The sequence below is a fragment of the Eurytemora carolleeae genome, unplaced genomic scaffold, assembly GCF_000591075.1.
Source record: "Eurytemora carolleeae unplaced genomic scaffold, Eaff_2.0 scaffold33, whole genome shotgun sequence".
Lineage (NCBI taxonomy): Eukaryota > Metazoa > Arthropoda > Copepoda > Calanoida > Temoridae > Eurytemora > Eurytemora carolleeae.
Window position 1 is genome coordinate 337,582 of NW_019396220.1, and position 144,179 is coordinate 481,760.

At 31.9% G+C, this 144,179-nt stretch overlaps 10 protein-coding genes across 10 annotated transcripts in view; 2 read left to right on the top strand and 8 right to left on the bottom strand.

The window, feature by feature from the left end:
• The first annotated feature begins 1,711 nt into the window (after positions 1–1,711).
• LOC111698532 (glutathione S-transferase 1) lies at positions 1,712–6,452 on the top strand. Its single transcript, XM_023468885.1, has 3 exons — positions 1,712–1,828; positions 5,602–5,874; positions 6,074–6,452. The coding sequence occupies exons 1-3, from the start codon at positions 1,757–1,759 to the stop codon at positions 6,350–6,352; spliced, it is 624 nt and encodes a 207-aa protein (XP_023324653.1). The 5' UTR covers positions 1,712–1,756; the 3' UTR covers positions 6,353–6,452.
• Positions 6,453–8,229: 1,777 nt separating this feature from the next.
• LOC111698523 (glutathione S-transferase 1) lies at positions 8,230–11,071 on the bottom strand. The gene is made up of 3 exons (XM_023468878.1): positions 10,853–11,071; positions 9,297–9,569; positions 8,230–8,530 (listed from the first exon to the last, which is right to left on the bottom strand). Exons 1-3 carry the CDS (start codon positions 10,922–10,924, stop codon positions 8,252–8,254), a joined length of 624 nt encoding a protein of 207 aa, XP_023324646.1. The 5' UTR covers positions 10,925–11,071; the 3' UTR covers positions 8,230–8,251.
• Positions 11,072–13,308: 2,237 nt separating this feature from the next.
• On the bottom strand, positions 13,309–25,062 carry LOC111698541 (uncharacterized). Its single transcript, XM_023468895.1, has 11 exons — positions 24,976–25,062; positions 23,199–23,269; positions 21,468–21,525; positions 20,714–20,757; positions 17,875–17,948; positions 16,895–16,911; positions 16,646–16,739; positions 15,292–15,580; positions 14,662–14,768; positions 13,898–13,953; positions 13,309–13,436 (listed from the first exon to the last, which is right to left on the bottom strand). Exons 1-11 carry the CDS (start codon positions 25,060–25,062, stop codon positions 13,353–13,355), a joined length of 981 nt encoding a protein of 326 aa, XP_023324663.1. The 3' UTR covers positions 13,309–13,352.
• A 7,137-nt stretch (positions 25,063–32,199) lies between these two features.
• On the bottom strand, positions 32,200–39,253 carry LOC111698533 (uncharacterized). The gene is made up of 5 exons (XM_023468886.1): positions 39,176–39,253; positions 36,511–36,562; positions 36,046–36,096; positions 34,926–34,990; positions 32,200–32,583 (listed from the first exon to the last, which is right to left on the bottom strand). Exons 1-5 carry the CDS (start codon positions 39,245–39,247, stop codon positions 32,437–32,439), a joined length of 387 nt encoding a protein of 128 aa, XP_023324654.1. The 5' UTR covers positions 39,248–39,253; the 3' UTR covers positions 32,200–32,436.
• Positions 39,254–44,017: 4,764 nt separating this feature from the next.
• LOC111698528 (uncharacterized) lies at positions 44,018–45,852 on the bottom strand. Its single transcript, XM_023468883.1, has 3 exons — positions 45,208–45,852; positions 44,469–44,715; positions 44,018–44,264 (listed from the first exon to the last, which is right to left on the bottom strand). Exons 1-3 carry the CDS (start codon positions 45,756–45,758, stop codon positions 44,076–44,078), a joined length of 987 nt encoding a protein of 328 aa, XP_023324651.1. The 5' UTR covers positions 45,759–45,852; the 3' UTR covers positions 44,018–44,075.
• A 3,054-nt stretch (positions 45,853–48,906) lies between these two features.
• On the bottom strand, positions 48,907–52,166 carry LOC111698529 (uncharacterized). The gene is made up of 4 exons (XM_023468884.1): positions 52,055–52,166; positions 49,936–50,007; positions 49,285–49,322; positions 48,907–49,215 (listed from the first exon to the last, which is right to left on the bottom strand). Exons 1-4 carry the CDS (start codon positions 52,164–52,166, stop codon positions 49,036–49,038), a joined length of 402 nt encoding a protein of 133 aa, XP_023324652.1. The 3' UTR covers positions 48,907–49,035.
• Positions 52,167–60,940: 8,774 nt separating this feature from the next.
• LOC111698539 (fatty acid-binding protein, adipocyte) lies at positions 60,941–64,172 on the top strand. Its single transcript, XM_023468892.1, has 6 exons — positions 60,941–61,043; positions 61,692–61,746; positions 62,419–62,469; positions 63,222–63,334; positions 63,836–63,942; positions 64,018–64,172. The coding sequence occupies exons 2-6, from the start codon at positions 61,693–61,695 to the stop codon at positions 64,158–64,160; spliced, it is 468 nt and encodes a 155-aa protein (XP_023324660.1). The 5' UTR covers positions 60,941–61,043; position 61,692; the 3' UTR covers positions 64,161–64,172.
• Positions 64,173–67,904: 3,732 nt separating this feature from the next.
• LOC111698525 (uncharacterized) lies at positions 67,905–79,864 on the bottom strand. The gene is made up of 13 exons (XM_023468880.1): positions 79,823–79,864; positions 79,174–79,241; positions 77,932–77,989; positions 76,843–76,914; positions 74,940–74,971; positions 74,222–74,266; positions 73,683–73,745; positions 72,799–72,856; positions 72,453–72,484; positions 71,502–71,568; positions 70,208–70,227; positions 68,881–68,982; positions 67,905–68,029 (listed from the first exon to the last, which is right to left on the bottom strand). The coding sequence occupies exons 4-13, from the start codon at positions 76,855–76,857 to the stop codon at positions 67,972–67,974; spliced, it is 492 nt and encodes a 163-aa protein (XP_023324648.1). The 5' UTR covers positions 76,858–76,914; positions 77,932–77,989; positions 79,174–79,241; positions 79,823–79,864; the 3' UTR covers positions 67,905–67,971.
• A 10,982-nt stretch (positions 79,865–90,846) lies between these two features.
• LOC111698538 (uncharacterized) lies at positions 90,847–103,156 on the bottom strand. The gene is made up of 6 exons (XM_023468891.1): positions 103,068–103,156; positions 98,953–99,052; positions 97,838–97,902; positions 94,214–94,318; positions 93,095–93,154; positions 90,847–92,164 (listed from the first exon to the last, which is right to left on the bottom strand). The coding sequence occupies exons 2-6, from the start codon at positions 99,041–99,043 to the stop codon at positions 92,090–92,092; spliced, it is 396 nt and encodes a 131-aa protein (XP_023324659.1). The 5' UTR covers positions 99,044–99,052; positions 103,068–103,156; the 3' UTR covers positions 90,847–92,089.
• Positions 103,157–106,229: 3,073 nt separating this feature from the next.
• LOC111698502 (FMRFamide receptor) overlaps positions 106,230–144,179 on the bottom strand; it is a 47,172-nt gene continuing 9,222 nt past the window's right edge. Inside the window, exons 2-8 of the mRNA XM_023468855.1 lie at positions 137,311–137,371; positions 129,799–129,864; positions 119,289–119,392; positions 110,642–110,712; positions 108,108–108,175; positions 107,773–107,827; positions 106,230–106,327 (exon numbers count right to left, since the gene is read on the bottom strand). Of these exons, the coding sequence (XP_023324623.1) occupies positions 106,230–106,327; positions 107,773–107,827; positions 108,108–108,175; positions 110,642–110,712; positions 119,289–119,392; positions 129,799–129,864; positions 137,311–137,371 (523 nt within the window). The remainder of the gene's footprint in view (positions 106,328–107,772; positions 107,828–108,107; positions 108,176–110,641; positions 110,713–119,288; positions 119,393–129,798; positions 129,865–137,310; positions 137,372–144,179) is intronic.

Here is a 144,179-nt window from a genome sequence, read left to right on the forward strand (position 1 = left end):
AACTGTAGAAGGGCCGTGTTTTATTCTGTGTTTAGTCAATATACGGAATGCTTTTTTTGTTTAAATATCTAGGATTCCCTTTAACTTTAAACTACAGGGTGTCCCACGATACATGACAGTTGTTGAATGGTTTTGAATGTCTTCTTCCATATATTATATTGGATATTAAAGACTTTTTGCATGTCATTTCGTTAAAACATCTTTTTCTCAAATATACTTTTACTTTGAAAACAATTTTACAATAATATAATTGGCATACAATAAACTTCATAATTCTCTTTCATATTAAACAACTTAACTTATTATGGAAGAAGACATTTTAAACTATTCACCAACTGTCGTGTTTCGTGGGACACCCTGTAGTTTTTTTTTAACTTTGCCCAATCGTTAAAAATGCCATAAAATGACTTTATATAAGTCGGAAGACTTATTTCAACCTTGAAATCGTCATAATTAAAGAGTTTTAGATCGTCTTTACAGTCGCATCCTTTGTGGAGGACCTTGTATATGTATGTTGAATGTATGTTAGGTTGAATTCTGAAGGTTTCTTCAGATGTCTGTAGACTGTAGATTGTAGATTGTAGATTGTAGATTGTAGATTGTAGATTGCAGATTGTAGATTGTAGATTGTAGATTGTAGATTGTAAATTGTAGATTGTAGATTGTAGATTGTAGATTGTAGATTGTAGATTGTAGATCGTAGATCGTAAATTGTAGATTGTAGATTGTAGATTGTAGATTATAGATTATAGATTATAGATTGTAGATTGTAGATTGTAGATTGTAGATTGTAGATTGTAGATTGTAGATTGTAGATTGTAGATTGTAGATTGTAGATCGTAGATCGTAGATCGTAGATCGTAGATCGTAGATCGTAGATTGTAGATTATAGATTATAGATTATAGATTATAGATTATAGATTATAGATTATAGATTATAGATTATAGATTATAGATTATAGAATATAGATTATAGATTATAGATTGGAGATTGGAGATTGGAGATTGGAGATTGGAGATCGTAGATTGGAGATTGGAGATTGGAGATTGGAGAGATTGTATGATTGTATGATTGGAGATTGGAGATTGGAGATTGGAGATTGGAGATGGTTGAGATGGTTGAGATGGTTGAGATGGTTGAGATTGTAGATTGTAGATTGTAGATTGTAGAGATTGTAGATTGTAGAGATTGTAGATTGTAGAGATTGTAGATCGTAGATCGTAGATCGTAGATTGTAGATTGTAGATTGTAGATTGTAGAGATTGTATGATTGTATGATTGTATGATTGAAGATTGTAGATTGAAGATGGTAGATGGAAGATGGTAGATGGTAGATGGTAGATGGTAGATGGTAGATGGTAGATGGTAGATTGGTAGATTGGTAGATGGTAGATGGTAGATGGTAGATGGTAGATGGTCTAGCTCTTGACGTCACGCAGTTTTCATCTCTTCCCTGTAACCCGGTAAGTCCCCTATTTATAAAATGCTCCAAGTCATTCTTGTAAACCCACCTACCTTACTCACCTTACCTACCTGTTAGTAAATACGGGTTCACAGAATACAGAGAAATTTCTAGAATTTTTATTTTTTCTTTAACTAAGTAAATTTTGATATTTTAGAAAATTTAGAGAAAAAAATATTAAATTTTTTTTTCTACGTTCTCAGTATTCCGAAATTTACTCGGGTATATAATACCGGCACCCTGCCTCTCCATCACAGTTTCTCTTGAACATTTTCCAAACCAACATTGTCAACATGCCTGCCATCAAGCTTACTTACTTCGACCTCAGGGCTAGAGCCGAGCCCGCTAGACTTATTCTGGCACAGGTGATACTTTTTTCTTCTTTGAGATGAGATTTTTCAATTTTATATCATAATATTAAAATAATGATTTTCTTTCCAAAAAATGTTTCACATTAAATGTATTTTTACTTTACATTATCAATGCAAATTAGTAATAATTATATTTAAACAATAAATATGCATTTTTACGATAATAAAAATAAATTTTCCCGAGAGATTCAAAATTTTAATCTTAAATATTATTTTTTTTCGAAATCAAAATGTCTGTAAAAACTTATTGTAAATACTTGTAATGTTATCACCTCGCCCCCCCCCCCCCTTTTTCTATACTATTTGATTCATGAGTGCGGCTTAATCTAGTATATTTTCACCTGAGTCATATATGAAACACCCAAGCTAGATTCAACCTGTTAGCGTTTAGCATAAGCCAACATTCCAATTTCTGACATTGATTTATTTCCTCTGATTTCTCTTTATAATTCTTGTTTTTCATTTCGAAGGAATTTACCCCTTCATACGTTATCCCTTTCTCTCTCTCTCCTTTACTCTCTATTTTCTATAATTATCCTTATAATCATTTCTCCCTCTCCTTTACTCTTTATTTTCTATACTTATTTCTTATCATCTTTTTCTCTCTATGATCATGATCTATACCAGTTACCTTCTCTTTCTTTATTTTCCTTCTAATCCATTATATATACAATTTACCTTCTCTTTCTATATTTTCGTTCTAATCTATTATATCAGTTACCTTCTCATTCTTTATTTTTCTTCTAATCCATTATCTATATACCAGTTACCTTCTCTCTCTTTATTCCTTCTAATTTATTATCTATACCAGTTACCTTCTCTTTCTTTATTTTCCTTCTATTCCATTATATGTACAATTTACCTTCTCTTTCTATATTTTCGTTCTAATCCATTATCTATACCATTTAACTTCTCTTTCTTTATTTTCCTTCTAATCTATTATCTATACCAGTTACCTTCTCTTACTTTATTTTCCCTCTAATCCATTATCTTTACCATTTACCTTCTCTTTCTTTATTCCTTCTAATCCATTATCTATACCAGTTACCTTCTCTTTCTTTATTTTCCTTCTAATCCATTATCTATATACCACTTACCTTCTCTTTCTTTATTTTCCTTCTAATCCATTATCTATATACCAGTTACCTTCTCTTTCTTTATTTTCCTTCTAATCCATTATCTATACCAGTTACCTTCTCTTTCTTTATTCCTTCTAATCCATTATCTATACAAGTTACTTTCTCTTTCTTTATTTTCCTTTTAATCCATTATCTATATACCAGTTACCTTCTCTTTCTTTATTTTTATTCTAATCTATTATCTATACCAATTACCTTCTCTTTCTTTATTTTTCATTCTGATTTACACTACTTTATATTCTAAACTTATATATTATTTTATGTTTGCTTTCTCTTACATATACTATGCTATCTGACACGATGTAATAATTTCTCTCAAACTTTTATTTTTATTTTCCTTTCCTTTCGTTTTCCTTTCGGTTTTGCATCTTTCTTCTGTTTACCATTTACCTTCTCTGTCTCACCCATTTCTGTATCCTAAACCACTTTATATCTCTTTAGTCTTTCCTCTCATATCGTAGTATCTGCAAATACAACCTAGGTCAACCACCCGCCTACAATTTGCAAATATATAAACAGGCATAGACTAGCGCTAGTCTCGACCAATGTGCATTTTGCAATTTACAATGTGCGACAGACACTTTCACATTCTGGAAAACCGCAACAGCAGTTGGCCTCTGGAACACAAATTCGCCCCCCCCCCCTCCCCCTTTTCCTTCATTCTATCATCCTTTTGAAAATGGTGTTAAAGGAACCTCCATCTAAAGGGGGCTATGTTTGATTAATTCGGATAATAATGTTGAAAATATCTAGTTTTTTTCTTACTTGAAAAGTGGTTAATTCTTACAACTTTCCTCTCATTATTTCTCCAAAGCAAGAAATCCGCAAGTTACTTTTATAGGAAACCCATTTTTTAGACAGAAGAACAGGGATCAAAGTTTTAAATTCATGGGAACCGTTGAAATTACATTTAATTTTTGTATTTTATTTTACAACTTTCTTTTTTTAAATTTGAATTTGAATAAAATAGTTAAGTAAGCTGTTTTATCGCTTTTTATCGAAACAATACCTTGGCTTAGTAACAGGCTTGTATTGTGAGGGGCCCCCGTCAAGGTATATATCTAAATATATTTATAAATATACCCTGCAAATATATATATATATATATGTATTTATGCTAATCTATCAAAGGACCCCTGGAGTTAGACACACCTTTTTCTTAGATGTATTTTACAAATAGGAAAATAGTACATTCCTTTGTGTGTGAATGCTTTTATACTCTTTTTAATAGATAAAAAGTTGTTCAGCAGCAATTTAAAATTACAATATTTAAATTCTAGTTTTAATTAATAATATAAGCGATACACCATACTTACATCTTAAAAAAAGAGAGGAGAGGGGGAGTTTAATTTTACATAAAACCAATATGTCCAGGGTTAACCGCAAAGAATGAGAATTCAGAGACGACTACACACGTCGGTTTCCTTATATTCGTGTTTCCCCGCAATTGTCAACTTGTTTTATTCTAATTGCCAAAACATTAAATCATCTATTGAATTGTCAAGACGACATTTGATAAATTCTTCCGTTGTATTCGTTATTAAGGGTTTCACTGTATATCAAATGCAGAATCGATCGTCCTACTTTAAAAGTTTTCTGTCTTCGTTACAGTCTCATTCTTGTGGGGAACCCTGTATTATGCTGGAAGTAGGGATAAAATCAAACCAAGAGGAAAAAATCCAGACATTTTTTAAAAATTTCTGTTCTTATTTTTTCTTCTATTTTTCCTCTGTCTGGTCTCTGGTCAGTGGTCAACCATAGCAACCGTTGTATATACACATTACACAATACACTATACAGTGCAACCTAGAATTAACAATAACAACCATAACAACCCTTTTTATATAAAAATACACTCGCAACCTATGCTATCAATACCAATTATAGCAACCCTTTTTTATATACACAATTCACTATTACAACGCAACCAGAGCTAACAATAACAACCATAGCTACCCTTTTAATATACAGTAAAACCCTTAATAACGAATACACCGAAAGAATTCATCAAATGTCGTATTCTTCACTTTCTGATAATGGAATATTGCAGATATTTAGTTTTTTAATTAAATTATTATATGGAACTCTTTAAAACTGTTCCCGCATATTCATGGCTATTTAATTTATTTTCGCAAATACTGAAATTTACGTAATATATAGTATAAAACTCATTGCAAAATTGTCAAGACGACATTTGATAAATTCTTACGATGTTTTCGTATTAAGGGTTTCACTGTTCACAATACACTATTTCAACGCAACCTAGAGCTAATAATAACAACCATAGCAACCCTTTATAAACAATACACTATACAGTGCAACCTAGAGCTAATAATAACAACCATAGCAACCATTTTATATAAACATACTCTTTATAACGCAACCTAGAGCTAATAATACAAATCATATATATACTCAATACACTATTACAACGCAACCTAGAGAACCCTTACAGAAAATTCTCAGTTTTAAAAATTACTAAAATTGATATCTAATTCATTCTTGATCAGTCATAGCTTTTGGGTGAACCGTTGTAAATCAGGTATAGGTCACTTGAACTTACGCTTACAGTCCCTTTAATGAGGATAATAATTAGGTTTGGATTTTATTTGACTGTTTACTTTTTAGGCCGGAGCCAAGTTTGAAGATATTCGTATCCCTGCACCCTGGGATGATATGGAGGGCTGGCAGAAGATGAAACCCACCACCCCCTACGGACAAATCCCACTTCTAGAGGTTGATGGTGAAGTTATCTCTGAATCTGTAGCTATTGCCCGCTACTGCGCCAGAGAGTTCGGTCTCGCCGGGAAGACGACATTTGAATCCGCTCAGGCTGATGAGATTGTCGATGCTGTGCAGGGGGCTATTGAGAAGCAATACGTTGCTTACCTATTTGAGAAGGTAGTAATTTATTTTTCTTCGGGTTTCATGTTTCACTTCAACCCCCCCCCCCCTAGCCTTTTAGCGATCGTGCTTCAAAGCTTTTTGAGTGATCATGCATGAAGGCCATACTAGATATTACTTTACGTTTCAAAATACACACATAAAATTTTTGAAAATATTAGAGATAAATAAGATTTTAATCTTGTTAATGATTAAGGATGAGGCTAGAAAGACGGACCTTCAGAAGGCATTTAACGAATCTGTTCTACCAACCCTTCTAGGAAACCTAGAGAAGCGTCTTTGCTCTCGTGGCGGAGACTTCTTTGTTGGCGGAGCTCTGACCTGGGCGGATATTGTCACCTACCAATTCTGCGTTGAACTGCCGGATAAGACCGTGGTGGAGAAGTACCCTAAGATCTCCGCCCTGGTGGCGAAGGTCGGAGAACTACCAAATATAAAGGCTTGGGTTGCTTCAAGACCAAAAACTACATTGTAATTAAGTAATTAATCAGTATTAAACACATCATTTGGTCATTTTATTTTGTTTTAATGAGTTTTAATCATTCAGTTCTGAAATAAAATTAATTTGTATTCAATACTTTCTTTAATCTACAGTATGCAAATCCAATCATATAAAGCTAGCTGCATATTTATATTCTATATAAAGTTGTAATCTCTGTTTGTCTGTTTGTATGTCCAATCCTTGAACGAATTGCCTCAATCTTTGATTAGGTAATTCGGGAGAACCACGTACGCTGTGTTCTCAAGCTATAATACTGAATACAGTGTGTGTGTAGAGTGTGTACTGCAGTGGTCAATAGGTTGTAAGCTCTCAATCTAATATCTACAAGAATTTTGCAAATTACTTCTCAAAAACTTAAGCCCAAAAACAAATTCTTTTTAGTCCCAAAATATATGGCTACAAAAAAAGTATATGTGAGTTTAGTGATGTAAAATGAAAGACCAAGACACTGCAATACTTTTATGTGGACCCAGTCCTGAAAATTTATCACTTCTATCACTGAATCTATGTTGCGGTGTAACCAAAGAGAATACGTACAGTGTACAACAAGTCACATTTTTAAACGGCAAATTAGAATTTATTTGTTGATTAAAATCCCAATATTTTTAGTTCCACACAGTCTAGGGTTACTATCAGGGAATAAGAATAAAGGGAAAAGGAATGGCGCTGGTCTGGCATGAGAAAGCCAGTCGCACTGCTTTGCAAACCAGTACGGTAAACTTTACACACACTCTTTTGGTACAGACACACAACATGATTACAGTCAAGGAAATTGCAGAACAATGTTGACAATTATAATTAAGCTTGAATAACGACTATATTTATTGTAAACTTTAATCAAGTTATATTCTTTGCATGAAAATTTGGCTCATAGTGTTGGCTTAAATATATAAATAATATACTACATGTATAGTAAACTTATTTTTAAGAAAACAATTAGCAATGAACAAATGTACTCTCCTAGACTGTACAAATACCGAGATTCGTATGCACTGTATAAACCTACAGTACACACCTTTGGTAAAGTAAACTTTACACACACTTTATGGTACACACACCCCCATTACGTTTCTGTTACTATCGTTAGAAGCAAGAAATATATATTTGTTGGTTAGAAGTGTGTTTAGATTTAATGTCTAGTTCAAATCTGATTTTTTAAATCAGTAATATAATCAAACACGCCTAATCTTTCTTCGGAATTTATTGACAAAGTGACACATAGGTATATATGCAGGGTATTCCTATAAACATGGGAATTTAAAGACAACTTCTATGTCGTCTTTGTTCTGCGCGGCATTTATACGTAAACACAAATTTTGTAGCATCCAAGTAAAATCTGTCAATAATTTAAACTACTAGTTTTGGGAATTCCAAAATGTGGTTGAACAGGACGATTTGTTGAGGTCATAGCTCTTGCTAAAGTCAACATTTTGAAAATTTTAGAACATGCAAATTATAAAACTAATAGGTTTCAAAGTCCGAGGAAGATGTAAAAAACAATGAATAAAATTTTGTCGTTTTACCTCATTCTTTAGCTAAAAGTTTCGCATGTTGTATGCATTGAGTTCCGTAAAAATGTATAGTTTTAAATAATCCAATGAAATTGAAACACATCAATTGTGCAGCGTAAACAGAACCAGTTATCTTAATTAATTGATTTTAAGCTATTGGTAAAACCATTTGATTTATAACAACATCAAATACACACGAGATTGCTTAAATGTGTCCAAATTTTCTAGAATTGTATAGTTCTCACAGTACATGTATCTAACAAATCACTGCAAATTCATCAGATTTATATATAGATTACTAAAAAGCGATATTTAAATATTCTATAATTTTTCTTTGAGTTTTTAAACAAAAGTAAACCAATTAAAACATAGTTTTTGGCCTTGAAGCAACCCAAGCCTTGATATTTGGTAGTTCTCCGACCTTCGCCACCAGGGCGGAGATCTTAGGGTACTTCTCCACCACGGTCTTGTCCGGCAGTTCAACGCAGAAGTTGTAGGTGACAATATCCGCCCAGGTCAGAGCTCCGCCTACAAAGAAGTCTCCGCCACGAGAGCAAAGACGCTTCTCTAGGTTTCCTAGAAGGGTTGGCAGAACTGATTCGTTAAATGCCTTCTGAAGGTCTGTCTTTCTAGTCTCATCCTTAATCATTTACAAGATTAAAATCTCTATAAAAAAGTGACATCATCCTAGAAAGAATTGGTTAAGCCAAAGCTTGATGAAAACAAAAAGTTTTTTTTTCAATTTCTTTATTGCAGAATTTTGTCTTTTGAATTTAACCGGAAATTAAATTTTGCATATTAATAGTTGACATTTTTTCTTTAATCGTTTAACGTTTTATTAAAAAAATTTTAATTTGATCTTTTTTGGTAATAGTAACATCTATTGGGCCTTCGAATGCACAATTACACCTGGGGTATTTTTTTTTTTTTTTTTTTTTGGGGGGGGGGGTGTTTGTTCATTTTGAATATCATTTGAAATGTGAAATTTAATATATTAATAGGCGTCTATTAATTATACAGGGTGTCCCACGAAACATGAAAGTTGGTAAATGGTTTAGAATGTCTTCTTCCATTATTTGTTTTGTTGTTTAATACCAAAGAAAATAATAAAAATATCATATAGGAGTCATATTATAGTAAAATTAACTTCAAAGTAAAATATATTTGACAATAGATTTTTTAGCGAAATAAACTGCAAACAGCCTTTAATATTTAAGACAGTGTATGGAATACGACTTTCAAAACTATTTACCACCTGTCATGCTTCGTGGGACACCCTGTAGCTGATTCTAGGCAGCTTATTTGAAGTTTAAGGTTTTCAAGGCTCTTTGCGCCCCTCTTTTTTAATTATTTTAGATTCAATTCTGATCAAACAGAAAAGTCAAATGCATTGTAAATGGAGTCACCTTTTCAAAAACAAAAGCATCGTACTGCTTCTCAATAGCCCCCTGCACAGCATCGACAATCTCATCAGCCTGAGCGGATTCAAATGTCGTCTTCCCGGCGAGACCGAACTCTCTGGCGCAGTAGCGAGTAATAGCTACAGATTCAGAGATAACTTCACCATCAACTTCTAGGATTGGGATTTGTCCGTAGGGGGTGGTGGGTTTCATTTTCTGCCAGTTCTCTATATCTAGCCAGTAAGCAGGAATTCTGCGATCAATATAGTCAACTCCGGCCTAGAAATGTAAATACAAAAATAATAAGGAGAATCAAGACCTAGCCGACTTTTAAGCGTCAGCTTTGCTCTTGATTTGACTTCGCCAACACTTTCTTTAGTCCTGAAAAAAAGCACTTTTTTCTACTTTCAGTTTTAGCTTTAATCCCGTTTTTTGTTCTTTTAAATCTTTCGATATCAGGGATATTCACAAAAAGAGAAATCTCTTGGGTCTTGACTATTGTCGTTGACATTTTGTGGACCCACCATTTAATGCCTTTTCCTAATCAATATTGAGGAAAAAATCGTGTTTTTTAGACTGACAATTTCCTTTATTGTTTCTGTAGCATTGATCCGCAATTAGTCGCTCTATGTTGAAAATTATAATATTTACAAAATAATGGATATCTGATGGATTTTTATCAGACCAATCATTTTACGAGACCGTTGTAAATTGGACATGCCATTTCAAAAATGGAGAAAAATTGTGTATTGTCACTTTAAGAATAGACTCTTAGAAAGAAGTATATATACTATACAGAGACCCAATAAATATAGGAATTAAGCGACGACTTCTATATCGTCTTTGTTCCGCGCGGCATTATTACGTGAACACAATATTTTAAAGTATCCAATTGAAATTATAAAAATCTAAATCTACCTATCACGGGAATTCCAAAATGTGGCCCTCCGATTTTGCAACTTCAAATGAACGGATATTTGGAGAAATCTGTCCAGATTTCAATCTTTAAGAGAAAGATTAAGAAGGCTGATCACATTTTGAAAAGCTCATCACAATCTTCTTTTGAGACATCCTTTGCCATTTAACAAGTATTGGAAATCAAAGACGATTTTAAAGTTGTCTCTTAAAGGGAGTGTTCGCGTAAAATGAAAGGGGGTATAGGCTTAACGGATAAAAAAAGCGCTTTTGATCGTTACTAATCTTACTTCTATCTGTTGCGTCTATAAGGAGAAAATTGTTATAGTATACCCCCTTTCAGTTTTTGCGAAAACTCCCATTAATACCCCTGTTTACTGAGACACCCTGTAATATAGAGGAGTGGCAGGTTAGGCCTGGGATTGAATGCAGCAGGCTTGGGATTGGTGTAACAAGGCAGGTGAAAATTAACACTTTCACAGGCTTGAATTTGTGTAATGTTTGGGGGGGGGGGGTGCATACTTAATAAAATCTACATAAAGAAGTATCGATATTTTTCAATATTTCAGGCTCACACAATTTAGTAAACATTTATTAAATCTTTAAAAAATCATGAATTTTACTAAAGTAATAAAAAAAATAATAACCTGTGCTAAAACAAGTCTAGCGGGCTCGGCCCTAGCCCTGAAATCGAAGTAGGTAAGCTTGATAATAGGCATGTTGACTCTGATGATGTTGATTCTGATGTTTGAATGAAGATTGAAGAGGAACAAATTAAATACTGTTGTATTGTAAGAACTCAGCGAACTGAAAAGAACTGTAAATATACCAAGGTTGTTTACTAAGGTTGCACTCTAATGTACGGAAAATGTCGTCTCCTAAGTAGTGAAATCCATAAATGAAATTACAGAGGCGAGTGTAGGGGTTAGTGACGTCATTAACAGATTTACTGTACAGGGTGTCCCAATAAACATGGGAATTCAGTGACGAATTTGATATCGTCTTTTTGAATAATTCTTTGATTTAGTATAGTGATACCTACTGAGAAAGCTGTAATCTGTAAGAGTATCGTCTGCTAAGTTCACTTTTTGTTTGTTTATGTTTTGACTGTATTGATTGTTGTTCTTAGTAAAACAAGAAAATTGCAGTATACAAACACAGTAAACTTGGCAGTCTTCACTGTGCATCTTGCGGAGACATTATAGACATATCTTTATAGCCATTTACCCGTTTCATAAATTAAACTCTCGCAGACATAATAATATTATGGTTTTTGAAATCAGGTATTACAATGCTAATTCATAACAAAGACGATATCCATTTCGTCACTGAATTCCCATGTTTATTGGGACACCCTGTATATAACTTAGGAGAATATATTTTCTGTACATTAGAGCATGCATCGAGAGGAAGCAACCTTTCACTATAGGCGGAGTGGAATTCATGTTGTGTTCAATGCCCCGGAAAGATCCAAAATAGAGAGAGGGGGATTGAATTTTGTAGATCCAGAAAAATAATTAAGTTAGTATTTATTTAGGGTTAGGAGGTTAGGTTAAGACACTTTCTGGGCCGAGCGCTGCGGCCACTGATTAGGTTAAGTTCTGACTCTTTCTGGGCCAGGGCTGCGGCTAGGACAGGCTAGGGTGCCGAGCGCTGCGGCCACATGTCTAAGACCCTACTAGCTGCAGTCTCTACGCAGGCATCCCACAGATACTATTTGTCTGGACCTGCAAAACTAAATCCCCCTCTCTCTGTTTTGGAATTTTCCGGGGCATTGAACACAACATGAATCCCACTCTGCCATCACTATACACTGAAAGTAGGGCTGGGCATTGTTTACAATCAGGATTTCAGTTTAACAACAACATCGTTAAGAAAAAAACTCAACGAATTAAATATTTTAAACCGTGAGATCATTATTGGCTATATATATATTCATCATTTATATTTGGCTAAAGCAAAATTACATTAAAGAATAAAAACAATCTAACATTAACATTATAAAAACATTATAAAAGTTTACAATTTAATACTAATACTCTTTTCTCTGGATATCATATTTTATGATTGACAGGGTTTGCCAAAAAACAGGTGCAATACAAGACTTTTAGCATGAGTATAGTTTAGCTATTCAGAGGTGGTTTTCAGAAATGTTGTTTCTTGGTCCCAGTCTAGTGTTTTTCGTTTTCTAAAAATGTGGTATGATGACAGTACTGCAAGGTTTGATAGATTTTCGCACATTGCTTTGAAACTAACACTGGGTTTGCAGAACTTATGCAGTTTCTTTATATTTGCTTTATTTGATGGTGAGATATATCCTCTTGCGCCGATTTCATTAGGGTGAACAGACACATCCCTAGTTGTTATATCTGTGATAAAATGTTCATACTTGTTCATCTTTTGAGCGTTGGCATTTTTGATATTTGTTTCCAATGGGACAGTAAGCTCAAAAATATCCATCTTTTCCTCCATTCTTTCGAAAATTACTAGATCTGGGTTTTCTGCTATAAAGAAAAGACTAAAGAGCTTCTCCAGAAAAAAGTATCATAAAAGCAAAACAAATGTGGACCCTTTTTCTTGCAATTTATATAATTCAAAAGTGATTTGAAAACAAGCAAATTTTTCTTTACCTTGAATGGGGCCAGAAATGTGCACCAGCACTGGAAGCTTTTGTATTATGGATATCGAGATCAACATGCTTGATATCTTCCCTTTTACACTAATCTATTATTTTTAACAAGCTAACTATCAATAAACACTAAACAGTGAAAATTATCTTGAAAAAAATGTTGGAATAAAAGGTTTCGAAAAGAACTAATGCGAACAAGTGTTCCAACTCTTTCAAATATATTTCTTTCATGATAGATATGAAGTAAACAAGAATTCTTTGAACCGAAAATTCAAAAAAAAATAAAAATGTATCTCCTTGATACAATATTGTTTTAAAAGAATATAGTTTATTCATTCATAGTTTAAAAAGATAATTTGTACAGAAAATACAAGATATAGAATTAACTCACAAAACGGTTTGATTGTTTAAATTATATAACACAAATTTCTTGCCAGATCATAGCATTTTAATATTGAAAGAATACTAATCATAAAAAAAATCAATAATACTTTATTTGCATTAATACATTATGTTTGTTATTTATCTATTCTTGAAATATCAATGATTGTTACATCGTTAGTATCGTCTGTAATAAATCCAGCCTGTTCGTTCTCTCTCAACTAAAACAGAAATTCGTTAGAAATTAGATTTTTTTCCCAGACAAAATTTCATCGAAGTGACCATATTATTTTAGTATTTAGGCATTAATTGAATAAAGTCATGTTTTTTCTTTAAAAAAAAAAGAATGTCATGTAACTATGTAGAAACGTGGTCATTTACAACCGGTGCCGTTGAAAGCGTTATTTTATCAATAATGTATAAGATGATGTCGTTTTCTAAAAAAAATCACTGGAAAAAAACGTCTTTTTGTGGAAAAGCTTTAAATGAAAACAATGGATTTTAAAGAGAAAAATTTGGATAAAGTGTTTTCTAGTTCACATATGTTTCTGCATGTTCTATGAAAGATACCTAGTTAGTCCAATCAGACGGATTTCAAAAATTGTTCGTCCTAATTGTTATGTGAATTTTTATAGTTTGTAAAAGTATTAAAGTTTAACATCCGTCATCTTCTCATTTTTACCTTTTGCATTTTTACGATATCATGAAAATCCATCCTTCTCTTCAGAAAAACAAGAACTAAAACAAATTTTAGAATTAATGGCGTTTGACAAATAAAGCATTTGTCAATTATTCAATGCTAAGTATACGACAACGTGCTGGCCCGTCATTTTAAAGTATGTCTGAAAGGCACCCAGACAGCTATGATAATCTATATAATAAAACAAGACATTCGTATATATATATTGCCTATAGCCGGCCAAACGGCTGGACCGATTGGGCTAAATTTTTTTTTGTGGAAACTTAAAGGTAGCCGGGGGGTGTTATAGGCGGAAAAAATTCTAAATTTTTTGTTTTAAATTTTTATTTTTATTTTTTTTTCCACGGGCAATCTCCTTCAGCTAGATATGTATAAATCTTGGATATCGTGTTTGCAATTGCATCAATAACTCACAAATACTTTTTGTAGCACTAAGCATTTATATGTTGGAACGACTGAAGCGCGATTTTTGTAGTTTAGTAATTGACATTTGCTGTGTTTTTCTTCTATGAGAGCGTTAATGAATAGTTTTCAAATTTTCAAATTTTCAAAAAAAAAATTCTTTGTCTGAAATGTACAGATAGTGACACCATAAAAGGTGTATTTCAATTTTCAAAATTAAATATTTTTCAGTTTATTAAAGTGGTAGCAAACAGATACTAGACTTAAAGATGAGTTGAGTTAAACACTGACTTAACACCACCCTTTAAATTCACTTACCAACTGGGCGAAATCTGGAGGTGTACCTGTTATAACCCCGGCTGTAACTAAGGCAAGAGCAGCACAGGTTCCTAGGATGAGACCAACTTCTCCTTCCTCTTCTTCACCAGTTACTTCCTCACCACTTAAACGACTGAACAAGAAACATAATTAAATATAAATAAAGCTCTCCGCCAATATATAAATAATTTTTGCTATAGCTGGCAAAATGGCTGGACTGGAATTGTTGTATTGTTTAGGGAACCAATATGGGTTGCTCGGGTGTGCCTTGAGCTAACATCACGATTTGATACTGAGCACGGGTAAATGGAGGGAGTAACTATCGGTGCAGGTTTCTGTTTCTGTTTCTGATTAAAGTCTGGGTTAAAACTATCAATCTAAACAAATGGTTTGAGCAGAGGAGGTGGCAAATTTTTCACAAAAAAAACTAAATACTAAAATATCCAATTTAAAACATTACCAAATTGACTCCAGAGTGCAGAGTTTTACAAAAGAAATGCTTTCAGCTAAAATAATTCACGTTAATATTGCAAGGTTCAAAAATATCAGATGACTTGAGAGTCCAGATATTGTACAATATGACGTAATAATGCAAAAAATATATCGACTCTTGCTCAATTTGTAAAAAAAATCTTTAAGTAATTCTATTTTCCTACCTTGAATTACCATGATGTTTTGTTGTATTCAAATCATCATAATCATTAGGTTCATAAATAGGAGCATCAGAATCATTTTCAGAATCTGCTGTGTATTCAAGATCGCTTTCATCCACAATCTTGTTCTCAAAATCTTCATGACGGAGATGTTCTTCAACGGATAGATCAGGTTCATCATAATTATACTCAATTGATGAACCGTCGACAGCTGTTGTAACCGAGTCAGCTGTTGTCACAAACTCAGCTGTTGTGGTGGAGTCAGCTGATGCACTGGTTGAGGATTGCACAACTGAAAAAAATCATAGAAAACGCTTTTTAAAAACATCGAAAATCATTGCTTCTCAGTAGTCTAAAATTGATTTAATCATAAATGAGACAAATGAAGTATTGATCTCCTTTTAGTGAAATTTAAGTGAATACAGTGGTGCCAAAAAACTGTGGAATAGGAAGGCAGCATTTGAGCAATCTTTTGTGCATTTGATGGTATTGCTTGTTCTTGCTAAAAATCAAGTACAGTTTTACGAAGTGCTTGAAAATCAGCTTATTAAGTGAAATGGCGTATGTACACTGCATAGTGCACAATTACTGTTAATAATATTTAATGGTCTATTAATAATCTAACAGTCGTCTTCACATTCCTTAGTTTTATTGATCTCACTCTGCATGAAGATTAGAGAAGATATACTTCTAGTCTAAAACATGATTGATTGGCTCACCCAGGAATCAACTATATGCGTTTGTTTATTAAATTTAAATTCAACTGCGTTATGGTCTTGAAGTTTTGGTCTGTACGTTTTGGTCAATACGTTTTGGTCTGTACGTTTTGGTCCGTACGTTTTGGTCTATACGTTTTGGTCTATAGGTTTTGGTCTTTACGTTTTGGTCTATACATTTTGGTCTATACGTTTTGCTCTATAAGTTTTGATCTATAAGTTTTGGTCTGTACGTTTTGGTCTTTACGTTTTGGTCTATACGTTTTGGACTATACGTTTTGGTCTATATTTTTTGGTCTATACATTTTGGTCTACACGTTTTGGTCTATAAGTTTTGGTCTATGCATTTTGGTCTATACGGTTGGTCTATAAGTTTTCGTCTATAAGTTTTCGTCTGTACGTTTTGTTCTGTACGTTTTGCTATATACGTTTTGCTCTATAATTAAACATCTTTAAACTCCATTGTCCGTTTTTTACTTTTTCTTTTAAACTTTTCAATCAACCAAAACGTAGACAAATGAGAAAGAGAAAAATTAATGTTTAACATCAAGTTGAATTGTGATCAAAAGTCACTGCTTGTATGCACATGGGCCAAACTGTTACATAAGTGTGGGATGAAGGGGGGGGGAGATAATTGTTACCTGGTTCTGTAGTTTTTTGATGAACCTCGATATTAAAAATATGTTCATCCTTAGCTCCTGATCCTTTTCCCCCTAGCAGTATATACTCCTCCATCTTGCAGGCATTATTAATATTATTATTATTATTATTATTATTATTATTATTATTATTATTATTATTATTATTATTATTATTTTTTTTATTTTTAGTATTATTATTATTGTTATTATTACTATTAATATCATAATTTTTTCATTTTTTTATCTTACCTCGCATTCCCATGTTCCTGAAAGTAAAAAATTTAAACTTTTTTATAATCCTTAGATATATAAAAAAAAATTCATAGACACAGTGTTTTGTAACCGTGAATGCTTGAACTACGAATTAAACACGCAAACGACTGCTTCATTAAACCCTGATGATTATGTAATGAAATAGGGAGCAGAGAGCTCAACCAAATCATTATAAATTGAGTTTTATAAGATATATATATATATATATATATATATATATATATTTATTTGCTAAAACTTGCCGAACGGCTGGACAAAATTGGCTGACATTTTTCTTAAGGAAAACCCATGGGTACCCTGGGGGTCACAATAGGCTAAACAAATTTTGAAATTTTTTAAAGCTCAAAGGCGTCAGATAAAATTACGATTTAGTACTAAGCGCGGTTAAATGCCAGGACTAACTTTGACTTTGAATAATACTATAAACCTGGGCAACGCTGGGCACTCCAAGTAGTATGTAATAATATAATTCTAAGTTAAAATAGCAATCATTCTGAGAGACGCGGCTCAATTGGTTGGTTCCACTTAAAATTGTATTCAGTATTTCAAGATTTAAGCCGGCGCTCAATTGAAACCGGTTTTGACGGATTTGAGATGCGGATCAAATTCCTTAAATTCTGATTTGTTTAATACTACCATACAAATTTATTGTTAACAGTCTTTTTATTTAATAATTTTTGTTAACCTTTCTCTGTTTGTACAGTGAGAAACAGACAACGATGGAATATGAAGTCGACATTAGCGCAGTATTTAAGGGTATTTGATATTGCATGTTACAAAGGAAATAGTTTGGCTAATAACTTACAAAATCGTTTATTAGGTCAAATTGATCTGTGTACACTGCACAATTATTGCGCCAACTGTACTCATTATACTATTTAAAGCTATAACCTAAGTCTATAAGCCGTCATCTTATTCCAGTGTTTTCTGGTTCTCCCTGGTTTCTTATTCTATACCTGAATCTTCCATTGTAATGTTTTCTATCTTAAGTCCGCATTCATGTTTCTCATAATCTCCCGATACAGATACTCTAGGGTTCAAATTCTAGTTGATATTTTTACATAAAAAACTTGAACTAACAACCCCCAAAAATATAGATATGAGTGATGGGCGTCGTTTTTTGGTTTGCTTTTATTGAGAGGCTTAACAAGATATTTTTGATCCCTTTTTTACATTGTACAACGTTTTTACTTTGATAACGATTTCAGCTTAATTCATGCGATTTAAAAAAAAAAATTTACCGACTTTTAAAATTTTTTATTTTGGCATAAAATTTTGCGCAATGTACTACAAATGTCAAAATTTTGTTACAACATTAAATATTAATTATGATCTCTCAAAAATAAAATAGTTGAAATATAAACAATGGAAACTGATAAAAAAGTTCATTTAACATTATTTGGGTAATTTAGGGTGAACTGAATAGTTTATTGAATAAATAAAAAGATTAATCATCGTTCCACTGAAATCATTGGTATTACTTAATTTCAAAGATAACTTTGGCCGAAGAAATCACCAAAAAAGTGATCGGTCCTTTTAACCCTATTGGTCGGGGNACGATAACTCATAAAGCATCAAAAAGCTATGAAGCTCAAATTTTGTGGCTTTTCTAACTAACGCATGCTTCTAAATTCAGGCTAAAAGCTGGGCTTTTATACCTACTGCTCGAGTCCTCAAGCACACTGCCTAAATGCCTTATTTTACCTACACCAGACTAAATGTATATTTAGACCTATTTCCAATTATTGGATTTCAACATTTTATAGGTCTTTAGAAAGCCTATGACAAAAGCAAGCAAATTGAACAACTTTTGCAAAGATGTTTTGCTCAGATTTTTGCACAGACTTCTTTAAAGGGAATTTTCACATTTTCAGTTTTTCTTAAATACAAATTTAGGTTAAACAAATTTTGCAAATTTTTTTGCACATTTGAATTTGCTGGGCCAAGGGCATTTCCAAAAATGTATAATTTGTTGAAATTTGAGATATTGTTTTTGCACATTTTTTACCTAATATCGCGATTTCGCAATAAATATTTGGATTTTTGCAAATTTGCCATGTTTTGCAGATTATTGAGGTAGGGCTTTCCAAAAACGTATCAAATGTTATAGATTTGTATCACAATAAGAAAAAAGGGGGAGGTCAATTGGACCCCCCCCCCCCCAAGAAACCAGCCAGTAAATCTGACGTCAGACTAAATAGGGTTAGCAATAATAAAAATCAGATAAAATTTAGATTTCTTTCATAGATATACTTGAATGTAGGGATGTTAACGTTTTCATTTTTCAGAAAAACGATCGTTTCGTTATGAAAACGACGATGAAAAATCGAAAACGAAACGATCGTTTTTGAAAACGATCGTTTTTTTAAAAAGTTCGTTTTTTAAAATGATCGTTTTTAAAACGATCATTTTTCAAAACGCTCGTTTTTCAAAACGCTCGTTTTTCGAAACGATCGTTTTTATAAAATTCGTCGTTTCGTTAACGATCTTTAACGACGACCCTTCGTTAACGATCGTTAATGACGAACCTTCGTTAACGATCATTAACGACGACCCTTCGTTAACGATCGTTAACGACGACCCCTTCGTTAACGATTGTTAACTAAGAGAGGAAACCGACCTGAAGGGCATCTGTACTTATCATTGAGTAGTTTTAAAGAAAATATCAAGGAGTTTTAACTCCCCCCACAACTGTGAAACTTCATGTAAGACGACATTCAATAAAGTTGCATGTAATTTTTTTTTCAAAAACGACCGTTTTGATAAAGTTCGTCGTTTCGTTAACGATCTTTAACGACAATCCTTCGTTAACGATTGTTAACATAATTGTCAATAAATTTTTTTTAAAACGATAGTTTTTCAAAAACGAACGTTTTTTTAAAAAACAATCGTATAAAAAACGGTCGCAAATCGTTTTAATACAAACGATCGATTTCTAAAACGATCGCTATTCGTTTTCTAAAAGTTCAAAACGAGTGGGTCGTTTTTAAAAACGATAGTTTTTTTTCCGAAAACGAAACGATCGTTTTGAAAACGAAACAAAAAACGATCGTTTAACGATCGTTTAACGATCGTTTACAAAAACGATTAACAACCCTACTTGAATGGTATATAAAAATTAAACAAAAGAAGACACGTTTACATCTGCAGGAATCCACTAAAAGACAAGTTTACAACCACTAAGAGACAAGTTTACATCTGCAGGAAACCACTAAGAGTCAAGTCTACATCTGCAGGAATCCACTTAGTGACAAGTTTACAACCACTAAGAGACAAGTTTACATTTGCAGGAAACCACTAAGAGACAATTTTACATCTGCAGGAATCCACTAAAAGACAAGTTTACAACCACTAAGAGACAAGTTTACATCTGCAGGAAACCACTAAGAGACAAGTTTACATCTGCAGGAAACCACTAAGAGACAAGTTTACATCTACAGGAAACCACTAAGGTAAGGAAAAAGGTTGAATAAATTCTGTACAATCGTCTCAGAAGCCTCATTTTTTTTGGGTAACCCTTTTTATTTACATGTTGAAAGAAGAACCCAAAAATACAGTTATAACCAGAAAAAAAGGAATGTAAAGACGACATTTTAGCAATACTTACGTGCATTTGATGTTGTTACAAAGCAACATTTTTACTAAACATTAGAAATAAGCCTGCCTTCACTGCACTGATATCTATCATGCACATTGGAATTTTTAAAGTTATAACTTAATTTTAAAATTCGTCTTCCTATTTCAACGTTTTCTGGTTCTAACTGTAAAAATATGTGTCAATGAGAATTCAAATTCCTGTGAGAGACCTCAGAGTGGCAATCCATCACTTGAACCTTTCCCTGAATTAATCTTGTTATTGTTTACTTTTTTGTTATTGTTTACCTGAAAACCGGTTTTCAACTTGTACCTGATCGGCAAGATATAAGCCGATGTTAAACCCTCCCGTTCTTCCAACTATATGCTTCATCTTTAAGAGTTTCAATCACAAACCGATAATTTTATTTTATTTTGGAAATTATTCATTTCTAAATCGAAAAAATCTTTAATCTGATTTTAGAAAAATTGGCAAACTGAGTTTTTTACATTCTCTAAAAATTTTGATATGATGTTGAGCCATTTTATGAAAATATTCTTTTTTAAATGATATTATACATAGATTAATAACGATACAGATAGAACAATAGATGTTGTTTTTTCAAGATTTAGTGGGGTTTCGTTCACAATAACCAGCTGAAGCAGAAGCACAAAGGAGTTTTGAAAAGACAACTTCCAGTGTTCTATCAGTATTGTTGTATCTATGATATTATAAATTAAAAGAATTAAAAAAAATTGTACTTAAGTCTTAAATTAGGAAAAAAAAGAAGGTTATAGAATTTAGGTTACAACATTGACAGCAGAAAGATGCAATAACCTCTATTAACCCTTTTTTTATAAATACTTTTCAATGAAGGCCTCGCAATCAAAATTGGAAAATTCTACCAAACCAAATTAAAGCTAGGGGGTGTGTATTGAATTAAATAATTAAATTGAAATAGGAGAAAAACATTACCGTCATACGTTTCCATTCAAAATCGCATTGTTTGACCCCTCCAGAACCAGTTATATGTCTAAACAATACTTTTTCTTACCATATCAGCAAGAGAACATGTTGTGAACATCGGGATATGCAGATTTTCGAATTAAGGAATTGAGTGTTAGTAACATTTTGACCTGTAACTTAATTCACACAATATTTAATCATGACAATTGACTCAATTCCTGTAATATTTCTTTAGTTAATTTAATCAATTCCTTTAACTAATTAATAAATAATTAATTAATTAATTAATTTGGTGCTCATAGTAATTCCTTACAGGGAAAACTTTGATTAAGTTATTATTATTATTTATTTTTTGTTACAAACAAAAATATACGAATAGACATACTTTCTATAACATATATGACATACAACATATATAACATTTGGAGAAGACGAGTCAAGTCATGATTGTCTTTAAAAATTATCCCGGGAGGGGGGCATCAAAAGACAATAATCCAGGACGTTTGGAGTTGGAAGAGGNGGGGGGGAATAACTGTTTATCCTTAAATATCAAAGTACCCATATTTGATATCACTCCAGTGCAAACAAAATTTCAGAACACAAGATGTAACGTCATATTCGTTTTCATTTTTGACACATAATTGAGAGTGTATTTTATTTAATTCTATTATGAATAATTAATGAAAATATTCGTTTTTCTTAAACTAAAATTTTTAAAATCTCAATACCCAGTTTATAAAAATACAAATGGACAAAAATCCCCCTTAAAAAAGTCTTGTATGACCTATCTTTTATCTCATTTTCATTGGAAAGCACCCCCAGATCGGCACAATTAAATTATAATGTTTTGGGAAAAACCATTTCTCATAACAACTAAATTGATCCAACTAGAACTTCTTTCACCTATAGTTATACGTTAGGTGGCGGTTTTTTCTAATAAAATGAAAACGATTTGTCCATTCAAGTTTTAATTTCTAATAAACTTTTTCAAGTTACAAGTTTGCACGTAAACAATGAGAAGCTGACAGCTTCTCCATGTTTTTATGTTTACGTGTGTCCAAGCTGTGTATTCCTGCTTGTTAGAAATCAAAATTGAAATAAAATGTTGTCTTCATTGTATTGATATATACGACAACGACTGTGGTAAAACTAACCTTTCCCTATAAAATACTTTGATTTGACCCATAGTGTGGTTTACTATACAGTACACACACTGCAGGATTTATTTTCAATTACTAAATACTAAATGATATGAGAGATAGCTAATTATTTCCCCCCCTAAAATGTTAACAAAAAATAAAAAAAACAAAGGAGGCCCTTAAAAATTAACTTGTTTGTACAGTACGTACACAAACAACCCCAATTTTTTTAAAATTGAGTTTTGCCCAGTTTGTCTGTTGTAATCAGTACACTAAACCTTTGTCAACATCTACTGTGTGTGATTCATGGGTACTGGAATACGGTATCCCAACGAGGCTCGCGCAGGAATGAAAGGCCCATACGGTACGGGGGTAAGATCCGTATCCTCTGACGTCACTGATTAAAACTATTGGTGGAGAATTCTCAGACCGTCAAAGAAATGCCAATCACAATCATGCGTATACTCGCCAGTGTCCACTTTGTGCCCTGTACCGGGTTATGACGTAGGTAAGATACAGAAGCTAGAATTGTATGACTACCTTACCCTATTCAAGTACCCATGGTGTGATTTGACCTAAAGCTTGTACAACTGCATATTACCTCCAAGTGCAGTACTCCCAATGATTATTCGATCTACATCTCATCTCGAGTGTTTCTCCTTCTATTCTAACCTAAATATAAACAAAATATAATTTTCTGTTTTCATCGAATAATAAATTGATAATTAAAAAAATATATTGAGATTATTTTGAAATATCTTTAAGAATTATATAAGGTTCACAACGGTACCCTTACAGCTTTGAGTAAAGAGGTATGGATTAGATATCCCCTTTTTTTTTAAACTGACTATTTTCTTTCGTGGCTTTTTGACTTTTGTGACATTTCTTTCTACAAAATAATGAAGAAAACAACAGACTTTAGCAGTTTTCAAGTTTTCTTACATATTACTCATCAGATTACGGTTTTAAAGGTACCGTTGTGAATTTGACAAACCTTGAAGTGGAAGTTCACTCAAAATTACAATGATAGTCCCTTTTGTGACAGACCCTTTTGTGACAGTCCCTTTTGTGACAGTCCCTTTTGTGACAGACCCTTTTGTGACAGTCCCCTTTGTGACAGTCACTTTTGTGACAGTCACTTTTGTGACAGTCACTTTTGTGACAGACCCTTTTGTTACAAACCCTTTTGTGACAGACCCTTTTGTGACAGTCCCTTTTGTGACAGTTCCTTTAACCCTTTTGTGACAGTCCCTTTTGTGACAGTCCCTTTTGTGACAGACCCTTTTGTGACAGCCCCTTTTTTGACAGTCCCTTTTGTGACAGACCCTTTTGTTACAGTCCCTTTTGTGACAGTCCCTTTTGTGACAGTCCCTTTTGTGACAGTCACTTTTGTGACAGTCCCTTTTGTAACAGACACTTTTGTGACAGACCCTTTTGTAACAGACTCTTTTGTGACAGTCCCTTTTGTGACAGTCACTTTTGTGACAGTCCCTTTTGTGACATTCACTTTTGTGACAGACCCTTTTGTGACAGACTCTTTTGTGACAGTTCCTTTTGTGACAGTGTAGCGACGAAAGGAATAAGACCAAATGAATAAGACCAAATGAATAGGATCAAATAAACTGACTGAATATATATTTATCAAAAACAGTATTTATACTAGATGCAGTATATCATAATCTAAACAATAACATGTGAAGTATGGAATATGCTGTGTACTGCATTCCGGGAATCCAGGGGCGCCACAACAGTCCCTTTTGTGACAGACCCTTTTGTGACAGACCCTTTTGTGACAGTCCCTTTTGTGACAGTCCCTTTTGTGACAGACCCTTTTGTGACAGTCCCTTTTGTTACAGTCCCTTTTGTGACAGTCACTTTTGTGACAGTCCCTATCATGGCAGTCCCTTATGTAAAATGGTGTAATAAAGACGACGTTCATTCCACACTTAGTTTTTGTTCTAACTGTATATTTCCCCTCGGTTGCATATTGTTTTTACAAAATAATATCTTAAAAAAGACTGTAAGCGTAATTTCAAGTAAGCAGCTTCTCGCAAAGATGGCAATGGTTGATTTACTAAGGAACCCTGAAAAGCTCTGTCTAATCAAGGATAAATTAGATTTCTATGTTTTTGTTTCTTTAAATTTTCTATTTGCGGTTTCTATGCTAAAGGAATTTATGCATTTCATGCAATTATAAGAAATAAGAAGCAATGGAGAAATTATCAGAGAGAACACTTTTCGAATGAGAAAAACGAAGGCATCTTCCACAATTTTGATCAGATTAAGGTTTCAATGATGCCGCTGAAAATCAGGTATTGCCATCTTTGCATTAAAGGTTACTTAAAATTAGTTAAAAAAAGATTGTGAAGACTACTTACCCCGGAATTGTATTTATGATCAACTATCTGGAACTTGGCATCACTAAAGCCTATAGAAATTCCAATCAAAATTATCAAAAATACCATTTTTCTGAAATAAATTAATTATGTTAAAAAAGATGTTGAGATATTGATAAAAATGTTGAAAATAACAATATTATAAAAATAGTTTGTATTTTAATAACATGCATATTGGATTACGAAAATCTTAAAAATCTTAATTAACATTTTCAAAACAAAATATAATTTAACTTGGAAGGAATGCAAGATGAACTTTGATATGAAGAGCCACGTGAAACTAAAGTAAATTTTCACGTAAGAATGAGATCTTTTCAGTTATAACTTCTTTTATGTGAAAGAGAAGTTACGAGGGTACAACGTCGTACCAGTTCTGTGGCATGAATTTGACCATCTAAACTTGTCTTATTGTAGAAGTAAAACAAAATGTAAGATGTTTTTGAAACAACCAGGTCCGTAGCTAGGAATTTTATATTTGTATCTGTATCACGTGACCAGTACACTGCACTCTCATTGGTGGGAGTTCTTGTGACGTAATACGTACTTAAAAATAATATTATCAATTATATTTGGTATAGTTTACCAATTGAAGTCAAGGAGTCCAGGAATGTCACCATTTTTAAGACTAAATTGGAGAAATTAGTCATTTAAACTATCTTTCTGTGCTATTAGGAACTGTGTTACGAAGCAACTAGATGAATAACTTATCGAAAAGTCATGCAGTTTCCAGAGGACACCAAAGACGTTTGCACCATGGACCAAGAGGTCTCCTGCAAACCACCACACAAGTAAACAAGTATATCTATTAAAAATAAAAATAAAAATTATGAAATAATAATCGGAGAGAACCTAAGTTACAATTTGGTTTCTCTGGGATATCTTCGTTTTCAGATTGGTTGTGTATTTGCTGAATATGATCTATTTAAACCTACGACTTTTGCTATACAAAATTGTATGTATATGAATTTCCGTATAATTTTGACACAGTTTTATATCAATTTCTCGAGACAGGAACATCAGATATAACTTTCATGGGTTGCGATCAAGAGCTAAAGTGATTAGCTTTCAGCCTATTTTCCCTTTACAGTCCCATTAAAGCAAGAAGTGAGTCAAGCCAATTTCTGGAAAAAACTACATTTGCCAATTGTTCATTACTTGAAATCCCAGGTTAAAATCTTTTTATTTTGATATCGACTAAATTTTAAATCGACAGTGTAAAGGATTTTTGTCTCTGTTTGTTAGAAGATAAGCATGCAATTGTTCTGTATATAACGGATATTAGAAGGCATCTGGAAAGTGTTTTATTGAATTATTAAATTAAATTGTCTTTAAAAGAACAATTTGAACAGATTGCACTATAGTTTCAGTAGAAGTAAATATTTCCATTTACGGACAGCGCCGATATAAGGATATTGAGATAGATAGAAAGATAGATGTTACCGCCATACTATTTCTATTGGTTCAGATTAAACACCAAACAATGACTGAACCATGATTGGATCAGGCGCTAATGGAATCGCATACAAGTCTAAGCGCAAGTTGACTTCACTCATTTTCTGCTTTCAGTTCTCTTCGCAATCACTCCTGTATGCGATTCCATTAGCGCCTGATCCAATAAAGGTTCAGCCATGTGTTTGTTGTCTATTCTGAACCAATAGAAATTGCATGGCAGTATCGTTTATCTTTCTATCTATCTCACCATCCAATTAGAGATGAATCCTTATATCGGTAACAGTGAATGGAAATATTTACTTCTACTGAGCTGAAAACTTTAGAATTGTGGATTTCGAGATAATGCTTGATCCTCTCTTTTTCTTAATATCGAGACTAACTTAATCTTGTACTTGTATCCTGAAAACTGGTATAAAATTCAACCAATCAGAGTCGCGTATTTGAAAGCGATAATTTGAAATTTGGCGCGCCATTAAAGATTATATACAGGACCGGGAGGGACTCTCTAATTTAGAAAAACCGGTTTTTTTATTTTTCTCTACTATATCCAAGAAAGAACGGTTTAAGAAGAAAATCAAAAATGTGTTCATTGGATACTCAGATTAACTAATCGGGATTAAGGATATCTCATTCTAAAGTTTTCAGCTCTGAAACTACAGTGTGAGCGGGTACTAATCAAATTAAGAGTTATAAAGTGTTGAACTCTGAAACTAAAGGTCTCTTAAAAATGAATTCTCCTACTTTCCTCAATTGTCTAAAAAAAACTGTGTAACATATTGCAAAACATGAGCAAGTTCACTTAACTGCAGATATCAATGAGATCAACTCTGGGTTGGGTATACTTATAACTCCGATAAATAAGATCAACTCTTGGTTGGGTATACGTATAACTCCGATAAATAAGATCAACTCTTGGTTGGGTATACGTATAACTCCGATAAATGAGATCAATTCTGGGTTGGGTATACTTATAACTCCGATAAATAAGATTAACTCTGGGTTGGGTATACGTATAACTCCGATAAATGAGATCAACTCTGGGTTGGGTATAACTCCGATAAATTCAGTTTAAACTGAGTAAGGATGAGTAAATAAGGATTGAAGCAGGGGAGATGTATCTATCTATCTATCCAATGTATAATAATATAACTAAACCCCAACATGTGTTGTTATCTGATAAATTTACAAAACAAGGGAAACCCCACATTATTTTGTCAAATTTATATTTTTATATTTTTATATATTTATATCTAGCCCTGATGTTTTTTGTTGATGAACTATTTGGTAAAGCTTGACATATGTAGTTGGAGGGGTAGAAATCATGGAGTTAGGAATACAAGGATATACAGTGGAGAGGTAGAAGGGTTTATCATGGAGCTAGGCATACAGGGATATACAGTGTAGGGGTAGAAGGGTTTATCATGGAGCTAGGAATACAGGGATATACAGTGTAGGGGTAGAAGGGTGTATCATGGAGCTAGGAATACAGGTATATACAGTGTAGGGGTAGAAGGGTTTATCATGGAGCTAAGAATACAGGGATATACAGTGTAGTGGTAGAAGGGTGTATCATGGAGCTAGGAATACAGGTATATACAGTGTAGGGGTAGAAGGGTTTATCATGGAGCTAAGAATACAGGGATATACAGTGTAGGGGTAGAAGGGTTTATCATGGAGCTAGGAATACAGGGACATAAATGTAGGGGTAAAAGGGTTTTCAATGGAGCTAGGAATACAGGGATATACAGTGTAGGGATAGAAGGGTTTATCATGAAGCTAGGAATGATCTATATTGCGTATAAGAGCTCGCATAAATGCCCAATCCTTATTGCGAAGTCCGAGGACGATATGAACTAAACATTAAACAAATTTAGCAGTTACAATTATGGACAAAGAAGGAGAAAAAGCGAGTGTTTTGAAATCGGAGGGGGGGAGGGGAATTTTAGGGATTTATATTTAAATTAACTCAAGTTCAAGGAAAAACGTTTCAAAAAATTTAGTTTTATTCTCCGTAAACTTTTTCTCTAAAAGTTTAAACCCTGATCCTCTTTCATCCCCTAGATTTAATCCAGTACATATGTATTTAAGATCCTCTATTACAAATAGAAGAAATAGTACAGTATAGACATGACATTTCGAGTCAAGCAAAGATTAACAATTTAACACAGAACAATTTAAATAAAAGGAAAACGTTAAATGAGGATAAAAACTACCCCCTGTCCCCTCCCCTTAAATCTGTGATACAGGGTTTCCCACAAAGGATGAAACTTTAATGACGACCTAAAACTCCTTAGTTTTGACGATTTTAAGGTTGTCTAAGATATTTTGTGCAATGTATGTACAATGTACATAGAAGGTAAGATGAGGGCATTTAAAGTTTCTCTCTTGTCCTTTTTTTCATTTTTATGTTTTTTTTAATACCCACATAGGTTGCCAAGGATCAAATCTGATAAATGTCTTTTTATACTTTTAAACTAAAACTGCAGACCACAATTCAGAAAAATACATAATCTTTCAAATTTGTTCCCATACAAACTATAATTTATTATCTACTAGCTGAAGGACCCGGCGTTTCCCGTGGAATAAAAAAAAAAGAATTTTGAAGAAAAAAAATTTATTTTTGATAGATAGAAATTATAGAATTTTTTAGCCTATGCTACCCCCAGAGTACTCATGGGTTCCCTAAAAAAAATCAGCCCATTCGGTCCACCCGTTTTGCCGGCTATAGGGAACATATATACGAATGTCTTGTTTTATTATATAGATTAAAAATGAAAAAATGATAATTTTTAAATTTTGTCGTCTCCCCTCTTTATCAGGACACCCTGCAACCGATTACATACAAACATATATTCATTGATAAAGCTAATATTTCAAGCATATTGTATTGACTGACAATACTGCATATCCCAGATATATATACTGCAACTTGGAAAATGTTTTATAAAATTAATTTTTTTATATTTCAACACTCGAGTAATAAGTTTTATGTATATTAGATCTTGAACTTTTAAGAACATTAAAAAAATTAAATGTTTAAAACATTTTCCATACTTTCCACGGAGATTCATTTGCACTACATTTTAGAAACGCATAGTAAACGTTAATTTTATTCCCACTCTCAAGCTTAAATTAAACTTGTAACATACAGGGTTAGAGACGACTATTCGGATTCTTTTCTTACTTACTTACTTACTTACTCAAGGTTCTATAAAGCTGCAATATTGTTCATTTCTTTCTGAGTTATACTTATCATTTAGGCAACCTTCGTCATTAAAGAAAGCGTCTCATCCAATGTGGATAACCCATGTACTTTATGTAATTTCAACCTTTTGGTTTGAGAACTGTACACTTCAAATAATAATGTTAATTAACCCCATGGGCACCCGTAGTACATTTGAATTTCCGAGCCGGGTCAATCTTTCCGGTCCCAGTTTGTACTGTACCTGTCTCTATGGACAGGACTAGCCTGAACAACAAGCTTGACGCGGTAAGACTTTATGCTTCAAATAGGTTGAATTTACTTTTATCAAAGGGGCAGAGGTGTATGACCCCCGCTTCTAACCTAAATCTCTGAAAAATCCTTGTCTTGCTAAATCATGTCAAGGTTATATTCAATGTGTTCAGGGGTAAATAAGGCAAAAAGTGAACTTTTCAATGCTTTTTATCAAACAATCATATGTCAGTTAAATGACAAAATAAAATTTCAGTTTTTAATTATTATCCATTATACATTATATTAAAGAGAGTTTATTGAGAAAAATGAAAGGGAGCTCTTCATCAATCATCTCTACTTTTTATTTAAATTATCAGTTTTTTTTAACACCCCGAAAAGGCAAGAACAACCTTGATTTTTCTGCTGATTAAATTTTCATATTTTTTTGGAGTGGTGGTTATTAATCTGATTCATGAGCCGATTATTTTTAGCTTCCTTAATTCTAAAAAATGCAATTAAACTGAAATTTTGTTTTTGGATTTCTTTTTTCTGTGTGTCACAAATTAAAAAGTGATGATGTATAAAAAATGACAACCTCCTACCAAATTTTAAGGAAAAATCGTGTTCGACCTTAATACTAAAACTTTTGATGAATCTATGGTAATTTTCATTTTATAAATCAAACTGCTATCCTATCATATCCTATCCTATCCTATCCTATCCTATCCTATCCTATCCTATCCTATCCTATCCTATTCTATCCTATCCTATCCTATCCTATCCTATTCTATCCTATCCTATCCTATCCTATCCTATCCTATCCTATCGATCCTTTTTTCCCTGTTATCTATTTATCTATCTGACTATCCATCTATCTATCTATCTATCTATCTATCTATCTATCTATCTATCTATCTATCTATCTATCTATCTATCTATCTATCTATCTATCTATCTATCTATCTATCTATCTATCTATCTATCTATCTATCTATCTATCTATCTATCTATCTATCTATCTATCTATCTATCTATCTATCTATCTATCTATCTATCTATCTATCTATCTATCTATCTATCTATCTATCTATCTATCTATCTATCTATCTATCTATCTATCTATCTATCTATCTATCTATCTATCTATCTATCTATCTATCTATCNCCCTAAAGCAGCTAAACCATTCTCTTTTTCACTCCTTCCTATAAACTCTCAACTATATTATTTTATTGAACAATTTATCACAATCTCACATGATTTTACAAATAGATTATTAATTATTACACTTTTTAACAATTATAAAGAGGCGGAATTGTAAAAGCATGACAATCTTTAAAAAATCTTGTGTTTTTTCTTGTAAATGCAGGGTGTCCCACGAAACATGACAGTTGGTAAATAATTTAAAATTTCTTCTTCCATAATTACCAAAGAGAAATAAAAATGTAAAATATGTTTTAGTAAAAGATTTTATTAAACAAATAAAATGCAAAAGTCTTTAATATCTATTACAGTATAGGGAAGAAGACATTCCAAATTATTTACCAACTGTCATGTTTTGTGGGACCCCCTGTATCTGGATGATTTAAAGAGAGTGTAGACGGAGTTTACAGTAACCCCCCATTTGCAGAGTGGCATGTCAGATTCACCTTTTAAGCCTTTAACTGATCAAGGATATCGCACTTATATTTGTTTTATAGAAATAAATATTTAAATTTACTTTCCAGAATTCACGGAAAGTATTTTTTATTTAATTTTTATTTAAAACGGTGTTTGACAAGGTTATAATACAAGGAAAGTTAATTGCAGATGTGTATTCTCTGCGTACATATCAAAACCAGTTATCTGGGTGGAATTTGTAAACAAGATGCATCAGTGTTTGTTTAGTATCCGAGGAGGATAAAAGCATTTCATTTTGATAATTTTGATAATTCACATAATAGTTTCATATGACCAGAATATCTCATTGGTTTTTTGTGAAAGATAGATCCCATGTCAGGCTGTGAATGTAATAAATCTAGGTCCCGATAAATCTCCCGATACTTGACTCTTAGTCTAATGTCAATCTCCCTGACTCAATCTCTAGCCAAAACTCTGGCTCTGTATACTTCTGTATAAATCGACTATTGCTACTATACTACTTTATTAATACAGGTAAATTTAAGCTGACCGGAATGGCCGATCAGGGTCAACATGAACATAGATAAAATAGAAAACGGAACATAGATAATAAAGATTGTACTAACATGATATCATAATTTATTACATGACATCCGTCTTGTGTTTACATTACCGCCCAGAGACAGTAAACTGCAGTACAAAAGATGCGTACTGCTCTGAAATCACTTTCCTTGTATTATAACCTTGATTAGGAGTAAACACACAGAGTGCTTTGCCATCAATTATGAGTCGAAATGTTAAAAAATGTAAATCTGACATTCCCTCTCTTTAAGGGTCACTTGAAATTACGCTGACATTCCCATAGAGAATAGAATATATATATATATATTATTCTATTCTCTATGGACATTCCTAAGAAACACAAATGAATAATTTCTCAACGTGGATTAATGATAATTCTGGTAAAAACTGTTGCAAACAATGTAAGTAATAAAACTGCTAATCTTGGTAGATAAAGAGCTCCAATTGCAGATACAAAGTTTACATTGCAGTAATCCCTAGTACAGAAACAAAACTGCGGATTCTAAACAAAAATTAAACATTATTAATATTAACTAGATAGATAAAGAGCCCAGTGAAGTGTTGCCCTTGCGATATAAACAAAAAACTTTTGATTTTTTAGCCTACGTCACCCACCCATGGGCTCCCTAAAAAATTCCGCCAATTTTGTACAGCTGTAGTTATATATAAGCGAAGAATATTATAATATTATAAAGATTACAAACAAAAAAATAGTATAATTATTGCGTCATGAAGTCTGGAAAATAACTACTTAAAGTTTTTTTTCAGAGGACTAAAATTAAAATTTACAATAATAAAGTCATAATAATTTCAAAGCAAATAATATGCGACAACTGCAAATTTAGGTTTACCCTCAAAGGATGAGATTTTAATAAGGTTCATTTTGGCCTTCTGTATTTATTAAAATCCTTAGTCAAAATAAAAAAAATGTTGATAATATTAAACAAACGAATTTTTAGAAATCGAAAATTAAATGAAAGACCCCATTTCAAGTCGACGACAACAAATCCAAGGAAAAAGTAAGATAGTGAGTTTTTTTCTCATAAAACAGACAATTAATTGTAAGAAAATTAAAGAAAAGTGACAATTTAAATCTAAAAAATTAAGACGATAATGAATTTTAAAGAAGCTTAAGGTACCAATGATTCAAAGAAAACAACAATAAATTATGAAGAAAGGCCAAGAATTGAATCAAGGGAAAAGGAGACGGATAATGATTGAAAGGATGAATGAAAAGATGCATGTTCAAAGATTTAAAGAAATGAAGACGACGTTGAATGAATTATAAAGAAAATTAAAGTTCAGATCATTCAAAGAAAGAAAAAGGACATTTAATTATGTTTAAGTTATAGTTGAACTCTCACCAAACATTTTTACGAAATGAAGACGACAACAAATTATAAAGACCAGTATTGGTACAAATTATTCAAAGAAATGAAGACGACAACAAATTATAAAGACCAGTATTGGTACAAACTATTCAAAGAAATGAAGACGACAACAAATTATAAAGAAAAGTATTGGTACAAATTATTCAACGAAATTAAAACTACAACAAATTATAAAGAAAAGTATTGGTACAAATTATTCAACGAAATTAAGACGACAACAAATTATAAAGACAAGTATTGGTACAAATTATTCAACAAAATTAAAACGACACCAGATTATAAAGACAAGTATTGGTACACATTATTCAACGAAATTAAGACTACAAAAAATTATAAAGAAAAGTATTGGTACAAATTATTCAACGAAATTAAAACGACAACAAATTATAAAGAAAAGTATTGGTACAAATTATTCAACGAAATTAAAATGACAACAAATTATAAAGAAAAGAATTGGTACAAATTATTCAACGAAATTAAAACTACAACAAATTATAAAGAAAAGTATTGGTACAAAATATTCAATGAAATTAAAACGACAACAAATTATAAAGACAAGTATTGGTACACATTATTCAACGAAATTAAGACGACAACAAATTATAAAGACCAGTATTGGTACAAATTATTTAACGAAATTAAAACGACAACAAATTATAAAGACAAGTATTGGTACAAATTATTCAAAGAAATGAAGACGGAAACAAATTTTAAAGAAAAGTATTGGTACAAATTATTCAACGAAATTAAGACGACAACAAATCATAAAGACAAGTATTGGTACAAATTATTCAACGAAATCAAGACGACAACAAATTATAAAGAAAAGTATTGGTACAAATTATTCAACGAAATTAAGACGACAACAAATTATAAAGAAAAGTATTGGTGCAAATTATTCAAATAATGAAGACGATAACAAATTATAAAGACCATTATTGGTAAAAATTTTTTCAAAGACATAAAGACGACAATAAATTATAAAGACAAGTATTGGTACAAAATTATTCAAAGAAATGAAGACGACAACAAATTATAAAGACAAGTATTGGTACAAATTATTCAAAGAAATGAAGACGACAACAAATTATAAAGACAAGTGTTGGTACAAATTATTCAAAGAAATAAAGACGACAATAAATTATAAAGAAAACTAGAGGTGCCAATAATGAATGTTGAAGAAAAATATATTTGCCAATAATTGAATTAAATGAAGACAATAATGAAGCATGAATGATGCAAAGACGAATCAAAAGTAATGAAGGAATTGAGGACAATTTATATCACAAAGAAAATAATTGTGGTTTCTTGACAACTTGGGTTTTGCAATTCTGTTTCGGAAAAAAAATTAAAAAAAAAACTTGTTAAGGTAGAAAAACGATGATATCTCCCCCTATTGTTGATCAGATAAAGATTCAGAGGGTACCATTGAGAATCTGGTGAGAAACATTACCTGGTCACCACACATATAGTATTCAGGAAGAGTCGCAGAACATCCCTTCACAATCAGTCCAGTTACTAAATTAAGATTAATACATTGGATCAAACAGAATTTTTTAAAATCTTTTAATCTTTAGAGGAGTCTTATTAAGAACAAAAATTATGTTCGAATATTGTACAAAAGAGAGAGCGTTAGAGATTCAGTTTTATTTCTAGAAATTTCTAAATTTCTTGAAATTTCTTTGAAAAGCAACTTTCAAGAGGCTAGGTTAGGTTCAGACACTTTCTGGGCCCAGCGCTGCGGCTAGGACAGGCTAGGGGGCCGAGCGCTGCGGCCATGGGTTAGGTTAAGTTATGGGGAGTGCATGCTTGAAATTGAAAGCAGGTTAGTTATCAGGAAAAGGTAATTTTGAGAACCTTTTATGAACTTTTGATGTCTCAAATTTATTTCGGTGAATTATGATAGCGCCTATGACATTTTTGTTAGACACTTCTTTGTGAGGTGCAAAAATGTCGATTTTGCAAGTTATATGATTTTTGCAAATTCAGTGAGATAAAACTTAGGAATATTAGAAAACCAACTGAATTGACTAAAATTATGATTTTAAATAGTGTAATAAACATAAAACACAGCAAAGGTGCAGTGTTTACAAAATTATTTATTCATAGCATAACATCAAATTAAAATAGATTCCTTAATTGACATATTCCTATTCAACAGTTTTATGGGTTTTACTGTATTTTAAACTAAAGACGCAGGATGTTATTTAACATAGTTATCCCAAGGTAAAATTTAGAAACAGAATATTATTCAAAGTACATAGTACTACGTACAGTGGTCAGCGTGTATATAATGATACAATGAAAACGGCTTTTCTTTTTAACCCTATCCCTGCTGGGGTACTTGAAAACCAATTCTATCAGGCTTTTTTTCTAAATTACAAGTTTACAAGTAAACAAAGGGAAGCTTCTCTTTGTTTCCATGTTTATGTTTATTACTACTGTTTGAAAGGTTTGTAGAAATAAAATATCGAAATCGAAAGTCGTCTTCAATGTATTGATATATACGACGACAGCTGTAGTTATTGTAATGATTTGTTGTAATTTAAAGAATCTTAGTATTCAGTGTTCACCTGATACTATTGAGCAAGCAATTTCTCCAGATTTACATGTCGTTGGGATTCCTGAACATACATTTAATAATATGAAAAACTTGATTATAGGCTTTTTTAAGCTAACAGTATTATGAAAATATCAAAAGGCTTCATGTTACCTAAGATTTTTTTTGTTTTTCATTTTTTTAGTTACTAACGCTTGTACACTCAGAGATTGTAGATGAGAAGTTGATATGGAAAAACATTTTTCGCATATGATGTTTGAGATAATAATGTGACTCCAGAAACGGTAAAATTCATATCTTAATAAATTGTCATCCTGAAACACCTCACTGTATCTAATAACCCCGAAATTCTTCTGAAGAAGTTTGATTTTAATCTTCTTAAAAAAGAATAGTTTAAAATGTTTTAGCTTATTCTTTATTTTACCGGTCCTTTGTACTTAGATAATGAAAAAAATGTCATAAAGAAACAAAGATTTACCTAAATTGTCGTTTAAATCACATGCCCCAAAAACGCTAGAGCAAACATAACACTAGAAAAAAGACATGCTTTTTAGAATTCATTAAGTAGATTTAAATCTTATTAATATTTAATCATTGTTGAACTTTTTGCGGTGGAGCGTGTTTCAGCTTCAAAATGAAACCTTCCTGAAAAGTTTCGGGGTAAAATTTTCTTTAAATTTTCATTTCATATTATAAACCGGATAATTTTATTGAGAGGATAATCATGTTCATCATTTTTTGTTGTAAAAGATATTGCTTTTACAATTGATTACAAGTGTTCATAGCATGGTGTGTCTCAATAAACATGGGAATTAAATGACAACTTCTATATCGTCTTTGTTTCAAGCGTGAATATTTTGTAAATATCATTTCGTATCATCACAGTTAAAATATTTAACACCAAAAATTACTGGTCTCGGGGTTTCCAAAATGTGGTCTAAAATTTTTTTTTTCAGAATGGGATCTACCAATTTTTCAAGACTGACGGAGATGTTATGAAAATTGTCCAGGATTCCAGTTGTTTTAAAAATCAACAAAACTATTCAAATGTATAAAATATTGGCCACATTCAAAGATACACTATATGTCATTTATCAAGTATCGTTAATCAAAGACGATAATCCAACCAAGTCATCTTTCAATTACCATGTTTATTGGGGGCAAACGCTGAATTCCAACCTTCGAGTGTGCGAGGTGGGGAAGACTTCACTGCAGATTTTACTTTTGTATATGACCACTTTTTCAACAATTTTCAATAAAATTAGTATTTACTTAGGGCTAGGTTAGGTTCAGACACTTTCTGGGCCCAGCGCTGCGGCTAGGACAGGCTAGGGGGCCGAGCGCTGCGGCCATGGGTTAGGTTAAGTTATGACACTTTCTGGGCCACCTGCACATTCGAAGATTCGAGTTCAGCGTCTGTCTGTATTGGGTCACCCTGTGCAAAGTATATAGTGAACACTCTTCCATGTAGCAGAGGAAAATATATCCTATTAAAAAAAACCTTAACACTATGTAATTTACAACCAAAACTCAGTTTTGAAAAGTTGTAAAAAATATAAAATGCCCTCTGGAATTTTCATTACAGGGTTTCGTGTTAAGGTTAAAATAAGCTTCATGGACAAGGCATATCTCAAGCTTCTTCATTTTTTATTACAGATAAACCCTAACTAAGCCATGCGTCAAAAAAATTCATCAAATGTCGTATTCTTCACTTTCTGATAATGGAATTTTGCAGATGTTTAGTTTTTTTAATCAAATGATTATATGGAGCTTTTTAAAACTGTTCTCCGCATATTCATGGCTATTTATGTATTTTCGCAAATACTGAGATTACCGTAAAATAGTACAAAACCCATTAAAAAATTGACAAGACGACATTTGATAAATATTTACGAAATATGGCTCATTTAGTGTTTCTGTTTTTTTTTATGTATTTTGGTTATATTTCTGTAAGAAACTGTAATAAACTTTATCATACAGTATCATTGAGAAAAAATACACATTCATTAAAAACCTGCAAACCGGGAAGTAGGAAGACGACATTAAACAATACTTAAACCGGGGAGTATAAAAACGACATTAAAACAATACTTAAACCGGGGAGTATAAAAACGACATTAAAACAATACTTAAACCGGGAAGTAGGAAGACGACATTAAAACAATACTTAAACCGGGGAGTATAAAACGACATTAAAACAATACTTAAACCGGGGAGTAGGAAGACGACATTAAAACAATACTTAAACCGGGGAGTATAAAAACGACATTAAAACAATACTTAAACCGGAGAGTAGGAAGACGACATTAAACAATACTTAAACCGGGGAGTATAAAAACGACATTAGAACAATACTTAAACCGGGAGTAAAAAGACGACATTAAAACAATACTTAAGCCGTGGAGTAGGAAGACGACATTAAAACAATACAATCAAGTTAAATGGGTCTGTTCACATTGTACAATTGCTGTGTTTAACTTTAATGTTTCTTGAACGATTAAAATTCTAAAAGTTGTCCTCATCTTCCAAACTGTACAGTACAGTACATAACATTACAGTAGAGTACAGTACAGTGCAGTACAGTACAGTACAGTACAGTACAGTACAGTACAGTACAGTACAGTACAGTACAGTACAGTACAGTATAGTACAGTAAAGTACAGTACAGTACAGTACAGTACAGTACAGTATAGTACAGTACAGTACAGTACAGTACCGTAAGGTACAGTACAGTACAGTACAGTACAGTACAGTATAGCACAGTACAGTATAGTACAGTACAGTACAGTACAGTACAGTACAGTATAGTACAGTACAGTGCAGTTTAGTACATTACAGCATAGTACAGTACAGTATAGTGCAGTACAGTACAGTATAGCACAGTACAGTACATTACAGTACAGTACAGTACAGTACAGTAAAGTACAGTACAGTACAGTATAGCACAGTACAGTACAGTACAGTACAGTACAGTACAGTACAGTACAGTACAGTACAGTACAGTACAGTACAGTACAGTACAGTACAGTACAGTACAGTACAGTACAGTATAGTACAGTATAGTACAGTATAGTACAGTACAGCATAGTACAGTACAGTACAGTACAGTACAGTACAGTATAGTACAGTACAGAAAAATATACCCGAAGTGCATCTGCTTGTTGTACAACGAGTAGAAGGAATCCAGTGATCAAAAGAAAACATGAAAAAAACATTTTTACTTTTCTGAAAAATTAAATTTCTAAATATATATGTAGACATAAAAAGAGAAGGCTTATAATTAGTTTTTTTAACATTACAGCAAGGAAATGTGACATATTCATGAAAGATAATTTTCGAGAGAAAATGTTTGGAAATAATCCAAATAATCCATTTTAGCTTGTCCTTCCTAGCTTTATATAGTGCTTTCTCCCCTGGCAGCAGCCATTTTATGTTTAAGTTGTGTGTTTAAAAATATGTCTTTGTTTTTAAAACTTAATATGACAGCATTTTCTTTTTATCGAATGAAAAGATTCTGAGTAAATTATATATCCACAGTTGGAGATAAAAACTCAAGAGAAATCAATTGTAATATATCTAATATGTTAAGAACAAAAATTATGTTCGAATATTGTACAAAAGAGAGAGCGTTAGAGATTCAGTTTTATTTCTAGAAATTTCTAAATTTCTTGAAATTTCTAAATTTCTTGAAATTTCTAAATTTCTTGAAATTTCTAAATTTCTTGAAATTTCTTTGAAAAGCAACTTTCAAGACAAGGTTGACTTTGAAGTGTCACAATGCCATCTGGCTTTAGGTTACTCACTTTACATACTTTTCTTTATAGCCCTCTAGGCATGTTTCTTTATAGCCCTCTAGGCATGTTTTTTGTGATTATGATTTTGAAGAGAGAGAATTGTAATGCTCTTTTTTAAAAGGAGTAATTGGGAAATTCTGAGAGCTGTGCAGTAGGTATGAAAAGGTTTTTTTAAAAGTGTGTATGCATAAGGGTGTGAACACTTTAACTCAGAGTGCCCTGGCCTTTTTTATTTACTCAGCTCTTGTGTATAGTATAAATACCAATAATTATAATGTATATAATATATGATAGTAAATATCTAATATATATATATAACTATGATGTATATTGTATAAAGTGGAATATACCAATATTCAACCATTTCCTGATACTTCCAATTCTTATCCAAGAATAATCTTAATTTTTTTTTTTTTTTTTTAAATGTTCTTGACATTAAAAAAAAAGTTTGCCACTCTGTCTTTTTTCTTCTTAAATATTGTAAATTAAACGGCTCCTATCTATCCCTGACTTTTGTCTATAAGCAATGCGACATAATAATATTATAAATAATCAATGTTTTGTTGTGATAAAGACAGCGTTGGCCAACGGGCATGAGAAATTATTTATTTCTATCTTTAATCTATTTTGATTTACGGTGGGACCTTTTAGGGATAGAAATTTCAGTGAAAATCCAAAATTTCTAATTTTGGGAATATTTAATATCTATTCTCTCAAAATTGACAAAGAGTTTTGCATTTTAACATAACATTTTTTTAAACGTATTCTTTAGTTTTTAATGTATTTGCAAAAAACTCTAAGTTTTGGACAGTTTTTTTTCATTCCACTGTTGAAAATATGACAGCTGCCATTTGGTACACGGGAAATGCAAGTTTTTAAAAAACACTGTTAAAATAAATATTGAATGAACAAAGGCTCTAGAAATTTTATCAAAATTGATTTGTTAGAAAAAAAGAGACGGAATTGAGTCTTTGTTACAAACTCTAATTTTCTAAACTCTTTTTCGATGTCGTAGACCTGAGATATTTCAAACTTAAAATTCTGTTAAAGATTAATTTTGGAAAATTTGGAATTTGGAAAACTAAATGTCCAGCTAAAAAATTGTCAAACTCTCGAACTCATTTTTAACAGTGAACAACATTGTAATTTTCTTGGAAATTTCGTGATATTAATATTCTTATCTATTATATCTATAGTAGGTTAGCTGGAACAAAACATTGAGCCTGCCTGCCTATCAAACTTATGTTTGTTTATAGTACATAAAATACACAAAGGAATTAAGCCTTTGCTCAAATTTTCGAATCCCTACATCTTTTCAACTTTATTGTGTAAATCTTTGATAATTCAAACTGAGTTTATTAGATCTAACCAAATTCAAAGTTTTAAATATCAGTGGTCCGACGGTCCGACCACGACATTGGGTAGCAAAGATATAGGGATTTTAAAATTACAGTTTGTGGCAAAGAATCAAATCCTTATATTTATAACATTTACATTAGTGGTTCGTCATTAAAACCTCTCTGGTTTTGATTTTTGCACACAAGAAAAGAAAAAAACTACAAAACCTTTTTATTCTCTTTAGTATCTCTACAATAAAAGTACTTATAACCGAGAACATAGAAATTTCATTGCAATTTACTCCAGTTTATCTAAATTGTTTGGTTTGGTCGACATTAAAAAAATTGCCGCAGAAAAAGGTTTAAAAATTGGAAAACCATCAATAAATTGTTTTAGTTTAATGATATGCGAAGAAAAACTGGTGTCAGAGTTCATAGGAATTAGCCACAATGAAAGCATAAATCTATTTCTGAAAAAGATTAAACTTCAAAGAGAACTCTCTCTAGCTAGACGGATTGTATTTATTATTCCTTACAGCTGCTTTGTAAAGAGTTACAGAGATCGATTGAAACCTATGATTTTTTCTTTACTTTTTGGTCTTTGGGTGGCGTTCAGAAAAAATTTTATTTTTCGCTCTATGAATTCCCGAATTGTTACGTCTGATCCGTCAATTTGAACTGTATATGAAAGGAGTTTAGCTTATATCGGGTTTTTATATCCTAAATCTTATTTTTGAAGAAAATCTATACTGTTATGCGTAGCTGATCGTTTGAACTCAGTCTGACGCACAACCCAAACCAAAAAACTCCATAAAGCAAGCCATTCCAGCATTCTTTAGTACCCCATACTACTTTTCGATTAATTTTGGATATAAAAACCCCCTTTGTTGTCGGAATCTTTATAACATTGTAAAAAAAAATATATTCGTGGAAGCCTGATTTTTCACTTTAGAAATATCAGCCTAGTATAACCGCCGTTCTTGAAAATATTTTGAAACTGTCAAAACACGCAGTTTTATCCTTTCATGTTCTGTTCTCTAGACGGACCTGACGTCACATCCGAAAATTCAATGCCGCGGAAAATTGTCAATATGCGATATTTTCACAGCATGTTCTATTGCGTACAAGTACTGTACACGACCAATCATCAAACATCTGTATTCCAGGGATATTTAAGGATCCTTTGAATAGGAAACACAAACTCAAAAAAAAGACTGAATTCATAAATATTATGTTTCATGTTTAAAATTGGAGTATTTCTTTAAAAGTTGTAAAATTTAACCCCTGAATGGGTATTATTTTCAACAAGTGGCCGTGGGATGGCACTCTAAAAACCTATCGTAAAAACGTAGCATTTCGTGCTGGGTCAATGAGCCCACCTTGTGAAAGGAGATAAGCCGTCTGTGTTGTGTAGTCTGTGAATGAAGTACACCAACGAAAGACTAAACTCAAGCACAAAAACGAAATTTAAACTTTAAGTCAGGTCGTGAATAAAGTCTCATGCTTTGTAGAAACCCCTTTTTTTGCATAAAAAAATATATATTATTTTGAATGTATTTGTACTTTTTAAGGGCCAAAATATCGTTGTTCTGATTTTACACCAAGAAGGTTATTATTTACAGTTTTTTCTTCAATTAGCTTAATTCCAAACTGTAGTTTTTTTCATTCGAAAGTTTATTGAATTTAATCTTGCAAAAAAAATTTGTTAAATGAAAAATTATGGAGTCACATCTGAATGCCATTTCTAGCTATTGTATCTTTTTAACCCTATTCCTTGGGGTAGTTTGACCCCCCTTGTAGTTTTTTTTACATAACTCAAAAAGTCTGAGGCTGTTGAAATTTTCTGACTTTTCCTAAATACCCATAGCCCTCCCTTTAGGCCTAAACCCGGGGTTTAATACTAACTGCATGAGGGATTCTATCCTGGTCTTCAAGTACCTCAGCAGGGATAGGGTTAATTAAACATATTTGAAATGGCATGGCCCCGGGCTTATCAAAATGTATATTCTATCATTTTTTGAACATTTTTGTTTGCAAACATTTTAAATTTCACTTGTGTCAGAAACCCTAAACTGGATTTTGCAAGAAAAATTTAAATTTTCGCAGATTTTAAATGTCGAGCATAAGAACTTTCATTTATTATTTATCATATTTGGACATCAAACATGGGATTAAGAGGGGGGTAAATTGTGGCCTTATCTAGAGCATTTTTTCTTTAAACAGTATAAAACAATACAAATAAATTCAAGGATATATCGAATTTTTTTCGTGGATTTTAAAAATTTTACGAAAGTCAAAACGTTTTGTAGACAAATTTTTGTAATTTGTAATGGGCCAGGTCACATGAGGTCCCAAAACAATTTTGGGCGCAATCAGTTCTGCCGTTTTGACGATTATTGGATTCAAACAAACAAACACCCACCCAGACAAAGTGCATATTTATATATATAAGTTTATTTTGTTCTGACAGTAATTTATTTAATTTTCAACCATTTTTATTATTTTTCTCATTGTGGCAAATTTGTTCACAAAACCACAGAAAAGGTTTTTTGTTAGTTGAAATTAAAAAAAACTGCCTCAATAGTTTTAAATTTTAAATTTCAATCAAAACATTTATTTTGAAAAATAATAATTATAAAACATTATAATTAATCCAATGATTAATTATAAAGATTACACAGAGAGATACATTAAGATGTTATTAGAAAAATTTGGGCTAATAAAAATTGTACATGTTTATGTCCTATAATCGTAAATTGTACAACCAGTATGCCTAGTTTTCAAAGTAATTTTGCTGTTTTTCGCAAAATTTTGCGATAATCTGTTTCGTGTAATAACCGAAAATGCAAAAATATGCAAAAAAAATTTTCTTTTTTGGAAAATTTTGCATTTTTTCGCGGAACAGATTAAGATTAAGAAAAATTTATCTCTAGGTGAGTATAAGCCTGGATTAAAAAGTTGAAAAGATCAAGAATACAATATCCAAAGAGTACTCCAACCCAGCCTCCAAACTCTGCAACAAACTCCCAGAACGTGTAGATGTACTCGCTCTTCAGAACCTGGATGCTTCGTGGTTTACGGATTATCAGAGATTTTTGTGCCTAATAAACCAAATAATGGCATATTAAGTAGTTAGATAGCAAAGTTATCAATAAAACAATGTTTTCTAACAAAGTTGTTAATCAGTTGCATTTTTGTATCATTGTAAATTGTAAGCACTCACAATAACATAAAAATGTAATTATTATACATAGAAAAGTCTAATTAAAAAAGAATGCTGAAGATTATCTAAAACAAAAAATTACCTTTTTTTCAGTGTGAAAGAGATCAACACTTAGAATGTCAGTTTTGCACGGATGAAGACATTTTCTTGCACCCTGCTGAAATTTATCAGAAATCTCTGCTAATTTATCTATGTAGAGTTTCACCAGCTTGGTGTTCTCATTTGGAAACTCTTCATAAAGATGGAAACAAAAGTCAGTATTGTCTTGTCCGGAGTTAACACTTTCTTCAACTGGTGGTAGTTTGCATTCCTTATAATTACCAGGGTTCCTAAAATTTGAAGATTAAGGATCGATTTTTTTTAGTTCTAAAAAACTCTTGACTCTTCTCTAATTCTGTAAATTATTTACTTTGCTTGTCTGTCTGTCTGTTATTCTGTCCATTTGTGTCCAACAAACATCAAAATGGACGAAATTATTGGGCCCAAATGTTGTGTGGGGCCTCACATGACCCCGGGGAAGGTTTAAGTAACATCAAAATTGGAAAAAAATTCCTAAAAAATAGTTGAAATTTTGTTTTTAAAGTGCACCAATTAGAAAAGAAAATTTGAAAATTATTTAACATGACCGACTTTTAGAGGAACAGTTAAAAGCTAAAATTATTTACAAGGAAGGGGGCACGAAGCTCCCTGAAAGCCTAGTCTACAAATGTACTTTGCTATGAAATGTATCCACTAAATGTCAAAACAGCCAAACCGATTGGACCATTAATTATTGGAAAATATCTAACAGTCAGAAAAAAGCATAAATTTCAAAGTCTTACTTCAAAAATGGGTAGATACATCCAAATGTATTATTAAACTCCTTAGCGATATACTCATCTCTGCATGAATCAAATTCTATTGAATTAGAGCAACTCTTTTCTTCTTCAATTTCTTGAATTTGTTTAGATTTCAACAATAGAATGTTGCTTTTAGCAAAATCAGTCTGCATTAGCTTCAGCTGTGTATTGGTTGTAATCATGCCAGGAGAATGTAAAAATATTACATCATCTGAATTTTCCCCACTTTTGTGAAAGATTTTTACTTCTCTTTTCTTAAAATTGATGCTTCTACATGTGTAAACCACTTTAGACTTTGCCTGCCAAGTATAAACATCAGATACATCTGTATCATATATCCATGGTTCATCTTCATGTTCCCTTGTATAAGCATAAAAGTAATTTTCCGTTGGAGTTATAACAGGCCATGAATCACATCGTGCACACATTGATATGGAAATATTAAGATTAGAGTCCACATCCATGTATTCCACACTAGTTCCTGTTAAACAACGCTGTAGCTTCAGTATAGAAGATCCTAGCTGCCATACCATAGCAAGAGATATCCCTCCAAGAATGACAAGAAACACAATTTTGCCTGATTTTTGCCTTTTTACCTTGCTTATGTTCTTAAAGGCAAACCCCAAACCTAAAACACTAATACAAGATTAATTAAGGCCAGATCAAAATTGCATAGCATAAAGATAGGGGAGTAAAGGCCAAACTCTGTGTCAAACCTGGCCTGCATGGTACGGTTTCGGTTTGCCATATTAAAGGTTGTCCGCAAGCTTGTGTCTGGGGCATTACATGTCAGTCTAAGCAGTTCCTGCTCAAGCTTAAGTAAATGGAACTTGATCTAACAATAAATATAACTAGCCATTCCTATCCAGGGTACAAGCATTTATCTGGGAGTTGCATTAACTGTACTATGTCTTTTTATAATTGTAAACCATGCTTGGTTCATGAAAGCTATCAGGTGTTTCAAAATTCATAATCTATCGTCATTCTCTACCTACTTTTTTACAGGATTTAAATTATTTGATTTCCAAAAATTGACAACATTATCATTTAAACTTTAACTTAAATTCACTCCATAAGTATTTTCATGTACTTCAGTATATACTTTGTTTTGGTTCCAAATGATGAAATGTTTGTATTGCATGTTAGATACCTGTAACCTAGAAGCAGTCCTGTCCAGCCACCTACTTCACTCACAAAAGCAATGAATCCATAAGAAAAGGAAGCCTTGAAAATTTAAATATTGATTTCATAAATTTTCTATTTTGGAGTTCCAGTAAAAGCTTAGAAAATAGAGTACTATGTACCTTATTAACAATTGTGGAAATAGGAAATTCCAAATCAAAGAAGATAGGGGAGTAAAGGCCGAACTCTGTGTCAAACCCGGCCTGCATGGTACGGTTTCGGTTTGCCATAGTAAAGGTTGTCTGCAAGCTTGTGTCTGGGGCATTACATGTCAGTCTTAGCAGTTCCTGCTCAAGCTTATTAGAGTGATTTCTAAATACTGATTCTTCAATTCCAATCGTCATTGTTTCATTCACTGTAATTCTTAACACCTTTTTAAAATTTGAGTACTGTAAATTTTTTATCAAGTTGTTTAAGATGCAGTCATCATATGTGTAGAGTCTGTTGTATCCATCATCAACAATATTGTGTTGGTCCAAAATTTCAAGGTTTAAACCAGTTTTTAAATAAACCACTTGTCCGTAACTGAGTTCATCATCATAACTAAAGAACTATCTGCTATTTGGTGTTTTAATGAGTTATTGAGTAATAATCTTCAAAATATCTCTATAAGTTTTAGTATGTAAGCAGAAAGTCAATCTTTCAATTTTAATTGTTCTTGCAATTTATTCATTTGGAAAAAGAATAAGTTACCTTGCAATATCAACAGTAGTATCTTTAATGAAAGTAAACCCCTGACTTCTAGACCTTAGAAGTTGACCAGCTAAGTGCACATACACAATCAGTGCTTTGTTGGCTCGAACTTTTACTGTCTTGATATTTTTCCAATTTGATAAGTTAAGTGTATGACAAGTCTCAATGTAAGTCCCGTATTTTGGGGTATTGATTGTGCAGGGAATATAACTGGAACTTGTACTAAACCTTGAATCAAAAATATCCACAGTTGACTCATCTCCCAGTGTCAGTTCAATCCCATCTATTTTTTCGCTGAGCTTTGTGATGTCATTCCAAAAGCTTGACAAATTTCCAAGATAGGTAAAATTTGTGTCTTGCGATAATGCTATACTATACACATTCTCCAAAGAACAAAACGAAACACCAATATCCGGAAGATTTTCCTCAATGTTCACATCCAAATTCGTTGGTTTTACTATCATTTTGCGAGAACAAGACACAAGTATGCCCAATACACCTGCTGTACAAACTAGTTGAAGAAATGTGAAACATCTTGAGATAACCTTTTCAAACAGTTTTTTAGTAATACAATCTTTCAAGTTGACAAATAGACCAAGAAGAGAAATTCCCAAAAATAGCCCAACCCATCCACCAAACTCAGCAATGAATGATATTGCAGAGTAACTTTCTTGCATCTCGGATTTGAGAATTGAAGCTGGAATGCTCATGTAATACCCCGGGATAACATCTTTTAATCTCAATCTTGGCATCAGCAAGAAGGAAAACCAATTTATTGGATTATTACTTATTTCTACTTTGACCTGGATGCAGGGTGGTACACATTTATGATAACTTGTTTGAAAAATGTTCAAAGACAGTTGATTGTTTCCAGAGACATTACAGACTGCACTACTCTGAATTTGATTCCAAAATGGGAACACACACTTATCTTGATGACGTTGATAGATCATACTTTCTACACAAGAATCAAAGGTTTCTGACAATTCTGAACATTTTGTTGCACTTGTAGAAATACGTTTGTGGACATCAATTTGAAGACTAGCTTCAACTATATGGTCAACATGATGTATCTTAGTGAGTGAATTTCTCATTTCTGTCATTAAATTTCCTCTTTTGTGCACATACATATACAATTGCTCTAGATTATAAAATTACTTCAGAGGCTTACTTTAAAGTATTGAGCCACGGCTTAAATTTGAGACCCAGCTCAAATACATGGTTGGTTCCACTTAAAATTGTATTCACTTTTTTAAGATTTAAGCCAGCGCTCAATTGAAAGCAGTATTTGGCGGATTTAAGACGCTGCTCATATTTATTAAATTTGTATACAGATTATATAATTTTCTATAAACTAAAAACCTACTACCTGCATTTTTAGTGGGATTAATTCTAAGTCTATAAAAGTTTGACACATCTTGATTCCAAGTAAAACAAAGCAAAGTATCATCCCCAACATACGGATACATTTTCATGCTTAAATTATTATTGGACTTAAATCATAAAACTTTTGTTTGTGTCATGTCTAATCTCAGAAACATTTTTAAAACATGTGAAGTTGTTCCTATTCATGTAATTAAACCAGTAGAAAAGGTGTCTTTCATTCCTTTTGCACAAATTGTCAGTTGAAATATGGATGTGCAGAAGAACAGAGTTAAACAGCCATATAAACAGAGGTAACAAATGACCCTATCAATATTTTTAAATCATGTTCACGCTAAAAGAATAGTTGGGGGAAGGAGGATTCATGGCTGCCTCCTGAAATTTCCTGATCCAAAACCAGAATAAGCTTTTCCAGAACAGTATTGGATTATATCTTTTTTGTACATGATATTAGTAAACTGTACAGTGTTATGATCCTGCATTAAATGATCGTTCTTCCTACTATAGCTAACAGATATATATACATAAGTTTGATCCTAATCAGATTCTATTTTACCTGAACCCTGATTCAAATGATGAATTCTCAATCTGTGAAATCCATGAAGAACCCTCTAATTGTATCCCATCAAATCCTTCCAGAAGTTCTGAAATATTCCAGAACCTACCGGACTGAACTAGAAAGGATTCAAGAGAGGTTGCATTAAATGGTTCAGCAGTTTTACAAGTATTCTCCTAAAAAAAAAGTTTGTTTTTGCTAATTAATTCTTTATTTGCTTATGTCTGAGTTTTTTTGTGAAATACCTTGTGTACATTTGGGCAGGGCAAGCTAACATTTGGTCCTTAGGTAAACAATAATCAGTCAAAGTCGATTGTATGTATAACCTTTTCATACTTTATATTTAACACTTAAAGTCATTCTTTATTTGTTTATTTTTTTCATTTCTTTACACTGTAAATTGTACAAGCATTATTTAGTTTTTTATTCAATTTTGATGGAATTTATCACACCTAATATTTCCCGTTGTAGGGTGATTAAGTGACTTTATCGCTCTACAACAGTGCGAAAAAGTAACTTTTTCACCCTGCCATTAAATTTTATAACTAATTTGTCTCATTGTAGGGTAATAAAGTTACGTAATCACCCTACAACAGGGTGATTAAGTAACTTTATCGCCTTATAACAGGGCGAAAAAGTAACTTTTTCACCCTGCTATTAAATTTTATACCTAATTTGTCTCATTGTAGGGTGATAAAGTTACTTAATCAAGGGTTCAAGGGTTAGGATCAAACATCCAAACCGACAGACCAACCGAGATCACTGATTTATATAAATCTAGGAGTTTTAAGCAATATTTAGATTTACATAAAAATTTAATTAACTACCCCCGCCCCCCCCCCCTCATAAAATACATTTAGACATTTTTACGATGATTAGATAAAAACTCCACCTACCCAGTGATTCTTCTAATTCTGACTTTATATTCAATTTCTTGCAGATAGAAAGCTTTAGGTCTGGTGCAGCTTCTAAACATAAATATTATACAGGTTGTCCCACGGAACATGACAGTAGAAAGTATTTGAGACATTCAGTCGTCAACCTTCTATCACTTGCATGATTCTTAAAACAATAACAACAACGGGATTTTCAAAATGTGGTCTGTCTTTTTTGTACTTTTATTAAAACCAATGATATTGATAATTGCGTTCAGATTTCAATTTTTTAAATAAAACCAAAATTGTTGAAATATGATTAAAATTGAACACATCTAACATATTGAGAGCACAAAAAAGGCAGACCACATTTTTGAATTTCCAAGACAAGGGGTATTTTGTGACTAATCATATACAAATGTCCCCTCTGGCCGGCCAAACTACAAAACCGAATGGGCTGAATTTTTTTGTGGACACTCATGGGTAGCCTGGGGATGTTATAGGCTAAAATATATTTTTTTTCAAAATATTTTTTTTCACGGGCAACGCCGGACCAGGCCCTACAGCTAGTTTAGTTATAAGGACGTACAAGTAATTATGGATTCTACGTAATGTTTTGCATTTGCAGGAAATGCATGTGCAAATTGCTTGAGGCACATATTAAATATAAACACACCATAAAATAGATATCATATGCAGTGGCAGTGTGTCCAAATAAACTTGAGTATTGGATGAGGATATTTAAATCATCTGTGGTGTTTTTCAAAAGCCAAATGTTGCCACAAAATCAAATTTGCTGAACCTTATATCCTTGCAACCTGGTGGTGTAAACCTTTTTTATTTTAAATGAAGATTATTTGATCTAAAAGAATTAATTGTCTAAAAAATTTAGGTTCTGAGACCTTCGGTTCCATAGATATAGTTATTGAAAATCAGAGTTTGTGACAAAGAATCAATTCCTTAAGTAAAAACGAAGATTGTTCATTTCCTCAGCTGTCTTTTTACTAGAGAAAGGCATCATTTAGTGAGTGGGAAAAAAAACATTTAAATACGAACAAAATTTCAACGAATTTTTTTTTTATGAACGCTGGTGTCATTTAGAAAAATTAGGGAACGATGAACAAACAAATTGTAATGTTCACAGAAATGATAAATAATCGTTTTTCTAAACGAACGGTTTAAAATTGTAAACGAGCCTTTGCATTTTATTTCAGTCAGACGATGAACAAACAATTAAAAAACTTGTTGTAGACTTTTTTCGGAAACACAGCCTAACATGATCTAATTTATCCCTGGTCTATCTTAGCTTTTTACCGAATGAACGATTTTAATTAACAAACGATATTACTGAACAAACAATGTCTCTGATCAAACGTTCTGTTAAAAAGCGAACAAAATAGAACGAAAATAAACAATGGTTCAGCTAAAGAAACAATTAAAAATCTTACTGAATGACTGACAAAAAGCGAACAAAATGGGTCAAATGATTGAATCAAAAAAAAAGAATGTGCCCATCTCTAATTTTTATCATAAATTTTGTCCATACTTAATGTTGCAATTATTAAATTGAAACGGACTTATCTATCTCCCGGAATGTAGTTGAGACAAATATAATAGATGTTTTTAAATAATTCTTGTTGAAAAGCGTAATAGTTCTGGTATGGGAAGTGCAAGTAGAAATGGGTATTTTTGAGAACGAACAACATTTTTGAGAACGTTCGTGTCGTTCTTTAAAAATAAACGAAAACAAGTATTTAAAGATTTTAAGTTGTTTGAACGAACTTTCAAAAGAGTGTGAAAAAACAAGAGTTTTTTTTACTGAGCGAACAAATTTATTTACCGAACAGTTTACTGAACGAACGATTTTACTAAACAAAATTTTTTACTGAATTAACGATTTTACTAAACAAACAATTTTACTGAACGAACGATTTTACTGGACTAACGATTTTACTTAACGATTGGTAATTGATAAAACAAACGAAATAGTTGTAAAATGTACAATCATTTTGAGAGCAAACAATAATTTTTTAAACGATTGAAAAAAAAACCGAAATAAGTCGTTCATGATGAATGAACGAAATGAAAAAAGCTGAACGTGTGCGTCGCTAATGTAAAGAAGTTTTAATGAAAAAATTACCTTGCAGTGGGATTTCATTCATCTGAGTTGACATTGGTGTTCCAGCAAACTTGCACGCTGTGTTGTATCCTTGCTTAAGAGTTATCCCTACACAGACAGCAGTAAACACCATCTTTACAATACATCTTTTCTTAGTTCTTTTTCAATCTATATACAGGGTGTCCCGCGAAACATTGCATCAATTTTAATACAATATTACTGCAACCATATAATATCTTTTATTTTTCATTACAGCCATTTTGAAATTAATTTTAATACAATATTACTGCAACCATATAATATCTTTTATTTTTCTCTTTGTTATCTAACAACTTAACAAATTATGGAAGAAGACATTTTAAACTTTTCACCAACTGTCATGTTTCGTGGGACACCCTGTATTGATAAAGCTCTTTCGTGGGATACCCTGTATTGTATATGATGATTCGATGCTTATATTTTTTAAGTTTATTATAGCTAGAATTGTTTTTGTGAACAAACAACATTTTCAGAGCATACAAAAATGTTCCTGAACGATGGTGTCGTTTAAAAAACGAACAACTTGGATCGTTCAGAAGTCTTTGAAACAAACTTGAAAGAACTATAGTTTTTTTACTGAACGACCAAATTTTTGGAAGAAAATATTTTAAAAGATAGGTCTTTTACTGAACAAACCATTTTTTCACAACAAACTTTTGAGAAGCAATCTATTTTATTGAACAAACGATTTTACTGCACGGATGATTTACTGAACGATCGTTCACTGAGCAAACGAACGAAATAGATGGAAAATAAACAATATTTTTAAGAATGGCACATTCGGCAGGACCAAATTAACCTATTTTATTTGGAACCCCATGGGTACCCTGGGGGTGACATAGGCTAAAGAAGTGTTTTTGGGTCGTTATTTTTAAAGGGTTAGGAATCAAATCCAAAACTTTTGAGGCTGAAATGTGAAGGCTAGGTTTAAAAATAAATGATTATGCTGAAACACAATAAAGATGGTTTGCCTTAAGTGTTCGTTTAAACTCAATAATCATTTTGAAAATTCTATATATCCTCTTTATACAAAATTCTATATATCCTCTTTATACAAAATTCTATATATCCTCTTTATACAAAATTCTATATATCCTCTTTATACAAAATTCTATATATCCTCTTTTTACAAAAGTTTTCACATTATTGAACTTAAACTTTCAAATGTGTATTCGTTTGTATTGTTAGTAACTAGGTGGGAATATTTAAACAGTCACCAAACCATAAATTTCTATTTACTTTGTTTAAGAAAACTTTACAATATATTGTAGAATAATGACATATTTAAACCACTCCTTTTCATCATATTTATACAGGACAACATAACCATCTAAAAACAAATTATTTCTATATAATGTTTTTTTTTTTGTCAGCATAGTTTTACTGAAATCTAAGTATTCCTACTTCTTTCGCACTAATTAGAATATGTATTTATACTTTAAATGGGATGTTGTAACTTCAAGTACCCTCTATGCAGAGATGTCAATGCCCGATTCACAACGGGGCCACCAAAAGTTTTGTCTGATTAAATTTTTAAAATTATAAATCAATCTTTATAGTTTGGAATTTTATTATTTCCTATTGTGAGGTCTCAAAAAAGTGATTAAGCGCTTTTCAATGCAGTGATAACCAGAAAACAATGGAATAGGCAAACGACATTATACAAATACTTAGATGTATTTGATGTGTAACAAAGCAAAAGTTTTACTTTATTTATAAAATCAATAATTTAAAATAACAAAAACATACGAAATTAAGTGTTTAAGGAGAAAATATTTGAAAACCTACAAAAATAGAGGTTGTGGGAATATTTACCCCCAAATCTAAAAAAAAATATAAAAAATAGAAATAAAAGGAATAGGAAAGGAGATAGAAAGTTACATGTTTATTGTTTACACTATATTTAATATAAACTTACAGTTGTAACAACAGTGGCAGACGATAATATCATTAAAGTGAAGACGACTTTCGATTTTCATTTTAATTTATATCAAACTGTTTAACAGTATGGATAGTGGATACACATAAACATACAAGTTAAGAGAAGCTGTCTATTTAAAAAGCTTCTCTTTGATTAATTGTAAACTTTTAATTCAAAAAAAAACCTTGTTAACATTCAAACTATAATAAAAGTCGTCTTCATTGTATTGATATAATCGCTTACCAGACAGTAACAGACTCCTCTTACATATTTACTGTTTGGTATTTATGTAAACGTGTAAGCTGTATATGAAGGGCCAAAAAAAAGTATAGTATGCGACATTAATTGTACGACTTTGTGACGTCGTAGTTCCAATTGTTTTTACTTAACGCATAAAGATGAGAACAGTAAAAATTTTTTCGGAAATTACAATTGTATTGCAGGGGAATTTAAAGTTTTTAAAAGATACTTAAAATGACCTTGAAACTGTGCAGCCCACCATAAATTCTCCATCACATACTCCATCAAAAATGTTAACAACTAGGCCGACTTTAAAGTGTCGCAACTCCTTGTCATTGATTTTACCTCCCTAACTCAGGAAGCTCTCATGTATTCATTTTCATTCATGTATTCATTTTTACGTGAGAGCTTGAAACCTTTGGGATCATTGTGCCCATGGGAGGTCCCTCAATTTGTCATCTTTTTTATAGATATATTGAAGCAAGTAAAATATCATATTGAGGCGATTAAAAAAAAGATTGTTTTGTATTTTGTTTATAGAAATATCGTTTCCTGATTATTAACCCTATAAAGACTGGGGGGTCTGAATCTATGTATAGCCGGGGGAAGCGTTTGGTGCCCCCCCCCCTAGAAAAAGGCCTTTGAGAATAGGTATAGGGTTGAAATGCATGTTCCTATACCAATTTTTCAAGGCCAGCTCAAAGAAAAAAAATTAGACCGATAACTTTAATAGTTCGGGTGCTAGGGAGGGTTGAAAAAATGCCTAAAAAAGGGTAAAAAAATAAGAGAAAAAAAAATTTGTTTTAAAAAATATCAAAGTGTGTGGCTTTTCAAAAATATAGGGTTTCCAGATATGTAACTTTAGTCACAAAAAAGTTATGGGCTATTTTAGATTTTTTTTTCACTGACCGGACTTTTTTCTGCTCTCTGTACCCTACCCTATAAATTAAAAAAAATATTTTTTACCAAAAAATCCTTCGAAGTACTATTCATCAGAAGTCACAAAATGTCACGGTCATGCAAAGTGTCAAAAATGAGAGTGTTAGGACAAAAAAAAACTACGGAGGGGCACCAAACGCCCCCCCCCCCCATCCTGTTTAGGGTTAAAGGGACTGTATGTGTAAATTAAAATGACACTCCATGCCATGGCAATGTTCGGTTCAAAAGGATACTTTTTAAACCTTTATCTGATAAATAATTAGGAAAATATTGTCGTTTTTTTCTAGGTTAAAAGAGGTTATTTGTAATAATTCCTTTATGCTTTTATGTCGTAGAAACCAAAAATAATAATTACTTTTCAAGGTTATAAACTTCTATATCAAATTCATACTTGATCAAACAAAGCTATAAAACTAGGTTACTACCGTTATTAATCAGACATCTTTGTATGAAGGGCCACTTGCCATTACGCATACAGTCCCCTTAATTAATAATTATCCATTAAAGGTCATGTGTTTGTTTCCATAGTAACAGTCATGTCAACAGTTAGACAGTTAGAAACTTTAGTTAATCCAAGGTTATAATGCAAGGAAAGTTAATTGCAGTTGCGTATACTCTGCGTACATATTAAAACCAGTTCTCTCTGGGCGGAATTTGTAAATAAGAATTGATGCATCAGTGTTCGTTTAGTATCCAAGGAGGTTAAAAGGATTAAATTTTGATAAATAATTCACACAATAGTTTCCTATAACCAGACTATTTCATTGTTTTTATATATGAAAGATTGATCCCATGTCAGGCTTCGACATCCATCTTGTGTTTACATTACCGCCAAGAGACAGTACACTGCAGTACAAAAGATGCATACACCTCTGAAATAACTTTCCTTGCATTATAACCTTGAGTTAATCATTCTGAAGTGAATTTTGTACTTGTACGTATTTTACTCGACTTTTACGAACCATAAACATGTAGTTCAGAGATAGTTTTGCATCCTTAGAGCCAATTTTAAGATACTAGGCTTTCAGGGCGCTTAGCATTATCTTTTTGTATACATTGTAAAACAATAAAAAAAATGTTAGCGGATTTTACAAATAATTCATGGATTTTCAAAATTTTATGAAAATCGAATTTTGTTGGAGGAAAATTTTGTAAATTTTAATTATCCATAAACCTTCCCTGGGGTCATGTGAGGTCCCACCTCAGAATATATATACTATAGAATAACATGTGGCACCTGTATTGGTATGACATTGTGAAGATGAAAAGTTAAAAAAAAACGTGGAGTAACTTCACAGGAAGGCCAGGTTTCTGGACTCCGGGAAAATTTAGTGTTGTCTGTGCGAAACATTTTGACAACAAATACGCTTCCGGACGAAAGTTAATTTACAACGGTGTTCCCAGTCTCCATCCTCCCCACCATCCACATCAACAGGAACAGCTAGATAATGGAGAGGGTGAGTCTTGTAGAATACCCCAATTATTTCCATTTTGTTTTGGTTTTCTGTTTCACATTTTGTAAAGAATCAAACTATCGGAAACAGTTTTGAAAATACATGTTTGATTAATTGAAGTAAAGATAAAAAGATAACAAGAAAAGTGAATCTACAAAATCCCCCCTAAGATTACTGAACATCTGGACATTTATGTATTGTACTGCATAACCCCCACAGTCCAACACTTCCCAAACCAAATGCTGCCACCTATATTATATATATTCTGAGGGTCCCACACAAGGTTTGGGCCCGTTTTGACGTTTATTTGATACACACAAACACCTAGACAAGCAAAGTATAGACCGAACATTCTTCCGAACAATATTCAAGGATTTAATATTTTTTTGTAAAAATATAAAATATGTATATATGCCAAGTCCTAACTCAATATTTTACAGATATATTAATTAATTATTAACGAAAACATTTCATCAAGAGAGTCAATGAATAGAAGAACTTGAAATTTTTAAAATTGAATACAATTTAGGGTTAATTTATAATTCAATAAAAATACCTATGACTAAAATAAATATTAAAAAATGCAATTGAGCTTAATCACATTGATCAAATATTATGGTTCTTAAATAGAGGGTAAACCTTTTTAAAAACATAGTCTTTAGTAAAAAATTCTAACAAAATGCACTTTTTGCAGCATACATAAGTTTTTTGTTATTAAATTTTTTTTGAATTATTTTGGTTTCAAATCATTCTTTTTGTTTCAATTTCGAATCCGACGTAGTACGTACCAATTTATAAATGGAGTAGGACTTGAAATTATAGTGGATACACTTTGGGAACATTGAAAAGTGACATAACATTAAAAGCTGTAAAAAGGTTGATTATACTCATAGAGAATAGAATATATATTAGAGTGGAGTTTACTAGAAAAAAATGTGTTAAACGGCCATTTTGTTGTACTGTTTCCATACTGCAGGTGTACTTCACATATTTGCGCTATATAACCTTTTGGGCCCTGGAGCATCATTTTATAAAAATCTAAAATTAATATTAAAAGAAAACCAAATTATGAAATAGGCTGGTTTCATAATTGACCAATGATCATTTCACATAAACTCTATGCCTTTCACTTTACAAACGATGATTTTTCGTTATAACTAATTCATTTTATAAAGTTAATTTAACAGCTTGAAAAATTCGAAATTGAAATGGATAGTCTAGGGAACATACTGTTTTAATGTACTCTACTGCATATAATTTGTGAACATTTACATGATTTGTACACTTTGAACTCCCTTTCAGGCTGAAAGGGACTGACAAAATTCATATCGAGGGATTTTCTAAATTCTACTCTAATATATATTCTATTCTCTTTGATTATACTCTATATACCCCACCCCCACCCCTCCCACATCACCCATCCTGCTTGAAGGGTTAGCCCGTAAATCTCCAGTCCTATCTAAATGTCTTTTCTGTGAAATCTGATGAAATAAAATGCCAAGATGGCCGCGGATGACAATAGGGTTTAAAAATAGTTTTCTCAAGGGCTCTGTTGAGAGTTTTAATGGATCCGTTATTAAATTTTTTTTCTTTTTCTTTCTAAATAAAGAATTTTTGATTTTCTTATTTTAAGAATATGTTTCACAGATTTTGATGACTTGAAAATTTAAAAAAACATTTTGTGAACATTTAGATTGATCGGAGCGTTGCATCAGGGGTTAATCATTTTCAGTTTTTCCTAAATTTTTCAAACTTTCTTTTTGATCGAGTTCGAAAGTCACACTTAAATATTGAATTAAAATTTTAGAAATTACAAAACCAGCCTTGTTATTTCGTAGCTACTTTAGTTTTGATTTTATGCAGTTTATTTTATTACGGAACCGTCAAGTAAAACAAGATTACGGAACCGTCAAGTATGACAAGATTACGGAACCGTCAAGTATGACAAGATTACGGAACCATCATAAAGTTCTCTGAAAAAACGTTTTCGAAAAGAAAGTCCTAAATTTTAGCACTTAAAAAGTCCGGTTGAAAAAAGTTCTAGAAATAAAAAGTCCTAGAAATAAAAGTCTCTGAGACTTTATTTCTAGGACTTTTTTTCGGGTTTCAGTATGATTTTATACAAAAACATCCCTGTTTGGTAAAAAAAATGTAAAAGGATGTTTTGAACCATGAAAAAAAGTGGCTTGATATTAAAAAACACCCCGGGCAATATTCAATATGCAGATTTATAGAAGAAAAGTCTTTTTTATGAAAAAGGCTTTTTTTTTCTTCGGATATATTTTCTTTAGAGTCCAAAACTAAACAACGAAAAATTCTTAAATTTTAAGTTTCAACTTAAATGCCACTCCTGACTTAATTTAAACCTGAATTTTAACTCTAGAGTTAAATATTTAACTCGACGAAATCGACGAGTTAATATTTAAACCCAGGATTCCCGTCTTGAAATCGACGAGTTAATATTTAAACCCAGGATTCCCGTATTGAAATCGACAAGTTAATATTTAAACCCAGGATTCCCGTCTTGAAATCGACGAGTTAATATTTAAACCCAGGATTCCCGTCTTGAAATCCCCCATTTTCCCAATTTGTCCACCAATCAATCATCATTCAGCAGGGGCGTACGAGAGCATTTCTGTAGGGGGGGGGGGGCACATTTTTACGCGGAGCGTACAAAAAATTTTTTTGTGCCCCCTCCCCCCTCGTCAACATTGTGCTCCCCCCTTAAAAACCCCTTTTTTGAAAAAATATTGATACTTTTAACCATTCGATCATATACACACTTCCATATTACAAGTGTTAAAATTATTTATGTAATTATGTAATTTATGAACTCATCAGACAATCCCTTTTAATACTGTGGTGTGAGCTTCAAGGAATGAAAAATATAGATGGAAACGTTTCTAAAAAACTATCTATATTTTCATAGAATCGATACATATTGTTTTATAAATTATGATTTCAAATATATATTTACACTGAAGCCAGTATTGTTTAACGCTTTTTTATGAAACTCTTTTAGTTAAGGGCAAAAGTGAGATTTAAAAGTATTTTTTTTTATATGATGTAATTATACTTAAATGGAATACATGCATAATTTCAAGTGACCCTCCTTTATATAGTGGCAGTGATGTACCTTTGAAACCTTCATTTCTCCATCGTTTCTGAAGCAAGAAATGCACAAGTCACTTTTGTAGAGAAACCACAAATAAAAATAATCAGTTTTTAAAATGGGAAACATGGGTATTTAATAAAATACTTGATCAGACATAGCTTTGAACGGTATTGACGTGAATCAGAATATATTTTATTTCTTTTCTTAATCTTTTAGTTCGGGTGAGTGCAATATAGAATGTAGATTGCCGGAGGAAGGGAAATGCAAGCAGATGTAATATGAAAAGAGCCCCCCCCAAGGGTGCCCCCCCTCGTACGCCCCTGGAAAACGGCATTTAATTTTACAATATCTTAAAAAGTGAAAACATTGATTGAATAGATTTCATGATTTAGATTAATTAATGTTTCAAAGGAAGAAGCAATCATTGAGTCAGTTTTGAATCATCAAATAAATCTCATGAACTAAAAATATATTTTTAAAAATGTAGAAATCTTGATTTTTTTCTTCTTCTGAGGTTTGTGTTGAAACAACAAGTTATTAATCATATACCCGTCTCACGTTAAACTAAAGTAAACTGCACGTTAGATTGAACTCTTACATGTTTTCAATCATATACTCGTCTCACGTTAAACTAAAGTAAACTGCACGTTAAATTGTACTCCTACATGTTTTCAATCATATACCCGGCTCACGTTAAATTAAGGTAAACTGCACGTTAGATTGAACTCTTACATGTTTTCAAACATATACCCGTCTCACATTAAACTAAAGTAAACTACACGTTAGATTGAACTCTTACATGTTTTCAATCATATACTAGTCTCACGTTAAACTAAGGTAAACTGCACATTAGATTCAACTCTTATATGCTTTCAATCATATCTCCGTTTACTGAAGAGTTATTGAGAAGAACAAAAAATGTTTTGAATTTCTAATTTGCCTTTCTCATCCTTGAACGTGAAGTTAAAACTCAAAAGTCTGAAAAAGATGAAAAAAGTGCTACTGCAGTACAAAACTCAAAGTACCACAAAAATATTTTTGTTTGCAAAAAGGTTAATCAACTAAATGAACAAAATAGATTTAAATCAACTAAAATATTTTTCTCTCTGTTATAGACAAATGTGAAAAAATGTGCCTTTTACAAATAGAGCTAAATACAATTGATCCTGTTCCTTCCTTTTAAAGATTCCCTGCTGTGTGTAAGAAGATCAGTATTTACATAAAGTCTGGTCAGTATATTCTTCAGTTGGATTCTGACCTTCATCCTGCGTTCACCTATCTCCTTCTCAACCCCTGATCCAGGTTTGAAGATTTCAACGCCTGATCCGGCAATATTGAGCTTGGAAATCCCTATATACACATGTAGACAGATACAGGTTTCATCGGTCCATTCATCCTTATATTCACTTCCGTATTCCGAGGAATGTTTGTTCATAACTCTGCGGTGGCATCATTAAGATCAGTCGTAATTTTCAGATCATAGAGACAATACTCGTTCAAAATACTAATTATGGGCCATAGATATGGCTTTGTTTACTTACATTACAACTGAAAATTTTGTGTTAAAATCACAATTCTTTTGCACAAATTAGATTAAAAATGTCTCAGTAATAGCTATGATTCCCAATCTCATGCATCTTACCTTTTAATTCAATATAAAGATATAATTCTTGTAGATATACATGACTAACCACTATAAATCCTACTGCTATAAAACATGTTCATTTTTAACAAAAAAAAACACACATTTGTTTTTAGTGTCAGTTTAAGGAAGCAAATGACAAAACTATTGCAACTTTCGAATCATCTGTGTAACACGATCTTATAAACTGTTGACAAAATAAAATTTTAGTCTCTATTTACTTACAGTCGCTTACATGTTATTTGAGCATTCATACCCACAGTTTAAAAAATTCAATTTTTTACATTTTTAAAAATATTTTTTTTTAGAATGAAGTCAGTTGTTCTCTCACTTGCACTCTGTTCCTGCATTCTAGCAATTGAGGTAAAACATAGCAAAGTATATATTTTCAAAAATGTTCATGTTCTTTGATTAAACCGAAAATTTGAACTTGATTAACCTCGCGGATAGTGTTGTTAAACTTCCAAGACTTCCTAACTGTTAGAAGTTAAGATTTGATTTTAGAAAACTTTAATATTTGTTTCCAAAAAAATTATCGCTTTTTGCAAAATGTAAGAAAAACAAAGAATTCCTGTTATTGGCCCCTGACAGAAAATAAAGACAAAATACGATCCAAATCTAACCAACGAAATACATATTACTATTTATACATTATTTTACAGACATCTAAATACTTATAAATAAAAAATAATTAAGCCAAAATTCGGCCGAAAAAATTCAAAAGGACGTCTTCAAATATAAAATAGGAATTTACTTTTAAGGCAAATGTAGATCTAGTAAAAATGTTCTCATTTCTCATTACAGTTCAAGAAAAATATGATTTGGTATTAAGTCACAAAAATGCAGCATTTTGGTTCGATTTTAAAGCAGTGACATTCTATGTTTGATTAATTTTTCAAAAATGATTTTTTGGGTTTCATAGCAAATAAAATTATTTAGATATTACAAGAAAAACAAATGCTTCAACTAATTTATATTATAAAATTTTAATTGTAAGAAAAAGAGTTTTAGAAATATAATGTTTTGAATTTCCAGGCACAGAGAGACCCATTGCCTGGGACTTACAGGATGGTCTCATCTGATAGGGTTTGTATCTTTTTGTATCAACATAAAGTGCTTAATTGACCCCCAATTAAGATTTTAGAAATTGATTAAATTTGATGAAAATGTCAAAAAAAAATGTTCTAAACTAGAAAATTTCTTGTCGTTATTCCAATTTTATAACTTTTATACATAGAATAATTTTAAGTAAATAAATCGTTTTTTTCCAGGGCCGGAATTTTATATACAAAGCGTCTCTAATGATATTGGATTATGTCCAAGCTTTTACGCGAACTTATTTTAAAATTTCTTAAAAATCTCAAGCTATGCTCTATCCAATATGATGGGCATTTGCCATTTTCTGTTGTGCGCAAATGCCCCGTAAAATTCCAAAACAGAGAGAGGGGGATTGAATTTTGTAGATAATAACATCTGTGGGATGCATTCGTAGAGACTGGCAGCTGGTGTGGCCGCAGAGTTAGGCCCAGAAAGTGTCAGAACTTAACCTAACCCGTGGCCGCAGCGCTCGGCCCCCTAGCCTGTCCTAGCCGCAGCGCTCGGCCCAGAAAGTGTCTTAACATAACCTAACCCTAAATAAATACTAATTTAATTATTTTTCTGGATCTACAAAATTCAATCCCCTCTCTCTGTTTTGGAATTTTACTTGGCATTTGCGCACAAAAGAAAATGGCAAACCCCAATATGATGTGGGACACTCCAATTGCATGTCTCTAAGGGGTGGGGGAGGAGGGGCAAATTAATGTTTTTATATGTTTTAAGTTCGACTTTTTGTTTAGTTTGATGACTATCTGCAAGCTCTGGGTGTGAACGGATTAGTGCGTAGTATAGCTGCAGGAATAGTTCCAACTAATGTTATTGAGATTGATTCTTCAGGGAGATATACTGTTAGGTAATAAATATGTTTGGTCGGCGTTTCCATCAATACCATGAAGACGACGTTTATTTTTCAATTTACAAGTTTAAAAGTAAACATTGAAATAATCTTTGCTAATTTACAGCTTCCCTTTTTTCCATTTTTTTAAGGCTTGCTTTTATAAATCATAATTCAAATAGAAAGTCGTCTTCATTGTATCGATATATATGACGATGACTGAATATATAATAAAGTAGTTATTTCTGTTTGTCTGTTTGTACATCCGATCATAATTTGAAAACCATTGACTGATTTGCTTTTTAAATCGTTAGAACCACGGAAATGTCCTTGGCTTGGTATAAAAAATCCTAAATTGAGTGGGATGACTTGAATAGAGAAACTTTTGTTTCCAGGCAAAGTCAGGTTCCCAACTAAGTATTGCTACATTGAATAGGGAAATATTATATATGTAGTAAAGTAATTTATTTTTATTATTAACTGATAGCTATTGCTTTTTCTGATGTTGTATTTTTTAAGGACTTTGACACCCCTAAGAAATTCTGAGATTTCGTTCCGGCTTCAGCAGCCTTTCGTTGAAAACACTTCAGATGGTAGAAAAGTTACAACAGTCGCTACACGCTCCGGTAATAATAATAATAATAATAATAATAATAAAATTAATAATAATAATAATAATAATAATAATATTAATGTGTCAGGTAATGTGTTGACCCTAAACCAGCGAGGGAGTGGGGGTCAGAAGAGCACAACGATTGTGAGAGAGATAAACGGTGATACAATGATCAACAGGCTCATTGTAGACAACGTGACCAGTGTCAGAGTGTTCAAGAGAATCAACTAAACACGTGACGAATGACTAAACACGTGATTTACTTGTTGTTTGCTACAAACTGTGAAACTCATATTATGCAATACAGTACAGTATATTACGGTGCAGTATAGCGTTCTTTTGTACAGTACGGTACAGTAAAGTACAGTAAAGTACAGTACAGTACAGTACAGTACAGTACAGTACAGTACAGTACATTACAATACAGTACAATACAGTACAGTACAGTACAGTACAGTACAGTATAGTACAGTACATTTCAGCACATGACTGTTCAGTACAGTACATCAGAGAATATTATAGCAGAATACAACATATAACAATCAATTAGTGCAGCGCAGTACGGTGCAGTACATATTGTGAATACGTGTTAAATGCCAGCTTTAAACAATGCTTGTTAAACTATGCAACTTTCTTTTTTGTTACTTTTATGCTTAAAATTATCAAAATTTTCGAAATAAAAGATGTTTTCTTCTTTTGAAATTAGTTTTTTAGTTTTTTTTTAATTCCTCTTGCCAGTGTTGATTAACATGTTTTGCTTTAAACTTCTGCGGGCCGTCAAAATGTTGCCTAGTGTAAGGAAAGCTATCTGTTAAGAATAAACAATTTTGAAACCTGCAAAATTTCTCAGATTTTTGTGGAACCAAAGGTCTAAAAAACATGATTTCTATTGAAAACATTTTTGCACTTCTCAATTGCGAAAATAAGAGGAGTTATTTAAAGGGCACGGCTATGTAAGGTAGTTGAACTGAGTATGCAGTGTTGTGGAAAGCTTCTTTCGGATTCATTTGAGACATATTAAACGTTTTAAAGATCTGTAAATCCTGAGTTTGAGCGCAAATTCGATGTTCAAAACTCCTTTGGGGGTGGATGCGTTTTCAGAATTAGTTTTTTTAAGTTATTAAATAACGTCGACATTAAATGTAAAAAAGTTCTACAATAAACTAGAGACGTCATGTATAGGAACATGTTGAGAAAATAAAAATTAATCTTTTCATCGAAAATAAGTAATCTTGTTCAATTATTAGTTTCTATTATCTCATTATTCTGGTTTTTCATTATTCACAAAGATTTTCGCAGATTTTCTAGAATTATTATTGAAAAGACGACATTTGAAGAATTTGAAGAAATCTGCGAATAAATTCAAAGAAAATTAGAAATTCAATATAATTATGAAAACGAAATAATTGATTTGAGCGTTGATTTATCGACAAATTTCTTTTGAGAAATATGTTCCTAACCATCCAATTAGATAACTGTATTATTATTACTTTATTTTTCGTTGTTGTTATTTGATAATTTAAAAAAACTAATTCTGAAAACGTATCCACCCCCAAAGGAGTTTTGAACGTCGAATTTTCGCTCAAACTCAGGATTTACAGATCTTTAAAAAATTTAATATGTCTCAAATGAATCCACAACACTGCATACTCAGTTCAACTACCTTACATAGCCTTTAAAACATGTTTCAAACCTACGGACAGTTTACTTTAGATTGACGTTTGTAGAATCTGTGTCATCATTATTATATTTGTGTAAACTTTATTGTTTTAATAGCCTGCCTAATAGGTAGAACAAATGTTAAATGGCTTTTAGTGTTGTAGTATTATAATCAAATATAGTGCATATCTAAAACACAAATCAATATTGATTTGACAAATTGGCGAATTAAAGTGGAAATGGTGTAAGAGGACTTCAAAATACCTATACAAATTGTTCAGAAATCTCCTACATGGTTAATAAGCCACATAGGATGCTACTCTAAATACGAACTAAAACTCGTCTAATATTACAATCCAAAAGTTAAGTTCAGATATAATTACGTTCATGTTGTACGGATTCATTAGTATAAGGAAACAGACGGTATAAATTCCTTAGGAAACAGACGGTATAAATTCCTTAGGAAACAGACGGTATAAATTCTTTAGGAAACAGACGGTATAAATTCCATAGGAAACAGACGGTATAAATTCCTTATGAAACAGACGATATAAATTCCTTAGGAAACAGACGGTATAAATTCTTTAGGAAACAGACGGTATAAATTCCATAGGAAACAAGCGGTATAAATTCCTTAGGAAACAGGCGGTATAAATTCCATAGGAAACAGACGGTATAAATTCCACATGAAACAGGCGGTATAAATTCCTTAGGAAACAGACGGTATAAATTCCACATGAAACAGATGGTATAAATTCCTTAGGAAACAGACGGTATAAATTCCACATGAAACAGACGGTATAAATTCCTTAGGAAAGAGGCGATATAAATTCCTTAGGAAACAGACGGTATAAATTCCACATAAAACAGGCGGTATAAATTCCTTAGGAAACAGACGGTATAAATTCCACATGAAACAGGCGGTATAAATTCCTTAGGAAACAGACGGTATAAATTCCACATAAAACAGGCGGTATAAATTCCTTAGGAAACAGACGGTATAAATTCCAACAGGCGGTATAAATTCCTTAGGAAACAGACGGTATAAATTCCACATGAAACAGGCGGTATAAATTCCTTAGGAAACAGACGGTATAAATTCCATAGGAAACAGGCGGTATAAATTCCACATGAAACAGGAAGTATAAATTCCTTAGGAAACAGACGGTATAAATTCCACATGAAACAGGCGGTATGAATTCCTTAGGAAACAGACAGTATAAATTCCATAGAAAACAGACGGTATAAATTCCATAGGAAACAGGCGGTATAAATTTCTTAGGAAACAGGCGGTATAAATTTCTTAGGAAACAGGCGGTATAAATTACTAAGGAAACAGATGGTATAAATTCCTTAGGAAACAGACGGTATAAATTCCTTAGGAAACAGGCGGTATAAATTCCTTAGGAAACAGACGGTATAAATTTCACATGAAACAGGCGGTATAATTTCCTTAGGGAACAGACGGTATAAATTCCACATGAAACAGATGGTATAAATTCCACATGAAACAGATGGTATAAATTCCACATGAAACAGACGGTATAAATCCCACATGAAACAGGCGGTATACATTCCTTAAAGTAGTCTCTAAGGATTAATACTTTCAGGGTAACCCGGAATAACCGTTCGTTGCTCTCCTTTGATAAACTAAGTTTTTCCGTCCGTCGTAATACAAAATTGCAAATTATATTTTTCACCTTTGCACTCAATATAACGATTTAACCATAGAGAATAGAATATATAGAGAGGAACTAAAAGAATCTTTCGGTATGAATTTTTTCAGTCCCTTTCAGCCTGAAAGGGAGTTCAAAGTGTACAAATCATGTAAATGTTCACAAATTATATGCAGTAGAGTACATTAATTCAGTATGTTCCCTAGACTATCCATTTCAATTTCGAATTTTTAAACTTTATAATGAATTAAGTGAATAAAAACATCATTTGATTTATAGTTATAACGGAAAATCATCGTTTGTAAAGTTAAAGGCATAGAGTCTATGTGAAATGATTATTGGTCAATTATGAAACCAGCCTATTTCATAATTTGGTTTTCTTTTAACAATAATTTTAGATTTTCTATAAAATGATATTCCAGGGCCCAACAGGTTATATAGCATAAATATGTGAAGTACGCCTGCAGTATGGAAACAGTACAACAAAATGGCCGTTTTACACTTTTTTCTAGTAAATTCCTCTCTATATATTCTATTCTCTATGGATTTAACACTTCTGTCATTCCAGCAAAGTTGATATCGGCAATCCTATCCGTTATCTTATTATTTTCTGTCTGTCTCACATAAACTTGAAAAAATGTCTCCCGCATTTGTTTTATTGTATAAAAGTAAATACATAAAATGGAAAGCAATATTTAAACGTTTGATTAAAATTCGTCATCATCATCTCCGGGCAATATAAAGAACTCGTCTTTCATACGTCCTCTGAAAAGAAATATAAAAATTAGATCGTAAAAATTTTGGGAACATAGTTTTAGTGTTTGCTGATCTTTTATAGGAATCGCATGTACATTGTACAGTAAGAACCAGAACACTCTGGAACATAAAGACAACTTTTAGACTTAAAGGAGGGGGGGCCGGGGGGCCAAAAATCATTCTCTAGGAATATACCAATTTATGACTTTAGATAATTAAACACAATGCACAAGCACTGTGCAGTGTAAACAAACCCGTTTTATTTTAAAGTGATATAGTTACTATTGAAACTATTTGATTTATAACAACAGCAAATTCACTTAAGCATTATTTAAATGTCGTATTCGTAGTCTACAGTTTTCTAGTTCTCGCTGTATATTCGCAAAGAAACTGAAAATATTACAAAAATAATTGGGCCAAATTGTCTGTCTATAAGCAACTTCTCTTTTAAATAAGGTATTTATAATACTTACTCTTCAAGTACTCCACAACATAATACTGACTCTAGAAGTACTCCACTATAAAATACTTACTTATGAAGTACTGCAATATATAATACTTACTCTAGAAGTACTCCACTATATGATAATTACTCTAGAAGTACTCCACAACATAATACTGACTCTAGAAGTACTCCACTATAAAATACTAACTTATGAAGTACTGCACTATATAATACTTACTCTAGAAGTACTCCACTATATAATACTTACCCTTCTAGAAGTACTCCACTATATAATACTTACTCTAGAAGTACTCCACTATATAATACTTACTCTAGAAGTACTCCATGTACTTACTCTAGAAGTAATCTACAATATAATGCTTACTCTAAAAGTACTCCACTGTATAATACTTACTCTAGAAGTACTCCACTATCCTGGAATTCTGGACCTCTAGGTGCTTCATCGTCCTCCCCCATCCCCGTCTCGGTATCTAGTTTACCATATCCTCCAATAAACCTGTCCATTCAACATTCAACAAACCTTATTTTTTTTATTAGTTTTCAAATTTGCAGAGGTAGCCTATGAGGGGTTGAAAGGGGGTTAAAGTTTTCTGGGTAACTAGGAAGAGGGTTGCCACTGCCTGGTTTAAGCACTTCTAAGATTTAACTCAATTTGATAAAACGTTTTGTTTTAATTTCATGGCGAAATAGGGAGCATCACTTTACCATTCCTTCCCCCCCCCCACCCCTGGAGTTTCATGACCAAAAAAATTGGGGGGGGGGGGCAGCCAGGCCGAAGGATTAGATAATTGATACCGCCTTCATTCCCCAAGTTTCATGTCCAATCCCATTAATTGACAATTGTTAGTTTTGCAAACTTCCTCATCATGCAATGGATAAAATCATATAGAATCAGATTTGTACGTGCAACAGTTGTAGGAATTTTTTTATGGATGGTCAGACATATTTAGATCGGAGTTATCCTTTCATATATGCAGGGTTAACCACAAAGGATGAGACTTCAGAGACGATTGTACGGAATTTGTTTAGTTTATTTCCTTACATCCTGACATTCAGAGTTCCTTGTAGGCCAAAACTGGTTTGTTTCTGTGCTTAATCATTTAGTAAACCATCAAAATACTCAATTGAGAGCAGAAACCAAAAAGAAAACTTTAAATTGTCATATTTTTAGAGTTTTGGGTCGTCTTTACAGTCTCATCCTTTGTGGGTAACCCTGCATGTTTCCATGGGCAGCTCAAAATAGTAAAATTTGAAATGTTTAATCAGAAATAGTATGTTCTAACTCCTAGTAGAGTAAAAGTATCGATAGTTTTTCAGACAACAAGTTTCAGTCAACTTTCCAACATTTTTGTATCAAGTAATTTCTAAATTTCTAAACCATTACACCCGCCTGCACCGTGCTTGTGATTCAGTCTGCCCCAACCTCAGCTCTTGGGTCTTTTTTTGAAGCCTCTCCAGCATCTTATTAAGACTGAGATTTGACGATAGATGGCCGAGCGCTGCGGCTCTAGGAAATTTTTATTTAGAAAAAAGTTTCTTACTGCATGATAAAAATGGCAAACAGTAAGATTAAGAATGAAATATATCAAATAATTCCATCAGTTTTAAACAGTTATGCCTCACTTCGAACCTAAACTTTATTTTTTTTTGGTGACAAAAATAAACTGATTTTGCGAAACTGTAAAAATATTCATATAAAAATTTATTCTAAAGCTTGGTTCCTGGGCTGTGGTAGTTTCCCCTAAAACATTAAAAATCATTAAATAAAGTTTTTTGTTAAATATTTTGATATTTTGCATATTCTTTGTGCGTCTAAGAGCCTAGGTAGACATATTAAACATTTTTAATAACAAAGGAATTGAGTCTTTACCACAAACTCTGGTTTTCTAAACCCTATATCTGTGCAATCTAATAGACCATTGATATTGGATTTTAGAAAATTTAACTTTGTGGTAAAGACTTAATTCCCTCTTGAATTTTGTTTTATACTTTTTGAGGTTTTGTGGTTAAACATTAAAGAGGAAAAGTCAGATAAATGCAAAATGTAACTTTTCTGCAAAGATATTATATATATATTGTATATACAGTTATTAAACTTACAAATACAAAATTAAAACTTTGAAATATAGTCCTAGCTATACAAAACTTTGATTGAATCCTTTAACGACCTAATATAATATATACTATGCTGAAGGGCCCAGCGTTGCCCGTGGAAAAAAAATTGAAAAAAATTGGAAGAAAAAAATTTCGAATTTTTTTTAGTCTATAACAACCCCCTGAGTGTCCACAATAAATTTCAGCCCATTCGGTCCATCCGTTTGGCCGCCTATAGGCAACATATAAATATAACTATGAAGCAATATATATGTATATTATATCAATGCTCGGTTTAAAAATTGTCCGAAAAAATTATCTATAAGGTACTGGTATGGACATTATTGAAATCTATCAAACATTTCTAAATAAATGATATTGATTAAGCATGAAGCAGTCAAATTGAAGAACCAAAAACAGTTTGAAATTTGACATTTTGGCTTGGTTGAAAATTGATCATTAAAATAAAGAATTATCATTGGATTCACATTTTATATTTAATATATTAGAATATGGGGTTGTAAATACACAAAAATCTTGCTTGGTAACTCCATCTAAAAACTAGGATTAGGGATAACTTTCTTTTGTGGTGCTGAAATCCAGGGACATATCCTTCCTACATTGTCGTGACTTCCAGAATAACTGCGCATTTTTTAGATTTGTTTGGAAGATTTGCATTTATTCAGATTCTATTAGAATATTGCATAAAAGAGTAAAAATCAAATTCCTAAATTCAACCAAGACAAAATTTCAAACTTCCAACTCTTTATACTTCTTCAATATTTGAACTACTCTTTTTGATTTTTTTAAATGTCCAAAAATTTTAAAATTGAACCATTTGTGAGTGCTTCCATGTCTAAAAAAAAGATCGTTTAAAATATAAGTATAAATAAATTAGATTTACGAATTACGTGATCATACCTGATATTTGGATTTGTATTTAAGACGAAGGGTTTGATATGCCTCATGTACTCTAACTAATTCACATCTAAATAAATTGGAATTGAGTCTGCCACTAGTGAGTTTTGTTAGATCAAATAATCTATAAGCTTAAAATATCAGGGGTTAACACTATCAAACTGCAAAGTTATAGGGATTTGAAAGTCTAAGAGAAACAATTTCTTTATAAATAAAAAATAAAATTTGAAATATGAATAGTTAAGACGACATCTGTATTTGCAGAACTGTATCACACTGGTTGCATAGACATACATTCAGCGTTACCCAGAAAGAATGAGACTTTAACAAAGATTATTAAACTTTTTTCTATTTCATGCTTTTTTTGTAAACTTTTATTTTGCCAATTCGAAGAACAACTGCAAAATCCAAATAGTTCGTTTAAAAAATCTAATCCTTGATGTGGGTCACCCTGTAACAAGCATTTAAGCAGTTGCAGGCAATGCAAAGATTGCAAAAAATGCAAGATTTAAAGTTACAGTCTGGAATTCCAGGTCAAAACTCCACAGTAGATTTTTTTGTCTGATAAAATGGACATTTGTTTAAACATTTAATATGAAATGTTTCTTATCTCCTATCATAACTCAGGAAGACCTTGACAGATTTGTCTAAAATGTTGACTGAGGAACTCGTTGAAAGCAGTGGAATGTTTTTAGTCTGCTTAAAAAATGCATTTGATCAACTTCAAATAGATTCTTTATAATCTATTTGGTTGACTTGGATATAGAAAGTTTAGATATTTCTTTGCAAAGTTGGATTCCTGAGTTAGTCATTATATTAAGGTCTTATGATATGTATTAAGTTATCTCAATTAATAATTTTTAGAATTGAAAAGAGAGCAAAACGTGCACTGTTAGAAAACCCTACCGAAATTATCAAGATATTATTGCGAACATTTGTTCAAAAATATCTTACCTAACATAGTTTGTTGAGTATCTGTCGAAATTCTAAAATAAAAGACCTTTCTTGTTCAAAATATTATTTTTTGATTATTTATTGATACAAGTGTCCAGGACTAACAAACATTAAATCTATCAATCTTAGAAGGATAAACAAACCGAGAGATAAATAAACAGATGGATAGATAGATAGATAGATAGATAGATAGATGAATAGATAGATAGATAGATAGATGGATAAATAAAGAAAAACACAGATTATTTTTCCATTTTATTGGTGTACAAATTGTTTCATATTTTAAACACTCCTCGGCAGCATAAGTTAGATTAGATAAACTAGATGAATAGATAATCTATTTTACCTCTGTTCTAAGTTTTTCCAGGATATCTGCTTGCTGCATAACTTCTTCAGGCAAATGTCTAAAAATACATAAGTAGATACTGCTACTACTACTGCTACTGCTTGTAATGAATCTAGACCCGTTGAAATCTCCAAAACCTTGACTCTTAGTCTAATGTCAGTCTCTAGCCAAAACTCAAGGCTCTATATACGTCTGTCTAAATCGACTATTGCTACTATACTACTTTATTAATACAGGTAAATTTAAGCTGACCGGAATAGCCGATCAGGGTCAACATGAACATAGATAAAATAGAAAACGGAACATAGATAATAAAGATTGTACTAACATGATATCATAATTTATTACATGCTACTGCTACTGCTACTGATACTTGCACTCCTACTGCTACTGCAACTGCTACTACTACTGCTACGCTACTAATACTGCTACTGCTACTGCTACTGCTACTGCTACTACTACTGCTACTGCTACTACTTCTGCTACTGCCACTGCTACTGCTACTACTGCTGCTATTGCTACTGCTACTGCTACTGCTAATGCTACTGCCACTGCTACTGCTACTGATACTGACACTGATACTACTACTGCTACTGCAACTGCTACTGCTACTGCTACTGCTACTGCTACTGCTAATGCTAATGCTACTGCTACTGCTACTGATACTGATACTGATACTGATACTACTACTACTACTGCTACTGCTACTACTACATATAGTATAACTGCTGCTACTCCTACAATTAATGCTACTGCTAATGCTACTACTGCTGCTACTGCTACTGCTTCTGCTACTGCTACTGCTGCTGCTACTGCTACTTCTACCTCTGTTTTTATTTTGAAATCTATCTTTAATATTAAAAGATTTTAAATCCAAACCATACTTTTGTTCTGCTAAAAGCTTTAAATCCCTCATCTCTTCAGTAAAATGGAGTTTATGCGCAAACCTTAAAAATAAACCAAATTATATTTTAGATAAGTTTGATTTTTGATACTTTTCAATAACTGCTAAAGTAGAAAAGATTTTTATTAGGGTTTGATATTAAAGTGATCTTAAGTAATAATTTTATCTTCTTTTAAAGACTAGGCTATCAGGGCGTTTAGCGCCTATCTTCTATTTCAGCATTTTCTCTTCGATCAAACAATAATAAATATCTTTGCGAATTTACTAATTTGTTTTCGTGAATTTTCAAAATTTTACGAAAATCAAACATTTTTGGAGATTATTTTCTGTAATTCTGAGCATTCATAAACACAAAATGAGGGTCCGATGGGTTCAGCCGTTTTGACATATCTAGGATGGATACAAACAAACAGACACCCAGACAGACAAGCAAAGCATATATATATTGATGCATGATATTGATATTGATACATGGTTATCGATTATAGCACTTATGAAATATTTATAGAATTTTCTTACGAATGGGAGAGAATGACAGGTCCTCTCTTGGTATCATCCAATCCTCTAAATACATAATTAGATTTAGCTTAAAGGGACTGTACGCGTAATTTACAGTGACCCTTCCAGGCAATGCCCGATTCACAACGGTACCCTTTGTCTGATCAAGTATTTAATATAAATCCATGTTTATAATTTTGAAAAGCATGATGAACCATGATGAAGCCTGACAATATCTTCAAAAATATTGATCAGATAAAAGTTTTAAAGGTACGGTTGTGAATCGGGCATTGCCAGCTTTGCATGGAGGTTCAATGGAAATTACGCTTACAGTCCATGTAATCTGATTCTGATCAATCTGAATAAAAAATTTCACTGCATTAGACACCTAGTCTTCAAAAAGCATGAAACAAATGACTTCTAGACTAACGCCTTTATTTTAAGCAAACAGTAAAAATTATTAAACGCTTTTAACATTATTAAACACACTTAAAAATTGTAATAATATTATTTGTATTCTGATATTCTTTTAGGGATAACTGAAGCAATAAAGAGAGAATTCGCAGTAAATAAAAAAGATAATTAAATAAAATTGTTAATATTTAATAGATTTGTACGTTTTTATTTCTATCAGATGTTTCCTGGAATCAAATGCGTATTAACCCATTGAAATTTTACCTTGGCAAATCACTCCCTTTATATATAAGTTTCATTATAACATTAATAATAATTCTTTTACCTTACAGTAGTTAATCCTAGTGCAGAGAGAGCCTAGACGAAAAACAAAATCAAAAATGGTTGTGAAAAAAAAAATATTTTCTTTTACTGCATAAATCTAGCCACTCCTTAAAGAGACTGATGTAAGCGTAATTTCAAATGACCCTCCATGCAAAGATGGCAATGACCGATTTACGACGGTACTCTTAACCCTATTCCTGCTGGGGGGGGGGCAATTTGACCCCCCCCCTGTAGTTTTTTTTACATAACTCAAAAAGTATTGGTCTGAGGCTGTTGAAATTTTCTGACTTTTCCTACATACCCAAAGCCCTCCCTTTAGGCCTAAAAAGCAGAGATAGGGTTAAAAGCTTTGTCTAATTAAAGGGAGTGACCGGCTATGTATGGTGGACAATTTTTTAGGATTCATTTGAGACATATAAAACGTTTCCTCAATGTATAATTACTGAGTTTGAGTGCATAGCCGACGTTCAAAATCATGAATTTGGATGGGTACGTTTTTAGAATCGTTTTTTTAAATTATAAAATAACGACGACAAAAAAATAAAGTAAAAGTTATACAGTGAACTAATGAGAAAATTATAGAAAATTATGATTGAATAAGATCACTTATTTTCGATGATAAGAGTTAATTTTTATTTTCTCAAACTGTTCCTAAATAACTAATTAGTTTACTGTAGAATTTTGTTTACATTATTTGTTGTTGTTATTTAATAATTTAAAAAAAGACCGATTCTGAAAACGTACCCACCCTAATTCATGATTTTAAGCCTCGACTTTGCGCTCAAACTCAGGATTTACAGATCTTATAAAAGTTTTATATGTCTCAAATGAATCCTAAAAACTTGTTTACAACACTACATATTCATTTAACTTACATACATTGCCGGTCAATCCCTTTAAGTACAAATTAAATATCCATATTTTTGTTTATTTTCATTTGTGGTTTATATGCAAAAGTGACTTTCAAGGACATTGATATCTTTAGGGGTCACTTAAAAATACGCTTACAGTCCCTTTAATCATTGAATGGTTTTTTTTTCTTTTTTGTTCTTCATGCTGCTTCTAATTTGATAAAGTAAAGATCATTATAAAGAAAAATTTGCTTTTACAAAGAAATCTAAATGACAGGGGGGAGTTTAGATGTGCATAGGTCTGTTTATAGGGGGAGGGGAAGGGAGGGGGGGGCCTTTCATTGAGATATATGAAGTTATCTAGTCTGACAATGAAATAAAAAGTTAGGGCTGTAAAAAAAATAAAAAGGGTGATTTTTATAAATTTCCAATCAACATAAAAGCTAGAAAAAATTGGATTTAGAATGAAAGCTAAATTTTAAAAGCTGACTTGATCATATAGCACATACAACCAAAGAGAATAGAATATATATTAGAGTGGAATTTACTAGAAAAAAAGTGTAAAACGGCCATTTTGTTGTACTGTTTCTATACTGCAGGTATACTTCACATATTTATGCAATATAACCTTTTGGGCCCTGGAATATCATTTTATAGAAAATCTAAAACTAATATTAAAAGAAAACCAAATTATGAAATAGGCTGGTTTCATAATTGACCAATGATCATTTTACATAGACTCTTTGCCTTTTACTTTACTAACGATGATTTTTCTTTATAACTATAACTCAGATGATGTTTTTTATTCACCTAATTCATTATAAAGTTTATTTAACAGCTTTAAAAATTCGAAATTGAAATAGATAGTCTAGGGAACATACTGTATTTGTGTACTCTACTGCATATAATTTGTGAACATTTACATGATTTGTACACTTTGAACTCCCTTTCAGGCTGAAAGGGACTGAAAAAATTCATACCGANTTATTACTGCTTTATTTAATTTTCAAATTTATGATATATTTAAATTTTTGGAGAAAAAAATCTGTTTACCGATGTTGCCTCCATAAGCTTGCTTCCTTTGCTTAAATATGAAGTATGCACCTTTCCCTTCTTTCCAGTTTTCTATTAATATTGTATTTTATGAACCTATACTTTATCATTATTACTCACTTCATCGTGAATTTCATAATGAACGTGCTATAAAGTAATTTCATCGTGCTATAATGTTAAATTAGCTGTACATTATAGCACGTGTGCTATAAAGTTTTGATTGGTTCCCGGATTTCTCCGAAATAATTAGGATATTTCCAAAATATTTTTTTTCAATTGAAATAAAAACACTATTGAAATTAACTATATATTTTGACATCTGCTTTGTTTTAAAGCTTATTTGATCTAGAAACAGCCGTTGAAATAAGACAAGTACACACACATTGTATAAACTACCTATAACACTACTATTTTGGCACGACGTGCTATAAAGTTTTTGGACTCTCTAAGACTCTGGACAAAATTAAATCTGAAAAGGCTTGAACCTACGAGATAAAGAGAAAATGTTTGTCCAAAACTTTATAACACTGCGAACCAAAATAACAGTGTTATCAATAGTTAAAATAAAATCGGTCCTTTTTGCAAAAGAATTAAGTCTTTGCCACAAAATTTTCTAATCCATTTATCTTCGTAACCTGATGGTGGATATGATATACTTCAAACTTGATCAGAAAATCTGAGTTTGTGGCAAAGACCTAATTCCTTTGGTATAGAAATTAATTGAATCTTTGACACAAAATCAAATTTTCTCATCACTAAGAGATAGGGATTAGAAAATCAGAGTTTGTGACTAGGACTCAATTCCTTCAATTATCTTTAAAGGGACTGTAGACATAATTTAAAGTGAATCTCCATTTTACAAAGTGTCGTGTCAGATTCACAATACTTTAGACAGCATTGGACTTGACGTTTTTCCACCTAAAACTTGATGATATTTCATTGCAATTTTCTATACAATTGAAAATGAAAGAAGTTGGTATAAATCACATTTTTTTTGACAAAAAATTACGATATTTTCCCATTTTAATTCGAAAAAAGAATAAATGAAACACTTTAAACGCTTTTAATTATATGTAGAGTCTCTTAAACCTTGTCTTTTGTGTTGAATTGATCCAATTGATCATCAAAATCATCATCACTTTCCAGTCTAGAAATCATTAAATAATTGATTGATTAATTGATTAGATGAATAATTGATCAATTTATTAATTGATTAATTTATTAATTGATTAATTTTGATTAATTGATTAATTGAATTGTTTAATTGATTAAATATTTGAATAATTAATTGAATTGATTAATTCATTAAATAATTGAATAGTTGATTTATTAATTAATTGATTTGGGGATTAATTGATTAATAGAATAATTGATTATTGATTAATTGATTGATTAGTTAATTGATTAATTGATTAACTGATTAATTGATTAATTGATTAATTGATTAATTGATTAATTGATTATTTTATTAATTGATTAATTGATAAATTGATTAATTAATCAATTGATTAATTGATTATTTGATTAATTTAGATTAATTGAAAAATTGATTAACTGATTAGTTGATTAAATGATTAATTGATTGATTGGATAATTAAATAATTGATTAATTGATTAATTGGTTAATTAAATAAATGATTAACTGATTAATTTATTAAATGATTAATTGGCTAATTGATTAATTGATTTATTGATTAATTGGATAAATAATTTGAAGAAATTATGAAATAATTGAATTGATCAAGTTATCGATTAATTAATAATTTCCTTTTATTTATCAATGATATAAAAATGAGAAACTTCCTGAAACAAAAATAATAAAAGGTTGAAAAGAGGATAAAAGGTAGAATAAAAGGAGAAATGAACCAGGATTTGGAACTTTGTTTTATCTTTATTTTGGAATATTCTGATCATAGAAGAGTCTGGAAAGAAATCAGAGACCCCCATACTCATCATATCGGAGTCGAGACTTCAAGATTGTCATTGGAGACCCCTCCAGTCTTATCCCTCCAATGAAAATCTTGGGGTCTTCGATGAGAGTTCCTTGGAGGTCTCCAATGAAAGGTGGTTTCTGATAGCGCCCAAATAATAATGCTTTCTTTCCAGGTGCACAGAAGACAGAGTTTCCGGTCTCAATGGTAAATAAAGATTTATTTTGGAAAGAATGAAAGAATAAATAAATGAATGGCTATCTACCTGTATAGCTCGGATGAAAGAATAAATAAATGAATGGCTATCTACCTGTATAGCTCGGATGAAAGAATAAATAAATGAATGGCTATCTACCTGTATAGCTCAGATGAAAGAATAAATAAATGAATGGCTTTCTACCTGTATAGCTCGGATGATCCACTACTAGAAACACTGTTAATTCTATATCTAGTCAGTGTTGCTCGAGACTTAATAAAACAATAATTGATAAATTAATTTTTCAATTGAATATCTAAACGCTTTTACAAGAGTGTGTAGAGGGAAAAAGGTAGTAATCATAAGAATGTAAAATATAAAATATTTTCATGGACCCTGAAACTGGGGCGTTAGACGTAATTAAATTGAGTTAAGATCCCGACACTCTATTTTCATCTAGAAAAATTTATGATGTCTCTGTTATCAAATCATAAGAAAAAGGTTAGAATAGAACTGTTGTGAATTTGACCTGAGGTTGACTTTAAGTTTAACTTTAAGTTAAAAAAGATCACAGGGAATTTTGGGGTTTGGTTGGGTGAACAGTTTTTTTTAGATAAAACAATAAAAATTATTTAAAGTTGTTTGACAAAATTCTATAGCCATGTTTGAAATAAAAAAAATGAATTAAGGCAATTCATTACAATCGATCTCTTTGATAATGTTTGGCTTGACATGAATCTAATAGAATTAGAGAAATTAAGCATAATATAGTATATCCAAGAAGAACGACTCTATTTTTTAAAATATCTTTTTGATTGGATTTTGGAAAAATATTTGATAAAAAATGTGTCACCTTTAGTCTCCATTTTAGAAACAATTGTTTGATCAAAATCTCCTCCCTATAACAGAAAAAAGGTAGAAGTGATAATTTAGATTGTAAAATTTTACCATAATTGACTCTATATCTACTGACCTACGCTTTTGCTTTTATAATATGCTTTAAAGGCTGTTTTATCAACAATTATATTATATAAAATGAATCTTAGAATATAGAAAAATCTGTATGGATCAAACTTTCAAACAACTCGTTAAAATTTTCAGAATGGAATGCATGGCTTGTTTAGCTATTGTCGATGTTTACTAGTGCAAAACATTCTTTGAAAAAAGCCCATCATAAATGTTACATGAACGTTCCATAAACGTTACATGAATGTTCCATACAGGTTACATGAATGTTCCATAAACGTTACATGAATGTTCCATAAACGCTACATAAATGTTCTATAAACGTTACATAAACGTTACATTAATGTTACATTAACGTCAGAAGGATGCTGTCTTCCCTTGAACACTATAGTATGCCAAGTCCATTAGCGCCTGATCCAATGAGGGTTCAGTCATGTGTTTGTTGTCCATTCTGAACCAATAGAAATAGTATGGTGGTAACATCTATCTCATATATCCAATCAGAGTTATGAATCCTTTAATCGGCGCTATCAGTAAATAGAAATATGTACTTCTACTGAAACCATGGTATGAAGATATACAAGGAACCCCGTTTATTTGTTTACAAAAACCGTACTGCAATTTCCAAGCGGAACATTGACAAAAGACTTTTACAGAGAAGGACTTAGTTTGTTTAATTTCACTATGATTCACACTAAACTAAGCTAGTGGGGTAGGGTTTTTTCATTTTCTTTGTTCATCGTTTGTGAACGACAAATTATGTTAGTTTTTTCCATCTTCAAAAAAGTGATTATTCTGTCTCAAAATTATCGTTCATTTTCCATCTATTTCATTCATTTTCTCACTAAATGATCTTTCAGTAAAAATGTTTGTTTATTAAAATCGTTCAATAACATTTTACGTGCAGCAAAACACTGTCGTTAATTAGGGTGTTTTCTAAAAAATCGTTTGTCCAGTAAACACTATCGTTCTTAAAAACCCTTTGGAAAATTTGATCGTTTATTTAATTTTGTTTAAATTCCTCAGAACGATCCAAATGGTTCGGCCATCGTTAGTTTTTTTCTGACGAAAAATTGTGTTTAATTCTCAAAAGTTTTGATCGTTCACAAAAACGTTTCCCATCTCTCTAATGATAGGCTGGGTATTGTAAATAGTCTGGCGGCCCCTTCAAAGTTAAAATCGAGCTGGAAAAAGATGGGGTGGAGCCGGTTCTCGCCGAGCGTCTCTGTGGCCAGTACAAGGGGTTGGGCCGGTTCTTGCCGCGTGTCTCTGTGGCCACTACAAGGGGTCGGGCCGGTGCGAATTTTAATTAACCCTAGTCCACCGTGAGTTGGACGTCCGCCACAATCTGCAGTACTCTCTGGATGTTAACAAGAATGTGAAAGTTCTCATTGTTTCTTCCATAGTTATTCTCAAGGAGAATTGAATAGAAGGAGGGGGCGATAGGGTTTCCGTACACTTTGCTGTGACGTTTTTGGACTGCTGAAGAACTAGTTTTTGCGTAACAACAATAACAAAGGCAGCCGATCTAATGTAAACAAACTAAAGTTAGTATACGGTGAATCTTCATCTAAGGCGCCAGAGATGCCAGATGTCTGTTTATCATTGGTGTTATTGTTTACAATCTTTGTTATTGTTGTTACACAAAAACTAGTTCTTCAGCAGTCCAAAAACGTCACAGCAAAGTGTACGGAAGCCCTATCGCCCCCTCCTTCTATTCAATTCTCCTTGGTTATTCTAAGGAATTTATTCACTTGGTGGTTAAAAAAGTTTCAACAAATTTTTTGACAAACTAAATGGTAGAAAACCAACTGAATGATATCATCTAACTTTGATTTGCTGAACCCAAAATCATTATAACCTGATTGAGTTTTCAAACTATAAATTAGATCATATTGTTAATGTTTGAAATATCAATGGAGTACAACACATGATCCGAATGCAATAAAAAAGGGATTGGAAAATTAGAATTTGAATATTTAAGATGACCAGCCCCCTTCCCCTCACTAGCTTGAGCTTACCTGGAATACACCAAGGGTCTTCTCTGAACTGCAAAATTATGCCAATGTTTGAAAATGGATTTCACAAACATTTTCTTTCTACACAAATGTAAATACAATCAATTCATAGATTTAATTAAAACCTTTTCTTCATAACAATTCCTGACAACCTCCCCCCCCCAGCCCCTATCCCTCTCCTCCATCCCTTTAGAAAATGACAGCAAAAATTTCTCTGGTAAGGTTTAACTGTGGTTGGTATCATTGTGTGTCAGAAAAAAAAGTTTCTGAAAAAAAACCTGGAAATTAAGACTTTGGTAAACAATTTTCTGAAGTCCTAGGACAAAATGTCAATGGAAATAAAGTCTTGAGTTTTAAATTACTGAGACTTTTTTTCCTAAAATAATTAGGTTTACCAATAAAGTTTTAGGAAATAGGATCACAGGAATAAAAGTCCTAAAGTCTTAAACGTTTTCATACACGAACTTTTCATCTATGCATTTGCAACTTGAATATACCAACGGGAATTTTTTGTAGAAAATCATCCTAAAACCATAAAAAAAAACATCCTAGTAATAAAGTCTCAAATTTTAGGACTTTGATATTAAAGACTTTATATTTCAATGAGTTTTTTCCATAGGACTTTTTTAATGCCAAAATGTAGGGCTTCATTTCCGGAAAAAAAAATTTCAAAGAACTTTTTTGCGGTTACCGGGAGGGGGGAGGTAATAATATTTTGATGAAAATTACCTTAATGCCTTCATTTCCTCACTAAGTCTGTAATCTCTCTCCTCTTCAGTTTCTATTCCATGCAGCACAGAATCCTTTATCTCTCTACAGTTACAGTACAGTACAGTAAAGAACCAAGTACAAAATAGGGTAAAATTTTCCTATATTCACCTTAAACTACAAGTAGAAGATCCGGCCCTTGGTACAAACATTTTTCAGGTTATTTTATCACTCTTTCATTTTTCTTTTCGTTCAACTTTGTTTAACTTTGTTCAACTTTGTTCAACTTTGTTCAACTTTGTTCAACTTTGTTCCACTTTGTTAAACTTTGTTCAACTTTGTTCAACTTTGTTCATCTTTCTTCAACTTTGTTCAACTTTGTTCTACTTCGTTCAACTTCGTTCAACCTCGTTCAACTTTGTTCAACTTCATTCAACTTTGTTCATCCTTGTTCAACTTTGTTCAACTTTGTTCAACTTTGTTCAACTTTGTTCAACTTTGTTCAACTTTGTTCAACTTGTTCAACTTTGTTCAACTTTGTTCAACTTTGTTCAACTTTGTTCAACTTTGTTCAACTTTGTTCAACTTTGTTCAACTTCGTTCAACTTCGTTCAACTTCGTTCAACTTCGTTCAACTTCGTTCAACTTCGTTCAACTTCGTTCAACTTCGTTCAACTTTGTTCCTATATTCACCTTAAACTACAAGTAGAAGATCCGGCCCTTGGTACAAACGTTTTTCTGGTTATTTTATCACTCTTTCATTTTTCTTTACGTTCAACTTTGTTCAACTTCGTTCAACTTCGTTCAACCTCGTTCAACTTTGTTCAACTTCGTTCAACTTTGTTCAACTTTGTTCAACTGTGTTTAACTTTGTTCAACTTTGTTAAACTTTGTACAACTTTGTTCAACTTTGTTCAACTTTGTTCAACTTTGTTCAACTTTGTTCAACTTTGTTCAACTTTGTTCAACTTTGTTTAACTTGGTTCTACTTGGTTCAACTTGGTTCAACTTTGTTCAACTTTGTTCAACTTCGCTCAACTTTTTTTAACTTGGTTCAACATGGTTCAACTTTGTTCAACTTTGTTCAACTTTGTTCAGCTTTGTTTAACTTGGTTCAACTTTTTTATTAATTACTAGCTGAAGGGCCTGGCGTTGCCTGTGGAAATAAAAAAATTGGTTTGGCCAACTCTACGCAATATATATATATATATATATATATATACGAATGTCTTGTTTTATATCAAAGATNTTATTTTGTTTAAGGAATAATTGTTAGTTATTTTTCTTAAGGAATAATTGTTAGTTATTTTGCTTAAGGAATAAAATTTTTTCTCTCAAAAAGCCAATATTTTTTTAAAATATCAATTCAGTTAAAAAAAATTATTCAAAATGTAAAAAGCCAAAAATTACGGTTTAGATTTCTATCTCGTAAACACTAAACTGGAGTTTTCCAATTATCCAACAATTTTTCGAATTTTTCTGAAATTGATTTTGAGACGATTGTGCAACCTTTTTTTTCTTAAATTTTTGTTAGAAATAATTTCAAGTCGTCGTTAAAATCGCACCCTTTGTGAGCAACCATTTATTGTATGCGTCTAAATTTGTACTTAACAAATTAAAGATGTCAATTGATAATAATTAACTTTAACCTTTCACCTGTGAATTTTCGCGCAAATAAATCCTTTTTTTCGGAAACTCAAATTTTGACTTTTTATAATCTTTCTGTACTGGTCAAAGGTATTGTCAAANACCTTCCATAGTCAGTGTAACACTATTAGAAACTTATCTAACTTTTAGGGATACTTGACTCCACTGTTATAGGTTTTATCACTGCATTTATATAAACCAGAAATTATATATATTTTGCCTTGTTTATCTAATTGTTGAAAATAAATAATTTTGAAAGTTTTGATTTTTGAAAAAACTTTAAATTTTGCCTTTTAAAGTAGAAAAATTATACGAAATAATTGTTGTTCTTTTTAAATTGTAGAAGAAAAATTATTGCAAATAACACAACATTTAAAAGCTATAAAAGTACAGAATTTGTTATAAAACATAAACTTTCAAATGAAATATTCTGGCTAAAAATGTTAAGAATTAAAATTTCAGAAAGGGACTTTTTACTGTAGTTTATTTAAAAATAAACTCTTTCATGCAAAACATTCGGCTTAATTGCTCCCGTTGAATTTTTTTCATAAATTCACATAAATCATTGCAATTCATTAGAGAAATAGTCTTTTTTGAAGGGAATTTTAGTCACACAAAACCGGACTTTTGAACATTGAGGTTTCATTCTCCTTAGTCACACCACTTTGGAGTACTTAGTGAGCAAACAATATATTTCGGCATGATGTGAAATGACAATATTTCAAAGGGTGGGAGGTAATTCAGAAAAAGTTAAAATACATCCTTAATATCTTAAGTCTGACCCAAATTAACCTATTGAAGAAATCAAAATTAAACATTCAAGAAAAAACATTGTTTTTGGCAAGATGTTCAAGCGCAAACATTCAGGAGATACCTTTTTTGAGAATTTTGATTATTTTACATTGTTTTCTATTTCCAGGTTTAGTGAAGTAAGTTAGTAAGTAATTATGAATAATGATTAAAGAGAAAATATTTAAAAATATTGGAGATATCTAAAAATATTGAAAATATTTTAAAATATTGAAAATAATCAAAAATATTGAAAATATTCAAAGTCAAATATTATAAAAAAAATCTAAACAGAAGTGGATGATACAACTAGATGTCAACTAGTTGTTCTAAACTCCACTTCAAAACTCCACTTAAACTCGACTTTAACTCCACATTTGAATTCCAGTCACCAACTGGGTGAAATCTGGGTGCATAAACTCGTCTTAAACTCGACTTTTTGAATCTCAGTTTTTACCAAGTCAGGATGAAAACTAGGAGTTCAAATATCCACTTTAAAACTCCACTTTAACTTGACTTAAACTCCACTTATCAACTGTGTGAAATCTGAATGAGTAAACTCGACTTAAACTCTAAATTTTTAACCACATATTTTCCCAGTCATCAACTGGGTGAAATCTGGGTGCATAAACTCAACTTAAACTCGACTTTTTGATTCCCAGTTTTTACCAATCAGGGTGAAAACTGGGAGTTTAAATATCCACTTTTTCTGTGGCAATATATTCACGAAAACTCAACTGCACAAAAGTGCATTTTTAAGTGAGTATTTAATAATATTTGATGATTTTTCAAAATAACTATGATGTAAGAAATTTTATGCAACTATTTTGGTAAATACAATGTTTAAAAATTTCTATCATTTTGGAGTAAATCTATGTTTTCATTAGATTCAATGTCAGTAAATTCTTGATTTTTTGATAAGTAGAAGTTCAACTTAGACAGTCTTGTAACAGATTTAACAGTAAGTTAATACAGTATAACATATATTGATTATGTAATTGATAATATGTATGCTGTATGAATTATTACAGATGGAGGAATGATGATGGGGTGAAAAGGATACTGCAGATTGGATTGGTGATATCTGGATGATATGTGGGTGATATGTGAATGATATGTGGATGATATGGTGAAAAGTCGAGTTTTAACCCTTATATGGCACGACTGTTGCCGGCGAAAACTTTTATCGATTAAAACTCCACTCCTCATCATCCAGATATTACCCAAATATCATTCAGAAATCATCCAGAAATCATCCAGAAATCATCCAGAAATCATCTTGGTGAAAAGTCGAGTTTTAATCTTTGTATGGCACGACTATAGCCGATTAAAACTCCACTTTTAAACTCGATTAAAACTCCACTTCTGGAAGGCAAAGGTCGAGTTTTACTCGATTTTAACCCGAGTTTTTGTTTGCTGGGAAGGTAGCTTAAAAAGTAACGATATGAGCCTCAAGAGATGGGCTCCGTACTAGAGAACGATTTTTTGACCCCCCCCCCTTTCCCCCCTTCTATCAATTTTATACATTTATTTTTTATTATTTAGGGTTAGGTTAGGTTAAGTCAATTTCTGGGCTAGGGTAAGCTAGGGGGCCGAGTGCCGCGGCTAGGACAGGCTAGGGGGCCGGGCGCTGCGCTTCGGCCACATCAATTATACAAAATGTAAAATATTGATAGGTTGGGGGAGGGGGAGGGGAGAGTGGTCCAAAAATCGTTCTCTAAGAAATTACCACGAGATGTCCAATTTGTTAGTTCACCTAACAATTCAAGATTACGGGACTGTACACTAAATTTAAATGATTTTATCAAAAATGAATAAAAATGAAAAATTAGGATTTTTAATCGCAGTTTAAGTTAAAGCTTGGGAACCCTGCGATACTAATAGTTACTCCACCGTTTACCCGCGCTTGGTCTTGATAAATCAGACATACGCAGGGTTTCTGAGATAACTCAGACATACACACAGACAAACATATAAATACAACTTTATACATATATATGGATGAAGCCGAAGAAAATTGTTTAAGATATATAAAGGACAATATAGTTCTTATTGAACAGAAAATAGAGGTTTAATGGGTCCTGCTGCTATTAATTCATAGATTCAGCCTGCTTATAAACAGTCTCATTAATTTTTAAGACAGGGTTGACTTTGAAGTGTCGCAACGCCCTAAGCCAAGATTATACCGCTCCGACTCACTTATGCTTTTCTGTAGCCCTTTACATGTACATTTTAGTACTGTAAAGCACTTGTTGTTAGCTTCGTTTTTTTAGAAGTTATTGGCAAAATTCTTAACAATTTAAGCTTGAGAGCGTGAGACCATTAAATCGCAGTGAATTAATTAATTAATTAATCAGAAATGCCACTTTTCAAATATTTGATCTCAGGAAATTATGTCTACAGTCCCTTTAAAGGCAAAATTCCATGATGTCTTCGCCTTTTTCGTCTATAGCCAAACTAAAACTTAATTTAGACCCACTTCTGGTTTGTGGATTATAACCTTTTTTATATCCGATTGGAAATTATCTCAAATTGAAACGTTGCATGCAAAAGAATTAAGCGGACTGAATAAAAGTTCCCAATCCTTTTAGTGAATCAGTGAAATTGTAATTGTTCTTGACAGTCGCAAGTCTTTAGAACTTTATAAACTTTGAAATAAGTAAAAATAAAAAACTCGAATGAATTCTAAAATTCCGTGAAATTAAGCAACTACTCAAAATTAAATGAAATAAGTCGAACACAAAATTTAAAATTTCTCAGAATTGGAATTGAAACACAAAGTTTATTTTTCAAGGACAAATTTGAACCCCCCCCCCCCCCCCTAGGCATATGGGTAGGAGGGTAGAGTATCGTTATACGTTAATTCGGTGTTGTAAAAAAATCTAAAATTAGTCCATAACTTTTTTTTTACTTTTTGAGCTACAGATCTAAAATTTACTTATTAAAAATCATGGGAAAACATAAGTAATAACATGTGTCACATGTTAAGTGGTATGTCGACTGTTTAGAGTGGCATGTCGACTGTTTAGTGGTATGTCGACTGTAAGAGTGGTATGTCGACTTTTTAGTGGTATGTCGATTGTTATGAGTGGCATGTCGACTGTTTAGTGGTATGTCGACTGTTTAGTGGTATGTCGACTGTTTAGTGGTATGTCGACTGTTCAGTGGTATGTCGACTGTTTAGTGGTATGTTGACTGTTTAGTGGTATGTCGACTGTTTAGTGGTATGTTGACTGTTTAGAGTGCATGCCGACTGTTCAGTGATATGTCGACTGTTTAGAATGCATGTCGACTGTTTAGAGTGCATGTCGACTGTTTAGAGTGCATGTCGACTGTTTAGTGGTATGTCGACTGTTTAGAGTGCATGTCGACTGTTTAGAATGGCATGTCGACTGTTTAGTGGTATGTCGACTGTTTATTGGTATGCCGACTGTTTAGAGTGGTATGTCGACTGTTTAGAGTGGCATTTCGACTGTTCAGAATGGCATGTCGACTGATTCACAACGGGAAACTCTGAAGATCAAGAATGAATCCGCCCCCCCCCCCTCCTCCATGAAATAAGTTTTTATCTCAATAAATAAACGAGTATTATTTTTTTTAACATATATATTTATTGACAACGATATTTAACAGGTTAAATTGGTTAAAAACATCAATGGTTTTGTTACACTGGTAGGCCATTTTATTAATACAATGAAGACGACTTTTCTGTTTAAGTTTTGGTTGTTTTTGGAATTATAAGTTTACAAATAATTAAAGAGAAGCTTTTTTTATTGATAGCTTCTCTTTGTTTCCATGTTTTTGTGTAGCCATGCTGTTTCACAGCTTGATATAAATCAAAATTGAAATCGAAAGTCGTCTTTATTGTTTTGTTATTTGCGACGACGAATGTAACAAAACCATTGTTTGTTTTTAAAGATTATTGCAAAATCTGAAAACAAATTTTACTGCAGAAGAAAAGCGCCAAATACTTTAGTTATTTTACAATCGAAATATTTTAAAGGTGGTAGTCTTTAAATGAGTTCAAATTGAAGTTTTTGGCTTAAAATTCATGCCTTTCGGAGCCCAAAACTTAAGAATGAATGACTGAAACCAAGAATCGGAAACCCAGTTTCATGACATTAGCAAGTGTACAGATATTGCTGTACAGTGTACATTTTACTGTATAGTTTGAGTAACGTGGCTTAAAAGCTGTATCTTGTAATAAGAAAGAGAAAAACAATATTTCTCCACAAGTTTATTTACAGAATGTCACTGTTGTCAGCAAGATACTAATTATCAAACAGCGAGATTCATTCATTTTCCTTTTAGTGACACCATTATTTCTATTTATTTATTTATTGTCCCGGCGTACACCACCCGGGATAATAAAATTGGAAATTATTTAATTTGAGAATAAAGGGACTATTATATAAGTGTAATTTCACGTGACCGTTCATGCAAAGATGGCCATGCCAAAGTTTACAACAATACAAAAATACAACAATTTAAAAACTTGAAATGTGATCAATAGTGTGGAATCTATATATTGTCGGGCTTCTAAGTTTAAAAGTGTTTCATTATGATTATTCCTTCATGTTTTTCAAAAGTAGAAATGCACAATTCACTTTTTGTGAAGAACCCACAATTTAAAATAATCAGTAATTGTGAATCGGGCATTGCCATTTTTGCATAGAGAGCGGAGGGTACGCAAATCTGCCTCTTTGGTAAAAGTAAATTCAACCTATATGAAGCATAAAGCCTGACCACGTCAACCTTGTTGCACCGGCTAGTCCTGTCCATAGAGTTGGGTACAGTACAAACTGGGACCGGAAAGGTTGACCCGGCTCGGAAATTTAAATGTACCTTCGGTGCCCGTGAGGGTCAATAAAATCTACGCCTATGTTCCCTTTAACAGTAGGAATATGTAATATTTGTTTAAATTATGTCCAGAGGGTTCAGTTATGAAATTTTAAGATGAAGCTGAGATTTTAATTTAAATAATTGGACATCCATGCGAACGAACAGAGATTACTAATTTATATACATGTATACATATTTTAAGCCTTGAATTGTGAATATTATATGGCACATTACAATAAAATTATAATTTTTTATTTATCAATGTATCTTTTTCTGATACATTCTAATAAAATTAAATCAAATTAAATTATGGTCGAATGAACATTACAGTCAATTAATCTTTTGATATCAATAATTCAGACCTTTTAATAATTAGATTACATTTATAGTAATTACATTTAATTAGATTACATTTATAGTAATTACATTTAATTAGATTACATTTATAGTAATTACATTTAATTAGATTACATTTATAGTAATTGAAAACTTCTAGAAATTGGAAATCGATAATTTTCATTATTCATCTTAACATTATTTAGGATCAAAAAGGTAAATTGATGTAAGAAAAAAACTGATATTTTTATGACATTTTTGTGTGTGTAAAATGAGTAGATTGCCAAACGATTTAAGGAAGTAACATCGTACTGAATCGGTTGGAAAAAATATGTTCAACCGATTTTTTTTCGTTTTTTAAACAACAAAATCACTGAAAATTGCAAGGAGAATTGAATAGAAGGAGGGGCGATAGGGTTTCCGTACACTTTGCTGTGACGTTTTTGGACTGCTGAAGAACTAGTTTTTGCGTAACAACAATAACAAAAGGCAGCCGATATAATGTAAACAAACATAAGTTAGTGTACGGTGAATCTTCATCTAACACGCAAGAGATGCCAGATGTCTGTTTATCATTTCATGTCTGTTTATCGCCCCCTCCTTCTATTCAATTCTCCTTGGAAAATTGTATCAAATTACAATTATATTTGATATGTTCCTCTGTAAATCAATACAAAATGTTACTTTCAACTGGATTTAAACAAAAAGTAGTTTCAGAGCATGTTGAAAAAATATAGAAATTATTTAACATGCATTTAAACATTTTTTTTCAATTGTTGGAATTTATCTGTATTTAAAATACCCGCAATTTTTGAGCGGGAACAAAAAAAGTGGAATTCTCATCGCTTCCTTTTCTGTTTAATTGTGTAGTGTTTTTAAAAGTGCCTGAATATCTTAATTAAATTTTAAATGGCAACAATAAAAAATTTAAAATTCTTAGCGATATTTTTTAAAAAAAGAATAAAGACGAAATATTTTCACGACTTTCTGCTTTTTTCAAATTATTGTTTTGTTTTGTTTAAAAATAAAAATATATACTGAAAATAAATTAGAAATTCTTCAGCAACCATTTTCAGAAGATTTCACACTTTGGAGGATGCAACTTTTAATAATCGGGAGGTTGCAACTGTTTATACTCGGGAGAATGCAACTTTACACGTGGAAGGTTGAAATTTTTCACACTTTGGAGGATGCAACTTTTAATAATCGGGCGGTTGCAACTGTTTACACTCGGTATAAGGTTGCAACTTTTTACGCTTGGTAGATTGCAACTGTTTACACTCGGTAGGTTGCAACTGTTTACACTCGGTAGGTTGCAACTGTTTATACTCGGTAGGTTGCAACTTTTTACGCTTGGTAGGTTGCAACTGTTTACACTTGGTAGGTTGCAACCATTTACACTCGGTAGGTTGCAACTTTTTACGCTTGGTAGGTTGCAACTGTTTACTCTCTGTAGGTTGCAACTGTTTACACTCGGTAGGTTGCAACTGTTTACACTCGGTAGGTTGCAACTGTTTACACTCGGTAGGTTGCAACTGTTTACACTAGGTAGGTTGCAACTGTTTACACTCGGTAGGTTGAAACTTTCAACACTTTTAAGATGCAAGCAAACCTTTGCAACTTTTTACCCTCCGGAGTTTGCAACTTTTCACATTCGAGAGGTTGCAACTTTACACATGGAAGGTTGAAATGTTCCACACTCCAAAGTATGCAATTTTTCCCACTCGGGAGGTTGCAACTGTACAAACGCTGAAGTTGGAAATTTTCCGCACTTTGCAGAATGCAACTTTCGTCACGGAGGAGAATGCAACTTTTCACACTCGGGAGGTTGCAACTTGTGATTTTGATTCTAAAACAACCTCAACATTTGCAACTTCCATCATTGATCTCTAAAACATTAATAAATTATATTTAAAGCGGTCAGCGAACTTTTTTTCTCGAAATTCTGAAACCAATTTTTAAATATTATGTAAATTTAGATATACAAAAAACGCTGAATAAAAAAATATATTTGTAATTTCTAAATGTTGGGTTCTAGCAGTGAAGTTTTTATATTCATCTATAATGTATTTATATAATATCAGACTAAAGTAAATTAAGATTAAAATCTGAAATGTTTTCAGATAAAATGAGCTAGGAGGTCACAAAGTCGAACCGATAATAACGCATGAATTTTATATTCACCCTCTGTCTAGTTTGCTATGATATGATATTATATATATATATATATATATATATATATGTATGTATATTCAATTATTCATCATCAAAGTTCCACTTTCGCCTAAAAAATAATTTATCCCCCAGACATTTCGGGGAGGAGGAACTTTGAAGAGGGTGCTGGGTAATTTTTCAACAAAGCATATACCCAAAGAGAATAGACAAGTATAGAGTGGAGTTAAGTGGAAAAAATGTAAAACCGCCATTTTGTTATACTGTTTCTATACCGCAAGTGTATTTCACATATATGTGCTATATAACCTTTTGGGCCTGGAACATATTTTATAGAAAAACATTTTTTTGAAAATTTTTTAATTTTCTCTAAATCAATTCTTTCACAACCTGTCCTGCATTCCCGAGTTCATAACAGCATAAGCTTTACTTTACATTCCCAAGTTGATAAAAAGAAAAAATTTTAACGGATATGTCCAGAGATTATTGTGATGTACAGCGTATAATTTGTGATCATTTACATGAATTATACACTTTAAACTCTTTTTTCAGGCTCAAAAGGACTAAAATAATTCATACCGAGGCTTTTTTCGCTTCTATTCTAATCTCTGTTATGTGCTTATACCCCAGGATGCTTATCTATTCACCTGTGTAAACTCAGGTTCAACTTCATCCATGAGAATCTCGTTCTCTTCCGGACTATTACACTATATACAACATCGATTAACAACATGGATTAACAACATCTTTTTATGAATAAATGTACGAAAAAAAATGAAAAATTGAAAAATTACAAAATTAAAAAAGTCAAATGAATGAACGATACCAAACTTTAAAAGCAATCTTTAACTCTTCTAAAATCTCTCTGAACTTATTTCTCTACCGATCCATGATTGACACAACCATTCGTATTCAGAGTATCTCTATAACCAAAGAATTATTATGTAAAGTATAGTCTTTTTAGAGATGTACGCATTTTTAGTACTGCAGTGTACTGTCTTTGGCAAGGGCGTTTTGGGGGGGGGGGGGGAATGCAAAATTTGAACAGTAAATTCAAAACTTTTGGCTTTTTGGATACTTTACAGGTTCACATACAGTCCAATAATCTTACAAGTACTACTTTGTCTCTCCTTAAAACAAAACTAGCAGAAAAAAAACAGCAAATAAGTTTTAATAATACGTTTCACTCTTCATTTTCAGATTTGAAAAGTGAGATGGCTCTTAGTTCTAGGGGGGGACTAAGCCCCCCCCCCCCCTGTGTACGCCCTTGGTCTCTGGGCGGTAAAGTAAACATAAGACGTATGTCACAGCCTGACTTGGGAACCATTTTTCGTTTAAAAAAATCAATGATTTATTTTGGTCATAGGAAACTATTAATTTAAAAAATTTAATGCTTTTATCCTCCTTGGATACTAAACGAGCACTGATGCATCTATTCGTGTTTACAAATTCCGCCCTGAGAGAACTGGTTTCAATATGTGCGCAGAGTATACGCAACAGCAATTAACTTTCCTTGCAATAGTACCTTGTCTGTAACTAACTTTATTTTTGTCTAATAATACAGGTAGTCTTAAGGACTGACCTCAAATACAATTAAGATAACATACAATAAATAGATAACAGGTTACATATACGACAAGGACAATATAGTATACTTATTTTTATTATTATTATTATTATTATTATTATTATTATAATTATTATTATTATTATTAATCATTATTATTATAATTATCATTATTATTATTATTGTTATTATCAAATACCTGTTTGTAAGCGTATATATAGAAGTTGACCGAGGAGCTGAAGACTGTGAGAAGATGGGATAAGGAGGTTATATTCTGTATCCAGGGGGGCCAGTCAATATCGCTCTAAACACAGATATATATATGTAAATATATGAATTAAATATCCTACTCCAATAAATACTCTTAAATCTGTAGCAATCCAGGTACAACTCAATCTCAAACTCCAGGTTCTCCAATAATACCTAGGTCAGTATCAATCCGGATACTACTCTTTTTTTATTCTCAAGTATTCTTACAAGATACAATTCAATCTAGAACTCAAGGTTCCTCAGTAATACCATAGTCAATATCAATCTGGATACGACTTAGTCTGTATTTGCAGGTTAATGAACGTGATAACAAGTTTAAAGTCGTTATCTACAATCGTAGCTAGATTAGTCGCAATACAAGTCATGGGAATTTTTATCTAGGCAATAAAACTGAAAACTGCGTAGATCTAAAATTTTGTTCTATTCTTTACCCTTGACACCAGAGCTGGGAACTTTTGAATGGTGGATATTGGGATTAATGCTTGATCCACTCTTTTTCTTAATCTCCAGATTAAATAATGCTCGTTCTCCTTTTTTCCCATTTTACTGTGCTTTTAGATAACTAAGTTTCCACTTGCTTTAAAATTGAATACACCGACTGTAAAAGTAAAATTTTACACTTTGTGTGTACATGTGTATGACACGTTTACACAAAAATGTGTAAACATATTTAAAACCCTGAAGGAAAACATTTTTGTGAAAGAAAAATTTTGAAGTTTTGAGTCAGAAATTTAAAAAAACGTACTTGCATAATAACTTGAAACGCAGTGTATATGGTGACTGCAGTATTAGGGTGTATATTTAAGTAATGTCTGAGCATAAAGATGATTGTAAATAAAGCAAGAACCAGAAATAATCTGGAAAAGGAAGACGACTTTTAGACACAAGGTATGATTTAAAATAGTCCAATTCATCTTGAGACGCGCACAGCAATTGGGCAAAGTAAACAGACCCATTTCACTATTATAAGAGATTTTTAAGCTTTCAGTAAAGCTAACTGTTCGTAAACACCCATTAAACACCTGTACATATTGATCAAATGTCGCCTTCCTTTATAACAAATAAGATTTGAAAGATTTGACTAAAATAACAAATATTAGATTGTAAATTCTAAACATGATCTAAATTGAAGAAATAAATTCTCATGACTTTATCTGGGCTTCACTACAGTTAGGCTGATTAAAATGAATACATTGGAAGAATTTATATAATGTTGCCTTTATTTTGAATTTGAAGCTGCTATTTGTACTTTCACAAGCTGTGAAAGTTTTCTGCCAGAAGCTTTACAGGGATATGTATAGTTTACTAAAACAAATACAAATTTCTGTGTTAAGAGTCAGAACTTTTATGGGGATTGAAAATTTTCTATTTTTTTTTGTAAAAATAAATTAATAGCCCTGAAATACGTCTTATCCAACAGCTTCATAAAGTTGAGCGCTAATTTACGTATAACAACCTTCAGTATCTATAATTCTCAGCGGCATAACATTAAGTCAAAAGTGATAAAGACGACATTTCAAAAATTCTTCCGATGTATTCATATTAATGAGTTTAACTGTATAAAATTGCATACAAAGTGATTTAGCAGAAAAAAAGAAAGACAGAATAAATTCCGTATAACTGTCTGGTTATAAAGTCTTATATTTTGTGGGTGTATGTTGATACAGAGAATCCAAATGTTGGAGACCAAATAATTATTTGTATCTTAATTACTCACATTTTTCTAAATATTAAATTTACCGTGAAACCTCTTTCCAACAATTTACAATAAATGGTTTATAGTACAGTTTGCTAATTTTGATAAATAATTCTTATTAACAAAATATTCTCAATATTCTTAACTTAATTTTGATTATTTTTAACCGTTTACATATTTGAATATTTAATAATTAACAGGGTTACACACAAATGATGAAAAGACGACTGAAAACTTTAAAAAATGACGATTTAAAGTTTTATTTTTGGTTTCTGCTTTCAATTGAGTATTTTGATGGTTTACAAAAGGATTGAGCACAGTTTTGGCGAACCCTGATTGTAAGATTAAACAAATTCCGCATAATCGTCTCTGAAGTCTCATTCTGTGTGGGTAACCCTGTATTTACACTTTTCCATCTACGACCCAATTTGAAAAATAAATATATAAAAAAATAAATATACATAAAAATAGATAACGTTTTTAAGAAAACTTGATATTTCGAACTACAGTTAATACCTAATCCCCCCCCCCCCACGGTGGGTATTTTAAGGGGTCAGGGGGGGGTGACAAACTTAATATATTCTAATAATCTTTTCATTTACAAACATATATATGAATTGTAGCTAGCATTGATTTATAATGATTTCAATTTATCAGGGGCGGATACAGGGGGGGGGGGGGGGGGGGCGGGGGGACATTCGCCCCCCCCCTGAATTTGGAATTTTTTGTTGCTATTTTCAGAATAGCTTCTCAATAGCATGCTGAAGGGAAAGAAACCCTAGTGCAAAACAGGAAAAATATCTGTCTTAATAAACTATAATGTGTGAAAAGTTAAAAATCTAGTCTTTTAGTCTTTAGTCATTAATTTTGACTCTTTATGACTCTTTTAAGCGGCGCGATTTTTTGTTCCTAATTATGAATTTTTTTGTTTCTAAAAAATCTTGCCCCCCCCCCCTCACTTAAATCCTGTATCCACCCCTGCAATTTATAATTACTTTTCCCGTTTATATATTTATCCTTGAATGGATCTTGTAAACCCGCAAAATATTTAGATGTCGTCTTTGTTAAAGAGAACTTTTTCGGGAAAAAAGAATATATTTTAAAGGTAAAGTACAAGAAAGCACAGCCGTTTCGGGATAATCTTAATATTTAAATAGATTCTAACAGCCATATAGAGAAGATTCTGGGGCATCGGCAGCACGCCAAAACCTTGATTTGGTCTGTGCAGCGTGTTGATAAAAAAGAAGAAAAAACGATTTAAAATCGTTTTAACGAACTTGAAAAAGGTATAGTTTTCTATCGAACGAACGAAATTTTCAAAAGATATCGAAAAACTATCGTTATATTACTGAACGAACGATTTTTAGGGAAAGAAACTGTATAAAAAAAAACAATAATTCTTTACTGAACGAACGATTTTTTAAACAACTAATTAAAAATCTATCGTTTTATTACTGAACAAACGGTTTTATCCAACGTTCATTCAGTGAGAAAATGAACGAAATAAATGGAAAATGAGTAAGAACAAAATCAATTTGTTTAAATGATGGAAGAAAAAATTAACGAAATGGGTCGTAAAGAAAGCTAAAAAAAAGAATTTTATGAAATTTTGGAAGTTTTATTATTTTCTTCAAAAAACGATTAGCATTCAACAAGTACAGGGGACCCAAAAAGGATAAGACTGAAAATACGACCTGAAACTCACATAATGCAACGATGATTAACTATTTAATGATTTAGCAAAGAATGAAAGAATATTACAGTTGCATGGAGTTATGAAAAGGAAACAGATATTATAAATTTCATACAGTCGACTCTGAAGTCTCATTCTTTGTGTGTGACCCTGTATGAACCGACCTGATCTGACTGCCTGAGCTCCCATATGTTAGGAATCCAACGTATAGCGTGACACAGGAGAAATACTAAAAATAGATACAGTGATAACCAGAAAGCTGTGAAATAGGGAAACAACTTTTAGACTCAAGATATTACTTTAAATGATCCAGTTAGCATGGGAAACCGTAATTGTACTGAATTAACTCACCCATTTTCCTGAATTAGTGATTTAATAAGTGTCTATAATTCTCGTTGCTTTGTAACAACATTAAATACACTTATGCTATGAAGTCGTCTTCCTATTTTAGAATTTTCTGTTTATAACTGTAACAATTCATTTAACTATCCTAATGATCCCATCTCTCCTATAAATTTCATAATACATACTAAAATGACCAGAGTTGGAATATCTGCAACAATGACCGAAGTTAAATACCTGCAACAATGACCGTAGGTAAATACCTTCAACAATGACCGAAGGTGAATACCTACAACAATGACCGAAGGTGAATACCTACAACAATGACCGAAGGTAAATACCTGCAACAATGACCGAAGGTGGATACCATCAACAATGACTGTAGGTAAATACCTGCAACAATGACCGAAGGTGAATACCTGCAACAATGACCATAGGTAAATACCTGCAACAAGGACGACAGGTGAACACCTGCAACAATGACCGGAGGTAAATACCTGCAACAAGGACCACAGGTGAACACCTGCAACAATGACCGGAGGTAAATACCTGCAACAAGGACCACAGGTGAACACCTGCAACAATGACCGAAGGTGAAAACCTGCAACATTGATCGTAGGTAAATACCTGCTACAATGACCGCAGGTGAATACCTGCAACAATGACCAAGGTAAATACCTGCAACATTACCAAAGGTAAATACCTGCAACAATGACAGAAGGTAAATACCTGCAACAATGATCAAAGGTTAATACCTGCAACAATAACCGAAGTTAAATACCTGGAACAATGACCGTAGGTAAATACCTGCAACAAGGACCGTAGGTAAATACCTGCAACAATGACCGAAGGTGAATACCTGCAACAATGACCGTAGGTAAATACATGCAACAATGACCGTAGGTAAATACCTACAACAATTACCGAAGGTGAATACCTGCAACAATTACTAAGGATATCTGAGAAAGTCTAATTTCTTTGCTGTGGAATTCTCCCCTTGAACTCTCGATAATGTTAGTTCTCCGCATACTCCGAATCTAAGATTTAAAAACATAAAAAACAACCAGATCATAGATTAATAACAATAAAGACAGAACACTAGATGTCGTCTTTTCAAGATCTAGGGTTTTTTCATTCACAATAACCCTAGGAGGTTGTGAGGGAGGAGGGGTCATGCGGCCATGAGCCCAGCAATATCATGTTTGAACCCAGGTAGTTAGCAGAACCCTTCCCGAACCCCGCCGAATCCTTTTTGAGACCAGCAAAAGACTCCTCAAAAAATCTTTTACTGATAATTGACTTAAAAAAGAAATAATATCAAAAATGAAAACATGGGAGAATAGGTTACATACTACTCTTAGGTTAAACATAAAAATCGATGCTTTAAAACTATTTTAAAGTGTAAACTGTAAAATGTTGTCTTTTTAGATTTAACAAATACTTTAGATAATAATGTATATAATTATGATATTTAGAATTCTTTTTTAATTCATAATAAACTTTCGACACATTTTTGTATGAATGGTGTACTATAATGAATGATAAATAATAAGTTGCAAAATATATTTATATGCAAGATTTTACATATCGCCTATTCATCACTGTGATCATCCTATCTAAAGTATTTGTTAAATGTAAAAAGACAAATTTTTACACTATAAAATTTGGAGCCCATACAAAACATATAGTAACTAAACTTATCACCACAAAACTTATTAAAACAAAACTTATCTAATAACAAAACTTATCAAAACAAAACTTATCAAACTACAAAACTTATCAACCTCCAAAACATATCAAAGTCAAAACCTATTAAGAAAGTATTGGGAGTAACGGTACAAACTCTCAACATTATGCACACTTAATGCTTTGCTGCAGATCTTCTTGCATATCGGCTTAACATATTTTTACAATTATATATTGTCTAGATACGCTGAATATTAATTTACATTTGTTAATAAAATATTCCTTCATTCGAACCTTTAGAACAAAGATGTTTAATTAAAAAATATGAAGCACGAAAAGAAAACTTTGCCATAAACTCAAATTTTCTAATCTAAATTGCAACCTGATGGTTTAAACCTTAGATAATTTCATCTAACAGAATTTACAGTTTGAAATATCAAGGATATTTTGTTTTAAATTTCTGAATTTAGGATTAACTTTGTACTTATTAAACATATTTATGAGATTAAAAATAATGATGTTATTATGTTCAAGTACTAAATAACTAGGTGACACGTGAATAGTTTGTGGCATTGGAACCCCGGCTGCCATGAGCCTCCCAGATTTGCTATGCAGCACCGAGCCTCCGCTATGCATTATAAATTTCATACGAAAACTTACTTTTCGCGTTAAAAACTTTATAACGCGAAAAGTTTAAATTCGGCCTCAGTTTTTGAAAAGTTTGGTAAATTTTGTGCCCCATCTTTAACAATAGGCCCGTAGCCTGTCCTAAATGCAGCGCTCGGCCAACTAAATTGAAGGAAAGAAGGGGGAGGGGGGATGATGGCCCGGGTTTGAAAAGTTCTAATTATTGTACATTTTGTTTAAACTTGAGAAGAACTGCAGCGTTCTAGTTCATGCTTTGATATATCCAAGATATATCTAACGAATAATAAAGAGATTTAGCTGCATTGTTCAAATTATTCAGCAGAGTTTGATTTGTAATTTCGTTTCCCAAGGGATAGAAGGGAGGGGGGCCGGATAGAGGAGCGTATAATTTCTTTTCTCAAGGGATAGAAGAGAGGGGGGCCGGATAGAGGAGCGTATAATTTCTTTTCTCAAGGGATAGAAGAGAGGGGGGCCGGATAGAGGAGCGTATAATTTCTTTTCTCAAGGGATAGAAGAGAGGGGGGCCGGATAGAGGAGCGTATAATTTCTTTTCTCAAGGGATAGAAGAGAGGGGGGCCGGATAGAGGAGCGTATAATTTCTTTTCTCAAGGGATAGAAGAGAGGGGGGCCGGATAGAGGAGCGTATAATTTCTTTTCTCAAGGGATAGAAGAGAGGGGGGCCGGATAGAGGAGCGTATAATTTCTTTTCTCAAGGGATAGAAGAGAGGGGGGCCGGATAGAGGAGCGTATAATTTCTTTTCTCAAGGGATAGAAGGGAGGGGGCCGGATAGAGGAGGGTATAATTTCGTTTCTCAAGGGATAGAAGGGAGGGGGCCGGATAGAGGATGGTATAACTTCGTTTCTCAAGGGATAGACTACAAAGAGACTGTTTTAGACTACAAAGAGACTGTTTAAGACTATACAAACAGACTGTTTTAGACTATACAAACAGACTGTTTTAGACTACAAAGAGACTGTTTTAGACTACAAAGAGACTGTTTTAGACTACAAAGAGACTGTTTTAGATTGCAAAGAGACTGTTTTAGACTACAAAGAGACTGTTTTAGATTGCAGAGACTGTTTTAGACTACAAATAGACTGTTTTAGACTACAAAGAGACTGTTTTAGATTGCAGAGACTGTTTTAGACTACAAAGAGACTGTTTTAGACTACAAAGAGACTGTTGCTGCAGTTTCAAATGTCTTTTATTAAAAAAGAACGACAAGTCCGATTGGCAACGGAACGGAACCCTTTAAAACTTTGTTTATTCAATGATGTAGAAGACATGCTTCGAATATCTGGCTTGAAAAGTGTTTAATTTTAATGATTTCCTCCCATTGTATCTGCAGAAGAAATAGGGAAGTTGCTATGTAAAGAAACCACAATTGAAAATAATTCATTTTTAAAGGTAGCGTTGTGAATCAGACATTACAGTACATAAATTGAAATTGCTTCAAATTACGACTACAGGCCCTTTAACCCAATACTTGTTAATTTCTTACTATTTTTACAATCTTATTCTATTTTCAACTCGTTTGTTATAAGGAAGATGATTTGATAAATAATTCAGCAAAAAGTTGAAAAATAATTTTCTTTTCTGACAGATGGAAGATTATTTATCTTATCTTCCCTACCACTACTTTCAGTTTCTCATATTATTACAAACTAGCTGAAAGGCCCGGCGTTGCCCGTGGAAAAAAAATTAAAAAATAATTTTGAAAAATAAAAAAAAATTGAGAAAAAAAATTCGAATTTTTTTTAGCCTATAACACCCTCCGGCCACCCCTGAGTGTCCACAAAAAAATCAGTTCATTCGGTCTGCAGCCGTTTGGCCGGCTATAGTCTTGTTTTATTATATAGATAGATAGGCAATATATGTTTTCATAACTTATGGAGATTAATGATTAAGTCCATATTGGACTATTCATCTTTTCTTCTACATTCATCAAGTTTATAATTATAGAATATAGAAATCAGAACTTTTGTTTTGTTAATCTCGGGTTCAAGCATTGATCGCCATCTTATGCATATATACGGATTAATTTAAATTAATTTAAATAAGGAATTGAGTCTTTGTCACAAACTCAAATTTTCTAATCCTTATATCGTTTGAACCTGATGGTGTAAACCTTTGATATTTCAAACTTATATTATTTGATCTGACAAAATTGATAGTTTGAAATGTCTAACGCTTACGAAATTTGATTGCAAAGATATAGGAAATAGAAAATCTGAGTTTGTGAAAAAGAATCAAATCCTTTCAAGGATTATTGCCCGCAATTTGGTGAACGCGCTTTCACTGCAAACCAAGATGTACACACGGTGGATTAAGACAGTGGGGTCGGTCAAATAGGCCTAGGATTAGGCCGGGTACTGTAAGAAGTCTGAACGCGCCATGGGAATTGTCATAGTTAGCCCTCCGACAGGACTATGCCAAGAAAATATGGCAGGCCGGTGAAACTGGGCAGGTCCTGTTCGAATTCAAATTTACTACGGCCAAGATGTACAAGCTCTCATACAAAAATAAAGCAGTATTTTGCCCATTACTCCTTTTTAACCTAAGCAAGCAACAAACGCTTTGCATTTTTTTATATTAGTAAGTTGGTGAGAAATAAGCAAACCAAAGTCCAAAAGCCAAGGCGTTGCAACATAGTCGAAGCTGTTAAAAATTTGAAGAATATCTTTTAATGTTGTCAATATATCAATGGTATACAACACCTGTCTATAAACGGTTATGTTGAGGATAGAGAGGAGCAGCAGAGGGATTATACCGTGCACAACCAGGTTCAGTATTATCAGGTATACCTAGAGATTAGGATCAGAGGTGGAAATTTAAGTATCCTTGAATGAAGAGTAGATACACCAAGCTGCCAAAAAATCAACCTTTAAAGTAAATTGTATAATTTTAAAGGAAACCTAAAAATGAAAAATTATAACATTCAAATTCTAATAGGAGAGTCTGTCAAATTCTAGGTAACTCCGGGTTATCGTAATTTTCAGATTTGTTCCGTATTTGCTTTATAAAGATCATTTACAGATATTCTGTTTAAACTTTTATTCTTGTACCATATCTGCACATAGGTTAGAGCTGTCGTATAACTTGTACACAGTTTTATGTCAATTTTTTGAGACAGGAACATCAGATAGCAATATTATTGGTCGCAATCAAAGCCTTTCACGTTAAATGTTATTTATACGAAGTGTTAAAATGCATAATTAATTATACAAAATGTTACGTTTAAAAAAATTGCACCTATACAACGAGTACTATAAAGAAAATGAACCTATACAAAATTGTAATATTTATAACGTTACAGGTGTGGATTATACCTAGAAGTGAAATTTTAATTATATTTTGAGAGAATTAAAAAAAATACTAATCTTTCTTACTAATTTTCTGAAATTTTGTCTAGAAATTAAAGATTAAGCCCGATTATTTTCTCCTTATTATATTTTTTCAAATTCACAAAAAAATTAAAGCATAAAAATGACTTCTTACAAAAATAAACATTTTTCAAGAAAAAGTTTGTGTACAAGAACAAGAGCAAAAACTTGAAACATTGTTTAAATTCTTCCAAGGAATTGAAATAGTTTTTAATATTTAATCCTAAAAAGAATTCTTAGTTGGGAACTTTTAAATAAAAGGAATGTATTAAAGCTTCGTATATCTTAGCCATAGAAAATAGAATATATAGAGAGGAATTAAAAGAATCTCTCGGTATGAATTTTTTCAGTCCCTTTCAGCCTGAAAGGGAGTTCAAAGTGTACAAATCATGTAAATGTTCACAAATTATATGCAGTAGAGTACATTAATACAGTATGTTCCCTAGACTATCCATTTCAATTTTGAATTTTTTGAACTGTTACATAAACTTTATAATGAATTAGGTGAATAAAAACATCATTTGATTTATAGTTATAACGGAAAATCATCGTTTGTAAAGTGAAAGGCATAGAGTCTATGTGAAATGATAATTGGTCAATTATGAATCCAGTTTATTTCATAATTTGGTTTTCTTTTAACAATAATTTTAGATTTTCTATAAAATGATATTCCAGGGCCCAACAGATTATATAGCATGAATATGTGAAGTACACCTGCAGTATGGAAACAGTACAACAAAATGGCCGTTTTACACTTTTTCTAGTAAATTCCTCTCTATATATTCTATTCTCTATGATCTTAGCTTCGGCGGGAACATTAAGTCAGCATGAAATGTTGAATCCGAATTTTAAGATTCTACCTTTAGCAAAATGTTTTAGACACTTTATATGTTTAAAGTCTGATTGCGTAAATTTTCGTATAAAATATTAAAGTTCTTTAGACTTTTTAAAAGCTAAATCAATCTTTATTTATGTTCTTAAAACTGCAAAATATTTACAATAAAAGTAATTTGACTAAACCCTTTTTTCCCCACAAGCCTTTTAAAGGCTAATTACAGAGAAATTAAAAAAAATATAAAATAAAAAGATTTAAAAAATATGCTTTTGATTTAAAAAAAATAGTTTAAAATTCGGAATTGTTGATGCTAAATAAAATGTTTGTTATAGTTTTTGTTATCAACTTTTACTCTCAATATGGGCCGGTATCCTAATATGGGCCAACGAAGACAATTTTTTCATATATCCAAAAAAGTTCGAAAATCCAGCTCCAGTCGTAAAAACATTTTATGTAAATAATACTTTCAATGACCCAACCCCGGATGCATCCATCTTGATGCGGAATCAGCTTATATCCATATCCTTTAATTTTTCGCCAAAAAGTCGTCTAAGTAGGAGATAGCAATATGATAAGTTCAAGAATGAATTACAAGTTTATCAAAACTAGAATTATTTTAATTCTAAAAACTAGAAATATTTTAATTCTAAAAACTAGAATTATTTTAATTCTAAAAACTAGAATTATTTTAATTCTAAAAACTAGAATTATTTTAATTCTAAAAACTAGAATTATTTTAATTCTAAAAACTAGGAACAGAAACCGAGATTTAAATTTTAACAAGAAGAATGGAGATAAAACACGTTATATCTGAATATTTACAGTTCTCTATGCATAGTGCACTAGAAACTACACTGGCCTACACTGCAACAGAAAATTTATTTAAATTGAATTAATTTTTCTCCAAAAAAGTTCCAAAACAAAGGAATCGGAGACTTTGCCACAAATTCCTTTATTTTGCAACCTTATAGCTGATAATGTAAACTGAAATATTTGAAATTGTATGAAATATCCAAAGTCTACACTTTTGGGTTTGGTTGGAAAGATATATAGCGATTAGAAAAATAACGTTTGTTGCAAAGACTCAATGCTTTTTTCCAAGGACAGTGAGAAGTTATAACCAGATAGCAGTTAACTTTGATGTTAAAATACTCAAATAATCTAATTTTTAAAAGTTTTATCAGATCTTGATTGTGTATCAATTTAAATAATTGCGTAGAATTGCGTATACGAGCAAGCATTGGAAATCATGAAAACTGTTGCAAACGGTATTTTATCATATATTTTACAAGGAATGTATAATATATAATCTTACACTTTAATTTAAATTGTTATTTTTAGGGGGGAAACAGTACAATGTACACAGTACACACTGTACATGCCAGGGTTTTCCACAAGGGATGAGACTATAAAGACGACCCAAAACTGTAAAAATGTGACGAATTGAAGTTTGAATTTTGGTTTCTGCATTCAATTAAGTATTTTGATGGTTTACTAAATGATTAAGCACAGAAATAAACCAGTTTTGGCCCACAAGTAAACCTAAATGGAAAAAAACGGACTAAACAAATTCCGAACAATCGTTTCTGAAGTCTCATCTATTGTTGGTAACCCTGCACAATGGTATAACTTAAAAGTATATGAAATGATTTAGTTTGACATTATACCGTGATATTGACGGGTTCCAGGCCTGGTTCCTCCACCACCGTGTAGTTCTTGATCACTCTATGCTCGAAGAACTTCGGTATATTATACAGTACTAAAATATATTGTACACTACAAAAATATATTGTACAGTACAAAAATATATTGTACAGTACTAAAATATATTGTACAGTACTAAAATATATTGTACAGTACTAAAATATATTGTGCAGTACTAAAATATATTGTACAGTCTAAAATATATTGTACAGTACTAAAATATATTGTACAGCACTTAAATATATTGTACAGTACTAAAATATATTTATCAAAGAAAGGGGGCGATGATATGGGGTCTGAGCCCTCCCTCTAGCCTGGACAAATTCTAAGGGTTAAGCCCCTGAATATGGCGAAAAGATCAATGTTATGGGTTGGTGCTGTCAATGCAAACTAGATCGAGGAAAATAATAAAATGTTTGCGGCATTACTGCAGGTACATCTTAGTGACCTCGTAGTTCCTCTAAATCTGATTTTATGCACAAGTTTGACGTGGCTGTGGGACCCAAGCCCTCCCCCTGGAAAATTTGGATTTGGTAAAAATGTTAATATTATGGGTTGGATGCAGATTTAACATTAAGGTCCTTGTCCTTGTCACTATGTGTGTCTTTCTATGAGACTATTGAAGCAAGTTCTAAGCTTTGCATTAGATTTCTTTCTAATTTATGTAAAAATGACCTTAACACAGTTCTTGGCAGAAATTTATTTTCTATTGCAAATGATTGTTCTGTAAATCCTTTGGATCTTAGTAAAATGTTAGTTAAGAAACAAATGAAATATTTTGATGTCCCATTGGAACATGCATGGAAAGTTCCGGTTTTACAAGAACTATTAAATACAAGAACGAATAGTTTATATGTTGAAAGATTCGATGATTATGTAATAACTGAAATGATGAATATGTTATGTAATGAGTAATGATCAATGTCGTCTATTTGTGCATAATTTTGCATATTTTTCTCTTTTTATATATTCATATATGTATTTATATCTTTGTGTGTGAATAAATCTTGTTAATAAAAAACTATAGACCAAAACTATAGACCAAAACTATAGACCAAAACTATAGACCAAAAACTATCGACCAAAACTATAGACCAAAACTTTAGACCAAAAACTATAGACCAAAACTATACACCAAAACTATAGACCAAAACTATAGACCAAAACTATAAACCAAAACTATAGACCAAAACCATAGACCAAAACTATAGACCAAAAGGAAATTGAATTTAACTTGAAACCAAACGCATTTGGTTTGTCCAGTGTCCAAATTTAATGAATTTAAGCCATGTCTCAAATCCCCCCAAAACCGGTTTTAATTGAACACCGGCTTAAAAATTAAATACAAGTTTAAGTGGAACCAACCATATTTAAGCCGCAGCTTAAATTTAAGCCGCGGCTCAAATTCTTGAAATTCGGCCTCAGGGTGATTTTAGTTTTCAAAGTACATAAAACTTTAGTTTCATTTAAATGCGGGAAAACTCTCTGAAGACAACGAACCTGAGAACATTGAGATTGGTATTATGTAGAATTTGGCAGACCAGGAGTGGTATAACTAAAATATATATAAATCAATCAATCAATGAATTAATCAAAAACTTTGTATTTAAATGTCAAGAGCAATTAATAATTCAAAAAGATGAATCCTTGGAATATATTTTTAGAAATATTTGAAGGTTAAAGGGAGGACATTAACTTGCAGGCTTATTAACTTCTTATGAAAATTCATTTTAAACTTTTTAAATTTTTGCCTCAGTTTCGAACTTGTTTTTTTCATATAAACTGGTAGGTAAACATCTATCAACCTCCCTGGTTTCTACTTACAGTATACTTACCTTGAAGAAAGGATGGCAGACTGTTGTATAACGTTCAATAGATATTGCCAGAGTCAAGTAGATTGAACCTTGAAGAAATAGTCATTTAAATTTAAAGATAACTGGCCTTTTCTTGAGGGCAGGGGCGGATACAGGGAGGGGCGGCAGGACCTTTGCACCCCCCCCCTGAGATTTCAGAATAGCTCCTCAATAGCACTGAAGGAAAAGAAAACCTAGTTCAAACAGGTAAAATATCTATCTTTAAAACAATTTCTTTTTGTTCCTAAATTTGGATTTTTTGTTCCAAAATAAATCTAGCACACCCCTCACTTAAATCCTGTATCCGGCCCTGCTTGAGGGATAATTTCACAAGCGGCAATTTTCCAAAAGTGCATAATTTGTAAAGCAAGAAATTAGCAAGTCACTTTTAGAATAAAGTCACAAGTAAAAAAAAATAGTTTCAAAAAGCAAAAACATAAAGATCTAATACTTGACCAGACAAAGTGTTTTATGGTACCGTAATCGAGCAATGAAGAGTCTACATTTGAAAAAAATATTTTTACAGCCCCTTTAAATCTTTTTCCTTTTTCCTTTTTCCTTTTTCCTTTTTCCTTTTTCCTTTTCCTTAAAGGTTTTATTTTATCTTACTAACTAACTAACTTCTCACAAATTGTTTTAATGTGAAATTTTTTTTATAGATTTGAATATTTATTTTGTTAAACAGTTTTTTTCTGAAACATGCATTATTACTGTTACTTTATTTCGATATTTTTCCATGGCCACATTCACGGTTTTTATTTGTTTTTAAAATTTTTATTTATTTTTGAAAATTTTAAAATAGTATTTTTTTAGTTTGATAAGATAAACTGTTTATAGTTTGTAGCTTTAGAAATAAAAACCAAATTTATTAAAAGTCACGGTTATATTAATAGATACAGAAATTAATATTATTAACAAAAACTTTTTCAAAAAGTTTTATAGACTTTAAATGAAAAGATATAGAAAATTTAAAACGAAAAGAAAAGGAGCACATTGCATATCAACATAATAGATCAAATTGTCAAAGTTTGAGATATCTAAAGTTTACACCATCAGGGTAAATATATAGAAAGATATAGATATTGCATAGATAAATATATACATAATGAAATGATCATTGGTCAATTATGAAACCAGCCTATTTCATAATTTGGTTTTCTTTTAATATTGATTTTAGATTTTTTATAAAATGATGGTCCAGGGCCCAAAAGGTTATATAGCGCAAATATGTGAAGTACACCTGCAGTATGGAAACAGTGTAACAAAATGGCCTTTTTACACTTTTTTCTAGTAAATTCCACTCTAATATATATTCTATTCTCTTTGGTTAAATAGTTTTCACCATATTCATATTTTGGTTTAAAAATAGTCTTCTACTAATATCATGGTATTTATATCTTCGATTAAAAAATGGTCTTATTTTTTTACCAACAAAAAGTGCTTAATGCTGACAATGCTGAATAAAACCGATAGTCACTTTTTTTAGAAACCCACAGTTGGGAATGATTAATTTTTAGATAGAAAAACTAGGATATCTTCAGTCCAAGGTTTGAAACGCACCTTTTTGAATCGGTCAAACTACTCTTTAAGTTTTAAGTCACTTTGTAATTTCAAGTGACCCACCATGCAAAGATGGCAATGCCAGCTTCACAAGGAATTATTAGAATTAAACACTTATAAACCTAGAAACCCGACAATTTAGCTTCCACATTATTGATCTGATAAAGGTTTTGGTCTAAAAAAAACATTTTTTTGAGTACTTGTAATGAAATTTAGTTTACTAGCCTTAGAGGGCGCTTTGCGCCCATCTTCTAAATTAATTGTGAACATGTTCTCTTTGTGTACATCGTAAAACAAAACAAAAATAATTCGCGGATTTTCACAAAAAATTTCGTGGATTTTCAAAATTTTCAAAAAATTAATGAAGATTGAATTTTGATGGAGACAAATATTTGAAATTTTGATCATTCATAAACCTTCCCTGTGGTCACGTGATGTCCCACAAAAAAATTGGACCCGATCGGTTCAGCCGTTTTGACGTTTATTGGATACAAACAGACAGACAAACACCCAAACACACACCCAGACAAGCCAAATTTATATATAGAAGAGAAAACGATTTTTGACCTTAACTTGCCCAATTTTCAATATTTTTCAATTCTATAAATTGTTTTGGAATCTAGTTTTCAAGCCGGTTCAAGAGATACCCATATTAGTAAGATTTTGAAACTTTTATTTTCGCTAACACTGCTGAATTTTTTTCATAAACCCCATTTGAGGGGGTTATTACAGAATTTTGTGAAAAATGTATCTTATAAACATGCTTTAGAATTCCAAGCGGAATACTATTTTGCTTCTGTAAAATGATTTAAGAACAATTTCACTAAATTTCACACCCCTAACCTTGAATTTCACACCCCTAATATATACATGTTGTGTGACAAAATTACAAATACAATATAATGAATTCGTTGTTACACGCGCACGGACAGTTTTTAGAATGTAAAAATTGACACCTGTAAGTCCTATCTGTGCGAAGGGAAGGATTATTGAGATGAGGTGGTTAAACTCAACAAAATCATAAACCCTGAAAATATGTATATATATATGTTAGCTGTATCTGGCTAGACGGGTGAACCAAATCAGCGGAATTTTTTCAAGGGAACCCATTGGTAGCCTTTGTGTGCCATTCGCTAAAAAATTCCAGTGTTTTTAAAATTCCACGGGCAACGCCGGGGACTTTAGCAAGTAAATATTGAAAATCTAGAAATTCAGTGAATAAATAAATTGAGGAAAATTTAGTTTTAAGATTAAATTGATTAAATTGAGTTATACAATATTGGAAAATAATCATGAGTTTTTTTCGTGATATTTATTATTTTTAAATCCTTCAAAATTATTAAGTTCTGAACATTCTGGTCTTATTTTTGAACACAGTGATGTGCCATTTTGTAATATTAAGCTTTTTAGAACAAAAAGGCGATGCACAATTCACAACGGTACCCTGGAAAACTTTATCAATTTTGAAGAGAATCCATAGTTGAAAATAATCAATTTTCAAAGTTATAAACACCATTGATATATAATCCATGCTTCATCAGACAACACTGTTAAGGGTACTGTTGTTAATCGAGCATTGCCATCTTTGCTTGGAGGGTCAATTGAAATTACGCTTACGGTCCCTTTCAGTCTATAATAAAAGCTAAAGACTTAACGAGGTTGCAAAGACGGACTGGCAATCCTTCATAAATTCGACCAAGTTCTTAATAGCTTTTAAATGTTTACTTGTCAGTGGCTTGAAAGAGTAAAAGGTTTTTAATTAGTTGTTTGTTAGAAAGCGTATACTTTGTTTGGAAATATCATTGCGTTCTCATTTCACGGTGGACTAAGCCAGTGGGGTCGGTCAAATAGGCCTAGGATTAGGCCGGGTACTGTAAAAAGTCTGAACGCGCCATGGGAGTTGTCATAGTTAGCGAAGTTAGCCCTCTCAAGAAAATTGCCAAGAAAATTGACCCCTGTCGTATGATAGTCTGGTTAGGGCGACGTACTGTACCATACGATCTGGTCGGTACACGCTGTTATCTGGCAGGCCGGTACAAACTAGGAAAGTCCTGTTCGAATTCAAATTTACTACGGGGATAGAGTGATTTCAGAAGAGCTTTTTCTCTTTGCATATATCATAATTAAAAGATTGTTTGCAAAAACCCAGGGTAGTGATTTCTTATGTCCTGAACAAAATTAATGAACCTAAACGAAACTTTTAGCAATTAAAACCATATCATCCTTGATACACTTCGGTTCATTTCAAGTACAGTGCCGACTGTTAAGCATATAGAGCAAGCTGTACTGTACAATGTAAGGTAAAACAGGACGGTACGCCAAATGGATCCAATTTATAAAATCTGCTTCAACATGTATACAGACTAATTGAGATATGCCTTTTAATGACTTATTTTATATTTCCCTTATCTTAAATTTTTAATTTAAATTTAAATATTTCAACAATGCCACTAGCTCGCAGATTTAAATTTTATACCACTCTGGTAGATTTAAATTTTCATGAATTTTCTCTGAATAATTTGCATTTTCTTAAGAGAGAGAAACAACTTTTTTGTTGTTAATTATCGTAACCAACTAGGTTATAGTATATCAAGTGATGCTGTACTTCACTAATCCTTCCTAATTGTACAGGCCATGTTCTTCACTTCCAAAGGTCAATCTGTATAGTACAGTACTTGGGGGTGATTTCTGAAAATATTTAAATGGAGAATTTTTTTCCATTTAACTATTAAATCCATTACACGTACTATTACAGTCTTTTATAGAGCAATATTTCATCGTAAAATAAACGGTTCTGAGAAAACTTCAAGATACAAAATTTCCCCATACACTTGTACTTCGAAAGCGTACGGCATATTTAATGTTTGTACTGCATGAATAGGCCATAATCTCTTAATATCCTTTAACAGTAAACTATCCTAAGTGTACACTCAAGTCAAGCTAATACACATGGACAGGTAGCTAGGAATTTAGAAAGTAAAATTGTTAACTAAATATATTCTACGCGCATTGTAAAACCTCAATTTTTTTTAAGTCATCCAAATTTTCAATTTAAGTAAAATGTCCTAATAATTGTGTATAAAGGGCTAGGAGAACCATTAGTAATCAACAATAAATCATATTATTTAACCCTATTCCCGCTGGGAGGAGGCAATTTGACCCGCCCCTGTAAGTTTTTTTACATAACTCAAAAAGTATTGGTCTGAGGCTGTTGAAATTTTCTGACTTTTCTTACATACCCAAAGCCCTCCCTTTAGGCCTAAAACCGGGCTTTAATACTAACTGCCTGAGTCCTCAGGCACACTGCCTGAATGACTGCTTTTGCCTGTAACAAACTAAATCTTTGTTTTGACCCACTTTCACTTATCAGATTTTGATAAATTTTAGCTTTTAGGAAAGCCTATGACATAAGGAAACGGATTGCACAAGTTTTGCGAAAAAAAAATTGAAAATTTTTTGCAAACAACCTGTCAAAGGAAATTTGCACATTTTTAGTTTTTCTTGATTAAAATTCAGGTTATTTAAAATTTTGCAAAAATTTTTGCATATTTGAAAGGGCATGGTCCAGGGCTTTTCAAAAATGTATAATTTTTCATTTTTTGGCCAATTTTTTTTTTGCAACCTTTTTTCTTTTAAACTTGGTTTTTGGGTTAAAAATTCAATTTTCGCAAATTTGCAAATTTTTTTGCAGATTCTAAAAGTAGAGCACAAGAGCTTTCTAATGATGTATCATTTGTCATATTTGGACATAAAACATGGGATTTAGAGGGGGGGGTCAAATTGACCCCCCCCCCAGCGTATCCTGGTTTTCAAGTACCCCAGCAGGGATAGGGTTAAAAAATTTAAAAATTTGGATAAAATATGATAAAAAAATGTCAACTCTCTGCTTTAGTAAAATATAAGACCAGAGAAAATAAAAGTCTTAAAAGTTACAGAGTATGCATTATGAAGCTTTCTTTCTTGTATTATAGTATGTTCTCAATAACTATTTGATCCTTATATCTATGAAGCCAGAACGTATGTGTTGTGAATCTCGGGATCAAACATTGATCTCGATCTTATACAGGGACAATATTAATTGAAGGATCAAGCATTGATCCTCAAATTGGATATCGAGATCAAGCTTCAAGATCAACCATTTCCACACAAAATTTCAGATCTCTGATGGTATAAATCGTGGATATTTCAAACTTTGACCACTTGATCTTGCTGAAATCTGTAGTTAGAATTTTAGAAATAACAAAAGTATACAACATCAGGTTGCACAGATTAGACGATTATTGTTTTAAAAGTTCAGTTTCTTTAGGCTTTAGAGCTTACACACTTGGGATTTCTGTAAATTTTGCTTTAGCCTAGGGTTCCCGATCGAAATTCCGTTGTGCGGAATTGTGTGGCATTGTTCGGATTTTTGGAATTTCGCAGAAATTGTGCGGTATTGCGCAAAATTGCCCGGATTTGCGTGGTTTTGCGCAGAATTGACTGGGCCTGCAATTGCGCGCAAGTAAAATCTTTGAAACCCCTGCTTTAGGTCTTACTCTGTTGTTATATTCTAATGTTTAAACAAATATATAATACAGAGAAAAGTTTGAGAATAACTTTATTTTATATTGATATTTCTACATAGCAACAATACCAAAAGGAAGATAAAGATATTCATCAAAAGTTGACAATTGACCCCCGCGGGTGGTAATTCTTGTGTTTTCTCCTAACTTTGCCACAATTCTTTTCATTCTCAACTCATGTTTTACTAAAATGCGTTTAAAAACGAACGTATTAAAATCATTAAGGATTTTGTATTTATGAATCAGTCAGACCGTTAAAGAACGATTTCTAAATCGAAAGTTCGCAGGAACTTTAAGCAGCGATAGTTTTTTACTAAACGAACGATTTTTTCGAACGAACTTTTGAAAAAACTATCGTAATTTTAAAGAACAGAATATTTAATTGAACGATAATTCAGTTAGAAAACAAACGAAATAGATGGTAAATGAACGATAATTCTGAAAACGAATGAATAGGAGAAAAAACGTCTATCTCTACCTATACCTTAGGTCCCGGAAAAGAAAATTAATGTCATCGTGAGAGTAATTTTTTCCAAATTCTTTAGGACATGATAAACATTTATTTACTTTTTAAAATTTTATTTGAAACTAGCTGAAGGGCCCGGCGTTGCCCATGGAAAAAAAATTTCGAATCTTTTTGGCCTATAACTACCCCCGGCCATCCTCCACAAAAATTTTTTTAGCCTATAACTTCCCCCGGACTCCTCCATAAAAAATCAGCCCAATTGGTCCAGCCGTTTGGCCCTATAAATATATATATACATATATATATACTAATGTATTGTTTTACTATATAAATAAAATTAAGACTTTTCAATTCACGTAGATACGTCCTTATAAAGTTATTTAACAACTTCAATTCACGTAGATACGTCCTTATAAAGTTATTTAACAACTTCAATTCACGTAGATACGTCCTTATAAAGTTATTTAACAACTTCAATTCACGTAGATACGTCCTTATAAAGTTATTTAACAACTTCAATTCACGTAGATACGTCCTTATAAAGTTATTTAACAACTTCAATTCACGTAGATACGTCCTTATAAAGTTATTTAACATTTTCAATTCACGTAGATACGTCCTTATAAAGTTATTTAACAACTTCCTTTTCAATTCACGTAGATACATCCTTATAAAGTTATTTAACAACTTCAAAAAAAGAACATAATGAAACGGATTGTCCAGGGAACATTACCATAAAAATGAACTGTACACTTTTCAGGCTCAAAGGGACGGAAAATTTCATACCAAGGATTTCTCCATAAATATTCCTGCTCTGTGTAAACCCCCAAAATTATACATGATTAATTTTACAAAATTGTACGATTGTCCTAAATTATGTAGTTTTGAGGAATCTTCACTTGTCGGTCTTAAAATTGAAAATAGTCGATTTATAGCTAAAAGAAATGTCTATTTTTCATCCTCAATCAGATCGATAAAGGGTATCGATATTAATCGATCATGTCACAAGGAATAAAGAGTCACTTGAAATTTCGCGTACAGTCCCTTTAATTTATATTTTTCTTGTGTTATATGTTTGTATAATCCTATCTAGAGAGTAGAATGGTTTCCCCTGGCGGATTGCCAGGCTATGAAGAAAAAAATTGTAATGAATTGGATCACTGTGCATCTAAATTAATCATTGTACTTTCTTTCATTTTACAGGCTTTCGTATAATCCTATCTAGAGAGTAGAATGGTTTTAATGCTTTTCCTAACGTTTGGATGAATTTGAAATTTTTCTTTTTAAGGTTTTGAGAAAATAAGTTGTTTTCTTCATTTTTTCTTAGAATTAGTTTCCAGCTGATTAAGTTATTAATTCTGAAAGCTATTTAATTTCCAATTCGATAAACAATTTAAACACTTTAATGGTTCTAAATAAACAGGATTGGTATTGAAGATTTTATAAAAAAAAAATGAAAAGTGTTCATCTGCAGACCATAGTTAAGAAACGAAAGAAACGAATAATACAAATTATGTTTTTATTAGGAGCACATACAAAACTTATCATATCAAGCAACTAAACAAAACATATCAAAATATAAAAAACTATAAATTCAAGGCGCTTCGCGCCCTTCTTTCTAGGCTTTTAGGGCGCTTCGCGCCCATCTTCTATTTAAATTAGGGACATGTTCGAATTGTTTGCATTTCAAAACAAAGATGAAAAAAGTTTTACGGAATTAAAAAAAAAAATTCGCGGATTTTCAAAAATTTAAATTATTTTACAAAATTAAAAACCTCTTAAATACAAATTTTTAAAACTTCAATCATTCATAAACCTTCCCTGGGGTCCCTAGATGTCCCACAAAAAATTTGGGCCCGATTGGTTCAGCCGTTTTGACAACAAAACATATCAAAATACAAAACATATCAAAATACAAAACATAACATATCAAAACACAAAACATATCAAAATACTGAACATATCAAAATACAAAACATATCATTAATCAAAACAAATCAATCAAAACATCGCAAAACCAAACTTAAGCTGTTTTCGAGTTAAGCAAATTTTGAGACTAACTGTTCCTGTACTGTACTGTACTGTACTGTACTGTACTATACTGTTCCTGTACTGTACTGTATTTTCTACTGTGGGAATAACAAAATCAAATTAGTTCCATCCAGAGTGTAAAAATGAAAGTACGTACGGAAGCAACTCATGTTCCCTCTTAATGGGAAGAAAACCTATTTTGTATTTAGATATTTTCTTGCTTTGGATATATGTTTTGTATTTTAATTTTTACGGTATTTTTTTCTGTAATTATCTGAGAAATATTATATTTTTTTTGTATTTGATATGTTTTGTACTTAGATATGTTTTGTACGTAGATATGTTTTGTACGTAGATATGTTTTGTTCTTTGATATGTTTTGTACTTTGATATGTTTTGTTCTTTGATATGTTTTGTATTTTGATGTTTTGTATTTTGATATGTTTTGTATTTTGATATGTTTTGTATTTTAATATGTTTTTTATTTTGATATGTTTTGCATTTTGATGTGTTTAGTATTTTGACATGTTTTGTGTTTTGATATGTTTTGTATTTTGATATGTTTTGTTCTTTAATATGTTTTGTATTTTGATATGTTTTGTTCTTTGATATGTTTTGTATTTTGATATGTTTTGTATTTTGATATGTTTTGTATTTTGATATGTTTAGTATTTTGATATGTTTTGTATTTTGATATGTTTTGTATTTTGATATGTTTTGAATCTTGATATATTTTGTCGCTGGATATGTTTTGTGATGATATGTTTTGTAGGAGATATGTTTTGATTTGATAGGTTTGTTTTAATATGTTTCGTGGATATGTTTACTGTTTAGTAATGATTTGCTCCCTTTATTAGCGTTAAAGAAAAAAGTTTTGCCACAAACTAAAATTTTAAAGCTTGGACTAAAAGAGAATAGAAAATATATTAGAGGGGAATTTAGAGAATCTCTCGGTATGAATTTTTCAGTCCCTTTCAGCCTTAAAGGGAGTTCAAAGTGTACAAATCATGTAAATGTTAACAAATTAGATGGAGTAGCGTATATTAATACAGTATGCTCCCTAGACGATCCATTTCAATTTCAAATTTTTTAAACTGTTAAATAAACTTTATAATGAATTAGGTGAATAAAAAACATCATTTGATTTACAGTTATAACGGAATATCATCGTTTTAAAACTGAAAGGCATAGAGTCTATGTGAAATGATCATTAGTCAATTATGAAACTAGCCTATTTCATGATTTGGTTTTCTTTTAATATTAATTTTAGATTTTCTATAAAATGATATTCCAGGGCCCAAAAGGTTATATAGCATAAATATGTGAAGTACACCTGCAGAACCTGCAGTATGGAAACATTAAAGCAAAATGACCGTTTTACACTTTTTTCTAGGAAAATTCCCCTCTAATATATATTCTATTCTCTTTGCTTGGACTACATAACAGAATTCATAGTTTAAAAGAAAGCAGAGTTTGTGGCATCCACTCATGGTTCCTTTGTAGATATAAAAGTATATCTTTATAGATCTATTATCAATATAATAATTAAATATATATATACATATATCTATATATAAATTTGGCTTGTCTGTTTGTTTGTCGCTTTGTTTGTATCCAATAAAAGTCAAAACGGCTGAACCGATCGGGCCCAAATTTTTTGTGGGACATCTAGGGACCCCAGGGAAGGTTTATGAATGATCAAAATTTCAAATATTTGTCTCCATCAAAATTCGATCGTCATTAATTTTTGAAAATTTTGAAAATCCGCGAAATTTTTTGTGAAAATCCGCGAATTATTTTTGTTTTGTTTTACGAAGTACACAAAGAGAACATGTTCACAATTAATTTAGAAGATGGGCGCGAAGCGCCCTCTATTAAGGCTAATATATATATATATATATATTATAGCTTGTCAAACGGCTAAACCCAATTTGCATACTTTTTTTGAGGAAACCCATGGGAACCCTGGGGATGAATAAAATTTTTTTTTCATTCGTTCATCGGTCGTAAACGACTCATTTCGTTCGGTTTTTTTTTCAAATGTTAAAAAAAATATTTTGTCTGTTCTTAAAATTATCGCTAATTTTCCATATATTTTTCATTTCAGATTCAGTAAAATCGTTTGTTCAGTTCATTTTTTTGTTCAATAAACTGTTTGTTCAATAAATTATTTGTTCAGAAGAAAAAAATCGTTTTCCTAAAAAAATTGAAAAAATCGTTCTTTCAATAAAAAATATCGTTTTTAAAAAAATTGTTCATTTAGTAAAAAAAGCTTTTTTAAAATCTGAAAATCGTTCGGTCAATAATGAAAAAGAACGAAATCGTTTATAACCGATCAAGATCGTTTGAAGGATTTTAAATCGTTCTTTTTTGTTGCTTTTTTATCGTTCGTTCTTTATTTCTCTGAACGATCCAAATCGTTCTTCCATCGTTCTTTTTTTCTGAACAACACCATCATTCACAACAAATTTCGTTCGTTCTCAGAAATTTTGTTTGTTAAAAAATTGTAATATAAGATAAATACTAAAACTAAAAAAATGTTACCATGGGAAGAGTCCTGGCACACCGAAGAGAATGAGAGAGATGACAACATAGAGCAGATCAAATACAGCAAGGGTTAACATCAGCTGGTGGAATGCTCGCTGAACCTAAACATCATCATTATTGTCATGTAGTTCGTTATCATCATCATAATCATCGTTGTTGTCATTGTTATCGTTATAGTTTTCAATGTTATCTTAATAGTTATCATCACCGTTATCATCTTTATAGTCGTTGTAAATGTTCTAGACATTAATATCGTTATCATCATCATTGTCTTTTTAAGTGTTATCATTCTTGTCATGGTGATAGTCATTGTTATTATTATTGTCATCGTCATTGTTATCGTCATCGTTATTGTCTCCAGATATCATCAGTTTTATCGCCATTTAAAGGGAGTGTTCGCGAAAAATGAAAGAGAGATAGGCTTACGGGGAAAAATAATGGCTTTTATCGCTACTAGTCTTATTTCTATCTGTTTCGTCTATTAGGAGAAAATTGTTAAAAACGACTCATGCTGAAGAACGTAGCGTCCATACAAATTTAGAAAGTTGCAGCATTCAACTCGGATCGAAAAAAAATCAATTTCATTCCAAACAAATCAATCAGGTATTACAACCAATAATCATCGATAATTTTTTTACGCATTAAAATATTATGAAATATTAACTATATACGAATGCGTCGATTTGTTTGGAATTAAATTCATTTTTTTACGATCCAAGTTGAATGTTGCATACTTTCTGAATTTATATGGACGCTAGGTTCTGCAGCTCGAGTTATTTCAACCATTTTTCTCATTAGAGATGCAACAAATAGAAATAAGATTAGTTGCGATCAAAAGCGCGTATTTTTTACCGTAAGCCTTTCGCGAACACTTCCTTTCAGGGTGTTTTATTGTTATTGTCATTACTATTTTTAATGCCATTGTTAGTGGGTTTTTTTTTCATAATCCTATTCTTATTATCATTATCTTAATTATTATCATCTTAAAGGGTTTAAAGGTACCCTCTAAACTTTTGAAAGAGCTCTATGTTTAAATCTCTTGAAAACCATTTGAATTTCTGTTTAAACGAGGTGTACGTTGCGTACAACTGATGCATTACTTGTATCTCTTGAAATTTCAAAATATTTTACACCAAAAGCGCTTCCCAAAGGTTCGAGAAAAAAAATTTTGTTTTCTGTAAATTCTAGATTGTGATTATTAATATATTAGAAACTTAAAAGAGTTCAACAATGAAAAGTGTTTTCATAGATTAATGAGGATAAGTCTGTCATCCTTATCACATCGTTATTTAGGTTGTTATCAAGCTTTTCTTGTGTTTGCAATTTTGGGTCGTAATAAACTTTAAGAGCACTTTAATACTCTCTTTAAAACTTATGCCATAAATAAAGTTTAACTTCAAACATCACTCATATATTTCAACATCTTGTTTATTTAACAAGAATTTATCTAAATGTATCTAAGTACAATTTTCAATCTGGCATGAGATGGCCAAAACGACAAAACGAAACGATATTAGATAATTAGTTGCATTGCGTTTTGATAATTTTTTTCGATTTCCTATCAGTAAAAATGTTGTACACACTTTAAAACAGTAATAATGGCGAAGTTATGTAGAGAATACAATTTTCGAAATATGATAAGGATTCTTAAAAAAATTATAAAAAGCTCAATTATATTTAAATACAAATCACAAAGAAAAACCATGGAGGGGGAGGGGGGGGGGGTAGAGGAGGAGGTGAAACGGGGGAGGGGGTAAAGTTACAATGGTTAGTGTTTAGATTGTGGTTGGTTCAAGTTTTAATGGAAAAGTACTTAAAAATGGAAGATAGGAGGAGTGGGGGAAGGCAGGCAGCCATAAGCCACAACATTTTTCCCTTCCATGCCACATATTATCTTTTTTGTCTTCTGGCAGCCATGAGCCACAACCGTTTTTAAAGGATAAATTTAGGGCATTGAAATTACAATTTTTTAAAATCCTGCCGCATTACGCGAAAGATGATATATTTAAAAATTTTTGAAGTTTATTAAAGATTAATGAACTGTGTGTTCAGTTTATAAACTGCTCTATATTTTAAAAAGAAAATTTTACGCATTGTGGGCACCGAAACACATTGTTTGGGATAGTCTAAAGAATAACAAAAGATGAGAAAATCTCACAATATTAACTGTCATAACCTTATAGGTACAAACAAAAAAATTCTATTTTGCAATTTTCTCATCAAATTCTAATAGTGCAAATTTGAACTTTAAAAGTATGTTTTGGTGCCACATTTTTATTGTTCATAATGTTTCTAAAAATGAGTAATTTTAGAGGAAAGATGGAATCTATTTTTGGGGAAATTAAATTTAGCAGTTTACAATAAAGGAATCGTCGTTATTTCAATTTAAACTTAAATATAAAGTTCTTAACACATATATTTTGCATGACATCGCTGGATTTTTAAAAATAACAATTTCAATGCAATAAATTTATCATTTAAAAAACGTAATAACTGCCGGAAGATTCAAATGCTGTGGCATGGATGGGTCATACCTTAAATACGCTACCCTAAAAAAAACGGTACACTATAAAAACGCTACACAATAAAAACGCTACTTTACAAAAACATTATCCTACAAAAACGCTACATAGGCTATATTTGCTACAAGTTTATTGTCTATTTCTGTTTGTGTATAAGATTTGAACAATTTAAAAGTTCATTACTTATATATATTTAAATATTCCCATAGTCGTAAATTACAAAAAGTGTATCACAAATTATTACATCTATTTCTTGAATGAGCAATTAATTCTATTTTCCTAATGTTGAAGAATTAATTTAACGATTTGAATAATTATTTATAATTTATAGCTACAGGAAGACAAAAAGAACTAACATGTGGCATGGAAGTGAAAAATGTTGTGGCTTATTGCCGCCTGCCTTCCCCCGCTCCTAGGAGAGGTGGAGGAGAGGTGGAGGAGAGGTGGAAAGGTGGTGGAGAGGTGGAGGAGAGGTGGAGGAGAGGTTTGAGGTGAGGTGGAGAACAACCTATTTTTAAATTTCCTATTTGAAAACCTAATGGAGCGAAAATGATTGAAGTGTGATGAACATTTTGAAACTAAAATACTTTAAAAGGACTGTAAGCGAAATTTCTAGTGACACTCCATTTTAAAGCTGGCTATGCTCGAATTATAACGATACCCTTAAACCCTTAATCTGATTAAAAATGTTGAAGTCTGTTAGTTTCTTCATTAGAAACACAAAATTCGCGAGACCCTTCCGCAGAGAAACATTGATATCTATAATTTATACTTGATTAGACATAGCTTTGTAAATCGGGTATTGCCATCTTTGCATAGAGGGTCACATGAAATTACGCCTACAGTCCCTTTAAACATCATTTTTTTTATTTTCTACTTTTTCAAAACAAAGTATTTTTTACATTGATAACCAAGCAAATCCAACTCACTGTAAATTTCGGTTCCTTTCAAGTCTCGGCCCGACATAAAACCAGTCAGAGTGAGCTGTGCAGTACAAATACAGATTATGTAAGGCAAACCGAGACAGTACGCCAAATGAATGATCCCTTCTAGTGAAATTTATGTGAAATGAGTGGCATTTCTGTTCCCCATTCAATCAGAAATATCGGTAAAAAAATAATTGTAATTTTAATTTTTGGTTTATGAGTTATGATCGGACATGCAAACAAACAAACAGACATTATTACTTTCTATATTAATGATGTATATGTCTATGTCCATTGAATAGTTTTCGTGTAACATGCATTTTTTTAGCCTTTTAGTCTGGGTGAGATAATTTAGGATTTTAGAAGATCATAAAATTAAAATTCTCTCCCCTCTCTATTCCCTGGTAAATGTATCGTCTTAGGAATAAGTGACTGTTCCTGAAAATTTAACACGTATGTAGGTTTGATACTATCATCACACTCAACTCATGTACATTTGAATCTGAGCTGAACCGACCTTTTTACGGTCAATAGTTTGTACTGCCCCGCCCGTTACACTGCAACTACGTTGGAAGACAAACAGCTGGGCTCAATATAGTTGCGAGGGCTAGCTGGCGTGCAACTGGGTTGACGCGGTCTGACTTAAGTCAACATGTGGTAAAATTTACAATCATTAAAGCAGCAATTTTCCGTGTCATTGTTTTTATAGGTAGTGGAGCTAGGGTGTGTGTACACATTTGAGTGAGACTTTATTAACAAGAAACAAATAACAAATATTGTAAACTAAGATTGGATGGCCAGGCTTATTTCCAAACTATTGTTTATTTACTTTAAGTAGTTCTTTTATGACACAGTACGAACAAAAATTATCCTCCACTCCCCTGGCTTCAGAATACAGATTACAGACCTTTAGAACTGCCATTTACTATGCCAAATATTTACTTTTCATTTCCAAGGCATTAAAATATCGATAGACTTTGTTATGTTATGCCTAAATAATAAACTTTTATCTATTCCTATCAATCCGTTCCTAATTTGTAGCACTTTGTCTAAGTTTTTATGAGATGCTTTAAAATTGATCGTTAAAGTTTTTATAAAAGATTTTATAAATAAGGTTGTCAACCATTAACATTAAGACCCCCCCCTTCATGTAATGTCGTCTTCAACCTAAAAGCTCCTCTCGGAGACGAGAAACCAAACCAAACAATTTCAGCCCGCTTCTCTTTGTCTCCGACAACGGAGTATAAACGTTTATTAATTGTGAACCATTTCAAAGTTAAGCAAGAATATTTTCATATAAAGAATTAGTGATCTTCCTCAACATTTAATTGTTACTCTTTTCAGAAGTTTTAATGTATAAAAAGCGTCTTAGGACTTTTCGACAGTTAACCCACAAATAGGCAAATAGATCGTAAGAATCTTTTCATTATAAATTTGTAAACCCTGTAATAATTATTTATCATTATTCATTTCATTTTTTTAGGAAATAAAGAGTTTTCTGCATTATCGATTTTGATTTGCGGGTTATTCCTTGTCTATCTGTTCATCGTCAGAATCTTGTTCCTTAGCGACAACAAAGGTACAATTTAGAAAGTGTTGCTCACTTCAATTCTACCAGAAGCGGTGTTGGTGTAATTTTTGTTCCAAAATAAAAACTTTTTAGGTAATAAACTCTAAAAAAAAAAAAAATTATCTTACACATAAAACAATTTACACATCTATGTTAAATACATTATATGCAAAGCAAATGTATTTGGTCGAACAAAACGTTATAACAGTTTTACAATCCGATAAATTTTCCTCATAAAAATATCAAAGATAAAAGGTTGCACATTGACTATCACTAGATTTAACTAAAATTTATAAAATTACTGTAAATGCTCTTTTATATTTCATACACACTCCCTTAGGCTGAAATTTATTCAGTTTTATCATCCTAGGGCCATTGGGCAACATTTTTCTCCAGTCATTTTATTTTCTTGTACATTCATGGGATATCGTCTAGAAACTTCGGCTTTATCTTTTTTATGACTTGCTGTTGTCTAAATGTTATAGAATTATTTTCAAGTATGAGAGATAACACGAATATTTTGTCGGAAAAAGTGATGTGTCGCCACTTTTTGTAGAATGTAGCTGAAAAACATTTGTTTTTTTTTCTTGATTCCTTAATTTGCTGTTTGATAATATTTTTATTATTACCTGATCATTTAAATCAAATATTTTTTATGATACCTCATTTGTCATATATCTAAATTCAGCATGAAAGGAACTGATTTTTTGCCGCAAACTTATATGTTCTAATCCCTATATCTGTTAAAACTTAAATTAAGTGATCAAACAGAATGTATAGTATAAATCTACATCCCACAGTATCCAAACAGAATGTATAGTATAAATCTGCATCCCACAGTATCCAGACAGAATGTATAGTATAAATCTACATCCCACAGTATCCAAACAGAATGTATAGTATAAATCTGCATCCCACAGTATCCAGACAGAATGTATATTATAAATCTATATCCCACAGTATCCAAACAGAATGTATAGTATAAATCTACATCCCACAGTATCCAAACGAATGTATAGTATAAATCTACATCCCACTGTATCCAAACAGAATGTCGCCTTCCTTCCTACCCTTCACCTCTGTATCGGGTCAGATTTAAAAACAGAGAATCTCTTCCGGCACAGTTCTGTCTCACACACATATAAACATAGCACCCATGTTGAATTGCAAAACTGGTTCAATTTTACAATTTGTAATCAATTCTGCAATCCGTAAAATTCCACTGAAACAACCGGGGTTTTTATTTTAGAAGTAACAACTAAATGTTTTAAACTAACCCGATCACCTTCCTCTAAAATCAATCACTCCTTAATCACCCCAGACGACACAATCTTTTTGTAAGTTACTCAATCCTATTAACAACATGAGACAATTTTATAATAATTACTTTTTTTTAATAAAACTGTATTTTGTAGGTTTGAAATATATACATATTTGCAACATTGTGTTTCTAAAAACCTATATCAAGACATCTGTGATTTGTGTCAACAATCTTAGGTCTTGGACATTGGGTTGCAAAGATAAAGGTTTTTAAAAATCAGAGTTTGTGGTAAAGGCTCAAATCCTTTCAAACTAAAGGTTTACCATGAAACATTTTAATATATCTTTTAATGACAGAAGTTTGGGGAATTTTTTTTGGATTTTTTTTATTCTTGAAAAAATTAAACGTTTTTGAATGTTTTAAGTGTAAAGGGAGCTAGTGCGACATATGCTTTGATTAGAGTTTTCCTTTGTATAAACGCTAACAATTTCTTTTGAAGTTTTTCAAGACTTGAATTGGAGACTTATAGAGATTTTCCTGATTTACTGTGTAAAAACACAGAGCCAAATCTAAATTGAAAATTGGAAGAAATCGCCAAGGAAATCAAATTCATTTTACAGCAAAGAAAACGTCTTTTTAAATTTGCAAATATGTAACGTTAGAATTTATACGGTTGTAAAAGAATTTTGGTATAATCAAATACAATGCTTGCATGGTGGGTTTAGCAACAAATTTATATTTTTCACATAGCCTTTTACATTCATACTAGCCTTATAGGGCGCTTTGCGCCCATCTTCTAAATTAATTGTGAACATGTTCTCTTTGTGTACATCGTAAAACAAAACAAAAATAATTCGCGGATTTTCACAAAAAATTTCGTGGATTTTCAAAATTTTCAAAAATTTAATGAAGATCGAATTTTGATGGAGACAAATATTTGAAAATTTGATCATTCATAAAACTTCCCTGGGGTCCCTAGATGTCCCACAAAAAGTTTGGGCCCGATCGGTTCAGCCGTTTTGACGTTTATTGGATACAAACAGACAGACAGACAGACAGACAAACAGGCAGACAAGCCAAATTCATATATAGATTGAGGTTTAAAAATCAAAACTATGTCATTTTTTTAAAAAATCGAGAAAAACTTAACAGCTAATGGTACAAAATTCTTTTTTTGTAAATTTTAAGCTTGGAAATATGCTCTTTATGTTATAAAAGTAAAACTTCTCCGTTAATTTGACTCGCTCTTGATATTATAATCTTAAAATTAACAGACTAGCTCGAAAACCTGTTTGTTCGTTCAATTTTCTGAATAAATAAAGAAAACCTACGTTTCTACTTTAAATATTCAAATAATGATTTTTCTTCCGATTTAAAGGAACTGTAAGCGTAACTTCAAGTGGCCCTCCCTGTGAATAGGGAACTTCAAGTGGCCCTCTCTGTGAATAGGGAACTTCAAGTGGCCCTCCCTGTAAATAGGGAACTTCCCGATTTATGACGCGGTGCCATTTAATCCTGGACTTATCAAACTTCCAGAAAGTAAATATTAATATTCATTGGATATTAGACAGCTTGCCAAAAAAAGTTATCAAATATTACAAGCGTTAAGACGGATACATAAGGATCAGCTCGTCAAGATTGGAATAGTAAAGGGAGTGTTCACATAATCGCCAGTGATCCTTCATTACTACACTGTATTTCAACCGGCAAAAATCGAAATTCCTCAAAAGTATTTCTGATTTAAAAAGACAATTAAACTTCCTTGAGGGATGATTTATTTTTCTATTCAGAAGTTCAACGTATGTTTACATACAGTTCACACTATGTACTGTCAAATTACCTTAAACCTGAACTTTCATTTCTTTTAATAGTATTTAATGCAGTATACGGTTTACTGCATGTAAACAAACGCTGCACTTTCTTAAAGAGAAATAAACTGCTTTTTTAAATCGGAAGTAATGTTTTAGGTGTAAACACTAAATACAGTGTGAGTTATATGCTCAATTCACATCAGTACCCGTAAACACATAGTTTGGTCAAGTATGACCGTGAATTAGATATCCAAGCTTTTTTTAATTTATTATTTCGTGGTTTCTTTAAAAAAGTGACTTGTGCATTTCTTACTTCAGAAACGATGGAGAAATTAATAGAATTAAACACTTTTCAAGCAAAATAAACGACTTATCTTCCAAAGTATTGATTAGATGAAGGTTTCAAGTGTACCCTCTTTAATCGGACATGTCCCTGTTTAAATGTATTTTTTAACACATGTATGCATCATAAAAGATTTTCCCTATACTCTGTTGTCTAAAATAACAAATAAAAATAATTATTCCTGCTATAGGGCTGGGCAAAGCTCCGTTAACGGAACCGAGGTTTTCGAAAATTAACGAAAGTGTCCTTTAACGAACGGCAAAAACAGTTAATTTTTAAAAAGTTAACGGAACAGATTACCCATTTTAGAAAAAAAATTAACAGCTAAAAACAAAAACGGTGCAAATTTTTGTTTTTTTAATGGTTGATTTAGTTAATTTTTTTTTAGCCTAAAATTGCATTTAACTTGTAAAGAAAAAAAATCGTTTTTTGATGGTTTTAAATGCGCCGTTAATGGTTTATTTAACTGTTAACAACAAATTTTCCGGCGCTTTGCCTCGTTGACGATTTCATAAAACATTAATATTGTAAAGGGCCAATTTGAAAAAAAGGTTAACGTTAACAAACAGACGCACATTCATAGCTTAAAATTAATGGCACTTTAATTTTTTAAGGGTTGGAGCTAACCATAAACGGAATGACTAGAAAAAGTTGGAAAGTGCCCAGCCCTACCTGTTATTCATAGGAAATTGAAAAACAAGAAAACAAGACAGAGGAAATCAAGTGTATTAGGTTTAAAAAATAAGAAAAAGAAAGCTTGAAGGAACATTGTTTTCCAGTAGGGTTTGATAAATTTTTATTTAACCTTTTATGAAGTGTTCAATTTCGCATTTTATACGAATTTGAATTTAATTTGCAGTACTTGGACCATTAAATGTCACAGAATGTTGTGTCCTTTTTTACATAATGCTAAAGGAATTAAGTTTTTACCACAAATTCTGATTTTCTAATACTTATAACTTTTCAAACCGTTTTCCCAGACCTTTGATATTTCAAACTATTAATTCTGGTAGATTAAATAGTCTATCATAATGTTTCACGTCTATCATGACGATCCTCAGTCGTTACAATTCTTTGAACAATATATATATATATATAATTTATAACAAACCAACGCAACAACCGACAAAACAGCGAAACTGAAAACTCTCTTCATCATATGAAAATACTAATCTTTGCAATTAAAAGCTAGTTGGATTTTTGATATTTTTATCAAACAAGTTTAAATATCAAAGGTCTATACCATTAGGTTGCAAAGATATAAAAATTGGAAGGTCAATGTTTGAGGCAATTGTTTTTATGTACAGTGAGAACCAGAAAACTGTGGACGACTTTAAAACACAAGTTATGACTTTAAATTATCTAATAGAGATGAGAAAAATAAAATGTGCAGTGTATACATACCTATTTCACTTCATAAGGGATTTTTTAAGTTACTATCAAAACTACTTTCTTTGGAACAACATCAAAGTGTCCAAGGTACTGCTTCCTATTTGACTGTTTTCTGGTTCTCACTTTAGTGTGAACTCAGCCAAGGGTTCCCCCATGTGTATATAGTATGGTATAAGTTCATTGCTCCCAGTTGGAGAAATAATGCTTCACAAATGTTATAGTACATACGACAGGACTAGCCGGTGCAATAAGAATGACGCGGTCAGGCTTTATGCTTCATATAGGTTGAATTTACTTTTACTAAAGGGGCAGTCAGTCCTGTTTAAAGAGCGGTTTAAAGGGAAGCTATGGTAAGATCGATGATGGAGAAAGGAGTAAAACGACATTTATCTAGCTGGCAAAGAAAGCAGTATCATCGGCCATCTTATCCCCAGGATCCCCCAAGAGTCAGCACAAAGCATCTGATCAGAAGAGTCGAATGGAAATATATTCGCCCCAGGCGAATGTTGTGTGTATTTGGATCAACTTTAGTTGGTCCAACACTAATCGTTTGCATCATTATAATGTAAATTTAGTTTGTGTGCAGAGCAACCGTGCTTGGTTATTCCACTCAAACTTGGCTTTTTACTACTGAATTATTTTCAAGTCTATATATTATAGTGTATAGTACTATATTATTTACCAGTTTCCTAGAGAACCAGACGATACAGAATATATTTCCAACTACGCCCAGGAGCCCCACAGCCACCTAAACAATTAATTCACATTAGTTGCATGACCAGTACAAAGAAATTCTATTTGAAAATCAGATTTTTAAAAGTGTCAACCAATTTGGTCATACGGCTAAAGCTAACATAAATATGATATATTCTATGATAAAAAAGATCTTCGCTGTGGCTAGCCAAACGGCTGGACCAAATTGGTTGAAATATTTTGAGGACCCATTTCAGAACGTTTTTAGCCTATGTTACCCCCCGTAACATAATTCTGAATTTAAAAAAAAGTTTTTTTTAAATTCCACGGGCACAGCTTGTAAAATATTTATATTTTAAAATATACAACTATATATTTATATGTATTTGAGCGAAGAGAACAATTAAACTTGTAGATAATTATTTCCAATTAAACACCCATGTCCGCGTTAGACTGAAATCTTATAATTTTGAACCAATGCTTCATTTTCTTGGAGAGCGTTTTAGTTTTTTTTTAATTTCCTCTAACCAGAGCTGGGAACTTTAGAATGGTGGATATCAGGATTATTGCTTAATCCTCTGGTTTTGCTAATCTCGAGACTAACATAATCTCGAGATTATGTTAGTCTTGAGATTAAATATTTAGATTAACAAATTGGATTCTAAGAATGCCAGATTTGTTGGTTTTCTTGACTGAAAGGGCCCTCACTTAATTGCTCACCCATTAATTTATTAATACATTAGTTAAAATTGGTTACAAAAGAATCTCAAACGTATTATTAAATATTTTTCTTCACCGATTAATTTACAAAATGGCCGACAACAAATTCTTGATTTGATAGAAATTGCGGATTTCTCTCATGGAATAGAATTTATTTACAAGGCTGTCATTGGTCTATACAATTTACGAAATATAATCCTGCACTCTCATTGGAGAAAACAATGTACAGATATCCAAAGAGAGAGAAAAAGAGTGGATTAAGGACTAAAAATTAAAAGTTTCCACAGTGGATATTCGGATTAAGTAGTTGGGATTAAAGGTCATTCATTCAAAAGTTCCCAGCTCAGAGCTCATAAAATCGTAGCATTAATTTTTCATTCTCTTTTATACTTGTGGAGAATGCACCAATTGTTTTCAAAATTTATGAAATCCACGAAATTGAGAAAAAATCGGAGTTTTCCAGAAAAATTCCTTTCAAGAAAAAATCGAGCATTCCGGCCTCGGCCTCGAGAACATCTTTGAAGTGCCTATAATCCCAATTTTAAGTGGCCTGATCGTTTCATAACGCACCCTGTAAAGCTATAGTCTGTTTAATTATTTAAAATTGTGATTTCTCTACAAAAGTAACTTGCGCTTTCTACTGCTGGAACAGTATGAATAAATTATCAGAATTAAACACTTTTCAAGCTGTAAAAACTACATTTTTGCCGCCCAGAAAAGAGTTCTAAGAATCATCAATCAAGGGTACCGTTGTGAATTTTAAAATCGAGACCTTTAAGATAGTAAAAATATTTTATGTTCTGAAAAGAATAATATTAGTGTACAGTGAGAACTAGAAAACAGTGAAATAGGAAGAAGATATTGAAGCAATGTTGACGTGAATTTAGAAGATATTGAAGCAATGTTGACGTGAATTTAGAAGATATTGAAGCAATGTTGACGTGAATTTAGAAGATATTGAAGCAATGTTAACGTGAATTTGATGTTACAACCCAAATAAAGAAATTGAGTCTATGTCACAAACTCAAATTTTATAATTCCTTTCTTTTTGCAATCTATAATTGTGTAAACCTTAGATATTTCAAACTTAGCCTATATAATCTAACAGAATTCATAGTTTGAAATATCTAAGGTCTACAACATTAGGTTCCAAAGATATAGGGATTAAAAAATCAGGATTTGTGGCAAAAACTCAATTACTTTACAAGTAGCTTAAAAATTAATTAATAGTTTAAATCTGTCCTTTTACACTGCACAATTGCTATTGTTTATGTTCATTGGACTCTTTAAAATCAAAACTTGAGTTTAAAGGTCGTCTTCTCGTTTCAGAGTTTTCTGGTTCTCTCTGTAATAACCGATTCAGGTGTTCCTATATTTTGTTTCGTTGATCAAAAGTTTATTAAATTAAAGGAGATTAGAAATAGATTAATCCCATTATTGAGACCCTATACCAATACATAAATGCAATATACAGAATGTATCCCTTACATATAAAATTGTAATCTCTGTTTGTCTGTTTGCATGCACGTCTGATCATAACTAATAAACAAGGTAGCGATTTGCCTCAAATTTTGAATGGGGAACTCGGGAGAACCACAAAAGTTTCCATTTTTACAAGGAAAAATAGTTAAAGTCATAAATTACGACTAAGCGCGGATAAACGGCAGGAGAAATTATGAATACCCTGGGCAACGCTGGGTTCTCAAGCTAGCCCTTTATAATACGTTCAAAAAAAAAGTTTATATTCACACACATGGATATTAATACATATTTCATATATTAATGGTGTAGTTTAAATTTGCTTTGCTTAAATTTAATATTGATATTGAATATTAATTGTGCTTCTACATATTCATTCTCATAAATTCTAATCTCAAAAAGCGATTCTTTCACAAAATATCATTTCGTTTTTTTGATTTATCTACGTCGTTTACGAAACGAAAGGTACGTTTTTCAGAAAAATGACACAATCCATTCCTAAATTCGATTCGTGAAATTTCAACATTTTTCTAAAAAATTGCGTTGTAAATGTGAAAAAAAAATTAATTCCAAATTATAATTTTTAATCGCTAAATTTGCAAGGTAAAAAGAAACTCAAGCTCTCAGTCCTAACTGCAGAATGTACCTCAGGGCTCAATTTTGATCTTGACCAACACATTCTTTATTATTCCCTGAGGAACTGTTATTCTTCAGCAAGAAAGTATATAGAGTACAGAATATATTACAGAGGAATAGGAAGACGACAAATAAGCAATCTAAAGTGTGAATTTTCATGTCAATTAGACTCTAGTCTTACAGTCGTCTTCCAAGTCCATGCTATTAATGATCTCACTGTATAGTAGAGAAAACAAGAGCTATAAAGCGTATCAAAAGGCATACACAGAAAAAATTGTTTTAAAACTTAATGCAAAGAATATGCTGGAAATTAAAAAACATAAAGAAAAAAGAAGCGCGGTTATATAAATATTTTTATTGTTTTATAAGGACATTATGTTTAATTACTATCCCCCTGTTTATTAACGAAGTATGGTAATGAAAGTTGTAACTTGTGTGTTATATATATATATATATATATATTATGCTTTCTTAAAATTAGTCTAGAACATGTTCTGTTGTTTATTAAAAATATATATAGAAATATATATAAATCCTGTTTTGGTGTCTGTCTGTTTGTTTGTTTGAGTCCAATAAACGTTAAACCAGCCGACCCGACCAGGCCCAACATTTTTAAGGCAACTCACGACACCCCAGGGAAGGTTTTTGGATGCTCATAACTACAAAAAAAAATTCTCCAAAATATTTCAATTTTTGTAAAATTTGAAATCCACGAAAAAATATTACTAATAATATATATATATATATATATATATATATATATATAAGATGGTTAAAGGGACATATTGTTTATTTGACAAGTTGCATCTCCATGCCTGATTCACAACTGTACCCATTAAACCTTTGTCTAAATCATTCCTGTTTTTCTATCGATTTTAATGAAGTTTCTCTCTGATTTATGCAGCTGACACAATAAAGGAAATTGAGAGAATTTTTATCTTTCCACGACGAAAAAAAAATCTTTTTAATTGTTCTTCCAACAAAGATCTAAAAGTTATTGTTGTAAATCTGGCATGTACGCAACTAATGGAGCTTTATTTTTAATCTTTGTGACAGAAACAACCTCATGCATGAGAACTAGGAACAAGTTGAATTTGCTCCGCAATACCAAGTTAAACCTTTTTGCTTTTAAGAAACACTGTGCTATATCTAACATACAAATATATATGAGCAAATAGCTTTATTATAGATTTACTAAGCCAAAGAAAGCCTCCTTTGAAGATTTGGTAGTGAAATGAAGAATTGATTTGCTGGAGAGAAAAAAAATAGTTTAATCTCATACTATTGATTTAAAAGTTTCCATCACAAATAAAAAATGTATATTTTCAATACTAGGGTATAAATAATTAACGGACATGAAAAAATAATGTACATCATTTATTTATTATGCAGCTGATATCGGAACTATTGTGTGGAGAATATCGTTAATCTTTAACGCTTGATCTCTAAACCCAATGTGGGCCCTTGATCCCTTCTACGGGGCAGTAGAGAATATCTAAGAGGAATTAAATCATAAGATGGAGCTGAATGCTTGTTTCTGAGATTTACAACACATAGTTTTAATTTCTGGTCAATTAATTTCTAATCTATTATTTAGAGTTGACATTAACAGAACTTTCTAGGGCTGGGCACGTTCCAACCTTTTCTAACCGTTTCGTTAACAGTTAGTTCCAACGGTTAAAAAATATAATTTCAGTTAACCGTTGATTTTAAAGGTAAGAACGGAACGTTCGTTCTGTTAACAGCATTTTCTGGGTTTTTTAACAACCGTTAGTTAACGATATCAATTTTTTTAACGGCGTTAACGGGAAATTTCAACAATTGTTAACGACTCTAGCCGTTAATGGTATTGTTAAGGCAAAATTTCATTAACAGTTTAAAAATCGTTAACGACACAGATGTTAACAGTATATTAAAGTATTAATCGTTTAAGGGTATATTAAAGTATTAACGGCTATAACGATTTTTCCCATTCGTTAACGGACTCTTCCGTTGATTTTCGAAAACCCCGTTTCGTCAACGGAACTTGGCCCGGTCCTGGTTATGAGAAATGCCAACGTTAGTGAAAAGGAAAGGTGCAAAAAATGTGCAATGAATTATTTCTTTTTAAAAGCTTTATAGCGTAAAATAGTTAAATTAAAAACCATTTAATTTTTTTTAAAACAAATTCGCATTTCTAACCATAATCCATGAATTATATAAATATCAAATCTCTTTTAAAGAAAACCATCCAATAAGCGTTATCAAAAAAACAGAAAATTCCAGGGAAAAAAATATTTAAAATTTGAGTAAACTTAATAACCTTTTTTAATTTAAAATGTTAATCTAAAAATCTAATATGACCTTTATATTTACTAATCATTTTTTAATAAACTAAGACCAATATTTAATACGAATTTATCCAGAATTAAGATTCAAAATGAAAAGTTGAAATTAATAAACTGTTTTATAAAATTTAAGAATTTGAAGAGATAATATAATTTTTTTCTTCAAAAAGCACAAACATTCCAAGTCTTTGTTTGGGAAAAAAGTCTTTTATAAAAAAATACCTCTCCTTGAAAAATGACGAACAATGTTTTTCTGGTTCATGTCAGAAATGTTGTTTTTGTTCAGAAATTAATGAGAAATCTCATTAAAAATCGATATTCTGTGATAGCTTAATATTCTTGTATTTATCAATATTAGAATATATGAAGAAGATACAGTGGTAGGCGATTATATCAATATATTGAACACGGATTTTTTATTTGAGTTAGGATGTTTTACAAGCTTTTTTTCGAATTACAAGTTTACAAGTAAGCAAACAGATTTTTTTATCGGTAGCTTCTCGTTTTTTCCGTGTTTATGTGTATATATGCTGTTTAAGAGCTTGATGTAAATCAAAATTTGAATAGAAAGTCGTCTTAATTTTTTTAATATATGCGACGATGTAATTAGAAACAGTGAATTTTAAAACAGATGTATTTTTACAAACTAGAATTAACAATCTATATATAAATTTGGCTTGTCTGTCTGTTTGTTTGTATCCAATAAACGTCAAAACGGCTGAACCGATCGGGCCCAATTTTATTGTGGGACATCTAGGGACCCCAGGGAAGGTTTATGAATGATTGAAATTTCAAATATTTGTCTCCATCAAAATTCGATCGTCATTAAACTTTTTAAAATTTTGAAAATCCGCGAAATTTTTTGTGAAAATCCGCGAATTATTTTTGTTTTGTTTTACGATGTACACAAAGAGAACATGTTCACAATTAATTTAGAAGATGGGCGCGAAGCGCCCTCTAAGGCTAGTTAGAATAAAAATGCTAGAATAATATAAAAAAGCTAGCCTTATAGGGCGCTTTGCGCCCATCTTCGAAATTAATTGTTCTCTTTGTGTACATCGTAAAACAAAACAAAAATAATTAACGGATTTTCACAAAAAATTTCGTGGATGTTCAAAATTTTCAAAAGTTTTATGAAGATAGAATTTTGATGGAGACAAATATTTGAAATTTTGTTCATTCATAAACCTTCCCTGCGGTGACGTGATGTCCCACAAAAAATTTGGGCCCGATCGGTTCAGCCGTTTATTGGATACAAACAAACAAACAAACAAACAAACAGACAGACAAGCCAAATTTATATATAAAAAATAATGAGTTAAAGTCATTTCTAAAACGGCGAAATGTGCGTAGCTTATCCTTTTATCCCATTCCATTTTTGCTAAATTTAGTTTTTTTTACAATGTACTTTTTTTGTAGTCAATTACTATAGGCAATGAAAATTTGAATTTCGAAAATGTTTTCAATTTTCATTTGTTTGACTGTTGATTATCCTTCCTTGTGGAATGACGGTTAGGTCCTAAAGATTTAGGCCCGATCGGTCAGCTGCTTTCACGTCAATTGACAAACAATCAAACAAACGCGCGAAAACCAATTGTACTAATATAAATATATCACTGTGATCTTGCCTGGCTACTTTTGTTGCAAAAACGTGCTGGATCTACTCTAAATTGGGTAGCCAGACTGGACGGTACGACCGAATGCATATACGTTACGTGTTGTACCGGCACGATGGTGTAATATATATATATATATTAGGCCAGTCCTGCCTGGAAACTAAAATTTCTCCATTAAAACCAATATAATAAACTAGGATTTAAAACATTCCCGTGGCTTTCCCGAGTTCCCTAATCAAAATTTGAGGCAAATCGGTTTTTGAATTATCATCGGACAGATAAAAAACAGACAAACAAACATCAGAGATTACTTACTAATAAATAGATTATCAAGTACAATAGATGGCCACTCAACAATAGACTAATTATGAATGACGTCACAAGTGTCAAATGCATTAAAAAAGACAACAATTTTTCAAATTAGTTTATATGACTTCCAAGATTCAGCTTAGATAAATATTGTCTTTGTAGGAATACTTACTCGATAATGTATTTACTACTAATAAAGTTTAACTGGCAGTTTTTCAATGAAGTTACGTGCAGTTGCAGCGTTGAATAGCAAGAAGAGAGAGTTTTTAAATATATTTTAGGATTAGGTTAGGTTAAGACACTTTCTGGGCCGAGCACTGCGGCAAGGACAGGCTAGGGGGCCGAGCGCCGCGGATAGAACAGTCTCTTTCTCCGTCTTGTGATTCAACGCGGGTTTCTGCATGTTTAACTCACCAGTAGGATTCCATCCACCAAGAAGTGGAATGTGAAGTATTCCTCTAAACTCATTTTATCTCTTAAATATTGTAAGATTAAAAAGATAAAAATATATATTTTATTTTATTTTTAGAGTATTTTTACTCACAATTTCAGGATATTTGGTATAAAAAGTGTCTTATTTGATACGAGGAAGACGAGTAATATTTTTTACCCGTAAAGTTTTCTTTTTTATTTCGTGGATTTTCTTTTCTAAAAATCTCACTTAAATTGAATAAATGTACATATCCAACCGTCTTGTGTTATCATTCAAGAAAAAAAGTAGAAATTACAAAGAAGAAAGTTTCATAAATATATTATTTCTGTTTTGTTACTCCTAAAAAGAAAATATTTTGCTTAACAACTTGAAACAAAAGGTCAACTCATCCAGGTCACAGAAAAATCACCGGAGGGCCAAAAATGGTCGTTTCCGGACAGCACCAATACTGAACTGTTTTAGCCACCAACTCAATTTTTCCACTACCTATTTCTTTGCAACCTTATGGTGTAAACCTTTGATATTTCAAACTAAGACTATTTGGTCTAATAGAATACATAATAGTTTGATATATTAGAGGTCTGCTACATCGCGTTGTAAAAACAGAGTTTGTGGCAAAAACTTAATTTTATAGAAAACACTGAAATTTTATTTTTATTTTCTGGTTCTCAGCTTACTTTCTTCAGCGTGTTGGGACAATTAATGACCTAACACTTTAATAGAAACCTATTAAATCACTTAATAAGTTAAATGGGTATGTTTACACTGCCCAATTTCTGTGTCTCTCATTGATCATTGGACTATTTAAAGTCATAATTTGAGTCTGAGAGTCGTCTTGCTTTTCCAGAGTTGGATGTTCTCACTGTATAGCTTAATGTTTTATTAAAATTTCCCAAATTTTAACATTTAACAATATTTTATTCACCAAATCAGAAGAAAACAATAAATTTTCAGCCAACAGGAGAGTATCAGTGATGTGCATGCTGCCACTTGTTTACCTTAAATTCTATCATAGTGTTATTATGCTAAATTCAGTCGGCTGTATTTTAGAAATGTGGATTAGTTCTATAAGCCTGGAGTTTGAAGGGTTGAATCGAATGTGTTTACTTTGCCATTGGAAAATCTTTCACATAGGTTCAACAGTTGTATATAATGAACCGGAACAAAGATGTTTCCGTAATCCTCACCCACAGTGATCCAATGCAAACTCAAACTCAAAATCGATGAGAATTTTAAAAATTTCTTCATAAAAACTAAAGCTAAAAACAAGTACTGTAAAAATTCTAAAATATACAGGTCTAGTAAAAATAAATTTGTGATCTCTTAAATCAAAAGTCAAGACATTGCGACACTTTAAAGTCGACTATAAAGAGTTGAAAATTGATGCAACTTCTCATATCAATCTGGATCTATGTGGATCGTAACTAAACTGCGACGAGTAAACTATCTAGAGTAAAGTCGATCCAGAAAGCCAACAAATCTCATCGTACACGTTTTCCGTGTGAAGGTCATGCTTCATGCTTCTTTTGAACGAACTTAATAATTGAAGAATATCTGTCAATTATTATCCAAAAAGATAATACGGAATATTACGCACATTGCATTTTTATCCAGTCTCAGAAAGTCTTTATAGCAAATATATGACGTAGTTTGAAAGTAAATATTATCTCTTTGATCAAGGCTTAAACTAATCTCATATTTTTCAGGTAAAAACTATTATACCTTTTGTTTGCGTTAATTCAAGAAAAAATATGTTTAGATTTAGAATTTAACATGTCATTGATTTTCGTTATCATTTTTTGACATCATTAATGAGAAGTTTAATTTCATTGAAAAAATTGCTTTTCATATATGAGCTTGGAAAATTCGATAAGTTATAACTAAAATGTTCCAAAAAATAGTTTTCCTGAAACGTTTTATTTTTTTCCAAAAGTAAAAAAAAGGCCAAGACAATTAAAAAGAAACGGAAACACGTTCATAATGGACTCAACCACAGACTACACAGACTGCTCTATACACTCTACCTGGATAGGCTGAGCAGGCCTGTAGTGTCCCGGCACGCCATGCTACAGTTCCATGTAATGTTTTTTGACTGACATCTTATGGCCACCTGTTGCATTCAGGGGTTAAGTTTTACAACTTTTAAAGAAATGCTCCAATTTTAAACATAAAACATAACGTTTATGAATATTGTCTATTTTTTAATATTTTGGATTTCCTATTCAAAGGATCCTTAAATATCCCTGAATGTCTCCTGATTGGTCGTGTACATTTCTTGTACACAACAGAAAATGCTGTGGAAAATATTGCATATTATAGGTGTTAATCGATCTCTGTAACTCTCTTATTTCTGAACTCAACCTTAAAAATCTGGTTTTTAAAGGGAGTGTTCGCGAAAAATGAAAGGGGGTAAAGCTTACGGCGATAAATAATCGCTTTTGATCGCTACTAATCTTTCTTCTATCTGTTGCGTCTATAATGAGGAAATTGTTAAAAACGTCTCATACCGAAGAACGTAGAATCCTTACAAATTCAGAAAGTTGCAACATACGACTCGGATCGTAACAAAATCAATTTAATACCAAACAAAGTATTCAGATATTACTATAGTCATCGATTATTTTTCAACGCTTTCGTATATAGTTAATAATTCATAATATTTTTTACTTTCTATGATCTGAGAGTGACTTTTGAAAACATTCATGAAAACAAGTTGTAAGCGAAATATTAACTTTAAAAAACACAAAATAAAAAATAGAATGTAATATCAACTGTATACAAATGCGTCGAAAAATAATCGATGACTATAGGATTTAATATCTAAATTATTTGTTTGATACTAATTTGATTTTTTTTACAATGACCGCATTAATTTGCATGACCGCTTCGTTCTTCGGTATGAGACGTATTTAACAATTTTCTCATTATAGACGCAACAGATAGAAGAAAGATTAGTAGCAATCAAAAGCGATTATTTATCGCCGTTAGCCTATACCCCCTTTCATTTTTCGCGAACACTCCCTTTAAGTAGCCTGTATTGTACCATCTATAACATATTCGTTCTTTTGTGTGTTTTGGAATTCTCAGATTGGCTTTGCAACAGTGCAGATAGATCTCTTTACAATTTCGCTTTTGATGTCTTAAATATAGAGTTTGTTTTCTTAGGAAAAATAAAAACACAGCAAGAGAACAGAATAACAGGGACCTTCAAGGACTGTGGATTTATTTTTGATCTTCCGGTAATCCGGTTTCAGAAACCATTGGTTTTATAACAATACCCTGTCTTAAGTTTTTCAAGTTCTTTTTTTAAAATGATCATAATAAGTTTTAAACGTGAATCCCGATTGTTAATTTTGTCTTAATAATGATACCCTGTTTTAAGTTTTGGGCTCAGAGATCATACTTTATTATACTTATATTTACTATACTGCGTTTAATTTGTAAATATTTATATGAAATGCATGTTTGAACTCCTCCTTTCAGACACAAGGTGTTGAAGACAAAAATCCTTCAGAGGTAAACTCTTTATCTGTTTTGTATACATATCTCTACTCTTTGACTCAAAGGAACCATGAAAGTAAGAAAGAAATCTAAATAAATTCTGTACAGTCATCACTAAAGCCTCCTCCTTTGTGACTAGGCAAAGTTTCTTCAACGTGCTCAAGTTTTATGAAAATAAAAATCAATATTTAGATAATCTAATCATTATGGAAAAGAATTGACGTTTTCTGTTCATTCAATGTCATTAAATTGTAATTTTTTTTTGATAAATGGTAGTTGCGTTTTCAAGTATTTGTATTAGGTATAGATTGAGGTACATATGTGTCTGATTAATAATGTTTGATTGATGAATAAATGTTGATATGGACCATGAATATGCATGGGTGTGCCTAATGTATACATAAAAGTGCTAAAAGGGTGAAATATAAAAGTAGTAAAATAGTCTACTTAAAACTCGAGTTTAAGTCTACTTAAAAAGACGACTTGAATTCGACTTAAAAAGTTGACATAAACTAGACGTTAAAAGTCAACTTGAACTCGATTTTGTCGACTTGAAAAAACTCAACCAAAAGTGGTATAAAATCTCAGCTTAAAGTGGAGTTCTGGAACGACTATTTACGACTTAAAATCGACTTTAAAAATTCGCTTAAACTCGACTTAAACTGGGCTTAAAAGTTGAGTTTTTACCAAATTGAAAATTCTCCTTCATAAGTTGTATAAAAACCCGTCCAAAAGTGGTATAAAATCTCAGCTTAAAGTTGAGTTTTAGTACAACTATTTACGAGTTAAAGTCGACTTTAAAAGTCAATTTAAAGTCGATTTCTTAGAGTTAAAAGTCGAATTTCAGTCAAGTTTTGTTCGTCATGGGAACTAATCCTCTCATTCAACCGGCCCCCTACCCCCCTTTCCCACTAACCCTTCATTCTTTCCCCTTCCCCCCACTATCCACTCATTCCTCCGACCCCCCCCCCTCTAACTCACTTGCCCCTCCTTCTGACTAAAATCCTGAAATGTGCCCTAAAAATAGACAGTAAATATTTGGGAATATTCCTTTACCCTTATTTTCTGAATAAACAAACAATTATCTTCTTATTACTGTACATACATTGTACACTGTACATAAAAACTGCACAAACAGTGAAACTTTAGATAAATTAATTATAATGCAAGAATAACACTGTAAGACTCAATTAAAAAGTTAACCCAAGCTCGGCCGAGCCCGAAACTTAAGAGAATGATTATTAAACCTAGTTTTAAAACCTATTTTTTGTAAAATAAGTTCATGGCTAGTTTTATTTTCCCACTTTTATTTTCAATTTCTAAAATATTAATTTTAAAAAAAAGTTTTGTTCACAGGGGCGTATTCGGGAATTTGTCCAAGGGGGGCGTACCTTTTTTTTCTACGGGGGGAGGGGGGGTCAGCACCCGTAGTCCTTGAACATGTCTATGTTTGTTCAACACATGTCTATTATAACTCTTTTAGTAAATGTCCAGCTCTGAAATACTGAAACAAAACTTGATACTTTATTCTTGTTAAACTTTTAATAATGATGTTAAATAATCCTGTAAACAAGGTAAACATTGTAAACAAAAACATTTATTTTAGAAACACACCTTATCTTGTCTTATATAACTTTTACATAACAGAATTTGTGTCAATATGTCACAAATATGGATTTTTTTCTTAGAATATAATAAAATTGATAAAATCTCAATTATTAGAGATGGGCTGACTTAAACGGGTAAAAAGGGGTATCTATGAGATCTGAACTATAAAATAAACACACTAAAATTTACGATTAAAAAATCGCTTCTACCAAAAATTGCATGCATTGGATGACTGCCAAATTAGCGATTTTTCGTTGAATTTTTGTGTTTTTTGTCATCCAACATTTGCTGCGAAATAAGCGATTTTTATTATTTTGGTATTTAGAGTCTATCGAATTGATGAACGAAGGAGGAAAGGGAGGAAAAAGATCCCCCCTCCCAACTTCCAGGACAGGAAAGGTGATATACGTTATAAGACGCTAAGTACACTTGACAAAGAACAAACATGTAACTTGAACCAGTAAATATGAAATAAAACCCCATTTACTCTCTTTACATAGCAATAATGATAAGCATGAATGAATATTTAAACACTTTTGAAATCTTATACAAACGATGTACCCACACAAGCGATTTCTTTGTTGAATATAAGCTATTTTTGTAGTTTAAGTGGCAGCCATTTAATTTTAGTTGCTAAATAAGCGATTTTTGTTGAATGTAAGCGGTTGTTTGTAACTTGTTTGTCATCCGAATGTTGCTGCCAAATTAGTGTTTTTTTTAGTTTTTTAGATAATAAAGTTATGCATTTATAACGACAAATTACAATAAAACGCAATTTTTTGAAAATGGAAATGCTTTAAAAGTTCTAAAATCTTTTTAAATTATAGAAAAGAGGACATTCGATGGCTTCTTATTGAACCCAATATATTGAGGCGTCTAATTTTGCGTATACATCCCAATCCTACTCTTTTATATTACAAAGCTCTTTAATAGTGCCGATCATTGATTAATTAATCTATGGTGCCCGATCTGATTAAGATATTTGCTGCCAACTTTTTAAAATTCTTTTCTTAATTATCATCTTTCAGATAATTTACATGTTATAGATTTGAGTAACTGAAAATTGAAATATTTATAAACGTAATATCAAAGCTTTAAAGTTAGTGATGAAAAAGCCTTAAGTAAGGGATCTGTTCAAAATGGAAAAGTTTGTAAACAATGCTTGGATTTCGGAATTTTTGACAACTGTTCTGGTTCATGTAAATATTATTCAAATAAATATCTGCATGTTCATAAATATGTATTTATTCATGAAAATATAAATCTTATTTATTTCTTAAAAATAGATTCACTCAAAAGAATGTAATTTTTTTATCAGAATATTTGTGAATGTAAATGTAAAACAGAGATCTATTTAAGGCTAGAATATGCGATATTTTCTACTGCATGTTCCATGTAAACAACTGGAGTACACGACCAATAAGCAGACGTCTATGTTCAGGGATATTAAAGGATCCTTTGGATACATTTTATGTTTCATGAGTATTTTTTTTTTAATTGTAAAACTTAACCCCTGATTGGGTATTATAAAGGCATTTGCCATTTTCTATTGTGCGCATATGCCCCGTAAAATTCCAAAACAGAGAGAGGGGATGGAATTTTGTAGATCCAGAAAAATAATATCTGTGGGATGCCTGCGTAGAGACTGGCAGCTGGTGGGGTCTTAAATGTAAGACATGTGGCCGCAGCGCTCGGCCCCCTAGCCTGTTCTAGCCACAGCGCTCGGCCCAGAAAGTGTCTT

Coding starts and splice junctions, on each gene's coding strand:
- LOC111698532 (XM_023468885.1), top strand. CDS start 1,757: ATGCCTGCCATCAAGCTTACTTACTTCGACCTCAGGGCTAGAGCCGAG. Junction 1,829..5,601: donor CTAGACTTATTCTGGCACAG/GTGATACTTTTT, acceptor TTTACTTTTTAG/GCCGGAGCCAAGTTTGAAGA. Junction 5,875..6,073: donor TTGCTTACCTATTTGAGAAG/GTAGTAATTTAT, acceptor TTAATGATTAAG/GATGAGGCTAGAAAGACGGA.
- LOC111698523 (XM_023468878.1), bottom strand. CDS start 10,924: ATGCCTATTATCAAGCTTACCTACTTCGATTTCAGGGCTAGGGCCGAG. Junction 9,570..10,852: donor CTAGACTTGTTTTAGCACAG/GTTATTATTTTT, acceptor TTACATTTCTAG/GCCGGAGTTGACTATATTGA. Junction 8,531..9,296: donor ATGCTTTTGTTTTTGAAAAG/GTGACTCCATTT, acceptor TAAATGATTAAG/GATGAGACTAGAAAGACAGA.
- LOC111698541 (XM_023468895.1), bottom strand. CDS start 25,062: ATGGTATTTTTGATAATTTTGATTGGAATTTCTATAGGCTTTAGTGAT. Junction 21,526..23,198: donor TGGGAGTACTGCACTTGGAG/GTAATATGCAGT, acceptor AGTATTGTTTAG/ACATATAACTGGTTCTGGAG. Junction 13,437..13,897: donor ATATCGTAAAAATGCAAAAG/GTAAAAATGAGA, acceptor TTTCTGTTTTAG/TTGAGAGAGAACGAACAGGC.
- LOC111698533 (XM_023468886.1), bottom strand. CDS start 39,247: ATGTTTTTTTCATGTTTTCTTTTGATCACTGGATTCCTTCTACTCGTT. Junction 34,991..36,045: donor TGCTTGCTCAATAGTATCAG/GTGAACACTGAA, acceptor ATCTTAATTTAG/TAACTGGACTGATTGTGAAG. Junction 32,584..34,925: donor ACTATATGTGTGGTGACCAG/GTAATGTTTCTC, acceptor ATTTTTGTTTAG/AATCCGCAGTTTTGTTTCTG.
- LOC111698528 (XM_023468883.1), bottom strand. CDS start 45,758: ATGGTATGGCAGCTAGGATCTTCTATACTGAAGCTACAGCGTTGTTTA. Junction 44,716..45,207: donor TGTATCTACCCATTTTTGAA/GTAAGACTTTGA, acceptor TTCAAATTTTAG/GAACCCTGGTAATTATAAGG. Junction 44,265..44,468: donor TCTTTCACACTGAAAAAAAG/GTAATTTTTTGT, acceptor TTGGTTTATTAG/GCACAAAAATCTCTGATAAT.
- LOC111698529 (XM_023468884.1), bottom strand. CDS start 52,166: ATGGTGTTTACTGCTGTCTGTGTAGGGATAACTCTTAAGCAAGGATAC. Junction 50,008..52,054: donor GAATGAAATCCCACTGCAAG/GTAATTTTTTCA, acceptor ATTTATGTTTAG/AAGCTGCACCAGACCTAAAG. Junction 49,323..49,935: donor AGAATTAGAAGAATCACTGG/GTAGGTGGAGTT, acceptor TGTTTACCTAAG/GACCAAATGTTAGCTTGCCC.
- LOC111698539 (XM_023468892.1), top strand. CDS start 61,693: ATGAAGTCAGTTGTTCTCTCACTTGCACTCTGTTCCTGCATTCTAGCA. Junction 61,747..62,418: donor CCTGCATTCTAGCAATTGAG/GTAAAACATAGC, acceptor TTGAATTTCCAG/GCACAGAGAGACCCATTGCC. Junction 62,470..63,221: donor GGATGGTCTCATCTGATAGG/GTTTGTATCTTT, acceptor CTTTTTGTTTAG/TTTGATGACTATCTGCAAGC.
- LOC111698525 (XM_023468880.1), bottom strand. Junction 73,746..74,221: donor CCTGTCATTCTCTCCCATTC/GTAAGAAAATTC, acceptor TTTATTTTTAAG/GTTTGCGCATAAACTCCATT. Junction 72,857..73,682: donor AAGCTTTTAGCAGAACAAAA/GTATGGTTTGGA, acceptor ATGTATTTTTAG/ACATTTGCCTGAAGAAGTTA.
- LOC111698538 (XM_023468891.1), bottom strand. CDS start 99,043: ATGCGGAGAACTAACATTATCGAGAGTTCAAGGGGAGAATTCCACAGC. Junction 94,319..97,837: donor AGCTCAGGCAGTCAGATCAG/GTCGGTTCATAC, acceptor ATCTGTGTTTAG/AGCGATATTGACTGGCCCCC. Junction 93,155..94,213: donor ATATATACGCTTACAAACAG/GTATTTGATAAT, acceptor TGTTGTATATAG/TGTAATAGTCCGGAAGAGAA.